The sequence below is a fragment of the Paroedura picta genome, chromosome 8 (genome assembly GCF_049243985.1).
Source record: "Paroedura picta isolate Pp20150507F chromosome 8, Ppicta_v3.0, whole genome shotgun sequence".
Taxonomy (NCBI): Eukaryota; Metazoa; Chordata; class Lepidosauria; order Squamata; family Gekkonidae; genus Paroedura; species Paroedura picta.
The window spans coordinates 101,052,388-101,179,855 of NC_135376.1; the positions used below are offsets into that span (position 1 = coordinate 101,052,388).

General features: G+C 49.8%; 2 protein-coding genes across 6 annotated transcripts in view; one reads left to right on the top strand and one right to left on the bottom strand.

Moving 5' to 3' along the window:
• Positions 1 to 29,377: 29,377 nt before the first annotated feature.
• ERCC6 (ERCC excision repair 6, chromatin remodeling factor) lies at positions 29,378 to 93,837 on the bottom strand. 4 transcript variants are annotated; one of them, XR_013233796.1, is made up of 22 exons: positions 93,743 to 93,837; positions 92,369 to 92,808; positions 89,864 to 89,984; positions 83,272 to 83,377; positions 80,543 to 81,227; positions 67,811 to 67,939; positions 63,039 to 63,197; positions 58,356 to 58,491; positions 51,087 to 51,257; positions 49,128 to 49,304; positions 47,391 to 47,507; positions 43,265 to 43,360; positions 41,151 to 41,369; positions 40,492 to 40,602; positions 36,547 to 36,666; positions 36,246 to 36,340; positions 33,369 to 33,514; positions 32,590 to 33,285; positions 31,819 to 32,020; positions 30,926 to 30,998; positions 30,221 to 30,413; positions 29,664 to 29,889 (listed from the first exon to the last, which is right to left on the bottom strand). XR_013233796.1 is itself a non-coding variant. In XM_077351011.1 (21 exons), the coding sequence occupies exons 1-21, from the start codon at positions 93,746 to 93,748 to the stop codon at positions 29,452 to 29,454; spliced, it is 4,443 nt and encodes a 1,480-aa protein (XP_077207126.1). In that variant the 5' UTR covers positions 93,749 to 93,837; the 3' UTR covers positions 29,378 to 29,451. The 4 variants fall into 4 exon arrangements, 2 of the variants coding, with proteins under 2 accessions (XP_077207126.1, XP_077207125.1); XR_013233795.1 differs by having other exon boundaries at positions 30,926 to 31,001; XM_077351011.1 differs by lacking the exon at positions 30,221 to 30,413 and having other exon boundaries at positions 29,378 to 29,889.
• Positions 93,838 to 125,852: 32,015 nt separating this feature from the next.
• The window catches only part of LOC143842731 (uncharacterized), a 16,502-nt gene continuing 14,886 nt past the window's right edge, over positions 125,853 to 127,468 (top strand). For both annotated transcript variants that reach the window (XM_077347893.1, XM_077347892.1), the window contains exon 1: positions 125,853 to 126,135. In XM_077347893.1, the coding sequence (XP_077204008.1) occupies positions 125,942 to 126,135 (194 nt within the window). In that variant the 5' untranslated portion in view covers positions 125,853 to 125,941. The remainder of the gene's footprint in view (positions 126,136 to 127,468) is intronic.

The following is a 127,468-nucleotide window of genomic DNA, read 5'->3' on the forward strand; positions in this document are numbered from 1 at the left end:
CCGCTGCAAAGAAAGGCGGCTGATGGGCCGCTCCGGCGAGGCGAGGCCGACAACTGTTGCTGCTGCGCGGGGCCAGGCGGCGCCCCCGTCGGACCGGCCGCCCCCGCGAGAGGCCTGACGGTGGGCAGGAGGCCGCCGGCGCAGAGGGCGCTCGGGGGAAGCGGCCCGTGGCAGGCCGGGCGGGGAGGGGAGAGCCCGGCGCGGCGCCCCTTTGGCTCGCCTCAAGGGCGTCGCAGGGAGAGAGGCCAGAGGCCAAGCGGGGGAGAACCGGGGCCCGAGCGCAGGTCCCCGTCGCCCCATCGCGTCTGTCCTGCCAGTTCCCCCGGCCAGGCGCCCCCGCTCCCTTTTTCGGGGGGGGGGCGGAGACTGGAGGAGAGCCGGGATCGGGTCTGCCGGGTCGCCGTCAGGAGCCCGAGGGAGCCCGGCCCGAGACGGGGACTGCGCGCAGCTCAGCGCCTCCCATCCGACGCCCGGCAGACGGAAGGCTTAGTTAGGAGGCCGCCGAGCTAAGGATCGCCCGAGCTGGGTCCGGCCAGGAGCCTGGGATTAGGCGGGCGGCCGATCCCGCTTCAGGGCTGGCCGCGGCCCCTCGCTGGACCCCGCCGCGCTGCGCCTGCTCCGCGGTCCCGCTCGCCTTGCCTCGGCTGCCCGTCCGCAGGAGCCCGAGAGGGCGCGGGAGGGGATCGGGCCCTCTTCCCCGGCTGGCCGGCCTTCCTTCCCCGCGCCCCGCCAGGGCTGCCCCCGAGGGCGCGTCCGCTGCCCCTGGCCCGCTCCTTGGCACTGCCAGAGAGGGGCGCTGGGCTGGGCTGGGCGAGGCCCAGGAGGTGGGTGGCCCGCGGGTGCCCGTCCAAGGCCGGCGATCTCGGCGGAGGGAGAGAGGCAGGCAGGCAGGCAGGCGCTCCTGGGACGGGGACGGGGCCGTCGGTGAGCGGGGCGTCCCTTGGCCCTCGCCGGCCGCACTGGAGGCTCGAAGGCACAGCGGGGCCTTAGCCCCCCCCCCCCCCCGCCTGGCCCCGCGGCTGATTTATCCCCACCGCAGGCTCCCTCCTGCCCTCCGACGGCCCTTAGTAGGCGGCCGGGCGAGGCTTGCGGGTCTTGCGGCGGCTGTCCAGTGCCCGCCCTTCCCGGGAGGCCTAGTCCGGGGAAAGGCCGCGCAGCGGGGCAAGGGGGTCGCGGGCGTCCCTCGCTGGCCGCAGAGCCTTCCTCGGGGGCTGCCGCTCAGGTGGCGACTCTGCCACGCAGAACCTGGCTGGCGGGAGGGCCGCACCCTGCAGAGAGCCCCAAGGCTCGCCCCCCCCTCCGCGAAAGAGGGGAGAGGAGCGGGCAAGGAGCCCCCCCCCTCCCCGCAGAGCCCTTGGGCTGGGGTCGCCCTCCCTCCCTCTGAGGCCCCTTCCAGGCAGGCGAAACTGGGCGCTTTGCTTGCTTCCTGCTCCGGGCTCAGGCAAGAGCGCGGGAGGACTCCGTGGGCGAACCAGGTTCAAATCCACCCCTCAGCCATGGAGGTTTGCAGGGGGACCTTGGCCCTCCCAAACTCTTAGCCGGCCCGCCTCACAAACTTGTTGCTTGAAAATGGAGATGGGGAGAACAATGGTCTAAAATTCATTTTGAATCCCAGAGAAATCAAACTCACAATGGAGGTGAAGTTCCTTTTTTAACTGGATGCTCACAGCAGAGTGACACCCCTCCCCCTGCAGTGCCCCCTGCAGTCCCTGGGGCCAGGTCACCTTCCTGGGATTTTGGCCTTGTCCCGAGACCCTCATCCCATCTTTCCCCGCCAGCATGGCACCTGCTGATCCGTGGCCAGCCGCCCCCTCAGAAGGCAGGTATCCTGGCAGCTTTCCTTTCACACAAAACCCCACGGGGGAGGGGCATACTGGATTGTTTGCTTTGCACCCCCGGAAAAAACAACAACAAATAAACTAAGAAACACAAAATCCACACACTGAACGGAACCAGAGTATAATGGGGCATCAATAACGGGAGCAAAGCAGCAGCTGCAGAGGTATTCAAAACCAGGGACCGAGAAAGCAGGGGGTGCCGGGGTGGGGCCTCGAAGGAGGGATTTCCCCTGGCAGCACCCCAGGGGGTGAGGAAGACCCAGCCTGAGAGTCTGACTTTCAACTGTCTGGCAGCTGAAGAAGGTTGGGTGATCCCCCCACCCCCACCTGCCAAAAGGGAAAGTTTTCCACTTATGCCATAGAGTTCAGGGCAGTTTTCACCTGGCCTGAGCGGATCCAGGGAGCTTTGTGGCAGAGAGAGGATTCAAACCTGGGCCTCCCAGATCCGCGCCCCCATCCTCAGCACAGTCTCTGCTCCATGATTTTCAGATAAATAATCCTGTGTTCCAGTACAGACTGGCAGAAGGACAGATGTTTGAAGGTGCCCTTTGGAACCGGTTGTACCCTTTTGATGCAACCTGTCTGGCGCTGAGGTCAGGCAGCACGGGGGGGGGGGGGGGCAGCATGACAGGGGAAGCAACTTGTGCCTCCTCGACTCTGTCCCAGTTTGTTCCCAGTTTAAATGGCCTTGTAGACAAGCCCTGCAGCCCATTCCGTCCTTGCATGTCACCAGAAGCGGACCGTTCCTTTCTCGCCTTCGTGGGCCCCATGGGCCCCCCTTTCTCAGCCCCTCCCCACCCCAAAGCTGACTTTTGCTTAATTGTTATTCTAATGATCTAATGATCTAATGATCAGTGTGGGGGTAGCTTCCCCTCCCTCCTCAGCATTATTATGGACCTCATTTCCTTACAAAGTCCAGGATAAACAATTCCCATATATTTTGTTATAATTATCGGTGTTTAATGGGCCATAATCAGACAGTGTTGAGTGGTGCAGAAAAAAATAATTTCGATTGCGCTGCTGAATCTTGAAACGTGGCTGGGCGTATTTCACCTATGGCGGCAGCAGGCAGACAAAGGATCGCCTCTTCCTGAGGCAGGCCATCCCGCCCTTCTGAATGAGACCGCCGTCCCCCCTGTGCCGAGAGACAGGCCCACAGAAACCGGCAGCTGGAGAGAAACTGAGCTGCCGGAGGGAGCCCCGCCAGCGACAGGGGCTGCCTTCACACTGCCCCCCCCCCACCGAGCCCATTAGGCTTGCCTGTCTTAAGAAGTGGGCCCTGGCATCGGCTGCTACTGGGCCATCCCTAAACGTGCGGGGAGTCGCCTTGAATGGAATCAGGCCCTTGGTCTGCCAAGGTCAGTCCTTCCACTCAGGGTCTCTGGCAGAGGACATCCGCAATCCCTGGGCCAGCTGGGCCTTTTAGCTGGAGATGCCAGGGACCTCTTGTGTGCCAAGCAGGGGCTCTGCCCCTTGGATCACCGAAGTCCATGTTGGTCCACTCAGACAGGCAGTGGCTCTCCAGGGTCTCAGGCTGAGGACTCTCAGGCCACCTATAGAACAGAAGTAGAGAATCCTAGAGTTGGAAGGGGCCATACAGGCCATCTGGCCCAAAGCAGGATCGTCCCAGAGCATCCATGTCCAGCTGCTGCTTGAGGATGGGCAGTGAACATCCTGCCAGAGGCTTTTAGCTGGAGATGCTGGGGACTGGACCTGGGATCTTTTGCAAGCCACTGGATCTCAGCCCTTCCCTAAAGCAGTGCTTTGTGCAAGAACTCATGCCTCATCCCCCTCAGAGTATGGGAGGGACTAGGAGTCCTAATACAGGAAGGGGACTATGACCTAATAGGAATCACGGAAACTTGGTGAGATGATACTCACAATTAAGGAAGCCAAGGTGGCTCCATAAGCAGCTATCAAATGATTTGAGGAATAAAAAAGAGTCATTTAGGAAATGGAAGGAAGGCCTTATTACCAAGGATGAGTATAAACAAATAACCGATGATTGTAGGGGAGTGTTAGAAAAGCTGAAGCTCAATATGAGCTTAGGCTACCAAGAAATGCTAAACATAACAAAAAAAGGCTTCTTTAATTATATTTCAAGCAAGAAAAAGAATAGGGACACCATAGGACCACTGCGAGGACAAGAAAGTGAAATTATAACAGATGATGAAGAGAGGGCTGAACTGATTTCTTCTCGGTCTTCTCTTGTGAGGGAAATAGTGATCAATGTGGCAAAAACGTAACACAACACGGGGGACGGGAATGGTGGCCTAGGTGGCCTAGGTGGCCTAGGACTACTGTTGGAGTAGTCCACAAACACCTAGGGGCTTTCCGCATTCGTCCAAAATAGCACAATGGTTACTAATTGAAATCGCTACAGTTTTGCCATTATGCACAATGCCGTTGACAATCTGCAACACTCCTGAAACCGATCTGCAAAAAGCGCTTCGTTGTAGCACTTTCAGGGAAATCCCAAAAAGTGGATTCACCCTCCGGAAAGCGCTACACTCCTGCAACCAATCTGCAACACTAGCGGGAAAGTTCTGTGCGTTACCATTGTTGTGGTTTCTACAAAGTCCCTCCCCCTGGCTCTCTCCTCTGATCTTCCGGTGAAGCGATCGCCATTTTTTTTTCTCCGAGCGAGCAGAGATCAATGCACCGGCGAGCCTTCGATTACCCAGCGAGGCTTCCCTGGCTGCAGCCCCTCTCTTTAAAGTCACCAAGCACAAGCCCGTTTGCTGGTTTATTTTCACTTTATTTTCACACCGAAAATCGCGCCCGTGAGGGGGGGGGATTTTTTTTTTCACTCGGGGGGAGCGTGGCAACGATGAAATGGCAGCTCAAACACCACCTGCTAGCTGGATGGGTCTCTCCGTTGCAACGAATCAATGCATATTCTAATCCTGCGTTGAGCAGGGGGTTGGACTAGATGGCCTGTATGGCCCCTTCCAACTCTATGATTCTATGATTCTATGATTCTAAATTGGGTTTTTTTCTGGGGTTTCTCAGATAAGTTCTGCCTCTTGTCCCACCATGCTGATCTCGCTCTTTCCCGCTGCTCCAGACAGATTAATACTCTATTGCAATCTACCCCGTAAGGCTGTTGTGTGGATGGTGTCCCCCCAGCCAAGCTGCCTGCCCTGCCTCAACCCCTGTGAATGGGCCATATGACCCCCAAAGGGGTCCCAACCCCACTGATGTAGAATCATAGAGTTGGTAGGGACCTCATTTAGTCCAACCCCCTGCATAATGCGTGTGTGTATGGTGTTTGGGGGGCCATGATGGGAGGGCTTTTGGAGGTCTGTTGAATCTCCTGATAGCATAGGCCTGTAAAAGGGACATTTTTGACACTTTTTGGAGAACAGGTGAGGTGCCAGATGGTTGGAGGCGAGCAAATGTTGTCCCCATCTTCAAGAAAGGGAAAAAAGGAGGATCCGGGTAACTATTGACCCGTCAGCTTGACATCTGTAGCTGGCAAAATTTTGGAACAAATCATCAAACACTCAGTCCTTGAGCAGCTGGAACTGAGAGCTGTGATTTCTTAGACTCAGCATGGGTTTCGCAAGTACAAGTCATGTCAGACCAACCTTATCTCTTTTTTCGAGAAAGTGACTACCTTGCTGGATCAGGGGAATGCCGTGGACATAGTTTATCTGGATTTCTGTAAAACTTTTGATAAGGTTCCACATGTTATTCCTGTTGACAAGCTGGTAAGATGAGGTATGGATCCTAATCCTGTCAGGTGGATCAATAACTGGTTGTACCCAAAGGGTACTTGTCAATGGTTCAGCATCCTCTTGGAGAAGAGTGACAAGTGGAGTGCCCCAGGGATCTGTCCTGTGTTGTTCAACAAATTATTATTATTATTACATTTATTATTACCAAAATTTATTACCCAAATAATTTGTATGAGGGATTAGAGCGGACACATTACATTTGCAGACGATACTAAACTGGGAGAGGAAGCAAACACAACTGAAGACAGCAACAGAATACAGGATGATCTTGATAGGCTCAAGAAGTGGGCTAAACGGAATAAAATGAAGATCAATAGGGACAAATGTAAAGTTCTGCATTTAGGTAGGAAAAACCAAATACACCAATATAAGATGGGGAGACTTGTCTTAGTAGATCACACATTGAACATGAGTCAGCAGTGTGACTCGGTGGTTAAATAGGCAAATGGGATTTTGGGCTGTATCAAACTGAGTATCGTGTCCAGATCATGGGAGGTGATGGTACCGCTTTACTCTGCTCTGGTTCGGCCTCACTTGGAGTACTAAGTTCAGTTTTGGGCACCCCAGTTGAAGAGGGATATAGACAAACTGGAGCATGTCCAGAGAAGGGCAACAAAGATGGTGAGGATTTTGGAAACCAAGACGTATGAAGAAAGGTTGGAGGAACTTGGTCTGTTTAGCCTGGAGAGGAGATGATTGAGAGGAGATCTGATAACCATCTTCAAGTATTTAAAAGGCTGCCATATGGAGGAAGGAGCAGAATTGTTCTCTTTTGCCCCGGAGGGATGGACCAGATCCAGTGGGATGAAATGAATTCAAAAGAAATTCCATCTAAACATCTGGAAGAAGTTCCTGACAGAGTGGTTTTCCAGTGGAACAGGCTTCCTCGGGAGGTGGTGGGTTCTCCATCTTTGGAGATTTTAAAGCAGAGGCTGGATAGCCACCTGATGGAGAGGCTGATTCTGAGAAGGTTCAAGGGGGTGGCAGGTGACAGGGGATGAGCGAGAGGGTGGTGAGTGTCCTGCATAGTGCAGGGGGTTGGACTGGATGACCCAGGAGGCCCCTTCCAACTCTATGGTTCGATGATTCTATAATCCTGAAGCAGACCCACAGTCCATCCAGGTCAGTGTGGTTTAGTCAGACTGGCAGGAGCTCTCCAGAGTCTCAGGGCGAGGCCTTTCCCATCCCCTCCTGCCTGGTCCTTTTAGCTGGAGAGGCTGGAGGCTGAGCCTGGGACCCTTCTGCGGGCCAAGCAGAGGCTCGACCATTGAACGCCATAATAAGGATTCCAAACTCTGCCACCAGGACAAACATTATTTGTTCAGAATTACGGGGAACAAGGTATTATTTTTTTTAATTCCCCCAGCAAAGAAATAAATAGGAAAGAAACAAGAGATTATATATAACAACAATTTAGGAATTGTTATCTATCTGTGTTGTGTACAGATGAATACCTGATTGGCCCTCCATTGCATCACTTGATCATGGAGGACCAATGAGGTGGGGGATGCCATGCCCCCCTCCCGCTGCCTCCCCTCCCACCCAGAGGAGGAGCCCGCAGCTCTGCTGGCCCATCTCCCAAAGGGAAGGCGGCTGAGCAGAGTGGCTGGGGGGGAGGAGAGGCTTGGCTGCAGGCCAGCCCCAGGGAGTCTCCCCTTTTCTTCTCCGTTCACCTGTGGGTGCCTAGAGGCCAGCTGCTGCTCCTGAGGATCTTCAACCCCCCCCCCCCACTTGCAGGTGGGTAACCCGGCTGGCTGCACGTGGGGGAGGAGTAGGGGATTCAAATCTGGCTCTTGAGATCTGAGTCTGCTTGGCACTTCACCAAACTGGATCTCAAGATCAAGTGGGGAGCAGGGGCGGGAGGGCAGCACCCAGGAAGGACACAGAGCAAGCCTGCATCGTAGTGTACATTCATGGGTGCCATGGGCTTTGCCCTGGTACGTTCTATAATGCCATCCAAGACAGATCTTGCCTGCTATGGCAGAGGGGTTGTCTGAGCCTTTCCAAGAAGATGCACAACATTCAAGTCCCGCAACACCTAAAAGGCCACTTAATTTTCCAGGTTCCAAGAAGGGCTAGTTGCAATCAAGATGCAGAGGTACAAGGACAAATGACAAATGTAACCTACTTGGTGAGAATAAGGAATCACAGAATCATAGAGTTGGAAGGGACCTCCTGGGCCATCTAGTCCAACCCCCTGCACCATGCAGGACACTCACAACTCTATTGCTCATCCCTTGTCACCTGCCACCCCCTTGAACCCTCACAGAATCAGCCTCTCCATCAGATGGCTCTCCCGCCTCTGTGTAAACATCTCCAAAGATGGAGAACCCACCAGCTCCTGAGGAAGTGGGACCAAGCAAACATCTCAGATACTGTTGCAGATCTGTCTTTGGTGGCTTTCAGCTCTTAATAGTTCTTGCCCAGGGAAGCAGTTCTTTACCCTGGTAGAAGAATAGGCAATGTCATGTTTTTGGGAGATACTCATAGAGGTGGGAAATGCAGGAAATTAGCATCTGTAATCAGGTAGAAATACTATGTCTTGGTACAAACAGATGGTATGTCATAGAATCATAGAATCATAGAGTTGGAAGGGGCCATACAGGCCATCTAGTCCAACCCCCTGCTCAACGCAGGATTAGCCCTAAGCATCCTAAAGCATCCAAGAAAAGTGTGTATCCAACCTTTGCTTGAAGACTGCCAGTGAGGGGGGGCTCACCACCTCCTTAGGCAGCCTATTCCACTGCTGAACTACTCTGACTGTGAAAAAAATTTCCCTGATATCCAGCCTACATCGTTGTACTTGAAGTTTAAACCCATTACTGCGTGTCCTCTCCTCTGCAGCCAACAGAAACAGCATCCTGCCCTCCTCCAAGTGACAACCTTTCAAATACTTAAAGAGGGCTATCATGTCCCCTCTCAACCTCCTTTTCTCCAGGCTGAACATTCCCAAGTCCCTCAACCTATCTTCATAGGGCTTGGTCCCTTGGCCCCAGATCATCCTCGTCGCTCTCCTCTGTATCCTTTCAATTTTATCGACGTCCTTCTTGAAGTGAGGCCTCCAGAACTGCACACAGTACTCCAAGTGTGGTCTGACCAGTGCCGTATACAATGGGACTATGACATCTTGTGATTTTGATGTGATGCCTCTGTTGATACAGCCCAAAATGGCATTTGCCTTTTTTACCGCTGCATCACACTGCCTGCTCATGTTTAGTTTACAATCCACAAGTACCCCAAGGTCTCGTTCACACACAGTGTTACCTAGAAGCGTATCCCCCATCCAGTAGGCATGCTTTTCATTTTTCTGACCCAGATGCAGAACTTTACACTTATCTTTATTAAACTGCATCTTGTTCTCATTTGCCCATTTTTGCATTGTGTTCAGATCTCATTGAACTCTGTCTCAATCTTCCAGAGTATTTGCCAGTCCTCCCAATTTGGTGTCATCTGCAAACTTGATGAGTAGTCCCTCCACCCCCTCATCTAGATCATTAATAAATATGTTAAAAAGTACCGGGCCGAGCACCGAGCCCTGAAGTACCCCGCTACTCACCTCTCTCCAGTCTGATGAAACACCATTGACAACAACTCTTTGAGTGCGGTTCTCTAACCAATTCCCTATCCACCTGACTCTCTGAAAATCCAGATTGCAGTCCTTCAATTTATCCATCAGAACATAATGGGGAACCTTGTCAAAAGCTTTACTAAAATCCAAGTAAATGACATCAACCGAATTTCCCCGATCCAGCAAACCTGTTACTTGGTCAAAAAAGGAAACCAGATTGGTCTGGCAGGACCTGTTGGAGACAAATCCATGCTGGCTTCCTTGGATCACCAAATTGTCCTTCAGATGTTTGCAGATCGCTCCCTTTAATATCTGCTCAATTATCTTCCCCACAACAGAGGTCAGAATCACTGGTCTGTAGTTTCCCGGGTCATCCTTCCTCCCTTTTTTGAAGATCGGAATAACATTTGCTCTCTTCCAGTCCTCCGGGACATCTCCAGTCCTTAAAGAGGTTGCGAAGATGATGGACAAGGGCTGTGCAAGGTCTCTGGAAAGTTCTTTGAGTACTCTCGGGTGCATTTCATCCGGACCAGGGGATTTGAACTCATCCAGTGCAGCTAAATGCCTCTCGACAACCTCTCTATCCATGTTAACCTGCCACCCAGACACTGTCCTTTGGCTATTGCCTCCTTTACTTTACGTTTGCTCCTCACATAACTGAAAAATCTTTTCTTGTTACAATGGGCTTCCCTGGCCAATCTTAGCTCACTCTCAGCTTTGGCCTTTCTTATGATTGATCTACAGTGCCTAGTAGCCTGTAGGTACTCTTCTTTAGAGTTCTGTCCTTCCCTCCATTTCCTGAACATTTTCCTTTTCTTTCTTAGTTCCTCTTGAAGTTCCCTGTTCATCCAAATAGGCTTCTTAGAGCTCCTGCAGTGTTTTTGTCTTTCTGGGATAGTCATTGATTGAGCATGCAATAGCTCCTGTTTGAGTAGCGCCCACCCTTCACATGCTCCCTTCCCTTCCAGCATTCTCGTCCATGGTATGACACTCATCATGTCTCTCAGTTTATTAAAGTTTGCCCTACGAAAATCCAACATCCTCGTCTGGCTACAAGCTTCCTTGGCTCCCCATCTCAAAAGGAATTCTATGAGGACATGGTCACTTCCCCCTAGGGTCCCCACCTCCTTCACCTCATCCACCAACTCTTGCCTGTTGGTCAGTATTAAGTCCAGTATGGCTGAACCTCTTGTGGGTTCATCTACCATTTGATAAATGAAATTGTCAGCCAGGCAGGTCAGAAAGTTGCATGACTGAGGACGCTTCGCAGAGTTTGTTTCCCAACACACATCTGGGATATTGAAGTCACCCATGATGACAAGCTCCTGCCGCTTGGATATTTTCTCAAGCTGCTCACAAAGCTGCTTACCCAAGCTGCTCACAGCATCCACATCCTCTCGTTGGTCAGGCGGTCGGTAGCAGACACCAACCACCACACTGTTTGTTTTCCCCTCGCTTATTTTCACCCAGATGCTTTCCACTGTAGATATGCTCTCCTTCACTAGAATTTCTTGACAGGTAAGCCCTTTCCTCACATACAGTGCCACTCCTCCACCTCTTCGATCTATTCTGTTTTTTCTGAACAGTTCGTATCCATCTACTATTACATTCCAGTCATGAGAATCATTCCACCAAGTTTCTGTGATGCCTACTAGATCATAGATCATTTCCATCAGCATGAGAAGTTCCAGCTCTTCCTTCTTATTGCCCATGCTTCGGGCATTAGTATAAAGGCATCTGAATCCTTTTACTTTTGGTTCCCTATGAGCTGGCCTTGCCGGTTGGGCTGCCCCCCATCGTTTTTCTTCTATACACTCCCTATGTTGAACGTCTCCTTCCCCTTGTGGCTTCAGTTTAAAGCTCTCCTGATGAATCTCCCCAGGTTCCTGCCAAACACATTCTTCCCCAGTTTCGATAAGTGCAGTCCATCAGGTGCTAGTAGGCCTTCCTCAAGAAAGCCTATCCCATGGTCCCAGAAACCAAATCTCTCCTGCCGGCACCAACTACGCAGCCAGTGATTCACCTCCATTATCTTCTTCTCCCGACGCATTCCTCTTCCCTTGACAGGCAAGACTGAAGAGAATATCACTTGTGCCCCCATTTGCTTGAGCTTCCTCCCCAGATCTTGATAGTCTTTTTAAATAGGAGCGGTGGTATTCAGGGACATGTCATTCGTTCCCACATGGACCATCACAAATGGATAGCGATCCATAGATTTGAGGAGTTTGGGCAGCCGTTCTGAAACATCTTTAATTTTTGCCCCTGGCAAGCAACACACCTCTCGGGTTAGGGGGTCGGGCCCAGCTACATGGCGATCCATTCCTCTTAGCAGGGAGTCTCCAATTACCAGTACTCTCCTTTTTTTTTCTTCTCAACTCCATTTCCTTCTGTCCCCATAGCCTCTTCCCTTTGTCTTGGACTTTGTTTTGGGACCTCTTCCCTTGTTGACCTTTGCACCTCCTCTGCAAGGGCCTGAAATCTATTCTGGAGCTTCAAAGGCCCCGAGAACTGTCTCGCTCTTCGCCGTTGAGTCTTTTCCCGAACTGTCTGCAGAGGCAGCGAGGGCCCTCCGGAGGCCGAGAGAACGCCCATCGCCGTTTGGGGAGGGTGGGGGTGGTGGGAGCCGGCCTTCTCTCAGCCTCTGGAGCTCCCTCGCGGCAGCGAGGGCGCTCCGGAGGCCGACAGAACGCCCATCGCCGTTTGGGGAGGGTGGGGGTGGTGGGAGCCGGCCTTCTCTCGGCCTGTGGAGCTCCCTCGCGGCAGCGAGGGCGCTCCGGAGGCCGAGAGAACGCCCATCGCCATTTGGGGAGGGTGGGGGTGGTGGGAGCCGGCCTTCTCTCGGCCTCTGGAGCTCCCTCGCGGCAGCGAGGGCGCTCCGGAGGCCGACAGAACGCCCATCGCCGTTTGGGGAGGGTGGGGGTGGTGGGAGCCGGCCTTCTCTCGGCCTGTGGAGCTCCCTCGCGGCAGCGAGGGCGCTCCGGAGCCCGAGAGAACGCCCATCGCCGTTTGGGGAGGGTGGGGGTGGTGGGAGCCGGCCTTCTCTCAGCCTCTGGAGCTCCCTCGCGGCAGCGAGGGCGCTCCGGAGGCCGACAGAACGCCCATCGCCGTTTGGGGAGGGTGGGGGTGGTGGGAGCCGGCCTTCTCTCGGCCTGTGGAGCTCCCTCGCGGCAGCGAGGGCGCTCCGGAGCCCGAGAGAACGCCCATCGCCGTTTGGGGAGGGTGGGGGTGGTGGGAGCCGGCCTTCTCTCAGCCTCTGGAGCTCCCTCGCGGCAGCGAGGGTGCTCCGGAGGCCGACAGAACGCCCATCGCCGTTTGGGGAGGGTGGGGGTGGTGGGAGCCGGCCTTCTCTCGGCCTGTGGAGCTCCCTCGCGGCAGCGAGGGCGCTCCGGAGGCCGAGAGAACGCCCATCGCCATTTGGGGAGGGTGGGGGTGGTGGGAGCCGGCCTTCTCTCAGCCTCTGGAGCTCCCTCGCGGCAGCGAGGGCGCTCCGGAGGCCGACAGAACGCCCATCGCCGTTTGGGGAGGGTGGGGGTGGTGGGAGCCGGCCTTCTCTCGGCCTGTGGAGCTCCCTCGCGGTAGCGAGGGCACTCCGGAGCCCGAGAGAATGCCCATCGCCGTTTGGGGAGGGTGGGGGTGGTGGGACCCGGCATTCTCTTGGCCTCCGGAGCGCCCTCGTGGCAGCGAGGGCGCTCCGCGGGGCGAGAGAACGTCGTTCACCGTTCTCGGGGGGGGGGAGCTGTCTAGCGCCCATTTTATGACAATATAAAATGGGCTTGAAATCTAGTTTATTAATAATCTAGATGAGGGGGTGGAGGGACTACTCATCATGTTTGCAGATGACACCAAATTGGGAGGACTGGCAAATACTCCGGAAGATTGAGACAGAGTTCAACGAGATCTGAACACAATGGAAAAATGGGCAAATGAGAACAAGATGCAATTTAATACAGATAAGTGTAAAGTTCTGCATCTGGGTCAGAAAAATGAAAAGCATGCCTACTGGATGGGAGATACACTTCTAGGTAACACTGTGTGTGAACGAGACCTTGGGGTACTTGTGGATTGTAAACTAAACATGAGCAGGCAGTGTGATGCAGCGGTAAAAAAGGAAAATGCCATTTTTATTTATTTATTTATTTATCGATTGATTTATTGATTTATTGATTTATTGATTTATTTATTTATCATACTTCTATACCGCCCTCCCCGGAGGCTCAGGGCAGTTTACATTATAACAGAGAACCATACATAAAACAGTCTGTAGAACATGTGCATTGATAACCAACAATTGCAACCAAACACAACACAGTATAACAGTGAACAATCGTAATATAAACAGGTCCAGGGCTTGTTGATGGGATTCTGAGGGGGGTGGCTTATTGATTGAATTCTGAGGGGGGGGAGCAGGGGCCCTTGGTCGCTGTAGATTATGTCTGGTCTCGGCCAAATGCCTGGTGGAGGAGCTCCTTTTTGCAGGCCCTGCAGAACTGTTTAAGCTCCGTCAGGGCCCTGATCTCCTCTGGGAGCTCCTTCCACCAGGTAGGGCCCAGAACAGAGAATGCTCTGGCCCTGGTCGAGACCAGGCGGACTTCTTTAGGGCCAGGGATCCTTAGCTGATTGGAGGAAGTAGAGCGTAGAGCTCTTTTGGGGGCATAGGCGGGGAGGCGGTCCCTCAGGTACACTGGGCCCTGACCGCGTATGGCCTTGAAGGTAATTACCAGTAGTCTGATTCGGAATTCAACTGGTAACCATTGCAGCTGATGGAGAATAGGCCGGATATGGGACCTCCACGGTGTTGCCGTGAGGATCCTGGCTGCTGCATTTTGAACTAGTTGTAGTTTCCGGGTCAGGGCTAAGGGCAGGCCTGCATAGAGCGAGTTACAAAAGTCCAGTCTAGAGGTGACCGTTGCATGGATCACTGTGGCTAGGTGTTCCGGGGCCAGGTAGGGCGCTAGTAGTTTGGCTTGGCGGAGATGGTAGAATGCCAGCCCCGCTACCTTTGTGATCTGGGCCTCCATTGTGAGGGAGGTGTCCAGAATCACGCCTAGGTTCCTGGCAGAGTGAGCTGTAGAGATCTGCACGCCATCCAGGGTAGGCAGGCGCACTTCCTCACATGGGCCCTTCCTACCCAGCCACAGGACCTCCGTCTTTGAAGGATTGAGCTTCAGATGACTCTGCTTGAGCCATCTCGTCACTGCTTCCAGGCAGCTGGCTAATGCTTCTGGGGGAGAGTCAGGGCGGCCATCCATCAGGAGGAGGAGCTGGGTGTCATCTGCATATTTATGGCAACCCAGCCCAAACTTCCGTACCAGCTGTGCGAGAGGGCGCATGAAGATGCTGAATAGGATAGGAGAGAGGACCGCTCCTTGTGGGACTCCACAAGTAAGTTGTCGGTGGTCTGATGTTTTCTCTCCTATTGCAACCCTCTGTCCACGATCCTGGAGGAAGGAGATCAGCCATTGAAGGGCTGTCCCTTGTATTCCAGCATCGATGAGGCGGCGAGCTAGAAGCTCGTGATCGACTGTGTCAAACGCTGCTGAGAGGTCTAATAATATCAGCAGTGCCGACCCGCCTCGATCCAACTGGCGACGGAGGTTGTCCATCAGGGGACTAGCGCTGTCTCTACCCCATGGCCAGGCCGGAAGCCTGACTGGGATGGGTCTAGGACCGAAGCTTCTTCCAGGTATTCCATCAGTTGGTTTGCGACTGCCCTTTCTATCATCTTCCCCAGAAACGCTAAATGCGAGACGGGTCTGTAGTTGTTAGGCTCTTGTGGGTTTAGAGATGTTTTTTTCAACAGTGGACGTACCACAGCCTCTTTCAAACCCTCCGGGAATTCTCCTGTTGTTAGAGATAGGTTGATTATCTCCCGGAGGGGGCCCTTTATCTTTATGCCAGCTGTTTTCAAGAGCCAGGATGGGCAAGGATCTAGTGGGCATGTAGTTGGTCTTGTTGTCGCTAGAATCCTGTCCACTTCGGTCAGCGTGAGTCGTCTGAAGTTACTCATAGTTTTCTCCAAAGAGGGCCAAGGAGCCTCTAGTTCACTTTTTGTATCTAAGGTTGGTGGGAGGTTGTGGCGGAGTGTCGAGATTTTATCCGCAAAATGACTCGCGAATGCCTCACAGCTGATGTCCAATTGGCTACTGTTTTGTTGCCCTTCAATCAGGGCAGTGAGGGATCGAACTACCTTAAACAATTGAGCCGGGCGTGAGTCTGCAGATGCGATGGTAGCCGAGTAAAATTGCGTTTTACTGACTTCATCGCCATCTCGTAGGCCTTCATCTGCATTCTATAAGATGTTCTCGAGGCTTCGTCACGGGTCTTTTGGGCTGTATCAACAAGGGCATCACATCAAAATCACAAGATGTCATAGTCCCATTGTATACGGCACTGGTCAGACCACACCTGGAGTTCTGGAGGCCTCACTTCAAGAAGGACGTCGATAAAATTGAAAGGGTACAGAGGAGAGCGACGAAGATGATCTGGGGCCAAGGGACCAAGCCCTATGAAGATAGGTTGAGGGACTTGGGAATGTTCAGCCTGGAGAAAAGGAGGTTGAGAGGGGACATGATAGCCCTCTTTAAGTATTTGAAAGGTTGTCACTTGGAGGAGGGCAGGATGCTGTTTCCGTTGGCTGCAGAGGAAAGGACACGCAGTAATGGGTTTAAACTACAAGTACAACGATATAGGCTAGATATCAGGAAAAAGTGTTTCACAGTCAGAGTAGTTCAGCAGTGGAACAGGCTACCTAAGGAGGTGGTGAGCTCCCCCACACTGGCAGTCTTCAAGCAAAGGTTGGATACACACTTTTCTTGGATGCTTTAGGATGGTTAGGGCTGATCTCGCGTTGAGCAGGGGGTTGGACTAGATGGCCTGTGTGGCCCCTTCCAACTCTATGATTCTTGTTGTTGTAGTTAGGTGCGAAGTCGTGTCTGACCCATCGCGACCCCATGGACAGTGATCCTCCAGGCCTTCCTGTCCTCTACCATTCCCCGGAGTCCATTTAAGTTTGCAGGGATCCAATTTGGGTAACAAATTAGTCTGCATTTCACTGAAATCGACCTTAGTGCCTGATATTACGTGAAGGAAGGCATTCTATTGAAAGCACTTATTAAAGACAGAAGGGACTTCAGCAAAGACTCTAATGTCCTGATAGCAGATCTAGATAGAAACTGGCCACCAGAGTCAGTCACAATGCCAGTCCAAAGTCTAAATACCAGTAAAGCCAAACTCACAAAACAAAGTCCAAGGGGAAGTCCAAGAGAAGAGGTGTAGAACACAGGCCAGGGTCCAAAGATGAGGGCTAAAAAGGGGGGGGAAGGTAAGGCGGAAGGTAGGGCAGGCCAGTCATCCAAAGATGAGGGCTAAAAAAGGGGGGGGGGAGGTAAGGCGGAAGGTAGGGCAGGCCAGTCATCCTTCCCAGAAGACCACGGAAGGCGGGACCAGCCGCCCACACCTCCTAAGCTGCATAAATGTGAAAGGCATGCTGCGAAATCAGCCCTCACTGTTGCCGTTTGGAGACAACATCTGTCGAGAGTGAGGTGCAAATCCAACATCAGCTTACACAGACCAATAGGAAGGAAACCTGGAGAAAAAAGCCAACTGAGGAAATGGTCAGAGTCAGAAACCCAGCGAGAGGGAGGGGGCTGGCACGGACAGCACAACCTCCAATTTTTTAACACAGCCCTTATTACTAAAAGCCTAGTTAGCAGAACCAACCTAACTGACAACCAGAAGTGCGCACTTGAACCCAGAACAGTTTACCTAACCCCCCTTAAAAAACAAACTACTAGAAATCAAACCAGCTCCAAACTGAAGAGGAACTCCAAAAAAACAAAACAGATTTAAAAGCCAAGCAAAAAGGTCTCCCCCCTAAGCCCACCCAAATTAATCAAAATTTAGAAACTGCAAAACCAGATAAGAGAAACTCAAAAACCAAAACAGGAAACCAACACAAAACCGACCAAAACAGGAAACCCAACCTGTGGTCTTTTGGTTTCCCTCCCTCCTCCAAAAACAACAACAACAACAACCCAGCAGGCCCGAACCAAACACGAACTCTCAGACCAGAAAACCCTAAGGGATTACTCGAGTTTGGGAGGGGATCTAATTTAATACATATACTAGTAGTAACCAGTCAGTCCTAGAGGAGATCAGCCCTGACTGTTCCTTAGAAGGCCAGATCCTGAAGATGAAACTCAAATACTTTGGCCACCTCATGAGAAGGAAGGACTCCCTGGAGAAGAGCCTAATGCTGGGAGCGATCGAGGGCAAAGGAAGAAGGGGACAACAGAGAATGAGGTGGCTGGATGGAGTCACTGAAGCAGTAGGTGCAAACTTAAATGGACTCCGGGGAACGATAGAGGACAGGAAGGCCTGGAGGGTCATTGTCCATGGGGTCGCGATGGGCACATAACAACAACAACAAGTAAAGCCCATTGCATACAGTAACGCAATGGGTGCTAGCTCATGGTTTGGTGTGGGTTTTGTGCTTTACTTGGAAGCTGGCAACCCTAAGAGGAGGTCCCTTTGTTCATCACAGTCCTGACCCAAGGCAAGTTCAAGCACACCTAAGAGTTCCAGACACGAACCTACACCTATCAGGCAAACTTACCTCGTCACTGCAATGTTTTCTTGACCTGAAATAGGCTGGGGGAACTACGTGGTTGGTTAGGTGGCTGCGGAGGCATTCTGTCCTTTTGAGACCCCACTTTCAAACCTCCAGGAATATTTCCAACTCAGGGTAGTCAATCTCCAGGTGCAGCCTGGACATCTCCTGGAATTACCACTCGTATCCAGACTATAAAGATCAGCTCCCCAGGCAGAAAGGGCTGCTTTGGAGGATGGACAGGGCTGTTGTGCAAAAGAAACATTTGAGGCCTCCCACCCAGGTTGTTGTTGAATTGAAAGACTTGAGGCCTACTGCACATGGCTGTTGTGCAGATGAAACAGGAGGCCAAAGAACCCATGCAACAGCATCCATTTTCACCTCCACAACAACCTTGTGCAGTAGGCCTCAAATGTTGGTGGAGTGGTGGAGAAGAGACATGCATGGCTTGGCTGAGTCTTCCTTTCAGCAGTGAGGCCAAGAGGGCTTTTCTGGGCCTCCCTGTCAGCCAGCGGTTAGGCAGAAGGGGTATGCTTTCCCCCCTCAAAAGGACAGCACACCCATGCACTCAGACTCACTTGTGTGGCTCTCGGAAACGCCTCCCTCCCCTCAGTCAGGGGCTGTTAGAGGCTTCCTTCACAGAAGGCCTGAAGGGAGGGGAGCAGCAGAATCCTAAGAGCAGCAATTGGCCCTGGGGAGGGGGGGGGGTTCAACAATAGGATTCCTCGGAACCTTCAGCATTTTGTCAGGGATGCAAACAGGTGCTCATGGGGAGAGCCCATGATATTCGTGCTGTCGCCCTAACGTTCCAGGGCATTGGCAGTGAGGGCAACGTTTGTGGCAAGCTGCCAGGGACAGCCAACCTCCAGGTGGGGCTTGGAAATCTCCTGGAATTGCTGCTCATCTTCAGAGTATAAGGATCAGCAGCCCAGGAAAAAATGGCTGCTTTGGAGGAGTGACTGTGTAGGATTGTATCCCATTGAGATTTAAGGATGCCGGCCTCCAGGTGGGGTCTAAGGATCCCTTGGAAGTACAGCTCATCTCCAGGCAATTAGGCTGAAGGGAAAGCTCTCCCCCGTCACATGCATCCCTTCAAAAGGAATGCATGTGGCCCCAGACACCCCTTGGCTAACACAGTCTGTTGCTTGGCTGGTGATGTCTGCCCTTCTGAAGCCTACTGCTGGCAATTGCAGTCCCTGTTGTTATCCACAAGGCCAAGTCGTTGCCTAATAAAAGTGGATCACCTCGTTCCCCCTGAAGTCTCACTGTCTACTTTCCTGTAAAGCTAACTCCCCTTGAAATTCTGACCCATTTATGCCTTTGATTTCATAGGACCTTCCTGGTAAATAAAATTTTTATTTAGCAGGTCAAGCTTGAGAAAGGTCACTTCAATTCCCATGTCTCTCCAGCAATTTACTTGTTCACTATTTTCAATTTCAGGCTGTAAATATTCTTTATTTAGATCTTCCTGCATTTTCCAGACTTGCAGGACCCATGCTGGCCTGTCTGCCTGTCTGCGCCCCAAAATACAAACAATTGCTGGTAAGGGCTGGCCCAGGAGGTACACAGCTGCACCACTCCACCCTAACCTCAGTCTGCAAGGCTTTACCATCGTCTCTAGTATTGCTGCTCATCTCTAGATTATAATGATCAGCTTTGCAGGCAAAAATGGCTACTTTTTTATAAGCAAAAATGCCTTTTTTTGTAGGCAAAAATGCTTACTCCAAACTTAGATACAGAAAGTGAACCAGACGTCACTTGGCCGTCTTTGGAGAAAACTTTAGATGACTCACGCTGACTGAAGTGGACAGGATGCTAATAGCAACGAGGCCAACCACTTGCCCACTAGACCTCTGCCCAATGTGGCTCCTAAAAACATCTGATAAAAGGATAAGGGGCACCCTCTGGGAGATAATCAACCTTACAGCGGGAGAATTCTTGATGGGACTGAAAGAGGCAGTGGTATGCCCGCTACTGAAAAAGACATCTTTAGACCCATGACAGCCTGACAACTACTGATCTGTCTTGTACTTAGTGTGTTGCAACAGGTTGTCATCAGTATGCAGTGACACCCAGCTCTTCCTCCTGATGGATGGCTGTCCTGACTCTCCCCCACAAGCATTAGCCTCTTGATGAGATGGCAGTGACGAGATGGAGAGCTTGCCGGAGAACTTTCCGGAGAACTTGCAGAACCCTTGTCCATCATCTTCGGGACCTCTTTAAGGACTGGAGATGTCCCGGAGGACTGGAAGACAGCAAACGTTATTCCGATCTTCAAAAAAGGGAGGAAGGATGACCCGGGAAACTACAGACCAGTGAGTCTGACCTCTGTTGAGTGCGGTTCTCTAACCAATTCCCTATCCACCCAACTATCTGAGCCTTGTACTGGCCCCCACCTGGTGGAAAGAGCTCCTGAAAGGAGATCAGGGCCCTGAGAGCCAGTTTGGTGTAGTGGTTAGGAGTGTGGACTTCTACACTGGCAAGCTGGGTTTGATTCCCCGCTCCTCCCCCACATGCAACCAGCAGGGTGACCTTGGGCTCGCCACGGCACTGATCAAGCTGTTCTGACTGAGTAGGAATCTCAGGGCTCTCTCAGCCTCACCTCCCTCACAGGGTGTCTGTTGTGGGGAGAGGAAGGGAAGGCAAATGTAAGTTGCTTTGAGTCTCCTTCGAGTAGAGAAAAGCAGCATATAAGAACCAACTCTTCTTTTTCTGACGGAGCTAAAACAGTTCCGCAGGGCCTGCAAAAGGGAGCTCTTCCGCCAGGCATTTGGTTGAGACCAGGCGTAACCAATAACATCTCCAGGGTCCCTGCTCCCTCACTTCCCGAAATTCATCAATGCGTTCTGCCTCTGGACTTGTTATAGTCCGTTACCTCTGTTAGGGTTATTGATATTAATAATAATTTTCTTGTAGTTATTTATATTATGGAAAAAACTAAGGGCCATTCTGCACAAGGACGAATGTTGCCAAATGTTTTTAGAATGCAGAAACGCTATATTTAATAGTGGAATTTCGTCATTCCGCATACCTTTATTTTTAGTGGAATATAGTAGCGTTGTATTCATTCTGCCCGTTTCCGGTCTTGCTGGAATCGCCACAAAGGAAGCGATATTTTTCTGTGCTTCTTCTCGTCCCTGACCGTCAATCAAACGGAACAGCCAATGGACTGTTGTGTTCATGCTCCCGAAAAGCCCCTTTCCCTTTAAGAACTGTTTTTAAAAAAACGCAAGCACACCTGTTGCAACGAATCTGTGTTCAATCGTTGTTTTGGAAAGACCTTTTTTGCTGGCGTAGGAGCTGACGCTTAATTGTTTACACGCTCCTCAAGTAAAAAAAAAAACAACCCCCCCCCCCCATGGGTGCGATTTCTGGCCGAAATTACAGACGGTGCCGAACAAGGGGCTGTATTGTGCTTGGGAACTTTAAAGACACTAGCAGTAGGAAGCTTTGTTTAACTTTTAATCACTTCTGTGGAGGGACTTTAGCCAGAGAAGCCTCTGAGAAGCCTTGCTCATTCGTTGCTTTCGCTGGTCTAAGAGGAAAAAAATGGTGATTGCTTCTCTGGAAGTTTGGGGATGAGAGCAGGGGAGGGACTTTCTTTCTACCGCTACATTGAGAACGCACATGCCTTTTGCTGATGTGTTGCATCTTGTGCGCAGAAGTGTGGCGGTTTTCTCAGGGGGAATCCACTTTTCCCGATTTCCTGAAAAGCGCTACAACAAAGCAATTTTTGCGCGAGTGTTGCAGATTGTGTGCGATGTCATGCGGAACGTTGAATTAGTAGCGTTTACCAAAGGTTAGACTTCTGCTACATTTAAGTCATGCGGAATGGCCCTAAGTTCCATGTTTTGTTTTACTTTCCATGTAAACTGCGCTGAGCCTCAGGGGAGGGCAGTAGATAAGGAAGGAAGGAAGGAAGGAAGGAAGGAAGGAAGGAAGGAAGGAAGGAAGGAAGAAAGAAAGAAAGAAAGAAAGAAAGAAAGAAAGAAAGAAAGGAGGGAAGGAAGGAAGGAAGGAAGGAAGGAAGGAAGGAAGGAAGGAAGGAAGGAAGGAAGGAAGGAAGGAAGGAAGGAAGGAAGGAAGGAAGCCTCTGCAACAGCATCCAGTTTTATCTGCACAATAACCTTGTGCTGTAGGCCTCAAATGTTCAAAGAGTTGCAGAGAAGAGACGTACATGGCTTGGCTGCATCTGCCCTTGAGCAGTGTGGCCGACCACAGTAGCATTTTAAGCGAGAAGGGGTGTTCTGTGGCCTCCCTGTCAGCCAGTGGTTAGGCAGAAGGGGAAAGCTTTCCCTCCTCAATAGGAAAGCACACCCATGCCCTCAGACTTTTCATGGAAGAGAAGGCAGGAGTCTTTCCTCAGGACACAACAGCAACACGCAAGGGCCGTTGAGTGCTGGTTTGCATCATTGGCTCGCAGTGCAAAATATGCGGGAAATGCCAGAAGAGATGGGTTGGCCAAGCTGTGGCAGGAGAGGACATTGGAGAAGTATGGATGCTCACAAACGGTGACCTGAATCCAGATGAATGGATGGAACCATGGGACGTTGCCTCCTCTGGAGAAGCTGGGTGGCCACGAGTGGGGACCCTGTATCCAGATGAATGGATGTTGCCATTGAAGCAAGAGCCATCCAGAGGAGTTTTCCTTAGCACAGCCAGTCCCATCCTACAAAGTGAAACTGGGAAGCCTCACAGGGCATGCATCAAACGCGGGAGATGAGGTTGGTGCCTTCAGTGGAGCTTTTGGCGGAACTGGCCCTGAGGCGGTTGGCTTCTTCTCTTTCTTGGAGGGGCACTCAGCCAGGAAGTGGCCGTGGCCTCCACACCCAAGGGGCAGCCCTTTCTCCCAGCACTGGGCCCTCTCCGTGGCATCATAGGCTTGGATCTTCAGGGGCAATGGCCCTACGGGGTTGCTGGGTCATCTGGCTGCCTTCTCTCCGGTGTCTCTAGCATCCCCCAGTTCCAGGATCCGCATCCAGCCCTCCACCTCTCCTGCCAGCCGAATCCATCCCATCAGGGTAGCAGGGTGCGCTTGGTTTGACTGTCAGAGTGCTCAATTTCCCAATAAGCCGAACTTCTGTTTAAAAAGTTGCTCTCAGAAATTGCCCTCCCCTCTGCCAGGGGCTGTTATTGGCTCCCTTCACAGCAGGCCTGATGGGAGGAATGGTGCGTGGAATCCTGAGCAGGAGAAGTAATTGGCCCTGAGGGACGGGAGATTCCACCAATAGGAGTCTTTTGCCGCAATAACTAATGTCCTATTTGACAAGCATTTTATTTTATTAGTGAGGCCATGCACACTGTAAATATGTGATTTCCGGGGATGTGGTGGGGAGGCGTGGCCATCTGGCATCACTTCTGGGGTTACTCTAAGCCTGCGGAATGTTTCCATTGTCAAAAGACTGAAAGAGTCTGCTCTAGATCAGCGGTCTGCAACCTTTTTCCTGTTGTGGACCGCTGCTAAGGGGTGGGGGGAGAGGGCGACCTGTGCAAATGCGCATGTGCGGACCTGCCATGCATGCGCATTTGCGCCTGGCAGGGCCACAAACGCGCATGCATGGCAATTTCACACATGCACGGACTGCCATGCATGTGCGTTTGCACTGCCGGTGTGCAGGCGGCCATGCTTCTTTCTCCCCCCCCCCCACAGGAAGAAGCTTGCCAGGCCAGAAGCTAATCGGCGGCCTTGGCCGCCAATTTGCTCACGGTCTGGTGAGCTTCTCGCTGCAGTGGGGTGGGGAGAGGGAGCCATTGCCCACTGCCAAGGCTCTTGCGGCCTGGCACCGGGCTGCGGACCGGTGGTTTCGGACCACTGCTCTAGAGTAGCGATCCCCAACCTGTGGGCTGCGGACCACATGTGGTCCTTCGACTAACTGGAGGTGGGCCCCGAAGGACGCCTTCTCTCCCCACCCCCGGCCCTTTACAACACACTTCATTGTTGTGGTGTGTCTGTATCTTATTTTGAAGGGATGTTTAAACATTACCAATAGCGATCAGAGAGCGTTAGGGCAGTGGTTGAGAGTAAAGGAGTTAACTACCCCCCCCCCCCACCGGGCCTCAGTAAAAGGCGTTGTGGTCCCCGGTGATAAAAAGGTTGGGGACCACTGCTCTAGATGAATGAGGAAAACTTCTTAATAGAGGCGTATATGTGGCCCTTTACTCAAGTTATAGTATCTATTCAGCTGTATCATAAATTGCACCTTGAATTGGTGTTAAAATATCTGCTATAAGGACGTTAGACATTTGCCTATTTAACTTTATGTTCTGGAGGGATTAGTTGCCAGGGCTACTACACAGAGTTAGGCCATGGCAAATCACCTCTGAATGTCTCTTGCCTTGAACAATGCACAGCCCTTTCCTCCACCAGCACCAGAGGTGTCAAAACTGGAAGAAGAGCAAGACACAAAGGTGTGTTTGTGTATGTCAGGCCTGAAGCCACATCTCAGCTAGGCAGGGTCAATAACAAGGGAAGAGAAAAATCCTCCTGGAGGGAGTTTGGGAAATGTGGGGAAATGTAGAGATGGAGCTTCTCTTCCCTTTTGCCCCAAAGACCCGGGTGCCAGTTGTATGGAGGTGGGGGTGCAGGGAGATGTGCAGGCCAGCTGTGGTGCCATTTCAGTGGGCTGGGCCTTCCCACACAACCAGATTTGCTGAGCTCTCAGGCTGACCCTCTGCCATTTGGCGCTATGAACTAGACAAATTTCAACTCCCCCTCAAGCTATTCTCGCAGCACATCTGTCGCCTCTTCTTGAACAGCGGCCTCCCTGGCTCAGAGAGAAATCCTCTGCTTCTGTTGCCTCCAGCACCTTCGAAGTCACCTTGCCAATAAATATGGAAAATGGCAACATTTTTGCTTTGCTCACAGGCTCTTTGGGACATTTGCTCCATCATTTAAAAGAGCAAGCTGGTGGCCCTGGGAGTGACTACCATGGATTGACCTTTCCCCTTGACCTTGTTCAAAGGCTTATGTGACTGGGAGCCATATCAGTGGAAGCTTTCTGTTGGCCTCTCTGCAGAGTGGTGTCAGGCTGATCGTTCATGGATGCATTAGGGTGATCCTGCACAGAGCAGGGGGTTGGACTAGGTGGTCCTTCCAGCTCTATGATTCTATTTGAGCTGCAGAGAGTCACCTTGGCATGGATGCCAAAGCTGGCTTGATCTTGTCAGCTCTTGGAAGCCAAGCAGGGTCAGTTCTGGTGTGTCCTTGGAGGGGACACCACCGCGGCCGGCCACGTGAAGGCAGGCAATGGCAAACCACCTCTGCCTGCTTCGTGGGTCCACCATAACTCAGCGGCAAGTTGACAGCCCTTATGACCACCTTGGAGGAGGAATTGTGCTGCAAAGGTGACTTTGATACGAATACTCTGGAACCACCCAGATTCTGATGCTGCGCTAGTTGGATTTATATCCCACCTTTCTTTATGGCTCAAGGCAGCTTACTGTACAATAACAATAGACCTTACTTTTCACTACCCAGAGGAGTCTCCAAGCGGCTTCCAATCGACTTCCAATCGCTCTCCCCACCACAGACACCGTGGGAGGGAGGTGGCTTTGAGAGAGCTCTGAGGGAACTGTGACTGACCCAAAGTCTCTGTGGGAGCCCAGCCGGTTGCTCCAAATAAGCAGACATTATTGAAGATACAACAATGCTTACAACTCAGAACCTCTGCTAAGACTAATTATCCAGAAACGGTCACTCTGTTTTAACCTCCCCCTGCCTGCCCATTTGGGCAAGAAACTCTCCAGATGCCACCTTGCCAGCCAGCCAGCCAGCCAGACCAACAAAAAGTAGCCGGTGCCTTCAAGGCAGGAGAGAGAGAGAGAGAGAGAACACTTTCAGAGTAACACAGCCGGAGTTCGTGGTACTAACACCACCATCATAAATCAGCTACAATTCATAACTGCTCATCTTCCAACTTAGTATATGCCATCAAGTGCCAACAATGCCCCTCTGTTCTATACATAGGGCAAACAGGTCAAACCCTACACCAAATAATAATAATAATAATAATAATAATAATAATAATAATAATAATAATAATAATAATAATAATAATAATAGAGAATTAATGGACACAAGTCTGACATCAAAAAACACAAAATTGAAAAACCTGTGGGGGAGCACCTCAACCTTCCAAGACATTCAATAAGAAAGTAGCCATTCTATTGCAAAGGAACTTCAAGAACAGGCTAGAAGGGGAGAGGCAGAAAGGCAAGTGATTACACACACTCAATACTACAACATACCCAGGACTCGATAGGGACAAAGGTTTTTTATCTCACTATTAATGCTAACCTTGTTCAACTTGCGTATCCATATTCCTCACAACTTATTTTATTTGTGATACTGTGATAACATGACTGTAAAGTAATGTTACGGAATGCTGAGTTTACTCCCTGGCCTTGGGATAGTTACCGGCAATTACCTTGTAGGAAAGTTTCACACTGGTCTGGGAACAGATGGGGCAAGCAACATGGGGTGATGCAATAGCCTTTGATCACTTTCACACAGAGTTTTATTTCTCCCATGTTTGTGTGAATAACAACTGGATTTCAAGGGGATTGGCTGTTTTGGCAAAGAATTATCATTGGCTGTATTTGGATGTGTGACAGAATTAATTTTTGCTATATATTCCCAGGTTCATGTAAAGAGTTCTTAGTCTGACGAAGAGTGCTTGCACTCGAAAGCTCACGCCCTGAATAAATCTTTGTTGGTCTTAAAGGTGCTCCTGGACTCTGATTCTATTGTGCTACTTCAAACCAACATGGCTACCCATTTGAATCTAGAATAATCAGTTATACAGTGGGTGGGCAGGAAGGGATGTGCCAGTTTTTGTCTCTTGTGGCCCTTCCTTGTGTATCCAGGGAATTGCTGATGGCCACTATGGGATGGGAGGTGAACTCCCTCTAGGCCAGGCTGGATGCTGGAGATTTTTGGCAGGGGGGAAGATCGTTTAGGCATGAAATTGGGGTCACTGTGGGTGGGCAGGTAGTTGTGAATTCCTGCATTGTGCAGGGGGTTGGACGAGATGAGGTCCCTTCCAACTCTGTGATTCTAGGACGTTTCTCATTGGACATTGATTCCTAGAAGCTGGCCCACGATCTTTGAGGGACAAACGTACCAGCCAGCCTTCTAGCATGAATTAAGGGGGAAATGCAGGGGGAGATCAGGGCAAAGTCTATTCCTAAGACCAAGGCTTCCCATTAGAGAACTTGCAGGTCCAACCAGCATCCTGCTGCTTCTTCACAAGTGAGTTATGGAGAGGCTGTTGAGGAAGTTTAGTCCTGTCCTAGCTCCAAGACTAAGTTTGAGAGCAGAGCAGGCAGGGAGTTTAATCGTTATGGGTTTTTGGTTGTTGTTGAGGATTTGGAGTCCGAGGCTTCAGAATCTTCCTGCCCCAGGGAGGAGGGAGCAAGCTGTGTGCCTTCTGATTGGTCTCCGGGGACAGGAAGTAAAGTCCGGACAGGTCTCGGACAGTCTCCACCCAGAAGGCTGTTTCTCAAATATAAGATAAGCAAAGTGTTAAGGATTGATTGGAGAGGAGCTATGAGACTGTCTCTGCCATGTACGGTGTTTCCTGTAAATCTGTTATATCAATGTACCTAATTGCCAACATGGCCCCAAATGAGGACATTTAAATCTGGAGCCATGAAAATACAAGGCAGATCTTTCTGTAAGCTGCCACGAGCCAGCAGGTCTGGGAGCGGCAGCTAAGAAATCTAAGAAATAAAAACCATGGGAGGAAGCGCGTCTGCCCACCCTGGACAGTGTGCAGCTCCTAGTGACTCACTCCGCCAGGAACCTGGGCGTGTTTCTGGATGCTTTCCTTACAATGGAAGCCCAGGTCACAAAGGTAGCACGGCTGGCATTTTACCACCTCCGCTAAGCCATTTCTCCTCATTTCTCTTGGCTAGGGAGGGAAGACTTTGGCAAAAGCCAGGATGGGCAGTAAATCCTCATTGAGTGTCCCCCCCAGAAATCACCCCTTCTGTCGAGACAGAGCCCCGCAAACAGGTTCTCCATTGCAGGGTTCCTGCAGACAACTGCATTTCAGAGAGATCATGACAACCCATGCTAGTCATGTCATGAAAGAAACAAGATCAAGGGGAAACTAGGACCAGACCATTGTTGAAAAACCTGAAATGGACCACTCCTCCCCCCTCCCGGAATGCTGAAGGGGCTGCCCACACGTTCTGCCCTTAGCATGGCAGGCTCAGTTTCTTCCCCAAGAGAGGAGGCGGCTTCCACGGATGGTTTCTGACCCCATCCCTGGTCCCAGCAGGTCAGAGGCCCACCTTCTTCTGTACTTATCAACCCCCCCCCCCCCGGCATTTCCCCTGGCTTGCGAGGAGATGCTCAGTCTCAGGCAGAGACACAAGGCAGAGGGCCTCTCCTCAAAATTCACTTTCCTAAAACGGTTTTATTATCCTACTTTGTCTTACTCCTTTCAGTGCAGATCAGAAAAGAAGGTGGGACAAAACCCTGTTTGGAAGGGTGGCATCTCACTACAGAAGAGCCCTGCTGATGGAAAGTAACAGAATCCCCCTGCCTACAACGGGATCCTCTGGAGGAATTCAGTTCCCTGTGTGGGTTGGAATTGGGGGAGGGGAGGCACTGCTGGAAGGCTGTCCCCACTTGTCTTCCGCCTGCAACAACCCTGTGAGGTAGATGGGGCCGAGAAAAAGCAACCAGAGAGCTTTAGGCTACTGTGGGGATTTGAAGCTGACCTCCCAAGTCTGGTCTGACACTTTAACCATGATGCTGCTCTAGCCATTCGCTTGGATGTTGGTATAAAAGGCCACGCCACACCATGGATTCCACCCCCCTCCTTTTTTCAAATTGCTGGCTTAAAATGATTTTCAAGCTCTCCTCACTATACATCATTTTGGCAGGAGGCATCCAAACATAGTGGGTTAAGGAGGCCTACAGCAAAACAAACGATTGGTCCTTACAATTTAGAGATTTTCCAGCCCAGTGGAAGGACAGAATCTGTCCCAGGAGCCCCAGCATCCAGAAGGGAGACCAGCTGGTCACCATCACCTCCCTCTGGATGCCACAGAAGGGTGTTGCACAACCACATCCAATACCTCCCCTCCGAGCCCTTCCAACAGGACAGGAAAGGCAAGCAGAAGGAATGGCTGCCCCAGGCATGGGTGTGTGTGTGTGTGTGTGTGGACCCTGCAGGTGGTCAGAACCGACCACAAAGAGGGTGTTTTGCTCTGTGGAACAACAAATGGTTCCAGGGATCAGAATTTCTCTTGGGCCCTTGCCCCAGGGCAAGTCTATCTCTGAACTGGAAATGATTCCTGCGAGGCTGCCAGAGCAGCTTCTTGACTCCGAGCGGAAGCATCCAGGAACGCCGGAACACGTGGACAACTGCTCCTGCCTACTGAGCCACCGGAAGCAGAAAGGGCCACCCAAAGGTCCACGAGCGGCCGCTGAGGCGCCCGGAGTCCCCATCACCACTGATCACCACTGATCCCTCTTTGTCAACAAGGAAGGTTCCCGTGTTTTGTTTCTTCCTGCTGCATTATGAGGCAGAGAGCACCAATAATACCCAAGAGTGCCCTACAGAAGAGTGAGTACAACCCTCGTCCCTCAGTTCAATACAGACGATGGAAGTAAATACAAAAAAACATTTATCAGTTCTAAAAGAGCCACCAAGAGGGTTGGACGATGCAACCCCAAAAGCACCGTCAGGAAAAATCTGGCTTCAGTTTCCAGAGTCCTTCCCCGCCAGGGTTCCTATGGAAAGTGCAAAGATTTCTCAGGAGTTCTCGGAAGATGCAGGACTGCTCCACAGTCAGCTTGGATTCAAATTCCTGCAGCAGCTCCCGGGTGGTTGCTTGACCGTCCACCTGGGCCTGGAAAGCGATGAAGTTTCGAATGTCCACCAGCAAGTCATCGTGCTCCGTAGCTGCAACGGCCGCAGCCCCAGAGGCCTGCAGGGAACTCGGCTCGCTCAGACTGTCCCTTCTCTGGGGGACAACCAGCCGGTTTCTTGCCCTCATCTTGGCCAGCAGAGAGGAGGAATCCAGGGGAGCCGACAAGGACTCTCCTTCCACCTGGCCATCAAAGTGAGCCCTGGGAGAGGTTTTGTCTTTGTTCTCCTCCTCCCTCGCTCTTTCAGTGTCCTGCAGATAGAAGAAGGGAAGACAAGAGCTTAGAAGGAGCTTTCGAAGTTCCAAAACTTGGCCTCCGATTAAAGATGCTGCAGTTTACAACTTGAACAAAAAAAATAAGGGCAGGACAGTTATGATCTGGGCCCCTCCCTGAGCCAAGGAGGTCATCTTGCTGCCCCCTCAGGCGATTGATTATATGCCCTCTGCTGCCTTCATGTCGCTATAAGGGTTTTTATGGTTTGTATGGGGTTTTATTGGGGTGGGGGTTGAAAAAGCCCGTTGCACCCAGCAATGCAACAGGCGCTAGTGGTGGCCCTCCCTGACAGCGCCGCCACCGCCCTACCTGGTCCTGCTGCTGGCGGCTGGGCTGAAGGCTGTGGAGGCTAGGGCGCCACGGGAGCGTCCTCCTGGGCAGGCAGGCAGGCAGGCAGCGTCTGGCCGCCTCACAGCTGACTTCTGGGATGGGCGCTCCAGGAGCCCGGATTGGCCCGTGGAGCCAGAAGCGGAGTCTGGACACCCCTCCTCCCATAAGGTGTCTTTACAAATATAAGAGCAAATAGAGATAAATAAAACAAATAAGACTACCTTCAGGACTAGTGCTAAAACAGAACACTGTACTTGCCCAGGCCGAATCAGCTCCTAGCCCCAAACACAATTAGACAAGTCACTGGAGTTGATCCTCCTGGTTTTCCTGCTGACGTGAGAGGGATGAGGAATGGACTTGCCACATGGGCTTGCAGACCGGGCCGCCTTAGGCCACCCCCTCCCCCAAGCTCCTTCAACCCATTTTCTCCCCATCTCGGTTCTCCCTTTGCAGTGCGGTGCTGTACCACCGGACTGCCTCTGCTCTAACAATTATGGGTCTCACGCATGGGCAGGTGCACGGAATGCTTGAGAAATGGGCAGGTGTTCCACAGCAGGGGCACGTTGGCCATTTTCATGCTGCAGGAGTGTGAACCAGTGAAGGGTGCTCCTCTCTGCCAGGAGAGTTCAACATAGAGCAAAGTTGCACAGCCCTTACATTGCCCATAATATGCTCGTGTCTCACCTTGCAGCCCATCCCTGGCGATGAAGAAGGTAAAAGCGGCATTACCAGGGCTGGGTTCTTCTTCTGGCCAAACCTGCTTGTGAGGCACAACAGGAAAATAAGAGAACAGCTCCTCCCAAGCTCATACTGCAGCACAAAAATCAGATGGACAGCAAGTAGGTGCCAGTCTTCCAACAGCTTCACTGGAAACATCACCTAAGGCTGAAAGTGCGACCAGCAGTAGCTACTGAGGCATCTGGTATGTCCTCTTCCTTGCTTACTTCACTTATACCTGCCCCCCCCACCCCCCCTCTAGCGGAGACCCAAAGCAGTTTAACATGGCTCTCTTCTCCTCCACTTTTATCGTCCCTCTATGAGGTAGGTGAGTGAAACCGGCACAAGATTACCCAGCAAACTTTGCCAGCAATACAGGGATTCATGCCTGGCCCTTCTAGAGCCTAGTCTGGCACCACATTGGTAAGCCAGAAGCACCCACCTACTTTGGACGCAGACCTGGGACTCCTTGGCATTCATCAGCCCCGGCTTATAACCCCTACAAAATATGAACAGCAAATCTACCTCTGCTCTCCCCAGGAGGTGTGCAGCGTTCCCTAATCTGAGCTCTAGAAAAGACGACGTAAACAGAAATAGCCACTCGGCCACAGACACCGGAGCTCTGGCTCCCCATCTCCTCCTGCTCCAGCACATCGCAAAGGCCTTCCATTCAGATGCCGGCCTAGTTTCAGAGTGCTCTGTGGAAGACGGTAAAGCCACCGGCAAATATGGCAACGCATGCGTGGTGTTTTGTGATGGCAATGCTCTGCAGAGGTGCAGTATGCTAAATTCTGCTTTGCAGAGGTACATATTACAACGAAGCAATTTGTGAATACTTGAAGAAGCCCCCTGAGCCTTACTTGACTCTTGCTGGCGAGCCAGAGGAGCCACTGGGGCCAGGCCGAGCGGGCACACCAGAAGGAGCTCCCCGGCACCGTTGTCGAGAGAGTTTCAGAGCCCTGAGAGCATCCTGGGCAACGCGATTGGCTTCTGCTTCAACCAGCACATAATCCGGACTGGAAGCTTCCATGATGGCATCATGCTTCATGACGCTATGTATGCCTGGAAGAAGGGGAATACAGACCACACTCTGAGCACCTTCAGAATGGGGACATGGCCACAAAAGGGCTGCTGCAGCTTATCTGGTGCTGTAGGGCGGCAGCTGCTGCCAAAGCAGGATTTTAAAAAATCCAAGCCACCAATCAAGCCTCCATTAACCAAGTGGCAGCCCCCCCCCCCCCCGTAGCTGCCAGGAAAGGCGTTGGCTGGCGTGACGGCCTCCATGGACCCCTGACGCAGGGATAAATTGTCCTCAAGAGCATTCTTAACACTTCATGTTGACAGCAAATCTCTTCGGACACCAAGACTAATCCAATACGGGAGATCAACACGAGTTCTTCGAGCTAAAGATATAATTTCTTGGACCCTTTCTTCTCCCCGCCTCCTCCCAAAACATTTCAGAAAACCTTAATGCTGTAAAATAAGGCAATATATTAATACCTGAAGAAATTATCCTAAATCACAGAATGGGGCTTAGCCCCCGGCACCATCCTGTAGCTATCAACAGCTCCCGAACTGGGGCCTTTCCTGGGTGTGACCCTTTTCTACAAGAAATGCAAAAGGAGTGTTACCTGATTTTTTGAACAGCTTCTCCAAAACATAATCATCATTTTTCTGGGAAACTCGCTCTTCCTTCTTGTCTTCCTTCTGGTACTTCCTTTTCTTCACCAGGTGAGGAATTCGTTCACCCTCAAACTTGGCATCGCGGGAGCATCTGACCCTTTTTGAGGGGCCCATCCTGCTTTCATGCTCTGGGTGGCTATGCTTTAATTTTGCCGTGCGCTTGCCGGGACTGTTATCTGGCTGCTCGCTTCCAAAGCCTCCCTCTTGCTCCTCACCTGGGCCAGCATTTCCAAGTACAAAAGGATGCTGCTTTTCACCAGCAGAAGAGGAGTTCACAGGCCCCGGATTCCCAGGTTCCCCGGTCTCCCCTCGCTGCACCCAGGACTGGGGCCGCTCGGGGGTTTCCTGATCCTTCTCTTCTTCTCTGGTGATCAAAGCTGTATTGCCAGCAGCCACCTGGGCCCCAAGCGCTGGGAGACCAGTAGTCTGCAGGAACGCTTCTGCGTTCTCCTTGGTACGCTGAACGGATCCCATTGCAGCAGTAGGTGAACCGGCACCCAGTCCGGCTGAGAAGGAAGCAGGCAGTTTACGGAGTTTGGATGAACTGCGCTCGGAAGAAGGACAGTGTTTTTTACAAGCACCAGCGGGGACCACGGATTTGCGCTTCAGTGCTCTCTTTGGTGTCGGGATGTCAGAACCGGTGCCTGAAATGCATTGCAGGGAAGCCATTAGCAGTTCTTGCCATCCTCTGCTGTGCAAGCCCAATAGTCCCTCTCCTGTGACATACCTGCGAAAATGGCACTGGTCTCTGTCCCCTGCGACCCATCTGGGCTGGTCAGCGTGAACAGCTCATAGAGGTCGTTGGATTTGAAGAACCGCCTTTGCTTTGGGTCTTTCAACACTCTGTTGGTAAGGAACTGTTTGAAGATTTGTCTGGAAGACACGACAGAAGGCACAGGTAGCTCTTTGCCAAAAGCACCAAAGACGAAACGCTATGAGAAAAACTTAGGGATGTGAATCTGACCCAAGAGAACAATTTACACTGTGAAATGAGAACCCTGTTTCCCATCAATGTGCTGATTTATTTCAATCACTTTTAAGCAATTCACCGACTGCTACCCATATGAGTCTAACTGCAGTTAACAATCCCAGAATGCACCAAGGAAATGTCCTAGGAGGTGCTGTTTTCCCTTGTAGAAAACAATTTGTGACAACTCAAATCTATGCATTTTGTTTTAAAACAAGCAGAGAAATACAGGAGAGATGGCGAGCAGACCATTGTGTTAAATGCAGCTAGAGGCTGCCATAGGTGTTCAAGGAACCATGATGAAAGTCAACTCAGTCCAAAAAGCCGCACAGAAACACACAGCCTCTGGCAGAGGGGGAGGTCACAGCTCAGGTCTGCACTTCTCTCCCTCTCTCCCGCCTGACAGGTAGAAATCAGCTTTTCTAAGTGGGGTTTCCAAACAAGCAATTTCATACTTTCCTGGCACAGCTGCAGAATGAAACAGCCGAGTGACAGAGGAGAGCTCACCAGCGCCCATTATGCACGGGCCACAAGGCCCACACTGGCGGCAGCAGCCCTTCGGTTAAAATCACCGAGAACGCACTCTGCCGTTGTGAGTGCAAGTGCCTCCCGGCCGGCCCCGGGTTCCAGGAGACCTGCGTTAAACGAACGCGAGATCTTCCGGGGCTTCCCAGGCAAGCTGGGGCTGCAGCGGCCCGGTGCTGTGCATAATCGGCAGCGCAGAGCTTGTCGGGCCGCCCAGTCCCGACCTGCGGTGTCCCGCTCGCCTCTGCGGGCTCCGGGGCGGCACAGAGCTGGCAAGGGCTCCCCCCGGCCCTCCCCCACCCGCGCCGCTGCACTTACCTTGGCCGGGCCTCCTAGCCCTGGCGTAAAGTGCGCGCGCTACACTGTGGCAACCCAGCATGCCCCGCTCCCATGCGTTCAGGGAAAGTGGTGGGGCATTGTGCCCCACCACAACAACACGGCGCCAGCGTGCGGAATCTGGCACCGTGCCAGATAACGGGAAATCTTTGTGCTACCGATGGAACAATCCCTATTGAATCAGAAGTGGGTGTGCAAAGCGCAATCAAGTCACAGCCCACTGGAGGCCAGAGGCGCTCGGGGGGGGGGGGGGGGGCTTGCGGTCACCTGCCTCTGCAAAGCAGTCTGGCCTCCCTTGGGGACTTCCTGTCCAAGTACTAACTAGGGCTGATCCTGCTTGGCTTTCAAGGCCTGACCAGATCAGTTATTTTATTTATTTATTTATTTATTTGGATTTTTATACCGCCCATTCTTTACAGCTCTGGGCGGTTTACATGGAACATTATTATAATAATTTAATCTGTAACATACAAGTTTCAATACAACATCATAACAACCAAGTAATATATAACACAACATAAATAACAACAAAACTGGGGAGATCAAATTTGTTCAGCCATGGGGGAGGCACCTGGGGGGACCAGCAGGTGTTCTGAGTCAGTCGGCCCCACCAAATGCCTGGTGGAAGAGCTCCCTCTTGCAGGCCCTGCGGAACTGTGGAAGTTCGGGCAGGGCTCTGATCTCCTCAGGGAGCTCCTTCCACCAGGGGGGGGCCAGGACCGAGAAGGCTCTGGCCCTTGTTGAGGTCCGACGCGCTTCTCTGGGGCCAGGGATCCGCAGCCAGTTGGAGGTGGCAGAGAATAAGGCTCTTTTGGGGGTATAGGCAGGGAGGCGGTCTCTCAGAGACACTGGGCCCAAACCGCGTATGGCCTTAAAGGTGGTTACCAAAACCTTAAGCTTAATCCGGAATTCCACTGGGAGCCAGCCAAGTTGTTGGAGTGCCGACCGGATGTGGGATCTCCCTGATGTTTTGGTGAGGATTCTGGCAGTGGCATTCTGCACCAGTTGTAGTTTCCGGATCAAGGATAAGAGTAGGCCTGCGTAGATATTATCTAAATATCTAGAAATTTCCAAGGAGTCTGAATTTCTCCTTCCAGCAGCTGGGGGAAAAAGCCTCCCTGACCCTTTTTTGACTTTACCCATCTTTATTCCACCTGACCATGGGTGCATTTGTAAACTTATCTTACATACTTGCCAGGCCCCTGTCACACTGCACTGGCTTTGTGTTCCTGCAAAAATACAGGCCAGCAAGCAGGTACTCAAGGTGTGGCTGATAGCATTCTGACCTTTCAAACACGCGAACAAGCACAGCAGATAAACAGCACCATGTAGACAATACCCACCCTCTCCATACCCCAGCCTGGATGGCCTGAGCTAGCCCCATCTCCTCAAATCTCCTCAGAAGCTAGGCAGGGTCAGCTATGGTCAGGGAGGCCACCAAGGAGGTCCAGGGCCACTTAGCAGGGGCAAGGAAGGGAAAACCACCTGTTTGTCTCTTGCCTTGGAAGCCATATGGAATCGCCCTAATTCAGCTGTGACTTGATGGCCCTTTCTACCATCCCCCCACACCCCTGCTTCTAGAACAGGGGAATAACTCCAGCGAGATAACAACACTTGTGTGTGAAGCAGAACATCTGAACAGCATCTTGCTCCCTTTCTGCCCAGGAGTCTGAGCAAGAAAGGAGGGGCAGGGACACAGCTCGTAATGAAGAGGCAAGCGCTGCTCCTTAGCACTGCTGCTGGGACGAAGCTGCCCCCGGCCTTCCTTCCACTGACCTGTGGTAAATCTTTTCCTCGATGGTCCCTGCAGTAAGAAGCCTGTAAACCGTCACCTCTTTTGTCTGCCCAATTCGCCACGCACGCTCCCGAGCCTAGAAGCAAGATACATTTGGGTACTCTGCATCTTGACACCACAGGGGAGGGGCAGAGATGACACAAAACTTGAAACCCATTTTTACACAGGAGTGCCACTGAATGTCTGTCTTTCCCCTCCCCGACAGGTAACAGGGCTAAGAGAGCCTGATCCGGGGCTGATGCTGGGGACATGACTTCGCCTACTCTTTGCCAGGGGACCTACCTGGGTGTCTGTGCTGGGATTCCAGTCTGGATCATAGATAATCACTCTGTCCGCCCCAGTCAGGTTCACACCAAGCCCACCGACCCGAGTTGTAAGGAGGAAGACAAATATGGAGGAATCCTGCAAGGTGCAGCACAAGGAACACTCTGGAGAGGGTTGCCAACTCTGGGTTTGGAAAGTCCTGGAGATTTTGGGGGTGCAGCCTGGGGGGGGGGGAGGGGAGGGGAGGGACCTCACATGGGTAGATACTCCGAAGTAGCCGTTTTGTCCTCTGTCACCCGGAGATGGGCTGCACTCTCAGCAGACCTCCCAGCTCCACCTGGAAGCCTACCAGAGGAAGCCTCCCCACAGTCCACAGAGGCCCTGTGGCAGGGAGTGTGAACGAATGGAGCATCCGGCCAAACCTCCCTGGTTCAGGATTTGCATTGGGGAGCCTCAACTACAGTAAGCTGAAAATGGCTTTAATGTTTCAATATTTCACTTTGGTATATGTCTTGATGTTGTTACCTGACATGAGTGTTGGAAGGGTGAGATATAAATAAAAATTATATTATTATTATCATCTTGGGATCCTTATGAACTAAGCTAAATATGTGGCAGTAAAGAAGGAGGATGCAGTCAATGGAGGCATCACTTCATAGAATCATAGCCTTGGAGGGGACCTCCTGGGTCATCTAGTCCAACCCCCTACACTATGCACTCACTAAACACTCACAGCCCTATCGCTCCTCCTGCCATCCCCATCAAAAGTGCAAGAGGCCATAGCCTTGGCTGGATACCACATTGGACAGACCACATGTTCTAGAGGCCTCCCTTCAAAAAAGACATGGCCTAGATGGAGGGTGCAGAGGGGCGCGATAAGGATGATCTGTGGCCTGGGGGCCAAGCCCTGTGAGGAAAGGCTGAGGGATTTGCAGAAGAGGAAGTTGAGACGGGACCTGAAGGACTCACTTGGAAGAGGGCAGGGGAAGGTTCCTGCTGGCTTAATGGGCTTAAAACTACGTGTAGAACAGTACCTCCTAGATATAATAAAATACAAGAATAATTCACAGTTTGAGCAGTGGGATGGGCTGCCTAAGGAGGTAGGGAGCTCCCCCTCAATGTCTGTCTTCAAGCAGCAGCTGGACAGATCCTTCTCCTGGATGCTTCAGGCTGATCCTGCACTGAGCAGGGGGTGAGACTAGATGGCCTCCATGGCGCCTTCCCACTCTAGGATTCTGTGAGTCTAGTTCAGCCGTGGAATGGGCTGCCTCAGGAGGTGGGGAGCTCCCCCTCACTGGCCGTCTTCAAGCAGCGGCTGGACTGCCCTTCTCCTGGATGCTCTAGGCCAGTGGTTCTCAACCTTCCTAATGCCACGACCCTTTAATATAGTTCCTCATGTTGTGGTGACCCCAACCATAAAATTAGGCGACTGTTCTTTCACAGAAATTAAACGCAAACTGACCAATGGCGTGAAGATCCATTGCTCATGACTGTATATCAATTGTTTTTTTTCCCCGGGGTTTCTCAGTTAAGTTCTGCCTCTTGTCCCGCTGAGCTGTGCCGCCACCCGGAGTGCCTGGCAGGAGAGTGCTGGAATGGCTGGGGGCCGAGTGGGGGCACCTGCAGGAGGAGCAGCAACAGTGGCAATGCCCCCCTTCCCCGGTCAAGCTGCTCACCCTGCCGCGACCCCTGTGTATAGGGTCCTGACCCCCCGGTGGAGAACCACTGCTCTAGGCTGATCCTGCCTTGAGCAGGGGGTGAGATTAGGTGGCCTGCCTGGCCCTTTCCAGCCCTAGGATTCCATGATTCTTTGCCATCCATACAGCTGGCACAGCAGCTCCCTATCCTTGGCTGCTTCCCCTCCAACATTTGACGGGGGCTGGGCTCAGAGTTTTTCCGGAGAGCATGGAGAGAGGGGCCTGAGAACACACTAGATGCCTATTCAAGCTGCCTCAAGCTAAGCATTTTTATACTTGGGAGCAACTTCCATCAAAATCACCTTGAGCAGACAAGTGAAGAAGAAGTAGAAGAAGAAGAAGAAGAAAGGAGGAGGAGTGAAGAAGAAAGGAGGAGGAGGAGGAGGAGGAGGTTATATGCCGCTTTTCTCTGCCCAAAGGAATCTCAAAGGGGCTCCCAGTCGCCTTCCCTTTCCTCTCCCCACCACAGACACCCTGTGAGGTGGGTGAGGCTGAGAGAGTGCTGATGTCACTGCTTGGTCAGAACAGTTTTATCAGTGCCATGTCGAGCTCAAGGTCACCCAGCCAGCTGCATGTGGGGGAACGCGGATTCAAACCCATCTTTGCCAGATACGAAGTCCGCACTCCTAACTTCTATACCAAGCTGGGAGTGGGGAAAACTGACGTTACAATAACTCAGCCTACGAATAATGTAAAGGGGGCTCTCACGTCACAAGTGACTCCTGGGGTCTCCCACCCAAGCACCAGCCAGGGATGACCCCGTTTTGCTTCCAAAGTGTGACAAGATCAGGCTTGCCTGGGCCATCCTGGCCAGGGTGTGTGGGTCACGGTGGCTCCCCAGATGTCCATGGGTTACAATTCCCATAAGCCCCCAGGACTAGACAAACTAAATCCAAGAACAAAACGCTAAGTGCAAAGAAGTAAAAACTTCCTGGAAAGTTGAGGAGAAATAACATTACACTTCATTCCCACCGAGTGCACTATAATATTTCTTTGTAAAACTACATTCTCTAGCCGCAATTTTGCTGAAGGTCAACAGGGTCCCTGCCTGGATGACAGTCTGTCTGGATACAGCCCTGGACAGATCCCAGAGAGCCACTGAAGGACAGAAGCAGCATCCTGAAGGGGAAGTAAAAAACAAACAAGCTACCCTATCAAAGCTAGGCCTCTAAACAGTTCTCCTAAGACAGACAACCTAACTACTCGATCCTGGTTTCAGAGGGTGGCTGTGCTGATCTGCAGAAGAGCTAGATTTGAGCCCATCTGCACCTTAGAGAGACCAACAAGTTTTTGGGGTGTGAGCTTTCAGGAGAGCTGATGAAGTGAGCGCACGGATGCTCATGCTCCCAAAATCTTGTTGGTCTCAGTTAAGGTGCAGCTGGGCTTATGTAAGAATATCAACACACAAAGGTCCCCAGCAGGGCCAGAATTCCTGAAGCCCCCAAGCACCAATAAGGCAGAGCATCCCTGCCCCAGACAGTGTTCCACCTGTACCTCGAGGCTAATGGCCCCTGATGGACCTCTGCCCCAGATGTTTATTCCATTCCCCCTGGAAGCTGTCCTATGCCGGTCTGATCTCAATAATAATTCTGTATCTGGCATGTGTATTGTATATTTTTGGCTGCAACCAGGATTTGGGTAGTTTGGCAATCATCATGTCTGGAGCAGCAGATTCTGAACAGGAAGACTGGAGTTGAAGCCTCATTTGGTCATGAAGCTCTGTGGGTGACTTTGGGCCAGCTTCTCTGTCCACCTCACATGACTGTCATGAGAATAAAACAGAAGACGGGGAGAAACGTCTCGGTCCCCTTGAGGTCCAGGAGAAAAGATAGAAATGAAGTATGTAATGGAGAAATATTAAAAATAATTCGGCACACTTCCTCGGGCTCCCCCCAAGATGTTCCCCTTGTCCATTGATTGAGGGGACGCCCTCCCTGCGGATACCCACTGCTGGCAGAACAGTGATGAGACTGGCTGTGTTTAAAATCCGAGGCAGGCAGGCAGGCAGGCAGGCCCAAATGCCACTGCCACTGAGGGCCAGGTGTTGCTCTAGCCGGGTGATTTCTGTTGTAGACACACCCTGACCTGGTGTTATGCACGGGCCAGACCATGGGGAGGTTCCTGGGGGCGGCCAGGGAAGCTCGCCCACTGCACATCTGTTCATTTATTTACTGTTATATTCCTATACCACCCTCCCCTAAAAAACGTCTTGCCCAGAGGAAGGCAAAGGGCAGGCGGGGGGCGGTGGTGGCAGGGCGTTCCTCACCTCGTTGAACTTGGAGATAAGTGGCTGCCTCGACCCGACGGCTGTGGTGCCGTCCATTTTCAGGTAGGAATAGCTCCTCCGCCTCAGAAACGCCTCCAGGATGTGCAGCATCTGCAGCAAGAAGGGGAAAGCCTTGGGCTGAACCCAGATGCAACCCCAGCCTTCTATCCCTGGACTCCCTGGCATGCGTGCCAGGGCAGTTTTACATGCTACTCTCAGTGGATCCAGTTCTGCATACAAGTGTACCCCCCCCCCGCAATAAACAAATTTTGTGAAATGACCTCAAATTAAGATCTCTTTGATGGCTTCTCTTTGTTCCTTGCTCCTTAGCAATAAGTAGCAGCAACAACAAACTCCAATTCACATTTGGATGTATGAAAACATCCATTTTTACCAGTGTAAAAATGCTGAATGCATTTAATGTACTCTCCGACATTCATTTATTTATTTGCTTTATCTCTTCCCTGCCTTCCTCCCTGGCAGGGTCCCAAAGCAGCTCAGACCATTCCCCTCTTTCTCCTCTGCTGACCAGAACTACCTGGCAAGGAAAAGCTACGGTTCCATTTGCCCAGCAGGAAAGCATCATGTTCATGGACTTTCCAACTGCAGCACACGAGTGGCACGATCGGCCTCTGGCCCACAGTGTGAGCACCACCCACCTGCCGTGACTGAGTGAAGAGCAGCACTCTGTGGCCCTGCTTGTGCCAGATTTTCAGCAGAGATTCAATGACTATCATTTTCCCAGAATGCTTCCAGTAACCGAAATGGTCCTCTTCGGCCAACTCTTCCTCAGGAACACCCTTCAAAATCTTTGGGCCACCAGAGAAGAGGTCTGGGTGGTTGCAGATCTTTCTCAAGGCAACCAGGCCAGAGAAAACCTACACAGAACACAGCCAAAAGTTTACATTCATGGACCATTCCCACCCTATCCATCCATCTTAAGGTACCAACAGGATAGAACAGAATACATAGCAAATTCCCATGTACTTTCAACAGGAGGAATTTTTCAGTGGTGGCCCAAATGGCACAGTATGGCCCAAATAGTCAAAGTCTAGTGTGGCGAAGTGCTCAGTAAGTGAATAAATCCTTAGATCTGGGAGGAGGTGGGAAGTAGAGTTTCAAGGCAAGAGAGGAACGGAGGGCGTTGGCCATTACCTGTGCCTCTGCATGGTGACCCTGGCCTTCCCTGGCAGTCTCCCATCAAAGCAGGGTCAGCCCTTGGCTAGCCTGGACTGTCCAGGTCAGGACATTTGGGAGACCCAGGTTCAAATTCTGCTCCCCACAATAAAGCCCACAAGATAAATATATAAATAACCTTAGTTCAGTCACTATCTCTGAGCCTAAGCTACCTCGCAAGACCGTTGCAAGGAAAATGGAGCAGGGGATTACATTGCCTTGGGTTCTTTGGGGTAAAAGATAAAAAAATATAGTAACACAAGCAAATGGGAATCGCAGAAATTCTGCACCAAAAGAATGACAGTTCTCTGGGATTCTTCACACAAGCTGCACTGGAATGAGCAGAAAGAGCAGAATTCTGACGCCTGCTCATTTTATATTTATTATATCCTCATTTAAAAATTATATAGTCTCTGAACTTGGGAAAGTGAAAGTAGCTTCATACACACAGGTATCATTTGAGAGATGGGAATGGAATCATGGATTGGTTCCTCGGTCCAGGACTGCCTGCTTGTGCACATAGGGTGTCCCCTCCAAATTCAGCATGGGAGACAACCCCCTGCCTGGAAAATTTCCCTCAATATCAAAGGTTGACCGAGAAAACTTGGCTCCCACAAAGGCTCCATCTATGGACTGCAGCTCGTGAGTCTGATCCGCTAAGTGCCTCTAAAAGCTAGTACAACATGGGCGGAGCTATGACTCAGCAGGAATCAGCCCGAATTCTGCATCTCCCATGAATGTGCCGGATAATCTTAGGCAAGTCGCTGCCTCTCAGCCATAGTATAAGGACCAAAAAGCCAAAAGATTTTGTGCTGGGCTTCTGCTCTGAAGATCTCCCACTATTTCTTGGGGTTAGAAGGCGGAATATATGCTGAACCTGTATTGCTTTGCCTCAGTTCTGACGAGGAATTGTTTAGGTTAACTTGCTTGCTTTCAAAAAACTCAATCTTTTGCACCAAGTCAGAGATTTGAGTATTGCGCAATCTGCAGAAACTTCACACAGGAGAACAACCTTTCTTCACCATTAAGTCCTTTAAAAAGTTGCAAAAAACATTCTGGAAAAGAACTGAGAGGAATTTGTGAATATGACAATTGTAATTGTTCAAGCCTCCTCCCTCTCAAACACTGTGGTCAGCATGAGTTGGCATGTGCTGGCAACACAAAATGCACAAGCACTTATCTGACTGGGTGACTGCAGTCCATGATCCTTTAGCTGGAGGTGCTGCTGGTGTGGACCCAGAGAGCATTTGGTGCACACACAAGGCAACCTTTCCCCAAGAGAAAGACTGTTTCTGTTGCAATTTCAGCAGTCTGACAGCAAATATGGAAGACCAACATGTCTCTCTCACACATAACCTGACATTTAATTTCTTTACTCTTATTTTACATGTGATCAAAAGGCCTGCTCAAAGGACTGGAGAAAAATGTCCTGTCCCTTGAATAGGGGAGTCACATATGGAAATGGGCAGCTGCAATTTTTTGCCAAATGCAGGCAAAGAACATTGCCTGATAAAGAAGCCTCTCTTCAAGGGATGGGGCACTTTCTTCCTCAGGCAACTGGCCACCCTGGTTATCGCTCAGTTTCAGTTGCACTAACCTGCATGTCTCCATTGAGAATCTGATAAACTTCTTTGGAATCGATAAAGTTTTTGTAAACTTCGTACTGCTTATCTGTTAAACGGCAAAACAGAACCTGCCGAAACAATGCAGAAAGTCATTATATTTTACACTGTGATCAAGAACGTTGCAAGTGACAGAAGAGCATAAAAATCAGAGAGGTGTGCCCCTTCCCAAGGAGTTAACAGCCTCACACTTGGCACAGTTCCTGCTTTCAGTACAGATCAGAATCTTCATGAAGAACTCCCCAGACCCTAGGCTCACCATGCAGGCCACAGAATGTGTCTCTCCCTGCTCAATCTATGCCAATGGTTATGATGGTCACCAAAGGCCACAAGTCATGGTCAACTTCTCTTTACCCCTGACAGGCCAGCCTTCTCACGCATTCCCTCCCACCTCTCCTACATGCACAAGGAGGAGGACCAAAAACATCATTGAAGCTGGGGAAGAATGTGTTTGGCAGGAACCTGGGGAGATTCATCAGGAGAGCTTTAAACTGAAGCCACTAGGGGAAGGAGACGATCAACATAGGGAGTGTAAGGAAGGAGACCGATAGGGGGCAGCCCAACCGGCAAGGCCAGCTCATAGGGAACCAAAAGTAAAAGGATTCAGATGTCTTTATACTAACGCCCGAAGCATGGGCAATAAAAAGGAAGAGCTGGAACTTCTCATGCTGATGGACAGGTATGATCTAGTAGGCATCACAGAAACTTGGTGGAATGATTCTCACGACTGGAATGTAATAGTAGATGGATACAAACTGTTCAGAAAAAACAGAATAGATCGAAGAGGTGGAGGAGTGGCACTGTATGTGAGGAAAGGGCTTACCTGTCAGGAAATTCTAGTGAAGGAGAGTATATCTACAGTGGAAAGCATCTGGGTGAAAACAAGTGAGGGGAAAACAAACAGTGTGGTGGTTGGTGTCTGCTACCGACCGCCTGACCAACGAGAGGATGTGGATACTGCACTTTGTGAGCAGCTTGAGAAAATATCCAAGCGGCAGGACCTTGTCATCATGGGTGACTTCAATATCCCAGATGTATGCTGGGAAACAAACTCTGTGAAGCGTCCTCAGTCATGCAACTTTCTGACCTGCCTGGCTGACAATTTCATTTATCAAATGGTAGATGAACCCACAAGAGGTTCAGCCATACTGGACTTAATACTGACCAACAGGCAAGAGTTGGTGGATGAGGTGAAGGAGGTGGGGACCCTAGGGGGAAGTGACCATGTCCTCATAGAATTCCTTTTGAGATGGGGAGCCAAGGAAGCTTGTAGCCAGACACGGATGTTGGATTTTCGTAGGGCAAACTTTAAAAAACTCAGAGACATGATGAGTGTCATACCATGGACGAGAATGCTGGAAGGGAAGGGAGCATGTGAAGGGTGGGTGCTACTCAAAAAGAGCTATTGCATGATCAATCAATGACTATCCCAGAAAGAAGAAAACACTGCAGGAGCTCTAAGAAGCCTATTTGGATGAACAGAGAACTTCAAGAGGAACCAAGAAAGAAAAGGAAAATGTTCAGGAAATGGAGGGAAGGACAGAGCTCTAAAGAAGAGCACCTACAGGTTACTAGGCACTGTAGATCAATCATCAGAAAGGCCAAAGCTGAGAGTGAGCTAAGATTGGCCAGGGAAGCCCATTGTAACAAGAAAAGATTTTTAGTTATGTGAGGAGCAAACGTAAAGTAAAGGAGGCAATAGGCCCACTGTTGGGTGCAGATGGACAAACTCTAATGGAAGATGCAGAGAAAGCAGAAAGGCTTAGCGCCTATTTTACATCTGTCCTTCCCCACAGGTCAAAGGGTTTAGGCACATCTAGAGATGGCAGTAGCCAAAGGATAGTGTCTGGGTGGCAGGTTGACATAGATAGAGAGGTTGTCGAGAGGCATTTAGCTGCACTGGATGAGTTCAAATCCCCTGGGCCGGAGGAAATGCACCTGACAGTGCTCAAAGAACTTTCCAGAGAACTTGCAGAACCCTTGTTCATCATCTTCAGGACCTCTTTAAGGACTGGAGATGTCCAGGAGGACTGAAAGAGAGCAAACGTTATTCCGATCTTCAAAAAAGGGAGGAAGGATGACCCGGAAAACTACAGACCAGTGAGTCTGACTTCTGTTGTGGGTAAGATAATGGAGCAGATATTAAAGGGAGTGATCTGCAAATATCTGGAGGGCAATTTGGTGATCCAAGGAAGTCAGCATGGATTTGTCTCCAACAGGTCCTGTCAGACCAACCTGGTTTCCTTTTTTGACCAAGTAACATGTTTGCTGGATCGGGGAAATTCGGTTGATGTCGTTTACTTGGATTTTAGTAAAGCTTTTGATAAGGTTCCCCATGATGTTCTGATGGATAAATTGAAGGACTGCAATCTGGATTTTCAGATAGTTAGGTGGATAGGGAATTGGTTAGAGAACCGCACTCAAAGAGTTGTTGTCAATGGTGTTTCATCAGACTGAGGGAGGTGAGTAGTGGGGTACCCCAGGGATCGGTGCTCGGCCCGATACTTTTTAACATATTTATTAATGATCTAGATGAGGGGGTGGAGGGACTACTCATCAAGTTTGCAGATGACACCAAATTGGGAGGACTGGCAAATACTCCGGAAGATAGAGAGAGAGTTCAACGAGATCTGAATACAATGGAAAACTGGGCAAATGAGAACAAGATGCAATTTAATAAAGATAATTGTAAAGTTCTGCATCTGGGTCAGAAAAATGAAAAGCATGCCTACTGGATGGGGGATACGCTTCTAGATAACACTGTGTGTGAACGAGACCTTGGGGTACTTGTGGATTGTAAACTAAACATGAGCAGGCAGTGTGATGCAGCGGTAAAAAAGGCGAATGCCATTTTGGGCTGTATCAAAAGGGGCATCACATCAAAATCACAAGATGTCATAGTCCCATTGTATATGGCACTGGTCCGACCACACCTGGAGTACTGTGTGCAGTTCTAGAGGCCTCACTTCAAGAAGGATGTAGATAAAATTGAAAGGGTACAGAGGAGAGCGATGAAGATGATCTGGGGCCAAAGGACCAAGCCCTATGAAGATAGGTTGAGGGACTTGGGAATGTTCAGCCTGGAGAAAAGGAGGTTGAGAAGGGACATGATAGCCCTCTTTAAGTATTTGAAAGGTTGTCACTTGGAGGAGGGCAGGATGCTATTCCCATTGGCTGCAGAGAAAAGGACACGTAATAATGGGTTTAAACTACAACGATATAGGCTAGATATTAGGAAACAATTTTCACAGTCAGAGTAGTTCAGCAGTGGAATAGGCTGCCTAAGGAGGTGGTGAGCTCCCCCTCACTGGCAGTCTTCAAGCAAAGGTTAGATACACACTAAAGATGGGCGATTCGGATTCGGAAACGCCCGAATCAGCCGAATCGGGGCTGATTCGGGCGTTTCCGAGCCAGAAACGGTCCGAATCGGACCTCTGGCTCCCCCTAGCGGTCCGAATCGCCGAGATTCGGCGATTCGGCCTGCCGAATAGATTCGGCCCGAATCGATTCGGCATGAGTCGGAGGCTGTCTGGCTTTTTTTTTTTTTAAACTGTATTTTTTTGCCGCCTAAAATGGCGGCGGGGGGAGGGGGGGAGTGAGTGGCCAATCAGAATGCCTGTAGCTTTTCAAAGCGGCTTACAGTCGCCTTCCCATTCCTCTCCCCACAACAGACACCCTGTGGGGTAGGTGAGGCTGAGAGAGCCCTGATATCACTGCTCGGTCAGAACAATTTCATCAGTGCCGTGGCGAGCCCAAGGTCACCCAGCTGGATGCATGTGGGGGAGTGCAGAATCGAACCCGGCATGCTAGATTAGAAGTCCGCACTCCTAACCACTACACCAAACTGGCTCTCAGAATGCTTTGGGCTGATCCTGCGTTGAGCAGGTGGTTGGACTAGATGGCCTGTATGGCCCCTTCTTCCAACTCTATGATTCTATGATCTTCCCATTGCAGGTGCAAATGGACTGTGCTTTTGTATTTCTGGGGTATTCTAACCAGGGGAAAGATGATGGTCGTGCCCCTCACTGCATGCCTTCATATCAAGGCAAAGCTGCACCCAGACCAATATCAAGACAAGTAAATCACACAACAGCACATCACCTGTTCATTTTTATCTGGGAGTGAGAGGCTCATTTGGACATCCGCCTTCATTCTTCGCAGCAAGTAAGGATTAATGGTATCCCGCAAAACACACGCACATTTGTAGGCAGTTTTCACCTTTGGAAGAAGAAGAAGGCAATTTTTATCCCACACATCCTCTGAAGCCCTTACAGGTATGAAGGTAAACCCATTCTACTCTCACCACAATTCTGCGAGGTAGACCAGGGTGACAAAGAACGGGCTTCAGGTCTCTTAGTGAACTTGATGGCTGACCCATGGAACTCCACTGACTTATTGTCATGCCCCTAACAATCATGATACCCCAACCTGGATGGCCCAGGCTAGCCTGAATCTGTCAGATCTGGGAAGTTAAGCAGGGTCGGCCCTGGTCAGCATTTGGCTGGGAGACCGGCAAGGAAGCCCAGAGGGAGACGGCAGCAAAACCCTGCAGGGGAGCCCAGAACTGGCAGCGACTTGATGGCACTTTCCACCACCTAAAATTATGCAATTTAGCCCCAATAAAAAACCCAGGAGGACAGGTGCATCCACGGGCATTTTAGAGGCACCTGCCTTTCTCTTACATTTAAAATAAAATTTGCAAGAAAATACGTTACATCAAAAGTGATCATGTGCAAATATGCTGGCTAAATAAACTGGTATCATTATCATCCATTTTATTCATTTATACGATTATTCCCCACCTACAAACAAAAAGCCATACAAAAGTGTACATTTCCAAGTGCACATTTTTCTTCAGGGCAAAGGAAGAATAAATATTGACTATACTTTTTTGCCATCAGGTTGCAGCCAACTTACGGGGACCCCTCCTGGGGTATGATGGCAAGAGATGCCACTGCCACTGTCTGCTTAACAGCCATGGACAAACCAGGGCCAACCCCACTAAACTTCTATGTTTGGAAGCTAAGCAGGATTGCCACAGTTGCTATGTAGATGAGAGACCACCAAGGAAGACTGAGGCTGCTAAGCAACAGCAAACCAAAAGCCCCATGGCCCTGGGGCCCCCAGGAGTCAGGGGCACACAATTATTTTATTATTATTATTATTTATTAATTGGATATCTATATCACCACTCCTGGATTAGCCGGCTCGTGGAAATTTACAAGCATAATAATAAAACATACACACACGTATGTATGTATGTATGTATGTATGTATGTATGTATGTATGTATGTATGTATGTATGTATGCATGCATGTATGTATGTATGTATGTATGTATGTATGATACTGACCTACCTAAATTAGGATAAATTGTCACAGGAGGTAGATATTAAAACAAGCTTGCATGCATTGCCAGCTCCCAATGAACTCCAAGAACATCTCAAGTAGCTACACATTTCTCCGCTTTCTGGAATGCTGACAATACAGGCTGGGGACTGTCAAGACTCACCGAAGTATCTGACACACATTTCACACACACACACACATTTCACACACAGTTTCCTTGAGATGGCCGCCACCTGTTGTGCTTCAGCCACTGAACATCACATAAAGTTATGGCTGCAGACAAAAGCCCCAGGTGTCCCCTTCCCGTCCCTCCCCCGCTTAAATTTTTTGCTTTCCTTGAACAACAGACCCAACAAACTGTGTTTCAAGAGGGGCTTCCCTTGTGATGGGGAGGGGAGGGGGCTGCTGTTCAAGTGTCCCTGGCTACTGTGTTACAGGCATACTAGGACGACTGCAATGGGACTGTGGACTGTGCCCTGTGCATTTTACCTGAACTGGGGAAGCATTGGCATAGCCCCCCATGGTGATCGGAACGGAAAATTGCTCCATGAAGACAGGCAGTGTTCCCAGTTTCCCAGGAAATACGAAGTCAATCAAAGACCAGAGCTCCTTTAAGTTGTTTTGCATCGGTGAGCCAGACAAGATGATTCGATGTGGAGTGCGGAACTGTTAAAAAAAGAAGTTAGAAATACAGAAAAAACGTGATGACAGACAATGAATGCTCCATTTCAACTGTACTCTGTGCACATTTCTCGGAAATGCAGATGTCTAAGCCCATAACAACATGCTTCAGTTTCTTATTTTTCTGCAGCACAGCTGGACTTCTCCCTTTTGGACATGGAAAGCCATATTCCTTCTCCTTCCTTACCCGCAGTACTCGTTCCCATCACTCCTGTGCCCAGCCCCTCTTGCCTCAATTGGATCTTTGCCCATTCACGGCCGCCTGCCATCCTGCCCAGCCCCCACCCACCTACCCAGCCACCTCCAGAGCTGTCCTTTCAGCCACCCTCTCCAAACTTCCCCCCTCAGCTGCCAAGGGGGCCCTGTGGGTGAGTGAAGTGAGGCCCGAGTCTCGCCCACTAGACTTCTTCTGGTGCTGTGCCTGGGCGGGGGGTGTGTGAGGGGCTCTGAGTCTGCCTCCAGCTTGGGAGTCAGCAGCAGGGGAGAGGAAGCTGGTGGGGTGACAGAGGCCCCTGGTCGTCCTCCAGCTCCACTGCTTCTGTGTCGCACAGGGAAGGGGAACCTTCCACTCCCCCTACCCACTGCAGAGGCTTTTTAAAAAGCCTCCCTCCCATTTGTGAAGACTTCAGATATCTTTTTGGTCCATGGGGTCATAATTAGTAGATTTAAGTATCCGCAGATGGAACCACAGCTGAAAATTAGATATATTGTTGACAATTAAAATATAACACCCTGGAGACTAAAAGAGCAACAGACAGGTAGATTTGCTTTTTGTCTACCAGGTCAGCCCCTGACCCCCAGCACTGCCTTGTAAGGAATGGCAGCAGCTGGTGAGAGGGGAAGGCAGGGAAGATCTCAATTAACAAGCACCTTGTGTTTCTCCAACAGGCCCTTTTAAGGGATCACATCCTTCCCCTCTTCCCTGCAGCTGTCACATGTGAGGGTCAGGGTACCCTTGGGGACAAAAAGCTAACCCACCTGTCAGGCTGCAGTGAGGAGGGGGAAGCGGAGGGGTGGAGCTACCTCCTCTGTCATCACAGCAGACCTTCCACAGAAGCAAGAGGCTGGGAAGGAAACAAAGATTTCAGCCAGCTCTCTCTCCTCCCTGCAGCCCTCTGGGCCACGTGTCCACAAGGGAGCCCCATCCCCTCCCCAGCACTGAGTTTGAGGAGAAAACAGGGGAGGGCTGTTGTAGGAAAGATCCACTGCAGTGTGGACCAGGCACTTGTGATCTGCACATCCAACCCATAAGAATTATGCAGGGTATCTGGGCCATCACTTCCCCAAGCTCTTTGCTTTCTTCACACCTAAGCTTGGTTATCTCTTTAATAATAAGCAGAATCCAAATTGAATGCAGTGAAACCCCTTATATTCCACCCACAAAACTGTAGGGAACTAAATAAAATAAAATAGTATTGGTTTTTAGCAATTTTATTGTATTGGGATTTGGCATTCCCCCCTTTTTTAGCCTGTGTACATCAAGTGCATTTGTACTGTAATTTTAATTCTGGTCTAGTACCACATTAATAAACTGACTGAGGGTATTGGGATTTTTATCTAAGCCTGTTGTAAGCCGCCCCATTTTGGAGATCCAACAAAATAAAACAGAGTGGGACTGTTTCTGCCATGACATTAGCATCCTCTCAAGGACAGAGTCGGAAGTGTTTCAGTGCAGAAAATGACCCTCCACATCTATCTTGGTTCCCGTGCCCGAGGCTTCTGGCTGAAGCGTCCCAAAGGCTCCTCCTTACAATTCTGGACCTCTACCTGTTTGCAAGCAACTGTCACAGCAGCATTTGGGTTCCGGATTTTATGCCCCTCATCGAGAATCACATAGTGCCAGTCATAACTCTGGATGTTGTCTTGCAGCAAGCGAACAAACGAATAGGAGGTGATCAAAATGCCACTAGAGGCCACAATCTCTTGAATCAGCTTCACCTGCAAAGACAAAGATCCACCGCCAGTTATTAACAGATGGAGAAGCGGGTTACAGGCAAAGGGTGAAAGGGTAAGTTGGGGCATGTAAGACTCCGAGAGTCGGGTTTTCCAGAAATTTGGCTTACACCAATCTGGTGATGCAGAAAAATGGTCTCAAGGGAAATCCTCGCATCCATTTTCCCCAAGCAGCCACTAGACAATGAGGTCCAGTCCGTAGATGACACAGATGGAGTCCCGTCATATTCTTCCTCATCCAAAATAAATGGCAAGTAAATATATTTTACAAATAGTGGGCCACACTGCTCCAAGAATGACCACTGACATTTCTAAATACGACCATCTAAATACAGGCATAATGCTTCACAGCCAGGTCTTCTGGAAGTGAGGTCTGACTAGGCAAGCCTTATTTCAACCTTTTGACCACGGAGGAGCCCCTGAAACAATATTTCAGGCTTCAAGGAGCCCTGGAAGGGATGTCAGCTGGCCACGTCTCCCTGCCCTGCTCCCGGAAGTAACATGTCACCAGGTGATATCACCACTGGTGCTAACAGGCAGGTTTGAGGAGGACTGGGGGGACGGGGACAGGAGGTGGTTTAAAGTGGGAGGAGGAATGCAGGCTCCACCCCTCCCAGGTGCAGAAACGATAGAATTCACTCATGCTCAAGGTGGGGGGAGGGGAGCAATGGAAGTGCCAGTTCCTTAGCTTGTGTCTGAGCCCATTAAAGTGGGAGGGGAAGGGATAGACGGTTGACCCCCTCCAGAGCTCCTGCAGACCCTTGGGGGTCCGTGGGACCCTGGTAGGGAATCTCTGGACTAGATGAACAGGAAGGGGAGGGAGAAGGAATTCAAGCTGCATTGTCCCTTTCTTCCTCCACAATTCAGCCCCCCAACCTACATGGTTGTTAGTCCTGTAACCTCAATCATCCTAGGGTGTGAAAGGACTGCTGGAGGGAAAAGGGCACAGGGAGTAAGTGTGACCCTTAGACCCTTCCGCTGGTAGGTTGCAGGATACCAGAAATTAGCACAAACCTAATGCAGAGCTCCCCCAGTGTCCTGCAGACTTTGGTGCACAAACGCCACACCCCCCCCCCCCCCCCAGTCAACATCCCTTTCTTCCTTGGACTGACTGGCGTGCCTCTTCCACACAATACTGTGCTTAGATCGCAAGCACAATGTTAGCTTTGCTTCTAAACGAGCACAAGAGTTTCCAGTACTTGAAAGACAAGCCAAACTCGAAGTGTTCTTTTGTAGCTTTTTCACAAAATTCTGTATTAGAGACATCTGCTATGACTAAATTCTACAATATTTTGATTTCCCTAGAACTGGGAGGTATTTCTCCATGGTCCCTGTGCATGATCAGGCAATCCTAAGGCTATTTTATTTATTCATTATATTTTGGGATTTCTATTCCGCCCTGTCTTTGGAAACTTGGGGCGGATCACACACTTTAACAGACAAAATCCTTGTATAAATCTCAAGGGTTAAGAACATATATTGCTGCTTACAACCCAGGCTGGAAGAGCGCGGGCTCTCCTGCTCCCCTCAGTCATGCTTGCCACTCTCTCTGGACATGAAAGACGTGGCCACGCCAGGAGAGCGAGGCACACATTTTCTGGGTGCAGAGCCCATTCGCTTTATTTCCAAGCAAAGTCTACAGGAAAAATAATATAGGAATCTCTACTCAAACACTTAAGACAAATCATCTCATGTGATTTCAAATTAAAAGCTTGTAAAATATGTAACCTCTCCTAGATTTTGCAATTAATCGGGTACATCTGCAATTAGCCTGACTTCCAGAAGGCAGCTACAGTGTTGTCATTAAAAGATGTTTTGCCAAAGTGCCGCTGTTATTATGGGGGGCTCAGGAGACCAATCCCTCCTAGAGGGCAAACAGTGGAGAGGTAGGAAACAACAGCCATAAATCACACTGTCAGCCGGCAGAGAGAACAGGAGTAGAGGCGGCCATCCTTTGTACACACAGCGCAGCGGATCCCTACTCAGGATTTACTGAGCCTGTAATTAATTAAAATTTCCTTCAAGCCAAATCTTTATTAAACAAGGATTTGTGCTGACAATGAAGGAAAAACACAGAGATGCAACAGAGGTATTTAACAGTGCACATTCATCACTGACCACTTCCCTGGTTCAGGCTAAGGTAAGGTAAGGTTTGCTAACAGGTATCTAATTCTGCGGGGGATGGGGGATTCACAGGGACCTTGGCACACCCCAAGTCCTCCCCAGGGTTTTATAAACCTATTCCAGCATTAGCAGACATCGCAAAATCATCCATACCAGCTCTCCTGATCCTCTTCAGTTTATGACTGGCTCTCTCCCTGCCCAGAAATTAATTCCTGCATCTCTTCTCCCTCCCAGCATCACTGGCCTGAGTTTCTAGTTTTTTGCTTGCCTGCCTCGGATGCAGGAAAAAGAAAAAGTACAGGACTGAGACCAGACCACAAAGAAGCTAGGGTCTGGAACCGAAGAAAAGTCAGCTAAGCCCAGAATGTTAGATACAGTAGCAAGAATTCATTAAAAAGGGGTGAATGCTCCATAAGTTAAGGCTGGTGGTGACAGAAAGGGAAGGGTAAATATCTGCTTGGCATGCAGAAAGTCCCAGGCTCCCTCCGTGAAAAAGCAAATCTGAATTCTCTGGATTATCAGGAAAGGGGATGAAAAGAAGACAGCAGGTATAGTCATGGACATCCAAAATCCAGGCTTGCCCTGAAACTGTGCCAGTCAAGTGCCTCAACCCTACAAGTTAATGTCACTGGACTTCTGAGATCCAAAAACATCAGATGTGCCTGTGGTAAGAGTGCAGAGGTCAAGTGTTCCCCAGTGAAGCCCGGTATTATCTGACCGTGATGACACTGCCAGCCCATCCAGGGTGTTTTCACTTTTCTCCCTCTCGTCATAGTAACATCAGTTCTCTGTTGCCACTCATCCCTCACACACAGCTCCATTTGCTCTCTTTGTATGTGCCCAAAGAGGACTCTCATTATAATGTCTTTCCCATCTTCCCTGGGGCAAAGAGTGACAGAGATGGCGGCCAGTACAGGAGATTACCATGGGACAGGTATTCCCCGCTAAGTTCTCTGAATTAAAACCCAAATATAACCCTCTTATAGAATCCTAGAGTTGGAAGGGTCGATAAAGGCCACCTTTTCCAACCTCATGTAGCTAACCCCTAACCTCTTCTGCCACATGTGATTAAAGTGTGGGTTTTCCTGTGTGGTTGGCTAGTCCTCTGAATGGAAAAGTCCCCCCCCCACCCCCCCAAAAGCTGCAGAGACCTTTCTAAAAGGGAAATCATAACTTCAGCTGGCTTCCCTGCCTGTATCCGTCAACCTATTTAGGGCTAAAAATACAATAAAATAAACGAACAGTCACACAGTCTTCCATACAGTCTTCCAATAGTGACCTCCTCATAGTCCTCTCTTTTCTACCTAAAAAGAATGCTGTCTGCTTTTGAGAAGACCGGAGGTGGGGCGGGGCGGGGCTGTATCTCCTCGGTAGAGCATCTGCACGGCTGGCAGAAGGCCCCAGGTTCAATTCCCAACATCTCCAGCTAAAGGATCAGGTGGTTGGTGATGCAAAACTCCTCTCTTTGGGATACTGGAGAGCCTCCTCCAGTCAACAGAGCAGATAACACTGACTTTATGGACCAAGGATCTGATTCAGTATCAGATAACTTTACATTTAAAAGATGTGCTGTACAAAAAAAAGGAAAAAAGAGAAGGAATTTTGTTACTTTGCAAGAAATATTTCCTCTTTGTGGTACAAATGTTGCAGTTTCGCAGCAGAAACACTGACTTGATGGTCAGAGCACAAGGGAGAGCTTGCTTACTCTAGTGCTTCTGATCAATTTCCCAGCAGGTGGGAAGTCCAGGTTAACTGTGCTTCATGACTACGATTTTTCCTGTTGCTTCAATCACATCCTGGGATACGAAGCAGTCTGGTGATTGGACTGAGGGACAAGGACTGGGTCTCCCCATTTGGTCATACGAGGTCACAGCCTGGACCAATCACAGTTCTTCAGTCCAACCTCAAAAGGGCTACGGGGTGGAAGCAAGCCCTACAGATGTCACCCCAAGCTTCCTGAAGGAAGAGTGAGCTTTTCAAAAATGTAAAAGCCATTTTAAAAAGGATATGTTATCACAATATTGATTTTTCACAATCTGCTTAATCTGGTGCAATTATGCATCATGCCAACTGAATATTACAATGAACTAAATATTTCAAGGGATATTTTGGTGCGCTGTGAAAAATCATTTCACTCTGGTAACAGCTAAAAGCTGTCATCATGCTCTGAAAATTCTCTCCGTTCAAATGATTAAGATTTCACACTGCAGATGGAATCAGGTTGATACAACCAGTGACAACAAGGTAACCCCACTGGCTAAAACAACTGAGAAAGAACTCGGCGTCGTTGGAGGGGGAAGACTCCTGGACCTGTTTGTTGGATTATTATTGTTTAATGTTATACGGTTACTCTGTTACTATCAGTTAATAATATTAGTTCTGTTAATGTTATAGTTAGTTATATGTAATGTTTTCTGTATAGTTTTTCAGTTCTATGTAAACCGCCCTGAGCCTTCGGGGAGGGTGGTATATAAATGTGAATAAATAAATACATTTAAATGGGAGTTTATTGGTAGAGCTCTTTCTCCACGTAATCCTTTCCAATCTCGGCACAATGGTTCAAATTCTATGTGAGTCAAGATCCCCTTCCCAAGTCCTTCTGTCAGTGAGGTGAGACAGAGCAGAGCTTCTTCAGAGGGAGCATCTGGGCCTTTCGTCCGCCTTGAGGCTCATCCGGTAACTACCTGACCAAACTTTGAACCGAGGAGTTCCATCTTTTCTCAATAAGCTGTTTTATTGTCTGCTTCCAGTCTAAGGACTGCTTTATGGGTGGCATTTTTGGCTACTTTAAGGTTTTTTATCCTCTTTTGTGTCCCTGGCTTGTATTTGATATTCATTATACCATTTTTATGCTTTATTTTTTTAGCTTTGTGATCCACTCGAAGCATGTCTCTAGGGAGGTGCCATATTCTCCAAATAAAATAAATACAGAATATGTGCACAAGGACTGTCTTTCTGCCCCATCCAAGTCTCCAAGACCACTGAAGTACTGATGCTGGAATATCCATGACACCGGACTTGTTAAATATGAAGGAACAACGAAGAACATTAAAAATGCTCCACGGATAAAGGAGGTCACATTTGGAGACAAAAGTGATTCTGTGACAGCAGCTGGAGACAAAGTATCTGTAACCGCTCTGCGGTAAAAATAAAAGAGTAAGCCCTCTGATAGGGCCGGCCGGCCGTCATTTCAAACCTGGCAGCAAGCGAAGCACGTTGCGGCCCGCCCGCTCCACCCCACCGCAGCCCGTCTTCGGGTGGGACCCGACAAGGCGGTTAGCCAGCCCCATGCCTCTGAAAGGGGCTAGCCTCCACCAGAGCCTGCCTTCGGCTGCCGGCCCCACTTTGCTGCCTGGAAGCCGGCAAGCCACGTCGCTGCCCGCTCACCCTAACTTCTAGTGCGCCGAGGCGAGCACCAGCCCCACCGCCGCCCAACTTCACGTTGGGCCCGACAAACCGGTTAGCCAAACCCCTGCCTCTCGAGCTGCCCACCCTCCAACAGAGCCTCACTTCGCCTCCAGGCCGCCACCTCAAGGCACATCGCCACCCGCCCGCCCTACCCTCGACTGCGGCGCCAGCAGCGCCAGCCCCGCAGTGGCCTGACTTCGCCTCGGGACCCATGAGCCAGGTAGCTAGCCGCCTGCTAACCTCCTCCGCCGCTTCCCGCTACGCGCTCTCCCACACCTCTTTCAAGCCCTCCCGATCCCCGCTCGCCTCCGCTGCGGCTTCCCGCCATGCGTTCTCCCCCCCCTGCTCCAAAGCCCTCCCCATCTCCGGACACCTCCGTGTTCGTGTTCTCCCCCCCTCACTCCCAAACCCTCCCCATCTTCGCACATCTCCGCAGACACCTTTCCGCCACGCCTTATTGACCCTCTGACACCTCTCCCACACCCCCAGCCATCCCTGCTTGCCTCTGCCACCACTTGCCCGCCCTGCGTTCTCCACCCCCACGCCAGTCCCTTCGTCCTCCCTTCCTTCCTCCTTTCTTCCTTTCTAAATTTCAAACCCTCTACCTTCATCTTTCTCTCTTCGACCCTTTCTTTCTTTCTTTCTTTCTTTCTTTCTTTCTTTCTTTCTTTCTTTCTTTCTTTCTTTCTTTCTTTCTTTCTTTCTTTCTTTCTTTCTTTCTTTCTTTCTCTCTTTCTTCCTGCCTATCTTCCTCCCTTCCTTCTGCCCCTCCAGCCACCCACCCCGCTAGCGCCTGCTGTATTTGGAGTACAGCGGGCTTAATTTCTAGTTGCTTAATAATGATGGAGGAGGAAGAAGGGCTGATTTTTATATCGTATCTCCAAAATGTCTCAATGCAACTTACAATTGCCTTCCCTTTCTCTCCCCAGAACAGGCACCTTGTAAGGTAGGTGGGGCTGAGAGAGCTCTGAAATAACTGGAACTGGCTCAAGGTCATTCAGCAAGCTTCACGTGGAGGAGGGGTGGGGAATCAAACTTGGCTCTCCACTCTTAACAACAACACCATGCTGGCTCCCTCATAAAGGCTACACTTATTATTATTATTATTATTATTATTATTATTATTATTATTTTAGATTTATTTCCCGCCACTCCCGAATTGGCTCGTGGCGGGTTACATGTCTTAAAATATCCACTAAAACCTCCAGTTAATCCCCAGCATGTTGGAAAACCCCTCCCCACCCCCTGCTATTAGAGGGGGGGGAAGCAAGTAAGATGGATACTCATACCTGGATACTCGTACCTGGAGGGGAGGCGTGGATCTACCTTGCCAACCCTAGCCTCAACCATAAACCTGGCGGAAGAGCTCTGTTTTACAGGCCCTGCGGAATGCCGTAAACTCCCGCAGGGTCCGCAGTTCACCCGGGAGCTCATTCCACCACGTTGGGGCCAGAACCGAGAAGGCCCTGGCCCTGGTTGAGGCTAGGCGCGCTTCCCTGGGGCCGGGAATGATACAGCATGCTTCTATGAAAGCACAAAGCTTGAAGGTACCTTTTTGCTGGTATAAGAGCCTGTCTCATGCAGAATTGCCACTCGGAACGGAGGCCACCAAGTATGGAACTCTTTCACCCACTGATGCATCACAGTTGTTGGACACACAATCACGGTCGGACCCAGGCCTCTGAACCTGTAATAAGCAGATGGCCAGGTCAGATCGCTATCCAAGTACCACCGCCACATGAAGAACTGGTCACCTGCACAGGGAGAAAAACACCTTCTTCCCAAGGAGTTCATAACAACTGCTAGGGGTTCCTCTGCTCTGCACTGTCTCTACAAAGCCATCCTGCAAGACGGAAGAGGGAAAATGACATCTGAACAAAGGTCTCCCTTGTCCTAGCCCACGGGCACCATGGTACCCATCAACACCTTTCCTGGTACCCGGCAAATGCTTCAGGGAGTGGGTGGGGCCAGGCGCAGCTTTCACTCAGCAGAGCTTCTGCTTGGCCATTGAAGATCTGATAGGCTGTGCCAAAGAAGGTTTTCTCAAGCTGTGAGGCAGAAGCTACCAGCACAGCACAGGGGTGTGAAGCTGTATATAAGGAAGTATTTTAAACAAGTCCATGTTAAAAGGCATGCTGTTAAGCAGCTTCTGCCTGAAATGCTGAAAAGTGACCATCAGAGTTCTGTAGGACTTTGTTTCCAGACCATGAAAGGCTGGCTCTGCCTCATAGGGCAGCCATACAATAGCTGCACTCACTGCTTTGTGTCAGAATGCCAAAGATGCCAACAGAATCAAAAAGGTTGGGGGTCCAACCATTCCATCCACAAAGGCCTACATTTCTGGAGATAACCCTATGTGGAAAAAGTACCCAGGCTAACAACCTATATAAACCCTAAAGGGCAGATGAGGCTGACATCTGGGGATTCCCTGAGGTTTTGCAGTGAGTCCACTAGGATTGGAACCCAGGATCAGCAGTGGAATGTGCTGCCCAAGGAGGTGAGGAGCTCCCACTCACTGGCCGTCTTCAAGCAGCAGCTGGACGGAGACTTATCCTGGATGCTTGAGGCTGATCCTGCACTGAGCAGGGGGTGGGACTAGATGGCCTGCATGGCCCCTTCCCACTCTGGGATTCTGTGAGTCTAGTTCAGCAGGGGAATGGGCTGCCTCAGGAGGTGGGGAGCTCCCCCTCACTGGCCGTCTTCAAGCAGCGGCTGGACAGAGACTTATCCTGGATGCTTGAGGCTGATCCTGCACTGAGCAGGGGGTGGGACTAGATGGCCTGCATGGCCCCTTCCAACTCTATGGTTCTATATCCTTACTCATTGTGCAGAGGAGGGGAGCTTCAAGACTACAATGTAGGGTGAAGGGGAAAGTTGCCACTTTCTCCCCAGATGGAGCTGAATGTCACTGATGCAACATGGCAAAGAAAAGTACTTAGCATTAAAAAAAAACCAAGTGATTCAGAAAACAGGCAAACATAAGCAGAAACACTCAAATGATGAGAGAGGTTTCATGATCACCTGAAGGGGCCCTGCACTCAGTCAGACCCTCAGTTAATCAAGGTCCCTGGTGTCTACCCAGCCTGGCGCAAACTCTCCAGGGCCTCAGACAGAGGTCCTTCACATCGCTTCCATCCTGATCCTCTGCACAGGAATTGCTGGAGATTTTCTGTGGACAAAGAAGATGTTCTCCACTGAGTCACCTTCTAGGACCACTGCTCACACAAGCTCCACACTCCATTCACATCCCACTCTCTCAGAAGGATTATTCACCCCTTTGGCCACTCTTGGGAAAGCATCCTCTCTCCTCTCCACACTTCTTTCTACCAATAACTCCACCTTTGTCTACCAGAGCTAATCTGCTCCCCATTTGCTTTTCAAATGCTGGGCCACTGGAATGTTCCTAACCATTCTAGAACTCCTGTGCAGCCAGGCCAATGACTAGCGAGGTCTCATTCCTGAAACTAGAACATAGACCTACGTAGTCTTCAAAGAATACAGGGTTCACCGCCTTTCTTTCATTTGCTACCTTTTCCTAGCAACAAAATTGGCAAGACCACTACCAATTAGTATGGGCTACCACATTCATCCCACAGTCAGTCCTCCACTAGATTTCACATAAAACTGAACAAATCCATGGTGGGTCTCCCACATCAAGAACCAAACTGAGGAGGAAGTTTAAGCCACATGTTTAAGCCAAGCTGCTGGGCAGGAAGGAAAGGGGGACTACCATGCTCTGCATGTTGGGGCTTAGTCAGCTTTTAGCAGGACAAGACGTTTTGGGGGATGGACAGATCTCTCATTCATAAATGATTCAATTCTCAAGTTAATATATCAGGTATATTTTTGAAAATGTATATCCCTTGATACCGCATTAATAATGAGAACTGGGCTATAATCCAAAGCACCATGCTTTTCATTATGGATCAGTATGTTACCAGTGATGGCTACCCAACCTCTTCTGCTGTTTATATAGTAAGTAGCAGTTCTGAACTGCGGGTGGGGGGAGGGGAAATCCAATTTTCACCTCCAGCATCAAGAATGGTAATGTTCCCTTAGTCTTCAAGCAGGCCAATCGAAAGAAAGGTGTGTGATTTCTTAAACAAAAGCACAGGCTGCAGAGCTAGATTCTGGCCTCGGGGCACTCTGGAGGCCACCCAGACCTTCTGATTCTAGGCTTTTATGAGTCAAGGCTCCCTCTGTCAGATCATCTTACTGAACTCTGAAGTGTTCATGGACTCAAATCTACCTCTTCTACAGCAGACCAACAGGGCTCTCCATCTCAAATGATCACCAATGTTGTAATCAGACCATTCCTGCAGGAACTACATTTCATGAGGTGTGACTTCACTTATCAAAAGTGCTCTGATCCGGAGCAACCCCAGTGCTTGGAATCTCTGTCTTAACTCTGGCCTTCTCTCAGTCCAAAGGCAGAGCAGCTCATATTTGCCCCCAAAAGTGTAATAATAATTTTAAAAAGGAATCAGGGATGCATTTCTTGCCACAGTTGCTCTGGCAAGTCTTGGAAATGAATCTTCAAAGTGAAAAAAATAAAATTGCAATGTGGGGAGGGGGAGGGGAGGAGCTGCAAAAGCATTTAACCAATCAGGACGCTCACATTCCACTCAGCAACGTATTCTAAAGGCATCCGTGCCAACATCCACAAACTAAAGCAATGTATTTGGGGGCAGCTCCCCAACTTCATGCTAGCAACGACTCCTCGTGTTGAGGAAGCAGGAAGCCAACCGGCTGTAAATGCTACAGAGAGAATGCTACGTTAGACTGTGGGTGAGGAAAGTGAGCTGGTTAAACATAAGCTTAAACATCAGCAAGGTTTACAAGCAAGCAAAAGACAAACTCAAATAAGGATGTAGCCAATAGAAGTATTAATAATATACTATTAATACTACTACTACTACTACTACTAATATTATTACTATTAATTAATAATAATAATAATACCAACACCGAGTGCAGTGCATGTGCAGCTTGCGTGAACACAGGGAATCTGCAGAGAATGATGGTGCCAAACGTGCCCTCAGCATAATGCAGGGAATACATAATCCCTCCTGCCATCTGTCTTCCTCCTGCTCAGTGGCCAGGCAGGTGCTGGCAGCAAGCAGGCCCTGCATCCGGCACAAGGTGACGGTGAGCATCTCTGATGGGGACTGAGGAGGCCTGAGCTCAAACCCTCCCTCCCCCCAGAAGGGAAATAGGCCAGCCTAATTTTACAGAACTGTTGTGGGGATAGTGGGTGGGAAGCAGAGAAGCATGTCCCCTTGAAAGAAGGACATAACTTAATTAAATTAAATATTAGTGGAGTGGACCTTTCCTTGTGTGTAAGCCTTCAAAAGTTAAAGCAGCACCTTGCAAGGGTAAGAGTAATGCCTCAGGGATCTGTGTCCAACCACTGAGCAAGAAGGAACTTGGCCTGCCCATTTCTTGCGACATGGATGGGAAAAGAACAGCACAGATATTCTTTTCAGCAACTCCCATTAAGCACCTGGGAAAACCTTCCCACCGGAAATTTGAACAAGATGACTGTTAGGGGTTTGGTATTGTTCTGAAACAGACTCTATTATACTGAATTATGCTGAGTATAAGGTCTCCCTAGCAATCTAGTTATGCTAAAGAATAGAAGAGAGTCTCTAGGAATACACATAGGTGAAGAATCTGACGCTGCATTTGAAGCATAGTGCTCTGTCCACAGCACCTATGTTATACTGTTGGTGTAATAATTTATGGTACTCCATTAATATGAGTATCAAAGGTGAAGGTCCTGGTTCCAGAGCCAATGTGTGGACGGCTATCTTGTCTCTGCAAATATTGTGCCTTAAAACATCAAACATTCACCTAAAGGTACTGCACCTAATTGAAAATTCCATACTGTGTAAACTATTGATATTAACATAATTGAATTTGTAAGCAATCCATTTGTGCTAGCTAACCTTAGACACAATATTGACCCAAAATATCTGGCGAGGCTCATCTGCAAAATGAACCATCAATGCCTGGAATTCATTAAGAGTGTTACATGTTTAATTTTTCCTGCCCTCCAGCTCCATTGTCTCGTAAAAATTTTCCCTTTGATGCCCCCCCCGCCCACTACAAGAATTAAAGGAATACTGTAATTGAAATGTTGTTAATAATTCACAGGGCCCTCCTCCCTCGCAATCCATCCAATGAAATATTAATTGAGCTCCACAGACTGATTGTCTGCAGAAGAGCACTTGCCTGTAATTTGAACCACGAGTCCTGATCTTGCTGAAGCTCAGACCTGCCAAGAAGGCAATTATCTGGATGGTCTTGCCCAATCCCATCTCATCTCCCAGGATTCCTCCCGCCTGCTGGCAGTGCAATTCCCAGAGCCACCTAACACCTGTCTGCTGGTACCTACAAATAAGAAAGCAAAAGGAGACGGCAAAGAGCAGTTGTAACAGAGAGTACTCATGAATTAGTCATTCACAGCAAGGTTCAAAAGCTAGTTACCGTAACATGCAGCATGTGTGTTTTACATGAGCCCTGTATTTACAACATCATGCATTTTTTATGCTGTCAGGCATTAGATGTGATACACTCATCTTCCTCAGCATCCAAGGAATTCTAATTAAGCTAAGACATGATAATTAGAGATTATTTTACTTTGTGTATTTTTGTGAGAGCACCCCCGATGATTCTTTCGACCACCAAATACAACAGTTTTGCCAGGCCATTATGGAGGATTGTTAAAGGGTAATAGAGCATGACAGATGGGTGGGTTCAGTTACCAAGCAGCTGCTGTTGAAAGACTTGCGTAGTAAACAATGAAAGAAGAGAGATATGCTCTTTAGCAGCAGCACTACCTGATACCAAAAGGTGTGACTTAACAGGAAGAAGACAGAAATCAAAGAGTTCTGATCTCTACAGGCTGTAATTTAGCAGCAGGGGGAAGGACTATATAGTCAGCAAGCAACATTTTGTTTGTTTTATTTCTCAAATTTATACACCAGCACTTCCTTGACAAGTAAGGCATCAAAGTAAAATACAATTAATAAACTGTCTTAAAAGCAATAATAGTAATAATAACAATACGCACAATCTAAAACAAATTATGTGAACCTCCTATAAAACATGACTGCATCTAACAACCCAACAGTGAAAGGTTCATGGGAACCATACAAAAATTACAAGACATACCTAACAACTAATTAAAAGCTTGCTGGAAGAGGCCTTGCAGGCCTTGCAGAAGCTCACAATGTCCTGCATTCCATCAGGATGGAGCCACCCCAGAGAACGCCCTTGCCCTGGAAGAGGGGAGCCCAGCCATTCGAGGGCAAGGCACTACCCAAAGATTGTGTATGAAGAACGCAGGCAATTGGGGGGGAGGGAGCAGACACAATGCTGAAATGGACAGCTGTGTCAGTTCAGCACAGTTAGCTGGGAGACAGATAAGACCTTATGTACAAACTAGGAGCTAACATAGAAAAGAAAAATATAGAAGCTAGTCCAATAAGTTCATTTAGGCTGGAGAACAGAATGTGATATCCAATAAGCAGGGATGCAAACTGCCGGCAGAGTGTTTCTAGAAGACCTGCAGGATAAACATTCCATTCCACTAAAGGAATAATTGGGTAAACCTACAAAGTACATTTCACAGTTCCACAATCCCAGAATGCCACTGGCAGCAAAAATACATGGTCTACTACAGAAGACTCTTCTGTCTCTTCCCCCCAAAACTTAGCTCATGCGAACCCTGCCCTGGGAGGCAGCTGCACACTGCAACAATCCAGCTATCAGCTGCCTGCCACCCCAAACAGCACAAGGCTCAGTGAGCACGAAGGCTTGCAAGAGACAAAAGGAAGAACTTTTCTGCTCCGCCGTGATCCAGGTGCCACCCAACGGCCTGTGGTTTCCATTTGCTCCCCATCCCATATCAAGCAGAGGGTGATGCCGGAGGCAGAGTCCTTCCTCTCTACTCCAGAACCACCCAGCACGTGGCAACCATGACACTCAACTCTGAAGCCCACGTGTCAGCCGGGGAAAGGGGGAGAGAAAGCCTGAAGAGTCCGCCGAGGACAAAATGTGCAAGCCTGATGGAATAAAGATGGGAGTCCAGGGGCACCTTTAAGACCAACCAAGTTTTATTCTAGGTGTACACTTTTACCTGCAAGCACACGAAAGCCAATACCCAAATTAAACTTGGTGGGTCTTAAATAACACTGATATTATTGGTATTAAATAATACTGGATAATACCAACGCAGCCAATTACTGCCGAGGTTTGCAGCTGCCTTGCCTGGGAAAGGAGACTGGTTGCGGAACAACTAGAGAGCTTCCTGGAGGAGACGTTGGCCCTTGGTCCTTTCCAATCCGGCCTCAAGCCTGGTCATGGGATGGAATCTGAATTCAGGCGAGTCAGCACTGCTGATCCTTCTAGATCTCACAGCGGCATTCAACTCCGTTGATCAGAGCCTGCTTGCCCAACCCCTAGCCGACACAGGAACACAGGGCACGGCCTTGAAGTGGCTACAGTCCTTCCTTCATGGTGGGGAACAGAGGGTGGCGGCAGGGGACTTCTTCCCAGAGGTTTGCCCTAACCTGTGGGATGCTGCAAGCAGCAATTCTCTCCCTGATGTTATTCAACATCTGCCCCCTCGCCCAGCGAATCCAGAGTGACAGCACTGACCAAGTACTTAACCAAGGGGAGGATATGGGAAATAGAACTCCAGCCGTCAATAAGATGTTAAAGAAGAAAGGAAGGGGGGGGGGGTCCAGATCTTCTTCCGTGTGCCGGCCTCAACCATAGACCTGGCGGAAGAGCTCCATCTTGCAGGCCCTGCAGAACAACGAACGTTGCTGCAGGGCCCTCAGCTCTTCTGGGAGCATCTTCCATTCTTGTTCTCCAAGAAGTGTTAAAAATAATGGACAGAGGCTCAGAATTTACCTGCAAGTTCTTTTAGTACCCTTGGTGCAGTTCATCTGGCCCAGAAGATCTGGTTTCATTTAAAGAACAAGGTGTTTATAGACTAACCCTACGCATGAAATGATTTTGCCACACTGACTTATTATGTTAAACCTTTTACTTGTTTGCCCATTACAACAACAGGTTGAAAGCTGCGAGACTCTCCCGCGAGTGGCAGTGGGGGTGGGAAGAGCTGCCGGGCGGCAGGTGACTCGCAGCAGCCCCTTCTGGGGTCCTCAGGGCAAGAGCCTCGGAGTAGCAACCCTGGTTTTCCTTAGCAGTCTCCCACCCAAGTCTTCATCAGGGCTGACTCTGTGTGGTTTCTGAGAGACGAGGAGTCCAGGCTCCCCTCGGCCATCCAAGTCTGGGCAGCAGCAAGTACCTACTAAGTTCTGATGTAGGCACGAAGGGCTGTTAGCTGCTAGAAGGGCCGCTTCATATGCAAGTCCAGTCTATGCATGCAATTCTACAACTGGGAGGGGCCTTTCCCATTTCCCTCAACGCTTCCACAGAAAGCAACCCTACTGGAGAGGTTGGCTACATGCAGCTAACCTAAGTTTAACAGCTTTGTCGGGGGCACAAAAGGGCCCCTGCTTATTGTACTTTTTATTGCCTTACGGACCAGATCCCTTTGAGGTGCAGCGTATTGACTCTGCGATCTCCATTCCTATTCGCACCAGACAAAGGGAAACTGTGGAACGCTTAAATGCTGAAACTCTTGTAGCTTCCTAAGGGGCTGCTGGCTGAAGCTTGTCTGGGTGACCAGAGAATGCTATGCAGCCTTTTTGAAAAATAAGAAAACAAGCTTGCTCTCAACAAAGACTATCCCCCTGGTCTTATTCACCTTTTCCATGAACACAGAAAGCCCAAGACAAGATTCTGGGCTTCAGAAGGTTGGCATAGAAAAATAAAGCCACAGGCGGCACTTGCGTCCGGTCCCTCCTGCCATCCTCCCCTCCGCTAGGGTCAGGCCTGGCCTGCTGGTGACCCGCTCTCCTTCCTGCTGTGGAGAGCTCCGCTGCACATTATAGCATTGCGAGTCACACCAAACATTCAGTTCCATTCATCTTTAACCGCTCAGGAGGCTCATGTATGTGTGGGGATACCCTGCGTCAGGGAAGCTCATCTTGCCAAGATCCATCCTTAGTTGCCTGTCTTGAGTGAATTCCCTTTAGAGTGCCTTGGTAATAGACCTGGGGTCCTGAATGATGGCTCCAGCAGCGTCAGATGCTATGCTACTGAACACATACAGCAATTGCAGGGGATCCTGTTGGCCAAGCGCAGCTCCTCAGACACATGAAACCTCTGCTGAAAATTCCACAATCAAATTCCATCAAGTCACAGGACGGAGTATACTGAAGTGGTTTCCCACCCATCCAGTCTGGATTGTTTGATTAAAGCTGACTGAATAGGCCAGAATGGCTCCTCAGGGTTCCACAATGATGTCCCCAAGGGATGGCCCCTTACTCAGCTAGATAAAAAGTGGGCAGACGCAGACAAGAAGCTAGTTTTTCGATCTGCTGCAGAATGCCAATGCAGACACACACAGTGTGCCTTAGCTTGATCCTTTCCCCGCATAGTTTAGTAAGGACATAAGATGAGCACTGCCAGATCAGACCAGTGGGACTCCACCTAGTCTGTCTTCCTGGCTCACACAGCAGCCAGTGAGTTCCTCTGGACGGCCAACAAGGAGGGACACAGGCAAAGCCTTCCCCTGATGGAGGCCTCTGAAAAAGGAGCAGCAGAAGGACATGATCCAGCAGCAGCACCTCCAAGACCCACACGATTTCCAAGGCAGAAGCTTTCAAGAATCAAAGCTCCCTTTGTCAGATCCCTTCATCAGGTATGACAAAGACAGCTTTGACTCTTCAAAGGCTTTACCCTGGAGATCTTGGTTTTTCACGTGCTCCTGGACAAGGATCTTGATCTTCCACTGCGGACCAACATGACTGCAGTCACCTGAAACTATCTCCAAAGATGACAACAGCTACATGGAGTAGAAATCTATCAACTTCTTAAATTCAAGTTTCCAAACTTTTCCCAGTCGCCTCAACTATGATACATACTTGAAAAGCTTCTTAAAGAGGAAACCTGGCATACGGAAACTCTCGTCAAATTCGACATCACTTTCGTCCACATCTTCCCCTGCCATCAGTCGCTCCTGCCGGTCTTTCAGCCGCTGCTTACGCCACTTCCTGCAATGACAGAAAGAGTCACCACTTGCCTTGGTGATGCGAGCAGACAACACGTGATGTGCAGTTCACACAACCCACACAGGAGATAAGCCAGACTGGAAATAAAAGAAACTGCCATTGTGGACCAGCAAAGAGCTCTTGAGAGAGAAACCCTGGGCCCAGGTGAGCCGCATACTCTCTGGGAGACTAGGTGGGGTGAATATGTTCAGACTGGCTTCGTACACTGATACAGGAAGAACAAAAACTCTTATGCTGCACTTTTCACCAGACTTCTTCTGGGCATCTTACTACTCAGCCTCATTCCTGGAGAAACAACAATTTTCACAAAAAGATAATTTAATGTGATATGAGAAGAAATTATAGCCAGACAGCATACATGTGAAATCAAATGGAGCATAAATACATCTCTGTGTGAGTGTGGTCCATGTGCACCCCTGCCTTCAGTGGGAGGAGGTCCCTTCCCAGGAACCTCCCAGACCATCCCTCACCTCCATATGGAAAACCACTTGACATTATGCATCAATACAGCCCCCCCCCCCCCATTCAGGAAAAACAATTGTCACCAGCAAGAAAGGAAGGGCTTACTGCTTCAGATGTGTTTCAGTTATTAAGGCAGAAACAGAGAATGAGTTAGGAAAAGTTTTTAAAATGTAAAAGTGACTTGAGAAGGTTCACGTCCCAAACGCAAGCTTCTTTAATCTCATTCTTTAATCTCATTCTTAGAATTGTAGCAGCAGAAGGGCCATCGAGTCAGTGCAGTTCAGTGCAGAATCAGGCCAAAGTATCCCTAACAAGTGAATGTCCAGCTGCTGCTGGAAGACTGTGTGTGTGTGTGTTGGGGGGGGGGAGCGATTCCACTGCTGAACTGCCCTTACTGTAAATCATTTTGTCCTGTAGCTTAGACCCATTATTGCAAGTCCTGTCCTGCCAACAGGAACAGCTAACTGCCCTCCTGACAAACCTTCAAGAGAGCAATCTCGCGACTGGACATTCCCAGGTCCCTCTGTGTTTCCTCCTAGGACTTGGACCCCAGGCCCCAGATCATCCCCATCACTCTCTTCAGAACAACTCCACACACTTCTGGCCATCCTGTTTAAACACTGCATTGCCATTTTGCCAAGACAAGGGCAAGACAGATGGCCCCTACTGCCCAGCTTACAAATGAGTTCCATCACTGGAAAACCACCACCTCCACCACCACAAAAACACAACTCTCTCTAAGCCTCCAGTTGCCAAAACTTACAAAAAGTTTGCCCAAACAGACTAAAATAGCAGCACGTTTTTTAAATGCTTTGGCTGATGTCCCCACTAATTTTGCATTTCTAATTTTATCAGTAAGATTATTGGTAAGATAAGAAACATGTCTAAAGAACAAGTTTTATTCCCTTTAGAGGAGGAAGCAGGGCGCCCCCTGGTGCACACCAGGAACACTGGTCTGGTTCCACAAATGGTGACAAGAGATTTTCCCAGGGCCAGCCTGCCCTGGTCAGCAGAGCAGTCTAGTAGGCTAGTGTTTGGATGAGGGACTTCCACAGAACGCCAGGGTCGTGATGTAGAGGCCGGCAATAACCAACCACCTCTAAATGTCTCTTGCCTGGAAAGCCTTATGGCAGCGGTGGCCAAACTGTGGCTCTCCTGATGTCCGTGGACTACAATTCCCATGAGCTTACAAGGATGCTGGAAGTCAGCTGTGACTTGGTGTTACTTTCCACCACCAGCTGAAAAACTGATGTACAGCAAGTGGCATGTCTGTTGCTACACAAGGGATGTCATGAGAGTTGAGCATTCCAACACACACATTTGTGCTATTTCAACAACCCTTCCCAGATTAATTGTGCATATATTATTTTACAGGTTTGCATAGAGCAGCTGTAGCTCCTCGTGGCCGCTCATGGCTGTGCCAAATGTTTGGACCAACTCTCAGTCAATAGAGAAGAAGCCACAGAGGTGGGGATACTCACCTAGCAGACACCAGCCTGATGCCATGAAAACTTTACAGCAAAAAGGGGTCACTATAAATCTTGGTTAAACAAGAAATGACAAGACTGAACATCGACATTTTAGGAATCAGTGAACTAAAATGGACAGGAATGGGTGAATTTAATTCAGATGACCATCAGGTATACTACTGTGGACAAGAATCTCGCAGAAGAAATGGAGTAGCCTTCATAATCGATAAGAGAGTAAGAAAAGCAGTCTTGGGATACAATCCCCAAAATGACAGAATGATCTCAGTTCGAATCCAAGGCAAACCATTCAACATCACAGTGATCCAGGTCTACGCCCCAACCACTGCTGCTGAAGAGGATGAAGTTGATCAGTTCTATGAAGCCCTACAACACCTTCTAGAAGCAACGCCAAAAAATGATGTGCTTATCATCATGGGGGATTGGAATGCTAAAGTAGGAAGCCAAAAGATAACCGGGATAACAGGCAAATTTGGCCTTGGAGTACAAAATGAAGCAGGGCACAGGCTGGTAGAATTTTGTCAAGAGAATACAATGGTCATAGCAAACACTCTTTTCCAGCAACCCAAGAGACGACTCTACACATGGACATCACCAGACGGTCAACACAGAAATCAGATTGACTATGTGCTCTGCAGCCAAAGATGGAAAAGTTCTATCCAGTCAATAAAAACAAGACCAGGAGCTGATTGTGGTTCAGATCATGAGCTTCTTGTTGCAAAATTTAGGCTTAAATTGAAGAAAGTAGGGAAAAGCACTAGGCCACTCAGGTATGAACTAAATCATATCCCCGACGAATACACAGTGGAGGTGACAAATAGATTTAAGGAATTAGATCTGATAGACAGAGTGCCTGAAGAACTATGGACGGAGGTTCGCAACATTGTACAAGAGGTAGCAACTAAAACCATCCCAAAGAAAAAGAAATGCAAGAAATCAAAATGGCTGTCTGAGGAAGCTTTACAAATAGCTAAGGAGAGAAGGGAAGTGAAAGGCAAGGGAGAAAGAGAAAGATACACCCAATTGAATGCAGAATTCCAGAGAAAAGCTAGAAGAGATAAGAATGCCTTCTTAAATGAACAGTGCAAACAAATAGAAGAAAACAATAGAATCGGGAGGACCAGAGATCTTTTCAAGAAAATTGGAGATATGAAGAGAACGTTTCATGCAAAGATGGGTATGATAAGGGACCAAAATGGTAGGGACCTCACAGAAGCAGAAGAGATTAAACAAAGGTGGCAAAATTATACAGAAGAACTATACAAGAGCGAGCTTAACATCCCTGATGACCACAATGGGGTAGTTACTGACCTGGAGCCAGACATCCTGGAATGTGAAGTCAAATGGGCCTTAGGAAGTCTGAGCAACAATAAAGCTAGTGGTGGTGACAGCATTCCAGTTGAACTATTCAAAATCTTAAAGGACGATGCAGTAAAAGTGCTACACTCAATATGCCAGCAAATTTGGAAAACTCAACAATGGCCACAGGATTGGAAAAGGTCAGTTTACATTCCAATCCCAAAGAAGGGCAATGCCAAAGAATGTTCAAACTACCGCACCATTGCACTAATTTCTCATGCTAGCAAAGTTATGCTCAAAATCCTACAAGCTAGGCTCCAGCAATATGTGGACCGAGAACTTCCAGAAGTACAGGCAGGATTTCGAAGAGGCAGAGGAACTAGAGATCAAATTGCCAACATACGCTGGATCATGGAGAAAGCTAGGGAGTACCAGAAGAACGTCTACTTCTGCTTCATTGACTATGCTAAAGCCTTTGATTGTGTGGAGCACAACAAATTGTGGCAAGTTCTTAAAGAGATGGGAATACCAGAGCATCTTATTTGTCTCTTGAGAAATTTATATGCAGGTCAAGAAGCAACAGTGAGAACTGAACATGGAATCACTGACTGGTTCAAAATTGAGAAAGGAGTTCGGCAAGGCTGTATACTGTCGCCTTGCCTATTTAACTTGTATGCAGAGCACATCATGAGAAATGCGGGATTAGAGGAGTCACAAATTGGGATCAAGATTGCAGGGAGAAATATCAACAACCTCAGATATGCAGATGATACCACTCTAATGGCAGAAAGTGAAGAGGAACTAAAGAGCCTGTTGATGCGGGTGAAGGAGGAGAGTGCAAAAGTTGGCTTGAAACTCAACATCAAGAAAACAAAGATCATGGCATCCGGCCCTCTCAATTCCTGGCAAATAGAAGGGGAAGAAATGGAGATAGTGACAGATTTTATTTTCCTGGGCTCCAAGATCACTGCAGATGGGGACTGCAGCAAAGAAATTATAAGACGCTTGCTCCTGGGGAGGAAAGCTATGGCAAATCTAGACAGCATCCTAAAAAGCAGAGACATCACCCTGCCAACAAAAGTGCGTTTAGTCAAGGCTATGGTCTTCCCAGTTGCAATGTATGGCTGCGAAAGTTGGACCATAAGGAAGGCCGAGCGTCAAAGAATTGAGGCTTTTGAACTCTGGTGCTGGAGAAGACTCTTGCGAGTCCCTTGGACTGCAAGGCGAACAAACCGGTCAGTCCTAGAGGAGATTAGCCCTGACTGCTCTTTAGAAGGCCAGATCCTGAAGATGAAACTCAAATATTTCGGCCACCTCATGAGAAGGAAGGACTCCCTGGAGAAGAGCCTAATGCTGGGAGTGATCGAGGGCAAAAGAAGAAGGGGACGACAGAGAATGAGGTGGATGGATGGAGTCACTGAAGCAGTAGGTGCAAACTTAAATGGACTCCGGGGAATGGTAGAGGACAGGAAGGCCTGGAGGATCATTGTCCATGGGGTCGCGATGGGTCGGACACGACTTCGCACATAACAACAACAACAAATAAATCTGAGGGGTCACGTGTTCCCTGCAGGGCTAGGACAACCCCTGTCCCACCACAAGAGGGGTGAGAAAAAGGATTTGGACTGGGTCTCTTTCAATGAGTCGGTCCAGATGAATGACCTGACAGGGGAGCAAGGCACAAGCGCAGGTGGCAGAGGCAAGCAGAGGCCACTGCGCAAACAGCTGCCCCGGCGGGGTTGAGAGAGAAGCAAGAGGCAGGAATGGCTGGGCTTCTGCTGCTGGAAAAGACGCCAACCACAAAACTTGGCTGTTTGTGAAACTGAGCAAGGCTGATAACCCGTACCAAGGAATACCAATGCCTGGAAAGTACAGAAATGTGCTCCAGGTTAGGGATGGGCACTAACTGAACAAAATTCTTCATTAATTTTACCCTGTTCATGGCTCACACTCAACAAACTGTTAAAGCAATTTGTGGCAGTTCAAGGATAGAGTGGACAGCAGGGGTTTTAAAGGGACTCCAGCTTTCTGTTCCTGCAAAAGCTACAAAAACAGCTGGGTGGCACTAAGCAGTTTCGGGCTGACTTACGCAAAACTATAAACTGTGGTCCATTTCAATGGAGTTTGGGGGGGGGGGCACAAACCAGTTCTAAAACGAACCTCCCAATATGAACTGCATTTTCCTGGTTCATGCCCAACCGTACCCTAGGCTCCTCTGACACACAAATGGCATCAAATGCATTTGCACAGGACAAAAGATTACTGTACAAGTTTGCAAAGGATCTCCCTAATTGATGCCTGTCCAGATTTCCTAATTTCAAAGGAGAAAGTCTTGCAAGCTAAGCTGACCACCTTAATCATTTTGAGAATACTTTTGCAGGCTTTCGGAAGCCAGGACAGCACAGTGGATGGCTGGAGGTGCTGGCCTTTCTCTATATTGGCCGCCACTGTCTCTCAGCTGAACATCACACACAGTTTGGGTGCAAAGCATACTCGTCTGGAAAACATATGCAAATAAGGGAGATTAAGCTTGCTGCATAGTCCAGCCTTAGAACTTTCCTGAACCCAGAAATACACGGTCACTTTTAGGGCTCCTCAGACCAAGCAAAAGGGGCCCAGTGAGGAAACACGTGAAAGGGCTTCTGAAATCCTTTCCTACTTGCCTTGTATTCCCCACTGGAAACCGAAGCCTCCAACTCTGCCAAGGAAAGCACAAGCTTTCCCCAGAATAGGTAAACCTAGAACGGGGGAACACCTGTCAGCAAGGAAACCAACCAAGGGGAAAGCATTAAGTCATCTATGGCCATCCACCTTAAACTGCAGCCCCAGCAGCTGCTTTTATTGGGGGGGGGGGATTTGTAAGGTCTTCTGGTCATCCGACCTGTGTTAAAAGAAGAGCACAGAAGTCTCCTTCTTGAAGAGGGCAGCTGCAACACCAACATGTTTTTGTGTGCAGAAAATGCCGTCAAGCTGCAGCCATCCAATCAACATCCAGCAAGGGTTTCCAAGGCAAGAGATGTCTAGAGGTGATTTGCCACTGCCTGCCTCTGCGTAGCAACCCTGGACTGCCCTAGTGATCTAGTTTCCCATCCCAGGACTAGCCTGGACTATTCAGATCAGGGCTTTAGGCACCCAAAATTATGAGACGGTAATTCCACACTGGGCTGTACACGGAGGAGGATGAGAGCATCTTTCATTGTTGTTTAGGTCTGTTTCAGTTTGAGTTATTCTAACCTGTAAATTGTATATTTATTGTTTTCTGTTGTGAATTGCATTAAACAGACTCTGAAGAGTGAAGGGCCTAAGTTTTAAAGGTAAATTCAACAGTCTGCCTGGCTGAGAAAGAGTTCGAGCTTAGCCCCCTTCCAAAGAAGTACATGTGGTTTTGTTTTTGTTTTTTTTTTGAATGGCAGAGGATTCATCACATCCCCCCCCCCCCCAAATACGCAGGCTTGAATTATGCAGCCCAGTTTTAACCTACTCTGCCTTTTGTTGGGCAACTCAGCTCTAATCCTCACCAATCCCTTGCTTTCTCATGGCGACTCAAGGTTGAGTAGAGCTGTACAGCAGAGCTGGGTTTTTGTACTCTGCTTTTTACTTCCTGAAAGAGTCTTTAAGGGGCTTACAATCACCTTCCCTTTTTCTCCTCAAGACAGGTGGGGCTGAGAGCTCTGAGAGAACTGTGACTGGCCCCGGATCAGAGGAGTGAAGCATCAAACCAGGTTCTCCAGATTAGAGCCCAGACTCTCCCCCTCTTCCATCAGCTGACCATCCCTAGTCTCTTCCTCACCTGCCAGCCCATGAATTTTTCTCACCTCTTTCACAACCATGGATTTAAAAGGGGAGGGGGGAATTCCATTTTGACTTAAGCTTTAATAGGAAGAAATCTGTGGGGCCCACATGAAATTCTACACTAACAAGATATATATTTTTAAACTTTCTTGTAGGAGAATCAGAATTCATCTACCTTATACAAATAGAAACACTATCATGGAATTCAGTAACTTCCGTAACTGACTTTGGGGAAAAAATCGTGTCATGTATGGACATCAGAAAGTCTATTTTGATTCTACTTATATTCTTCAATTTGGCATAAATCAGAAGTAGAAAAAAGCTTCACGAAAGTGATCTCTGAATATTTTGTTTGTTTAGGTTCACTGCTTGCACTGATGACATTAGAAGAAAACTTCTCACCCAGTCTTAAAGGCCTGTCTCTCCTTAAGGCTGGGGCTCCTTCCATGCAATGTGGTGCAGAAAAATCAAGAAGCCGGCACTACAACAGAGGCATCCTCCCCCCTCAACTACAAAACTTTTAATTGGTCTCTTGCTTCGGATGTTCAGAGGAGAAGCACAGCTGGCTGACTGTCAAGCTATAACGGCACAATATTTCCACCTTGATGCAAGCACCATTTCCCCAGTAACAATCCTGAAAGCTTCATTGTGGAAAGGAAAACTCATTTTCTGTCTTTTGAAGTAAGTGGGACTCCCTGCACAGCAAAGCGCACAACGGAGCAATCCGAGAGGACTGCCTCTCTCGCTTGGGGACCAGACTTGCCCGATTCCCATCCAGTTGTTTTCATCAACAACTAAAAAAACCTGACAATGAATGAGATGGAAATGGGAGCAAATGACATTTAGATAGCAAATTCGCTCCATTTTATCTCAGAGCAGCATTTCCCATGGTACAGATTACCTGGGGAGCGTTACTATAAAAACGTCAATGTGGACAGCTGCGGTTTCACAGCCACAATAACTGGAGCTATGAAATTTTAGGAGATGTAATGTTTTGGCAGCAATTACAATTATTGATATTTCTAAAATTCATTTAGGCTTTTATTGTAACTTTAGTGACTGAAGGAAATGTATGACTCGAGCAAGGATAAATTGTTACAATCTTAATGTTATTAAAAAACTTGTCTGAATGGATTTAAGCTGTGAATCATATTAAAACTTTCAATCAAAATAAATTACTCTTGATGAAAACACTGAATTAAAAATGATTTAATATTGAGCTAAATCAATGGAAAAAGTACAGCTACGTTCAATAAAAAAGGAAATATTTTACAGATTAATACATTTATTAATTATTTAGCATATCCCTCAGAAAGGCTTTCTTTCTTTAGTTAGAGGTCTCATTCAAGGTTCATTTCTACAGGAGACCCTTTTGGAAAAAGCTTGAGAGGTTTCGAAGGGAAAAAAATCACTTGCCGTTTTCCAAATGAATTTCAGGGATAACATAATGCTACCCAGCAATGGCCTGACATTGGGAGGAAAATTAAAAGCAAACTCAACTAGTAACAGCTCACAGGCAAAAACATCTCCAGGATGGTAGAAAGAGCCCTCGTCACAGCTGACTTATGGCGACCTCATAGGGTTTTCAAGATTTCTTAGTATTTGCTACTCCCAGAATACTTCCATTCATCACAGACCCCTCCCTTTCCAATGAGAAGAAGCCCTCATGGGAAGTCCAATATTTCATTTTCATCATGGACAAAGATGTAACGGGATGCTGAAAAGCTGCGTCATCGAGTGGATAGTCATCTGGAAAACCTTTGGAGCTTAGTGCCCATTCATTGGAGTCCATGTCTTAGTGGTTGAGCCAGTGCACTTTAAGTTGCAGTACCTTGGAGGTTTCGGTCTTGACGGGAGGCCATGAGAATCTCTGCTCACTGGAGGAAGAGAAGAGCTTTCCTCTGTAGGAAATGTCTCACCACCAACTGACCCAGATCTTGGTTGTCTTGTTGTTTGTGAGGAGCAGGTAAGCTCCCTCTCCTTGAAGATGAAAGGCCAGGAGTGCCATTTGAATTGCTCTAACTCTAATTGCGCTGCATCTGGTTCAAAAGAGGATCCATATATTTGATGGTCTCCCTTGCCCTAAATGCTGGCAGACATGGTTATTTGCAACCAGGAAATTAGTTGCTTTGATGGTGTGCACTCTCTTTTGGAGGATTTATTTATGGCTACACTGCAGAATGCTGTATGGTAAAGGAGACATTGCAGCAAGTGTGAATGCAGCCTGGCTCATGTAGGAAATCATGAGTCCTAGCTATTGCACTAAGGCCATTAAGTTGGTAGAACTGGCTCGTGTGAGGGGAATGAGAGACTATGGATGCTGGATATTCTCTCCTTCAAGAGAAAGATACTGCAAGTGCTTCTGTCTGCAGGTGTGCCCAGATGGATGAGAGACTGAAACAAGTTGGCAAGATCTTTAAATGGCTCACTAAGAACCCATACTTTACTAGTACCTTCAACAAGGTACACAGATCCCTTGTCCCTCTAGTCTTAAGATGATGACCCTTAAGATAGTAAAATCATCCAAGAAAGGATACCCACGCAGTCCCATTAACCTGAGGTTACTAGAGTGAGCATCAACTTACTAAAAATTCTAGGTGAGGATGAAAGGAAAATTGGACTAGCAAGAACTGAAAATGTTGGCTGTAAATAGGTGAAGCAAACGAAGGTTCTGGGATTGGATGAATAGGTACATGTACGTATACGTATCCCTCCTTGAGCTCCCTATGACATTAGGAAGTTCCTGGTTGGAAGGACTCTACTATGGAGTGCCGGTTCTTCATGTGAAAGTGCCTCTTCCATACCCATGTAGTGAGGAGTTTTAAATCTTCAATATTTCTCTTGGGCACAACAAACAAGAGAGAGTAGGCTGTGGGAAATCTCCAAGTCTCTGGAATAGGCCCTATTGCCTGAATATTCAAGAGGTGCCTTATTGCTTGCACACTTTTCATTGTCCTTGGACCCAGGAGATGGGATTTATCTGTTTGCAGGAGAGCTGGCCTGCTTGGGTTTGAAGGGAAATTCTTCTTCGTTCCCGGAGTGGAACAGTGGAATGTCTGGAGCTTCTGGAGCCACACTGTCTGTAAAAGCTGCTAAAGGAGCAGTAGGAGCCCTGGATAGGTTTATTTGACTTCCTTTCCTCTCATCTGGAACACAAGGGTATAGCCTTTTTCTTCTTTGTCTTGACTAATACCTCACCCAGGGCTGTGAGCACAAACAGTTTTTCTCCTTGGAAGGGCACAGGACAGGTTGTTTTTGGAAAAGTGATCCACTTTGCAGTGTTTTGGCCAATCACAAGGGGAAAGCAGGCATCAGTTGCAAAAGCTGCAGCTCTGTTGGTTTTCAGAACACCTTGTCTTTGACTGGCACAGGGGTTGGATTTGCCCAAAGGACTCCTGCTCTAGCAAAGGCTGAAACAGACAAGCTGGCCCTGGTGACTCATGCTGAGGCTTCTTGAGCCTCCTAAAGGGAGAGTTCACTCTTTGTGTCCAAAGGGCCCTTTGCTGTGCTTCCTCCATCCTTGAACAGCACCAAGGTTGACAGAAGGGCAGAGACTGAGGGACACATTATGGGAACCTGCAAGATTCTCACTGTAGAAATGAAAGGGGCTCCAGTGGGGTATTCCCCATAGCCAGGGCTGTGCCCCACCCACAGACCTTTTTTTCGGGGTGGGCTGTGGAAATTCATCTGATGCCGGGCATGGACTGGGGGTCGCCCCCTAGCTAATGAGTGTAAACCATTTAAGGATACTTTCGACCACCGGCAGAGAGCAACTGTCCTGAGATCTTTGAAGTTATTTGTCATGCTCAAGTGAAGAGGAGGAAGAGTTGTTTTTTAAACCCTGTTTTTCACTACCAGACGGAGTCTCAAAAAGGGTTACAATCTCCTTCCCTTCCTGTCCTGACAACAGACACCTTTGAGGTAGGTGGAGCCGGGAGAGCTCTGAAAGGATTCTTCGGTGAGAACAGCACTATCAGGACTATGACGAGCCCAAGGTCACCCAGCTGGCTGCATGTGGAGGAGTGGGACATTAAATCCAGCTCAACAGATTAGAAGCTGCCACTCTTAATCTCTACACCAAGCTGGATATTATTGGTAAGAAACAAATATCAAACCAGCCTCACAAGCTAACCAAGTGCTTCCTTTACAATCCAGGCTTTCCCTGCTTGCAAAGTTTAAGTGAACTGCAATGCCCAAGTCACTGAGCCTTCCACCCTGCCGTTCTTTCACTATTATATCACCATACTACAATTATTACAGCACAGTACTGTACATGCTAGTAGACCAGCCTTTCTCAACTTTTTTACTGTTGGGAAACCCTTGAAACATTCTTCAGGCTTCAAGAAACCACAGAAGTGGCATGACCATATATAGTCATATCACCCTGTAACTGTTTAACAAATTTGAAAAATATATTGAAAATTAATTATCTCCCACCCATTCCAGAAAACCTTCTGGGGCCCATCAAGAAACCCCAAAGTTTCACGAAACCCTGGAGGAGACATCCAGTTGCTTTGCAGCAAAGTTGACACAATTCAGAGCTTTGACTTACTTGATTACAGCTCTTCAAGTACATGTTTGAAGTACATATTTTCTTAAAATAAATTTTCTACAACTTTATAAGGGAGGAACTAATGATGACTGCATTTTTGAAAACTTAATTTGCAAGTTAACGCTGTGTGCGTGTATGCGTTTTACTAATCATGAGGTTTAAATTTACAAGCTCTATGTCTGAAAGAAGCAAAGTGAGTGTAGATTTGACTTTACTACTTCCATTGCTTTGCCTGCTGCAGCACTACTAGAAAGGCCTATGAACTGTGAACTCAGCAAGTTCATTGAACAGACCTTTCCTCTCTGTGGCCTCCTGCAGCCCCCTGAAATTCTGCTTCTGAGGATCACGGGACCCCCAGGAGTGGGAAGGCTATGGAACGCTGTGTCCAGTGTTGGGTCCGATTGGGTGAAAGATGCAGAAACTGCTTCTGCGAGTGGTTGGAAACATGTTCCTGGGCCAGCTACTTGCTTAATTTCAGTCAAGCTCACTAGCATTTGGATTTAGGAAGTTCCTCTAAAACCTACAAACTCTCCCATATCATTAGTTAGACTGAAAGAGAGACCAATTTTAAATTAATTGCTTATTAATGATTGCTTGTTGGAATTCATTACCAGATTTGCAGTTTGTACGCTGCCTTGAGCTCCATCAGGAAGAAAGGCAGGTAATAAATGTCTTAAACAAAGGAGGTCAACAGTAAAGGTAAAGGTATCCCCTGTGCAAGCACCGAGTCATGTCTGACCCTTGGGGTGACGCCCTCCAGCGTTTTCATGGCAGACTCAATGCGGGGTGGTTTGCCAGGGCCTTCCCCAGAGGTCAACAGTACTGCTATATAAAAAGGCAGCAGAAGAGAAGTCACCTGGACATTCCACATTCTGCTAAGCAGGGGATAGTTGATGCTGCAATGGGCAGGAGGGAAGCCATTAACAAAAGACTGCAGCATTATTCATGCCATCTTTTTATTTCCACAATATAAAAAACAGGCTTTAGACTCACCTCAACCTCTGTTTATAGTATTCTTCGTCGCCATCATCTTTGCATCTCTTTATTCTCTGCTTTCTGACAACACTTTCTTCTTCTTCGTCAGAGCTTGAGACAAAGTCATCCTCCTCAGGTTCTTTCTGAAATTCTTTCATTGATGAATTTTTCCTTCTCCACATAAGAGGGTTCCCTTGATAGTTATCAGTATCATCAATGATATGAAGTAATTCATCCTCTGGGCTGGAAAGCTCTTCGTCATTGGCCAGTTCAGGTCCTTCACTCTCCTCAGGTGGATGTATCTTCTGGCCGTTTGGAAGTCTGCCCTTGGAGAGTGCGTGGCTCTGAAGCTTCCTCACGTGCTTCTGCAGATGACAGTCCGCTTTGGACAGGCGCTTCCTCTTCTCCCCTTCGCCTTTGGTGCAATCAACTGGAGTTCTGGTGGGAGCCTTCTCGGAACTTGCTTTCCGCTTGACCCCCTTCTGAAAGGACGGCCTTTTCCTTTCAAACGAGAGCTTTGCTTGATCCGCTAAATACTTTTCAAAATCAGATGATTCACTGAGCATTACTTGGCGGGGCTTCTTCTCTTCCTTCAGGGGTATTTTTGTTCCAAAAGGAGTCATCTGACCAGTACGAATAAGCGTCTCCCACTCCATTTCCTGTGCTGGAATAAGCATGCTGCCATGGGATGAGGGGCCAGGTTCTAAAAGAAGAGCCAAAAAACAAAACAAAACAGATCTAGCCTTCATCATAAAAAGGCGAAGACCCTATTATTTATTTTTCATCTAAGGAAAGTATTGTATATGACATTGTGAAGTTCCCTGTTGTTCAAGTGAGCAGCTTTGCTTTAAATATATCACATGCACAAACATAAGGATGGCATGTTTAAAACTCAATCAAAGAATAGGTGACCAAAACAGAGAAGTTGAGAAAACTAGAGAACAGGAAATGAAGAGAAAAGCAATTTCTGAATTCAAGACAGAATCTGGGGCATAAAAGGAGGAAGGCACTGCAGCAGGAAAAGCAATACAGGTGACAACTTTGCTAACTTGGTAAAGGTATCCCCTGTGCAAGCACCGAGTCATGTCTGACCTTTGGGGTGACGCCCTCTAGCGTTTTCATGGCAGACTCAATACGGGGTGGTTTGCCAGTGCCTCCCCCGGTCATTACCATTTACCCCCCAGCAAGCTGGGTACTCATTTTACCGACCTCGGAAGGATGGAAGGCTGAGTCAACCTTGAGCCGGATGCTGGGATTGAACTCCCAGCCTCATGGGCAAAGCTTTCAGACGGCTGCCTTACCACTCTGCGCCACAAGAGGCTAACTTGGTAACATGCGGTAAAAAGCAAAGCATGGGTTCAAGGTCCATCCTCTGCTGCTGCCTCTTCCTCCTGAGACCCAACCAACAAAAATGGGGGCAGGGAGGAAGGCCACAGCAAATGAAACAACAGCTCAACTCTCCAGGCAAAGGGTTCACACCCTAGGTCTCCCAACCTCACACAACATCAGGCAGGAAACATGCTCAGGCAAACCTCACACATCCTCCCAACTGCCTGCCTTGGCGTAGTGTCTCCCCCTCCTCCTGCCTAGCCACTGTATATGTCCCTGTTTACTCTTCCAGCTTTGGGTGCCTGGCCATGTCGCTCCAGGGGATGGCACTATGGTGCTGGAGCCTGGGGACTGCAGTGGGGTCCACCAACACTGCCCTACCACCTCCTCCTCCCCAATCCACACACTTTTGCATTTGCTGCTGCCAACACTTCTCGCTCCATGTGGTGCCCAGCATTGCTACTGTGGCACTCCCAACTGCACAGATGGCCCTGCACAACTGGAGAAATGGCATGCAGAACACGTGAACAAAGGTAGTGGGAGGGCTTGCAAAGGGATGTGGGAAAGATGCATAGGCAGGGGACACATGAATGTGTGGGTGGGAAAGGTGGCATGAGTGTGGGCTGGGTGAGCAGTACAAGGAGAGGGCTCCGGGATACAACCTGCTCAGGACCTCCTAAAACACGTAATTGGCTCTGACCTCCACATTTCTATCAATATGCAAAGCAGTAATATTCAAGACTGCGTTTTTGTAATGTGATTACATCTGTAGTATAATAGAACACTACCTAGCCTCACTACACAGTTCAAATGAATACTCTACTGCCTAGTTCTGTAATCTGCCCTGAATCTCAGCCAGAAAAACCACCTATAAGGAATTAAAGCAGAATAAATATAGATATAGCTATTGGTGGCCAACAGGGGGGTCACCTCCAAATAAACTGGGGGGACAGGGAAGCAGCACTGTAAAGGGCTACCCACAACCTCCTACTGTTCTTGTACTGTACAGAGTAATTTTTAGCATTATACATATTAAAAAACCTGAAACTGTTGATTGATAGCATTTCACTCCAAGATGTAACTCAATGTTTGTCAAAGTAAACCTTTTTGCTGCTAATTTGATTAACACTTCCAATTTATTATGAACAATGCTCTAGTGATTCTAACAAACATCAGTTATCCCATTGGAACTGAGCAGATTTATTTTCCTTCTTGAAGATTCCCACAAGAGTACCCAGATAAGCAATTCTGCAGGTGCACAAGATTAAAACATTCCTAAACTCCTCTGTGAAAAGGCAACCCACTGAAATTCATTAGTTCACGTTAACGTGAAAAAAACGGTATTCAAAGATTACTCCACTATTATTCTAAAATGATGATATTCTAAAATGATTAGAATGAACTATTTTCTCATTCACCTTCAATTTCCTCCAATCCAGCATGGTTTGTTCCATCAGGAGTCTTTTTACCAAGAACAGCTTCAAGGTGCTTTTGCTTTGCTCTGATCTTTTTCAACTGTTGCTCCTGGAATAATGAGAATACTGAAGATTATTACTGAGTCTCAAACGCTCAGTGCTCCTACAACAAAACTGGACACAATGGGAAGATTGACACTTCGTAAACAATTAAAGATTTTGCTTGCATTACTTTCTATGCAATGACATGACTCATCATCCTACAGGTAGCTAGTGTGAGAATGATCACATTCAGAATATGTAATTTGCTCTTTGCCAGTGCTCTGAGGTTAACCTAGAGCAGCATTCCCAGGCAGGCAAAAGGCTGTTGATAGCTAGTTTCCAGTCTGAGTGGAATTGATGCATTAACAAAAAATAGCCAACAAAGCAATAGGTTTGTCTTCAATATAGGCAAAAGGTCATAATCAGTGAACTCCCTGGGAAAATAGACTATTTTCTCATCAACTAGAAGGGGAAAGTGATGAAAGGCACAAGGAATTCTATAAAAGGCTGAAGTTTGGGGAAGGTGGATTAAAGAACATGACCTCAAAAGTAAAATGCTGAACTCCCATTTATTTATTCACTGCATTTACATGCTTTGCCTTTTTCCTGAGAATCCCTATTAAATAATATCATTCATGTGTCAAAAAAGCCAGTTCTGTATCAAGGATTTTTGCTTACCAAGCATCATGTAAGTATTAAGCACCTGGCTGTCAGAATACCATGTTAAGAATCACTCCAGAGGGGAGGACAATAATTGGGGCGAGTCCTCCTAACACCTTGCATGCCCTAGCCAAGGGAGATCTTTGTACTCAATTTTAGAGCTGCAGTGTCTCAAACAGTCTAGATGGAATACCAAGGAAGCTGCAGGATCTAACAGGGCTTCAACGATACACACCCTAGAGCAGGGGTAACCAAACTGTGGCCCTCCAGATGTCCCTGGACTACAATTCCCATGAGCCCCTGCCAGCGTTCACTGGCAGGGGCTCATTGGGAATTGTAGTCCATGGACATCTGAAGGGCCGCAGTTTGACTACCCCTGCCCTAGAGCATTCAGTATTACAAGAAGATGGAAACTGAAATAAGGTTACATTTCCAGACTGTTCTGCCTGCCCCTTACTTCATTATTAGAGTTCTCTATGAAAGTAAATGTTCCTTTTTATAGGTTTATGTATGCCAGGTAGGTTCATCCTATTTTGCCAGTTTGTTACCAGTTGGGAATGGTCCACACCCACTTTTGTTTAGCTCATTTGACTTTGACTGGATCCCATTTTCATATTGGGTCTGTAACATACTTTGTCTTGAGAAACTGGGTCTTCTGATCTTCTTTCTTTATAATTCTCTCCCCCCACATGCACGGTTTGGTTGCAGCACTGGGGAAAAGTTTCTCTGCCCACTTCACACATCTGATAAAGTGGGCTCTGACTCATGGAAACCTGTCTCAGTAAGCTTTTTTAAGCTCTTTAAGGGGCCACAAGACCAGTGATAAGAATTTTCAAGACACATACAAATCAAGGCTTTCCAGAAAAAAATCCCAATACCTTTCAGATCATTCAATTGGATTCCATTTCATCCCATCCCATTCCATTTGATTCAGTATATTTATATTTTGAATTACATTGGATAAATAGCATTTTAAAAGTTCCTCAAAAAAAAACTGAAGTGTGGTTTAAATGTTATGTTCAGAAAACGTGGGCAATAAAGACAACATAGCCTGTACTTCCCCTTACACTGTAGGATGGAAAAGATACAGTTCTGAAAATGGTTTTTAGCTTACCCAAAAAACTGTCCAGCTTTTTCTACAGAAGAGTCCACTCTTGTGCTTCAGCTGCAGTGAGCAGCATCACCTGTGTGTCCTGTTAGTCCCCATCCCACTGGGAATGACAAAGCCCTTCTCCCATGCGTGAAAACGGACCCCAAAAGGGAGATTAGCTTCTGTTTGTACGAGACCAGCACTGCCGACCAGGTGAATTCAAAATTATCGTTTAATGGGGCTGCCAAGGGTGCTTGTGGTCTTATTCCCCCTGCCATCTGCAAATCAAGAAGGCCTACAGGCGCTGCTATGCAATTCCCAGGGAATGACCAGTTCAAAGCCGCCATACTGGTAGTGATCCTCATTGTTCCTTTTCTGAAACAATGAATATTTAGAAAAGAAACATTTGCATTTCATGATTGTGCTAGAATACAGAAGTGATCTCTCAGATATACTGAGGGGCTTTCCACACTCATCCAAAATTGCACAATGGTTACTAATTGAAAACGCTACAGTTTTGCCGTTATGCACAACGTCGTTGACAATCTGCAACACTCCTGAAACCGATCTGCAAAAAGCGCTTTGTTGTAGCGCTTTCAGGGAAATTCCAAAAAGTGGATTCACCCTCTGGAAAGCGCTACACTCCTGCAACCAATCTGCAACACTAGCGGCAAAGTTCTGTGCGTTACCATTGTTGTGGTTTCTACAAAGTCCCTCCCCCTGGCTCTCTCCTCTGATCTTCCGGCGAAGCGATCGCCATTTTTTTTTCTCCGAGTGAGCGGAGATCAACGCACCAGCGAGCCTCCGTTTAGCCAGTGAGGCTTCCCCGTCTGCAGTCCCTCTGTTTACAGTCACTAAGCACAAGCAACACAGAAGCCCGTTTGCTGATTTATTTTCCTTTTATTTTTCACACTGTTTTCGGCCGAAAATCGCGCCCGTGGGGGGGGGGGGGGTTCACTCGGGGGGAGTGTGGCAACGATGAAACGGCAGCTCAAACACCACCTGCTAGCTGGATGGGTCTCTCCGTTGCAACGAATCAACACATATTCGTTGCAACGGGTGTGTGTGTGTTTTTTTTAAAAAAACCTTTCTTAAAGGGAAAGGGGCTGTTTGGGAGCATGATAACGGCCGCCCATTGGCTGCTTGACGGCCAGGGGCGGGACGAGCTTGGCAATAGCGCTTCCTGGCTAGCGATTTTTGCCGAGACCGGAAGCCTGTGGGAAACGATAGAAACGCAACTGGATTCCACTACAAAGGCAGGTATGCATAACGACGAATTCCACTATTTTAAATGGCGATTTTTCGTTCAGCAAACAATTTGCTACATGGATCCCGGTGCGGAAAGCCCCTGAGTTCCAGCAAGGCCCAAAGGGAGCTGACCGCCATCAATGCCGTAAATCCCAGTTCTTTTCCCCACGCCAATCACAAACTATGTGCAAAGTCAGCTTCTCTTCCACATTTCTCTTGGTCTTGAATTAATCTCGGTCATCTCAACCACACCCAGATCCCAACCTCTGCTAAACGCTCCACAGAGGCCACATGCAAAAGAGAAGGGCAGAAGCTTTTTTACTGCACTGAAGGTGACTTGGGGCAACCCCCCCTGTGGTCTCATGCAGAGAAACAACAAAGGGCCAAAACCTACAGTGCTCTTCTGAGAACGTTAAAAAGGATGCGTGATTGGAGACCTGATCAGCAGGAATGCGCAGAGCCACTTAAGAGGAGCCACCTGAAAACCTAACACACCACCACTGGATGTGTAATTAGCATCCTGTGATCAATAGGATCAAAGGCCACAGAAGCAGCTACAGCATCAATAGGCTGGAAGAGCCCTTTCAAACTCCATCACTGATTGAGGACACCAAGCAGAGTCACAACAATATTCCAGGGGAAAGAGGGGGGCTTGAGGGGGCCCAGTTGTCATTCGATGCATGGAGGACCAAAACTAGGAAGGTGTTTGGATATCCTTAACCAAAAATATATGCCAAAATATTTCAGCACCCCAAATATATTTGTGTTTTCTTTTCTTTTCTGGGGGGGGAGGGAATTCCAGAAAAAAAAATCTGAATCTATTCAGGAATTGCCAATAGATCTGAAAACAGAAGAGAGGCAGGAACGATTCTTCATCAGGCTTCTATTGCAGCCCCTTTAAAGACCAGGAACGACTGTGCTGGGGGAGCACACAGTTTAAATTGGGCTGCCCGAGAAGCTGTCCCAGCCAGGATCTGCATGCCTTGGGAAGCAATCTTCTTGCAGCACACCAAGTCTGGGTATGGCTCCTTCTGAAAACGTCGCTTACTGGGCTGTAGAAGCTGCCCCAGCCAGGATCCGCCTGCCCTAAGGAGCGGTCTTCCTACAGCATGCAGATCTGAGGCACACAGATCCTGGGTGTGGTTCCTTCTGCAGCACAGCTTAAACCAGGTTGCAAGAGAAGCCGCCCCAGCCAGGATCTGTGTGCCTTGAGGAATGATCTCCCTGCAGCATGCAGATCCTGGGTCTGGCTCCTCTGGCAAGACTTCACCGGCATTAGGATCCAGAATCTTTTGGAAATACTCTCTTTTTTTTTTAGGCCAATGGAACAGAAAAAGATCAAATTAAAAAAAATAGCACTCCTAGTCAGAATGTGTCTAACAAATTTCTCTAGAATAATGGGCTGTCATTAGAGTTACCAAAGAAACTACATTCATGGTTGGAACTGAGTAAGAGCCAGGGCTGTCTAAAACACTAATGTCCTGAATGGAGTATCACTGTCCAACCTAGCAAAGGACCCAAACATTTCTTACTGGCTTCTGCCATCCAGCAAGTATCACAAGCTGGAACTGTCATAACATAGCGATGGGGAGAACAATGATATATCTTCTGGACTGACAGAGAGCCCCAAGCTCCAGCTGTGATACTTGCAGGGTACCTCTGGCATTTTAGGAAGGGTAGCAGATGCCACCACAAAACTGCTGTATGAAAGACAATTTCAGTTTTGGTAGAAAGCCAAAAAAAACTTTGTGATTAGTGTAATGGGTCAGGCCCACTACTATTCATTCAACTGAAATAAACTGCAGTGATCAAAGGAGGTAAATACTGAGGGCCCATAAGACTGTGAATAACTGACTGCATCTGATGGGTTGCTGAGTGAGAGCATTCCAGATGCTGCAGGGACTAAGAAGCAGGACTGGCTTCCTGACTGAAATGTGCAGAATATAAATCCTCATTCGCCCTTTTTCCATCTCTTCTGCTGCTGACTTTTACACCTGGTCAAGCCAGATTGAGATTTGGAAGAGCTGCCATGAAAGATCCAGAAAAGATTCTTGACTGTAAGGATGTGCTGCTGGCGACCAAGATCAAATTAATTCATGCCATAGTATTCCCGGTCCTATGTACAAGTGTGAAGGTTGGACAACAAAGAAAGGTGATCCTTTTGAAATGCTGGAGGAGTTTTATGAATCCTGTGGACCAGTGGTCCCCAACCCCCGGTCCGGGGACCGGTGCCGGTCCGTGGATCAGTCGGTACCGGGCCGGTGCTCCTCCTTGTCCTCCCTGGCTGCTGCCTCAGGGGCTGCTCTGCCACTCTGCTGCTGGCTCACCTTTGGTGCTCTCCAGTGGCTGCCATGGCTGGGGCTCCCCCTTGGCGCGGCACTGCACAGCTACTGCTGGCAGCGCCCCCAGCGGGCAACGGGAAGTCAGGGGTGCCAGCGGGAAAGCAAGTGGAGCAGGGGCTCAGGCACCGGCAGCGACGTCCCTCAGCAAAAGACTACCCCCCCCCCGGGCCTCAGTAAAATTGTCAAGCAATGACCGGTCCCCGGTGATAAAAAGGTTGGGGACCACTGCTGTGGACCACCAAAAAGACAATCCAGTGGATTCCAAAACTCTCCTGAGAAGCTAAAATGGTCACATTATGGGAAAAGTCACTGGAAAAGAAATGCTAGGGGGAAAAAAAGCAGGAAAAGAGTAAGACCCAGCAGGAGACAGATTGATTCAATCAAGGAAGTCACAGCCTTCAATGAATGATAGGACGTTTTGGAGGTCACTAATCTGTAGGGTCACATAAGTCGGAAACGACTGCATGTAACATGGATGGGGTCCCAGCATAAAAGTATAACATAAAAAAGTAAAGGTAAAGGTATCCCCTGTGCAAGCACTGAGTCATGTCTCACCCTTGGGGTGACGCCCTCTAGTGTTTTCATGGCAGACTCAATACGGGGTAGTTTGCCAGTGCCTTCCCCAGTCATTACCGTTTACCCCCCAGCAAGCTGGGTACTCATTTTACCGACCTCGGAAGGATGGAAGGCTGAGTCAACCTTGAGCCAGCTGCTGGGATCGAACTCCCAGCCTCATGGGCAGAGGTTCAGGCTGCATGTCTGCTGCCTTACCACTCTGCGCCACAAGAGGCTCTTAGACATGAGTTTTCCCACAGCAAGGAATTTTGTTGTTGTTGCTGTTCTATTTCCCAAAGGCCCTATTGTTGAACACAGTTTTGGACAATTTCAAGTTCTTAGGCTGGAAGGTCTAGTCCCCCAAACTAAGGCTCTTAAAAGTATATTAAAAATGAACTTCACCAAGGGTTAAGAAAGAGGCTAAGATAGTCAAGAAGGATGGCACACACTGCAGAATCACATCATGCCCTTGGATATGACGAGGTTGAATGTGATATACTTTCAGGAATGGCCAAACTGTGGCTTCCAAATTGTTCACTGATGCATGGTGCTGGCAGGGGTTCATAGTAACTGCAGTCCATGGTCATGTGGAGAGCCAGTTTGGCCACCCTGTACTATATGCATGCACACATAGAGAAAGTCAGTAACATTCGGTTACCTTGTTGTATTTCTGCCGCTTCACAGAATCTAGTTTTCTGTTAATATCTTTGCTGGTAGCAGCATGAGGAGTAAGCTGTTCAATAATTGTACCGATTTGTTTCAAGGATGCTGTACATGACCTGAAACACAAACTCAGTCATCAGACACGCAAACATTGTGGAGAAGGTTTAAGAGTTTGAACTCAAACACCATAAAATGTTCTGAAATTAAAAACATAGTAACTCAGTTTCTAACTGAGAAACCGGTTTCCAAGTCCTTGAAAAACCAAGCCCATGAAACTAGCTAATTTCAAAGGTATGACAATCAAATAGAACTAAAGGAAGGTAAAGGTAAAGGTATCCCCTGTGCAAGGACCGAGTCATGTCTGACCCTTGGGGTGACGCCCTCCAGCGTTTTCATGGCAGACTCAATACGGGGTGGTTTGCCAGTGCCTTCCCCAGTCATTACCGTTTTCCCCCAGCAAGTATTTTACCGACCTCAGAAGGATGGAAGGCAACCTTGAGCTGGCTGCTGGGATCAAACTCCCAACCTCATGGGCAGACAGCTTCAGACAGCATTTCTGCCTCTTACCACTCTGCGCCACAAGAGGCTCTTATAGAACTAAAGGTAAAGGTATCCCCTGTGCAAGCACCGAGTCATGTCTGACCCTTGGGGTGACGCCCTCTAGCGTTTTCATGGCAGACTCAATACGGGGTGGTTTGCCAGTGCCTTCCCCAGTCATTACCATTTACCCCCCAGCAAGCTGGGTACTCATTTTACCTACCTCGGAAGGATGGAAGGCTGAGTCAACCTTGAGCCGGCTGCTGGGATCGAACTCCCAACCTCATGGGCAGACAGCTTCAGACAGCATATCGCTGCCTTACCACTCTGCGCCACAAGAGGCTCTCTTATAGAACTAGAACTCCTTTATTACAGAAAAAAGAAAAACTACCAGAACTCTCATTCAACTCTAAATTAATTCTACATTGATATGTTAAGTCAAAACTCTAACTTATTTAGGACAACTTGTGTAGTAAGTTATAGCAGGCAATAATATATGATTTTCTCAGGGTTGATACCACTACTCAAATATAGTCCTCTAGCCCAGTGAGACCAGAGAAAGGTAAGGAGAAGTCAAGAACATAATGGCTTAAAATCAGTGGTCCCCAACCTTTTTATCACTGGGCACCGGTCAATGCTTGACAATTTTACTGAGGCCTGGGGGAGGGGTAGTCTTTTGGTGAGGGACGTCGCTGCCGCCTGAGCCCCTGCTCTGCTCGCTTTCCCACCGGCGCCCCTGACTTCCCACTGCCCAATGGGGGGCACTGCCAGCAGCAGCTGCACCATGCCACTCCAAGGGGGAGCCCCAGCCATGGTGGCTGCTGGAGAATCATAGAATCATAGAGTTGGAAGGGGCCATACAGGACATCTAATCCAACCCCCTGCTCAATGCTCAATGCCCAAAGCATCCTAAAGCACCAAAGGTGAGCTGGCGGCAGAGTGGCAGGGCAGCCCCCGAGGCAGCAGCTGAGGAGGAGGAGAAGCCGAAGCCCGGTACTGACTGATCCACGGACCGGTTCCAGTCCCCAGACCAGGGGTTGGGGACTGATGGCTTAAATGAGACAGCGATCCAACAGCCGATGCAAAATTTAAGGGAATAAAACAGGTGGGGGAAATACCAGGGCATTATACGAACATCTGAGCATGTGTCATTATCATAAAACAGGGAGAATGACTTATATTGAAGGAAAATGTCAACCCCCCCCTTTTTTTTTACTGTAAAAACTCTGGAGAAACCAGGCACACAGATAACCATGACAAACTTCATGTGCGCAGGTCCACAGCCTGCATCTTCACAACTGATTGCCCGAACTGTCTACTGGTGGATCATACTAGATAGTATGAAAAACACAATGTTCAAAATGAACCTTTTATCAGAAGAGTTTAGAATAAATAGAATATTTATCTGCATACTCTAACCTATAATTATCCTGGATTGGAACCACTGGCTTCACCAAGTTCTCCAGCATGAGATTTGTGGATTTCACCCTATCGTTACCACATGAGATACCAGTTGGTGAGAATGATTTGGCTCTGAGCACCTACAGAAATAAACTGACACCTACTTGCTTTGAAATCAGTTCTCGAATATGTCGCCAGGAGTAGATGAAGAGGATGTCATAAAGTTGCAACCAATTCATGGCAACCCCAACCATGGGATGTTCAGGGAAAGAGATTACCGGAGGAGGCTTGCCATCACCTGCCAGTCTGTCTGAGAAGCAACCCTGATCTTTCTTGCTGGTTTCCCACCCAAGTACTGACAATGGTCAACCCTCAGGAGCTTGAGTCAATCTAGGCTGTGGGCTGAAATATACAGATAACATTTCTCCACACCAAAAACTTGTTGCCATCTAAGTGCAAATGCTCTCCCTGTAACCACCAATCTGCCATATATCGTTTCTAACTGCCATGATATTTTTGAATTCAACCTATAAATAAAACAGTTACAGCTCATCCAGCTTACCTGAGATCATCCAGGACTGATTCATAATCCTTTTCAGCTTCAGCAATACGGACTGCCTTGTTTGCTTCATTTATTGCCTCATCCACCTGCTTGAGGACACCTTGCTCCAATACTTCCTGGTCATACACATCAACTCCAAGGCCTCTGAGCTCCTCTGCCTGAGCGCAGTGCCCCACAGGCTGGATCTGTTGCCGGTCAATATGCAGCAGCGCCGGCGCTCTCCTTGATGCTTTGGAAGAAACTCCTGTGGACGATGTAGACGGCTCGTTCGCGGGATCAAAGTCCTCCCACCAAAGGTCCCCGGCAGGAGGCTCACTGGGAGGGGAGTCGCTTCCTTGTCTGGACATTGTTGCCTCCTCTGGACAACTGTCATTTCCAACTGCCGTGGAACCTTGCCTCTGAAGGCTGCTTTCCGGCAGGGGCTTCTCAGAGGACACGGTCTGCTCAAACACAAGGAAAGGTTGTTAGGCGCACTTAGTAACTGCAACATAAAAGAGCTAGTCTAGTATCTTGTCTCACATAGCAGCCAGCCAGTAACCTTGAAAAGCCAAAAAAAAACAGGACTGAGACTAAGGCCTTTCCCTGATGACGCCTCCTAGCACTGGAATTCAGAGGTCTGCTGCCCCTGTACATGGCCCATGGCCACTGGTGGGCTCCTTTACAGCAAGAGTGATTAAAATGTGGAATTTACATCCAGAGGATGTAGTGATAGCCACGGGCACAGACACCTCTGACAGGGGATTAGGCAGGTCCATGGAAGAGATTAACCATGGTGACTAGAGAACCTCCATGATCAGAGGCGAAACCCCCCTTTGAATACTAAGTAAATTGGCTTCAAGAAAGGTTGTTCAACTTTAGATCATTGTGCTGTACTATCCTTTCTATGCGATAAATACATAAGACTCCATTGAGCCTCCTTCGGGTAGAGAAAAGTGGCCTATAAACACCAACTCTTCTTCTTCTTCTTCTCCTTCAGGAATCTCAGGGCTCTCTCGGGCCCTCCTCCCTCGCGGGGGGCCTGTGGTGGGGAGAGGAAGGGAAGCGGCTTGGGGGCTCCTTCGGGGAGAGGGGCTTCTGTCGGAGGGCTCGGCGTGCCCCTGCTGCTGGGCCTCTGCCTGGGCCTGCGGGGCGCTCTTGGGCCCTCCTGCCCTCCCCCGCCCGACCGCCGGCCCAGCGGAGGGAGCCCCGCGCACGGCTGCAGGGAGCGCCGAGGGGCCCCCGGCAGGACCGCTGCGCAGCGAGGGAAGCCGAAGCCGGTCTTTGGGGCGGCGGGAGGGAGGGAGCCCCAGCGCCAGGAGGGGCCCAGCCGCCTCCCCCCCCCTCCCTCGGGGATCCCCGCCCTGCCGCCAGCCTCCGCCCGCCGCGGGGACTCACCGCCATTCCCACGGACGGACGGAGCGGCCCTCGCAAGATGGACGCGCCGCTGCCTCCGGCCGGGGAGGACTGCGCTTGCGCCGCCGCTCGCTGTCCTCGATGGCCACGAGCCTCGGCCAGAGCGGCCCTCTGCAAGGGACGCGGGGCCGCCGCCGCCTTTGGCGCCCTCTGTGGGCGGGGGACTGTCGGCCGGATGGCTCCGCCCGCGTCGCCTCGGATCCTTCCCCGCCGAACCTGGAGGGGGCGCCCGCCACGAGAGTCGTCTCCCGCGTCCTCCCAGGCAGGGGCAGTCAACCCGTGGTGCTCCAGAAGTCCATGGACTACAATTCCCATGAGCCCCTGCCAGCATTTGTTGGCAGGGGCTCATGGGAGTTGTAGTCCACGAACCTCTGGAGGACCACAGGTTGACTACCCCTGCTCCCAGGAACAAGCAGCGCCCCCTCGCGAGGTCCTGCTCCTTCATGTGTGTCTTCCCCCCCTTTTTACCCTCACAACAACTCTGTGAGGTAGGCCGTGCTGAGGGAGAGGGACAGGCCCAAGGTCAGCATCGGAGCTGCCATGGCACAACTGGGAATTCAAATGAGGGTCTGGCACTCTGCACCACTGCGCCACAGCCACGGAAGTGGTCTGGGAGGAGAAAAAGTAAAAGTCGGATCCTCATGGTTCCTCCGCTTTTTAAAACTGAGCTCTAACAAACCCTGTATCAAATTGCATGTGGAAGACAGGACTAGATACTGGACTACAAAATTAAAATGGGTCAAAATGTTTGGATCCTACAGTAGCCCAAAAACGTGGATCTGAGGGTCAGATCCACATTAATTCATATGACTTTACACTGAAACGAAATAAAACCCCTTTCACACTGTGAAGCATGCCTGCAGCACCACAGAAATCATCCATCCACGGCATCATGGGGCCACAAGGGTGCAAAACCGTGGCTGACATACGTGGGTCCTCATGGATCATAATTATTTTTGCACTACAGCGTCCCAAACTGAACATAAGATCACCTAGTATATCAGTAGTCACAGTATGCACCACAAAAATCATGGATCCACGCCTCAGTGACCTTGCGTGGAGCAAAACCCTGTTTCCAAAGCACGGATGCTCAGGTCCACGGATGCTTCGGGTCACTCAAACTCATCATCAAATCACATATCATGTTCATGGCCAGAGTTCCCATCACAAAAATCATGAGCACCTTTGTGGTGACACCACGGAGCAAAAACATGATTCTGAAGCAGGAACCTCATGATTTTTACCTTGGGTCATGCCAAACTCATGGTCAAATCACGTATCATATTGACAGTCACAGCAAACACCACAAGGATCTGTGCTGTAGATATTGATAGAAGAGATGATCCTAAGGTGAATTGGGGGGAATTGGATGCAAGAACCCTCAACATCCGTGAGAATCTGTACTTTGGAACCATGTTTGGGTCCGTAGCATGGGCATGAAGGTGTGGATGTGTGATTTTTTTATTGCATATGTTGTGGCTATTGATAGATGATCTTCTGGTGACTTTGGGGTGACCAGAAGCAAAAACATGGAGGATCCGTTAGGATCTGTGCTTCAGAACCGTCTTTTGCTCCATGGTGTGGCTGTGAAGGTGTGGCTCAGTGTGGGTTAGTGTGGCGTATGGTGTTGTTATCAATATGGTAGGTGATCTTATGGTGGGTTTTGGGGGGACTAGATGCTGAAACTCTGGGGAGCCATGAGGACCTGACCTGGTGTTGCCAGGAATGTTATTTTTGTGGTGTATGCTATAGCTATTGGTAGAAGAGATGATCTTGTGACTTTGAGGTGTCCAAATGCAAAAATGCTGAGGATAAATGCTTCGGAACTGTGTTTTTGCTCCACCTTGAAGGTGGTTTTATTTGTTTCAATGTACAATCATACAAATTCATAAGGATCTGTTTGAAATCATCTAGATCTGACATTTACCCACACCATTTTTATACCCCCCTGTTCAAAGTGGTGTCCCATTGGCTCCCCTTCCTTTCCCCACAACAGGCATCCTGTGAGGCAGGTGGGACTGAGAAAGTACGGAGGGAAGTAGGACTGGCCCAAGGGTTCATGTGGAGGAGGTGCAGGCAATCAGGTCCAGTTCTCCAGATTCGAATCCGCTGCTCCTAACGAAGATGGGTTGCCTGTGTGAGTCTTGCCTCATGGGAGGTAAGGAAGGGAGGGGGTCTATGCGAGAGGCAGCGCTGGAAGCTCTCATGGACACCCACCTCCAGGGTGAGGCAGGGTGGGGGGGGGTCCCTCTGGTCCCTGTAGTGGGTGGTGCACCAAGTGAGCAGAGCCTAGCCTGTAAAACACAGTGGGAACTCTGTTCCTGGGGACAGAATAGATGGATGCCTTCGGGGGCTCATTTCAGTGCTAAGGGGCAGGGGGAGATACAGAATTCCTCTAGAGCTGGAAGGGGCCATATTCTAGTCCATCTCTAGTCCATCTCAATGGTGATCGTGGGCAAAGAAGGAGGAGTAGAGGCTCTTGGAGTAGAGCAAAGAAGGAGGAGTAGAGGCTCTTCTGTGCTGCCCCCTGACCTCTGGAATGTGGGGGAACATTGGCTTGGTGCTGCTGCCATTAAATGCCAGGTCTGTCCAAAACAAGCCTTTCCTCACCTATGACTCAGTTGTGGGGTATAACAGAGACCTGAATGGGTCAACTGCAGGCCTGGCACTGACTCAACCCAGTATCTGGTGCAGCACCCAGGTAGGGATGGGCGAGTTGCCATCACCCAGCCCTTTTCACTCTGTGGCTGGGTTGAGGGGCTGTTCCTGGTGTCGGGCCAGAGCGGCAGAATGGGGTTGCTGTGGATGTACCCGTTCACCCTGCTTTTTCTGAGATGGTGGAGGCTGTCTCTGATGTGGTGTTGGGGCACTTAAATTGCCATGCCGCCTTACTGACTGTACCCCCTGAAGGGCATTGCACTCAGCCATTCTGAACAGGCTGGCGATCCCTGGCTCCGGAGATGTACATTTGGTCTCAGCCCTTTTGGTCCTGGCCCCCACCTGGTGGAATGAGCTCCTGGAAGATCTGCAGGCCTTTCGCCAGGCACTTGGTTGGGGTTCAGTAACCAGCAACACCACTGAACTGGCTGGGAGACCTTGGGCTCGCCACAACACTGATAAAGCCGTTCTGACCGAGCGGGCTCTTTCAGCCTCCCCTCCCTCACAGGGTGTCTGTTTTGGGGAGAGGAAAGGGAAGGCGATTGGAAGCTGCTTTCAGACTCCTTTGAGTAGTGGGAAAATGGCATGTAAGAACCAACTCTTCTTCTAGCCTGAGGAGGGTCTCCTGTTGTTCCTGGCTATGACTCAACCAAAGACCTGGCAGAAGAGATCTGTTTTACAGGCCCTGCGGAACTCTGATAGCTCCATCAGGGCCTTCAGGTCTCCTGGGAACTTGTTCCACCAGCTCGGGGCCAGGATCGAAAAGCCCCTGTCTTGTGTCAAGGCCCGGCATACCTCCTTGGGGCCAGGGACCTCCAAGAGCATCCAGAGAGCGAAGGGCCCTCCATAAGGAGACAAGATAGGCAGGGTCCAAGCCATGGATGGCCTTAAAGGTCAACACCAAACCCCTGATCCCGATCTGGGCCAGGACTGGCAACCAATGCAGCTGCCTCAGCTCCGGCTGGATGTGGGCCCTGCAAGGTGTCCCAGCGAGGATCCCAGCAGATGCATTATGCACCAGCTGGAGTTTCCGGGTCAAGGACAAGGGCAGGACCACGCACAGCGAGTCAGCAGAAGTCCAGTCTAGGGATGACCGTTGCATGGATCACTGTGGCCAGACAGTCCGGGGGAAGAGAGTAGTCTCGCCTGCCGATGGTGGCAAAATGCCCTGTGGCCGACCCTTGTGACCTGGGCCTCCACGGAAAGGGAGAAGCATCCAGAAGCACCCCCAGATTCCTGGCTGAAGACAAGATGTTAAGTAGCACCAAGGCCAGGGTGGACTCTGGCAGGGACTCATGGGAATTGTAGTCCATGGACATCTGGAGGGCCATAGTTTGACTACTCCTGCACTAAGGTGACCAACACCGTCTCCCCCCCCCCCCCACCGTGGACTGGACAGAAGCCTGACTGGTATGGGCCAAGCACTGAAGCTTCCTCCAAATCAGGGTTTAATTCTTAATTTTAAATGCATTCAGCACTTTACCTCGTATTTTGATATCTCAGCATTTATCGTAATGGTTGAAATGGCTGCAAATGAAGTGTTGTTGTCTTTGTATCTTTATCCAGGGTTGCCAATTCCTGGTTGGGAAATTTCTGGAGATTTGGAGGGGAGCTTTGGGTTTGGGGAGGGAAGCAACGTCAGCAGGGTGTCACGCCACCGTCCACCTTCCAAAGTAGCCACCCCCACCCACCCACCCTCCCGGAAGCGCTGATCTCTGTCACCTGGAGAGCAGTTGTAATTCCAGGAGATCTTTCCTGCCTGAAAGATGCACCTCTATGGCTTAATCCTTCTTTTCCTCCACACATGGCTCTTCCTTCCATTTTACCTTCGTAATAGCCCCCATAACTTGTTAGGGCAGGCTGCAATGCAGCCAGAGGCCGAGGTGACCCCCATCTCTTTGTCTGGTTTTCTGACCCCTCAGCCACACTGAAAAAAGATGTTTTGAATCTATCCTAATAACTTTGTTATGTGCGAAGTCGTGTCCGACCCATCGCGACCCCATGGACAATGATCCTCCAGGCCTTCCTGTCCTCTACCATTCTCCGGAGTCCATTTAAGTTTGCACCTACTGCTTCAGTGACTCCATCCAGCCACCTCATTCTCTGTCGTCCCCTTCTTCTTTTGCCCTCGATCGCTCCCAGCATTAGGCTCTTCTCCAGGGAGTCCTTCCTTCTCATGAGGTGGCCAAAGTATTTGAGTTTCATCTTCAGGATCTGGCCTTCTAAGGAGCAGGCAGGGCTGATCTCCTCTTGGACTGACCGGTTTGTTCGCCTTGCAGTCCAAGGGACTCGCAAGGGTCTTCTCCAGCACCAGAGTTCAATCCTAATAACTACGAAAGTCCAAATACCAATACAAATGTGGTTTTCATTTATTTTATACTCTAGAACTCACTATCTTTCTCCAGATGTGGAAGAACCACCAAGGAATATACACTCCCCCCTGACCACTGTTGGAAGGGGCCATCCAGGTCATCTAGTCCCATCCCCTGCTCAAGGCAGGATCAAAGCTGTTCTGGATCATTACCATTCACAACCCAGCCGACTGTTGCTCTGTCCTCGAGTGTAGGACACTCCCAGCCTTCTGTCGTTTCTTGCGTAGAAGACATTTTGTTGGCATAGGAAGTCTCTGGTTAGTTTGGTTAGGTTTTGGAAGCATTTGTTGGCAGCTTTAGTGGAAAGAATTTCAGTGTGTATTTCATTCCTCCTGTCCAGCAAACATCCATAATATATTGTGCTTGGGAATGAACAACTAGATTTGGGGCCAGCCACAGCTTCCAGACCAATGAGATATTGTGGGGGGTGGGAAGCTTCTCAAAGATGGCATAAGCTTCTCAAAGATCCAAAGCTCCCTTCCTGGTTTGCAGATGACACCAAATTGGGAGGACTGGCAAATACTTTGGAAGATAGAGACAGAGTTCAACGAGATCTGAACACAATGGGAAAATGGGCAAATGAGAACAAGATGCAATTTAATAAAGATAAGTGTAAAGTTCTGCATCTGGGTCAGAAAAATGAAAAGCATGCCTACTGGATGGGGGATACGCTTCTAGGTAACACTGTGTGTGAACGAGACCTTGGGGTACTTGTGGATTGTAAACTAAACATGAGCAGGCAGTGTGATGCAGTGGTAAAAAAGGCAAATGCCATTTTGGGCTGTATCAACAGGGGCATCACATCAAAATCACAAGATGTCATAGTCCCATTGTATGTGGCACTGGTCAGACCACACCTGGAGTACTGTGTGCAGTTCTGGAGGCCTCACTTCAAGAAGGACGTAGATAAAATTGAAAGGGTACAGAGGAGAGCGACGAAGATGATCTGGGGCCAAGGGACCAAGCCCTATGAAGATAGGTTGAGGGACTTGGGAATGTTCAGCCTGGAGAAAAGGAGGTTGAGAGGGGACATGATAGCCCTCTTTAAGTATTTGAAAGGTTGTCACTTGGAGGAGGGCAGGATGCTGTTCCCATTGGCTGCAGAGGAGAGGACACGCAGTAATGGGTTTAAACTTCAAGTACAACGATATAGGCTAGATATCAGGAAAAAATTTTTGACAGTCAGAGTAGTTCAGCAGTGGAATAGGCTGCCTAAGGAGGTGGTGAGCTCCCCCTCACTGGCAGTCTTCAAGCAAAGGTTGGATACACACTTTTCTTGGATGCTCTTTAGGATGCTTAGGGCTGATCCTGCGTTGAGCAGGGGGTTGGACTAGATGGCCTGTATGGCCCCTTCCAACTCTATGATTCTATGATTCTAATTAGGGGAATGCCAATCTGGGGGGACCTCTCCCCAACTCCATGCCCAGGGGGTGCCCCGTCGCTTCAGTAGAGCTGTTTTTCTCTGCTCCAGCAGGAGAGTCGACTGGATTCCCCTCTGCTCTGCCCCTAACTGCCACGCTCCACGCAGCCTCCGTGGAGGGTTCTTTCCCTCTGGTGATTCTGCTGGAGAACTGGGCTGGAACAGGAACAGCAGCCTTCAGCATTGTTGAAGTGGGCCCTCAAGAGAAATTTCATTGGGTGGAGGACTTTGGGCCAAAGAGCCATGCCTCAGCCGAAAGGGAGTAAGCGTCACGTGCAGGTTGCAGCGGACTACCCAGACGTCTGGCTGCAGGGCTCTATAGTCCAAGCACCTTCCCACATTGTCATCTAAGGTTTCTTGGGACAGTGACCCTTAATTAACACCAGATGGCTGGATCGGATGCACTGACCTACATTTCATCCCAAATATTGAATTACGCATTCCATGCCAGATTAATTAGGAGGCTTTACAACTGTTGTATGCTTCATCGTGCCAGATGCTTCCGAATGAGGCAACCTGGACCGTTTTGCTGTAAACGACTCCTGGCTTGGATTGGGCACTGGAACAAGGAGTCTTCGGGGGCTTCACGACTCACTGCGCCACTCCAGTTGCTCTTTGGTCATGTGGTTTCACTTGGTTTGGATTGCGGATCACGGACAGTTTCTTATTGCACAGAACGGGCACCAGAAGATGAATTTTGCGGCTGTTTCGTGGCTCCAGGTATCATTCCCACCTGGCCCTGTTGTGGCATGAGTCCGGCTTGTTTAGCCACAGCCTGGCTGCCTGATATTTCTGCTGCTGTTAAGAAAGATTTTATAGGCAAAGTACTTAATAGGCCCACAAGACTCACAGAGAGGGGAATTCAATTTCCCCCAATTCCTTGCCAGGCTCAGAGCGGCTCTCGAGCTCCTCTGATGACAGCCAGAGGTAGATGAGGTCTCTGTGCTGGTGCAGAGGTCGCTATTTCACTTTGGGGAGAATTAAGCCCTTCTGTGGACTTTATTTTTTGGTAAATGGGAGGGTTGCAGAAGAATCTGTTTAGAGTTAGTGTGACCCTGATCTGCCGATTTTGGCATTCACAGGTAGGGGCCACACTTGAGAAACAAACATATAGATCAGCGGTCCCCAACCTTTTTATCACCGGGGACCGGTCAACGCTTGACAATTTTACTGAGGCCCAGGGGTGGGGGGAGTCTTTTGCTGAGGGATGTTGCCGTGCCTGAGCCCCTGCTCCGCTTGCTTTCCCGCCGGCACCACTGACTTCCCGCTGCCCACTGGGGGGTGCTGCCAGCAGCAGCTGTGCAGTGCCACGCTGAGCAGGAGCCTCAGCCATGGCAGCCGGGGAGGAGGACGAGGAGGATCACGTCCCGGTACCCACTGATCCACAGACCAGTAGTGGTCTCCGGACCGGGGGTTGGGGACCACTGATATAGATGACGTACCGGATTCATTTCTGACACACTGTTTGCACTTCTCTCTTGCACTTCTCTCACTGAGAGGTACTGCTTGAGACTCCCACTCCTGCATGTGCCAGGGGCCACAAAGCTTCAACTACTTAAAAGCAGCTGAGGGCATCCAATACTACTCTTTCTGCCAAGCTGCCAGACATCGTGGCTTATTATAACTTGATGACATTGGGAGAAATAAAGACAAACTCATTAGAGGCTAAAATAATACAAACAGCAACCGCCATTTTATGGGATGAGGCCACTGTAGATGCCATCTTGAGGGAAATCATGTTCAGTTTTGGGCACCCCAGTTGAAGAGGGATGTAGACAAACTGAAACGTGTCCAGAGGAGGGCAACAAAGATGGTGAGGGGTTTGTATACCAAGACATATGATGAAAGGCTGGGGGGGGGGGGCTTGGTCTGTTTAGTCTAGAGAAGAGACGACTGAGAGGGGATCTGATAACCATCTTCAAGTACTTAAAAGGGTGCCATATGGAGGATGGAGCAGAATTGGTCTCTCTTGCCCCAGAAGGACAGACCAGAACGAATGGGATGAAATTAATTCAAAAGAAATTCCATCTAAACATCCAGAAGAAGTTCCTGACAGTTAGGGCCATTCGGCACCGGGATCCATGTAGCAAATTGTTTGCTGAATGAAAAATCGCCATTTAAAATAGTGGAATTCGTCGTTATGCATACCTGGCTTTGTAGTGGAATCCAGTTGCGTTTCTATCATTTCCCACAGGTTTCCAGTCTCGGCAAAAATCGCTAGCCAGGAAGCGCTATTGCCAAGCACGTCCCGCCCCTGGCCGTCAAGCAGCCAATGGGCGGCCGTTATCATGCTCCCAAACAGCCCCTTTCCCTTTAAGAAAGGTTTTAAAAAAACACACACACACGTTGCAACGAATATGCATTGATTCGTTGCAACGGAGAGGCCCATCCAGCTAGCAGGTGGTGTTTGAGCTGCCGTTTCATCGTTGCCACGCTCCCCCCGAGTGAAAAAAAAAATCCCCCCCCTACGGGCGCGATTTTCAGCCAAAAACAGTGTGAAAAATAAAGGGAAAATAAATCAGCAAACGGGCTTCTGTGTTGCTTGTGCTTAGTGACTGTAAACAGAGGGACTGCAGACGGGGAAGCCTCACTGGCTAAACGGAGGCTCGCTGGTGCGTTGATCTCCGCTCGCTCGGAGAAAAAAAAATGGCGATCGCTTCGCCGGAAGATCAGAGGAGAGAGCCAGGGGGAGGGACTTTGTAGAAACCACAACAATGGTAATGCACAGAACTTTCCCGCTAGTGTTGCAGATTGGTTACAGGAGTGTAGCGCTTTCCGGAGGGTGAATCCACTTTTTGGGATTTCCCTGAAAGCGCTACAACGAAGCGCTTTTTGCGGATCGGTTTCAGGAGTGTTGCAGATTGTCAACGACATTGTGCATAACGGCAAAACTGTAGCGATTTCAATTAGTAACCATTGTGCTATTTTGGACGAATGCGGAACGGCCCTTAGAGTGGTTTCTCAGTGGAACAGGCTTCCTCGGGAGGTGGTGGGTTCTCCATGTTTGGAGATTTTTAAACAGAGGCTAGATAGCCAGCTGACGGAGAGGCTGATTCTGTGAAGGCAAAGGGGTGGCAGGTTACAGTCAATGAGCGATTGGGGGGTTGGACTAGATGACCCTTGAGATCCCTTCCAATTCTATGATTCTGTGTCCTCAGAAAAACCATTTTGGGGGTAAACTGATGATTTTCAGGAGTGACTTCAGGCAGATGCTGCCAGTATTGAAGCATGGAAACAGAATTAAAACAGAATTAAAACTACATAAAACCACACCCACTATGGGAGCATTTCAAAATCTTAAAGCTAGAACAAAATGTGTGTGCATCGCAAAACACTTTCAGTCACTGGCTTCTCCAGGTTGGCAACAGAGAACATACCACCATTGGGGGACTACAGGAGGTGATGATGGAGATACCTCCTGAAGTACTGTCCGGCCCAAATTTATCCACAGAGATCTTTGGAGAGTCCATAAGCAATGCTTATGCTTACCACACTCTGGCAACAAGAACCATATTATGTCCTAAGAACATGGATGTAGGTCACAGCAGTGCATTGGTTCTCAGACAACTCGAGGGAGAAGAAATTACGAACTCCAGCACAGACTCAGTTGTCAATGAGATTCCAGGAAACAGCAAAGACTGTTTCCCAACTGAGTTCCTAAATACGCTCCACCAGTGGGGATGCCACAGCAGGCTCTCACACCAAAGATCGGGGCCATCATAATTCTGCCACACAACCTCAGTACCAAAAGAGGACTTTGCAATGGCACAAGAGTCATTGTCAAGCAGCTGAAACCCAACTGATAGTGGCGGAGATCGACACAGACATTGTATTAATCCCAAGGATAGACCTTGTACTGACGGACCCCTGCCATTCACACCAAGACGATCCAATTCCCAGCGATGCTGGCATTTGCTATGACTATCAGCACGTCACAGGGACTCTACCCGCAAGTTCCTGTATTCAGCCATGGCCAACTCGATGTTGCCCTCGCTCAAGTTCACCCGATGAAAGACGTTAAGGGTACACGTTGTTCAGTGCAAGGAAGACTTCTGGAGAACTCAGATAAAGGTAAAGGTAAAGGTATCCCCTGTGCAAGCACCGAGTCATGTGTGACCCTTGGGGTGAGGCCCTCCAGCGTTTTCATGGCAGACTCAATATGGGGTGGTTTGCCAGTGCCTTCCCCAGTCATGACCGTTTACCCCCCAGCAAGCTGGGTACTCATTTTACCGACCTTGGAAGGATGGAAGGCTGAGTCGACCTTGAGGCGGCTGCTGGGATTGAACTCCCAGCCTCATGGGCAAAGTTTTCAGACAGCTGCCTTACCACTCTGCGCCACACTCTGCGCCACAAGAGGCTCAGATAAAGCAACAACCAAAAACATAGTCTACAAATAAATCCTTATTTAATCACAACACCAGGCCAAGCAACATATCAACCAATCTCACGACAGCAGACCAGCACAGAAGCCAAAAACCACAGTACCAAAGACACCACAGACCATCAGACATCCATGGGGCAACATGCAGAACTTGCCTTGAGAGGATTATCATCCTGCCAACACTTCCACAAACAATACACATAACAGTTGCAACATGACATAGCATACAGTCCACTCCCACAGCTAGTGCCTGTTGCATTCCTGGATGCAACAGGCTTTACTGGTAGTGTAAATAATAATAAAAGTAATTCCCCCCACCAAATTCTGGCAGTATGAGCTACTTGATTAGAAAAGAGACCCATTACAACTTGTCCCAGATGACCCTCCTGCAAATAGAGGAGGTGGATTCTGAAGAACTTCCATCTGAGACAACTCCCTCTTAAGCCCCACAAGAAAGGATTTTTACCAATGCACCGTGGAGATCTCACATCCGGCCTATACTTCAACAACTCAGCTGGCTCCCAATTGACTTAAGGTTTTTGTTCTTACCTTCAAGGCCATACGTGGTCTGGGCCCAGTGTACCTGAGAGACCGCCTCTCTGCCTGTACCCCCAAAAGAGCATTACGCTCCGCCACTGACAACTGGCTGGTGATCCCTGGCCCCAAACAAGCACGTCGGTCCTCAAAGAGGGCCAGAGCCTTTTCTGTCCTGCCCCCCCCCCCCGGTGGAATGAGCTTCCTGAAGAGATCAGGACTCCCACAGTTCTGCAGGGCCTGCAAAAGGGAGCTGCTCCACCAGACTGACCACAGGTCATCCCCTCCATGGCCTGAACCAGTCTGACCTCTCTAAGGATCTTAGCTAAGTTTCTCTTCCTGTTATATTGTTGTTTAAGATAACTGAAATTGTGTTATTTAGATTATATTGTTGTATTTGTTTATGTTATATATTAATTCGTTCCATGTTTCCCCTCCCCCCCCCCATGTTGTATGTAAACTGCCCTGAGCCATATGGAAGGGCGGTATAGAAATAAGTAAAAAAAAATAAATTAATAAAGTTCTTCCTGACAGGACAAGAGCAGCCAGGGGCAGGGACTGTGGAGTTCATTGTGAAGGATAAAGGGGCAGGCGAGCCCCATCTTGAAGAGCAGAAAACAATCATGGTAGCTGGAGACGTTCCGCAAGGTGCCTCCTTTGAGGGCCACCTAGGGGATGATGAGCCGCTGGACCTCATGGTCAAGTATCTGCAAAAGGTGCCCTATTTCCAGCGCCAGCCCTAGATGCAAGTTCATCTGGGGATCAGGCTGGCTACTGGGAGGCAGAGGAGAATACCTCAGGGGCCAAAGGAAGTATTGGAAGAGGGAATCTTAGAAAAGAAAAGGAAGCAGCCTCTGCCGTGCCTGACCCACTCTCCCAAAGAGTCCTTGTGAATCCGGTTGCCGTTTCCTTCCAGGTTTGTGGCGGGGCCCCACTTGTGTACACTGTTGGTGTTGTCAGCCATTCAGTCGTGTCCCACTCCTGGCGATCCCATGGCACAGCTGTTGCCACGACCCCCCCCCCAGAGCAGAGATAGTTTCCCCCCTTGTGCCTTAACCCCAACTGCATCTTGCTAGAAGGATGAAGATTCAAGCCAGCCTGTTTGGTGTGACTTCCCTGTCCTTTAATGGGGCACAATTAAAGAGGGCTTTGCAGGGGAGATCAGTCTCTTGTGAAATCCCCCCCCCCCCAGTCCGTTGCTTTCAACAGAGCTGAGATTTTTTGGAAGGCAGGTTTGCTTCTTATGATGACTTACACCCCTCTTTCTCCCCCCTCCCCAAACCAGGAAACGAATCCTTATGGAAGTCTACCAGCAGAGGGCTTAGAAAACACACTGCCTGCCCCTCTTTCCAGAAACCTCCAACTCTGCGTGTGTGCATGCGAGGGGGGGATGGTTGAGGTGTCTCTAGTTTGCACGTATTCTCATCTCCTTAATGCTCCCCCCCCCCAAAAAAAATGCAACTCCCAACAGACTGGAAGAAACAGATGGCAATAAGAAATTGCTTCTAACTTGATCCTTTGGCCTGGGAGCCCAAGGCTGCTCGAAATCTGCTTGTCTTCTGGGATTAATTTGCCAGTTTGTGTGTGGCTGAACACCCGTTGTTTGTTCCTGCAGTGACCCACTTTGTAAAATGATTTTTAAAACCCCCCACAGATAATAAAAAACTAACCCCCCATATATATTTTATTTATTATTTATATTTTATTAGAAGATAATTATACTGACCTTCCATACAGCTCAGGTATTTACAATGCCTCCAGGCTGTTGGTTATTGCTGTAGTTTTTAATTCCCTTGCATCACTAACGCAACCACTCCCACTGAAAGATGTGGGTTAGGATTAGACACACAGAATCATAGAGGAGGAAGAGGCCACACAGGCCATCTAGTCCCACCCCCTGCTCAGTGCAGGATCAGCCTCAAGCATCCAGGAGAAGGATCTGTCCAGCCGCTGCTTGAAGACGGCCAGTGAGGGGGAGCTCCCCACCTCCTTAGGCAGCCCCTTCCACTGCTGAACTAGACTCCTAGAATCCTAGAGTGGGAAGGGGCCATGGAGGCCATCTAGTCCCACCCCCTGCTCAGTGCAGGATCAGCCTCAAGCATCCAGGAGAAGGATCTGTCCAGCCGCTGCTTGAAGACGGCCAGTGAGGGGGAGCTCCTCACCTCCTTAGGCAGCCCCTTCCACTGCTGAACTAGATCCCTAGAATCCTAGAGTGGGAAGGGGCCATGCAGGCCATCTAGTCCCACCCCTGCTCAGTGCAGGATCAGCCTCCAGCATCCAGGAAAAGGACCTGTCCAGCCACTGCTTGAAGATGGCCAGTGAGGGGGAGCTCCCCACCTCCTCAGGCAGCCCATTCCACTGCTGAACTAGACCCCCAGAATCCTAGAGTGGGAAGGGGCCATGCAGGCCATCTAGTCCCACCCCTGCTCAGTGCAGGATCAGCCTCCAGCATCCAGGAAAAGGACCTGTCCAACCACTGCTTCAAGATGGCCAGTGAGGGGGAGCTCCCCACCTCCTCAGGCAGCCCATTCCACTGCTGAACTAGACCCCTAGAATCCTAGAGTGGGAAGGGGCCACACAGGCCATCTAGTCCCACCCCTGCTCAGTGCAGGATCAGCCTCCAGCATCCAGGAAAAGGACCTGTCCAGCCACTGCTTGAAGATGGCCAGTGAGGGGGAGCTCCCCACCTCCTCAGGCAGCCCCTTCCACTGCTGAACTAGACTCCTAGAATCCTAGAGTGGGAAGGGGCCATGCAGGCCATCTAGTCCCACCCCCTGCTCAGTGCAGGATCAGCCTCCAGCATCCAGAAGGATCTGTCCAGCTGCTGCTTGAAGACCGCCAGTGAGGGGGAGCTCCCCACCTCCTTAGGCAGCCCCTTCCACTGCTGAACTAGACTCCTAGAATCCTAGAGTGGGAAGGGGCCATGCAGGCCATCTAGTCCCACCCCTGCTCAGTGCAGGATCAGCCTCAAGCATCCAGGAGAAGGATCTGTCCAGCCGCTGCTTGGAGACGGCCAGTGTGGGGGAGCTCCCCACCTCCTTAGGCAGCCCCTTCCAAGGCTGAACTAGACTCATAAGGAAAGGGGACACACAGGCCATCTTGTTCCTCCCCCTGCTCAATGAAGGATCAGCCTAGAACAATGGTTCTTAACCTGGGGGTCGGGACCCCTTTGGGAGTAAAACGACCCTTTCACAGGGTTCAAGGCAGGGCGAGCAGCTTGGCCTGTAGGAGGGACCTGTCAGACGCACAGGAAACTCACAACAAAACTTATTCAAAAGAAAAGAGTTTTATTGATTAGCACTATACGCATTGGACTGAAAGTCAAATCTGACCAGAGGCCAGATTTGCCCCAGCTTATCAATACATTTCTCCCGCCCAAAACTTGACAGTTCCCAAGGAGGGGGGTGGGAGAGAAAAGACATGTGTGTTAAAACAACAGGATTCCATTCTCCCAGCCTTGAGAGAGGTGACAACAACCCTGTGAGCCCACAACAAGATAAAGGTTAACATAACATCACTACTCTACTTTATAGCTTACAAACTACAAGGCCAGGGCAAGCAGGCGCCAGGCCCAATCAAGCAATATAACTGACATGGAGGAACTCAGGCTAATTTATGACAGAGATTCTACAATCCTGACATCCCTCCACATTAAAACTAACTCACTCCCCCACCTAGCCGGCATCCACCGGGCGAGGACAATCAGGGAATGCTCGATGGAAAGCCCGGAGAAGGCGGGGCGCCTTCACATTCCCAGCCTCAACCCACTCCTTGTCCCCAGAGGGAAAATCTTTCCAATCGACCAAATACTGGAGGCGACCCTTATGCAAGCGAGAGTCTAAAATTTGGTTAACTTCATAGTGGGTGTCTTTGTCGATGTATATCGGCACAGGCGTAGATGGAGGAGGGTGCCATTCATCCGGGACGGGAGCTCTCCGCAGCAGGCTGGAATGAAAAACCGGATGCACATTCCTATAAGTCTTTGGTAAAGCAAGTTCCACAGTTACAGCATTTATTAGTTTAACTACTTTAAATGGGCCCACATATTTTGGGCCAAGCTTCTTGGATTTTTGTTGACACCGCAAATTCTTTGTGGACAAATAGGCCAGATCTCCCACTTTCCATTCTGGTGCAGGTACCCGTTTTTTATCTGCCTGGGCTTTATAGGCCTGTTTCGCCCCTTTGAGGCTGGCAACTATCTCCGGCCATCCTGCACTGATGGTTGCAGCCCACTTATTAATGTCAGGGGCTTCGGTGGAGCTAAGTTCCCAAGTGGGTGCTGCCACTAAATCAGTCCCATACACCACCTTGAAGGGGGATACCCCCGTTGAGGCGTGGGCCCCATTGTTATAGGCAAATTCAGCGAGTGGCAGTAAGGAAACCCAGTCATCTTGCTGATGATTGATAAAGCAGCGCAAATATTGCTCCAAGATCTGGTTGACTCTCTCGGTCTGGCCATTAGACTCGGGGTGATAGCCTGAGGTGAGGGCTTGTTCTATGCCTAACAACTTCAGGAGCTCCCGCCAGAACTTGGCAACGAACTGGGGGCCCCGATCCGTCAGAACACGTGTCGGGATCCCGTGCAGACGTACCACGTGGTTTATAAACATTGAAGCCAATTTGGCGGCAGTAGGCAAGGCCGTGCACGGGATAAAATGAGCCTGCTTTGAAAAAGCGTCCACTATCACCCAAATGACGGTTTTCCCTTGACTGGGAGGTAAGTCCGTAATAAAATCCATAGTGACATCCGTCCAAGGCCGAGAGGGGGTGGGCTGGGGCTGCAACAGTCCTTTTTTCTTTCCCCCAGCAGGTTTTGAGGCGACACAAATGGGGCACCCCTGCACATACTTTTCCACATCCTTGCGTAGAGAGGGCCACCAATACTGTCTCCTGACCAGGTGCAGAGTTTTTACAAACCCAAAATGTCCAGCTGTTTTCGCATCGTGACAAAGTTTTAAAACCTCTCCCCTGGCCACAGCCGGGACAAAAAGCCTCTCGCCTTTGAAAAAGAGCCCCCCCTTCTCAGTCAGATCGGGACGGAGGGAGTAAAATTCCGAGTCCTGTGACAACTCCTTCTGGACCCAACCCCCTGGAATGGGCGTTACCGACTTCGTGTGGCTGCGCGTCACCGCGGCCATCCCCAGTTGGGCGGGGGTAAAAACTGTATCCACCAATGGGTCTCGTTTGCTGTTGTACTGGGGTAGGCGCGACAGGGCGTCTGCCAGAAAGTTCATTTTGCCGGGTAGATGTTTAAGGGAGAAGTTAAAACGAGCGAAAAACTCTGCCCATCTCATCTGTTTTGCCGAAAGCGAGCGGGGCTGCTTGAGCGCCTGGAGGTTTTTATGATCCGTCCAGACCACAAATGGCACTGCGGACCCCTCTAACCAATGCCTCCAAGTGGAAAGAGCCAATTTGACTGCAGCCGCTTCCTTCTCCCAAATGGCCCAGTTCCGTTCAGCCCCAGAAAATTTCTTTGAAAGATAGGCCAGCGGGTGCAATTTCCCATCCTCCCCCTCTTGGAGGATCACGGCCCCCATTGCCACGTCCGAGGAATCTACTTGCACGGTGAATTGCCTAGTTGGGTCAGCATGGGCCAGCACCGGTTCGGACGTAAACAACAATTTCAGTCTGTCAAACGCGTCCTGGCATGGGGGAGTCCAATGGAGAGGCGCCCCCGGACGGTTAGCTGTCTTTCCCCCTTGTTTGGTTTTCAACAAATCAGTAAGAGGCAACGCCACTTTGGCAAAATTGGGGATAAAGGTTCTATAAAAATTAGCGAACCCCAAGAAACTTTGCAATTGCCTCCTAGTACGGGGGGGTTCCCACGCCAACAGGTCCCGCACTTTGCCCGGGTCCATTTCAATCCCAGCCTGGGAGACCCGGAAGCCCAGAAACTCCACCGCATCTTGGTGGAACTCGCATTTTGACAGTTTGGCAAACAACTGGTGCTCCCGCAAGCGGCGGAGCACCTCGCGGACCAGTTTAGCATGACTCTCAACATTTTCTGAATACTCAAGAATATCATCAATATAAACCAACACCCCTTGGTACAATAAATCATGCATAATTTCATTAATCATATTCATGAACACGCCCGGAGCGCCGGCGAGGCCGAACGGCATTACGGTGTACTCAAACTGCCCCAGGGGAGTGTTAAAGGCTGTCAAATATTCGTGTCCCTTCTTTATTCGGACCCGGTAATAGGCCTCCCTTAAATCCAGTTTCGTGAAGATTCGCGCCTTCCCCAAGTGGCCTAATAAGTCCTTTATCAGGGGGAGCGGGTAGGCGTTGCATGTGGAGACTGCGTTCAAACCCCGGTAGTCGGTGCACAAGCGCAGTGAACCGTCTTTCTTTTTCACAAAGAGGACCGGGGCCGCCAAGGACGATGTGGCTGGTCTAATAAAGCCCCTCGCCAAGTTTTTATCCAAAAATTCCCTGAGCTCCGCCATTTCCCGCGGGCTCATGGAGTAAAGCTTGGCTTTGGGGAGGGGTTCCCCCTTCTTCAATTCAATTGCACATTCAGTTTTACGATGGGGAGGAAGTTGGTTGCACTCCACCTCCGCGAACACATCAGCAAAGTCCCGATACTCGGGAGGAAGCGCTGCCCCCCCGGATCCCAATGCGGCCACAACCCCCGAGCTCGGGGGACTTCGCGCCCGCGCGTGCTGCTCGCAAGCGGGCGAGGTAAACTCCACAGTCCCTTCTTTCCATTTCACTAGGGGGTCATGTTCCTTCAGCCAATCCAACCCCAACACGCAAGGGAAGGCAGAGTGAGGGGCTACCAAAGGTTGGATTTGCTCCCAATGTTTTTTTATGTCCAAGTCCATTGGGCGCGTTTTTGCCGTGGCTTCCCCTCCGGGGGCACATTTCCCATCTAATTGGGTGATTGGCAAGGGTTCTTTCAGCGGCACCTTTCCCACCCCCAAAGTCTCGGCCAGCGCCGGGCTCACTAATGATTGAGTGCACCCCGAGTCCACGATACATCGGACACCCACTGTTTTCCCCGACTTGGGGTTGGAGAGATTGGCAGGTAAGAGCAGCAAGGGGGAATCACTCACCGCGCGTTTGCCCCTGTTGGCGGCCTGCTGGCGGGGCGCCTTTACAGCAGACCGTCCTCGTTTCCCGACTGCGCCTCGGCTTGGTCCTCCTCCTCCAGCTCGCTACTTTCCTCCGAGTCGTCCACTGCCGGTACGGCAGCCACAGGCACCAGCAGGGACTTGGCACTTTTCTTCGGAGCGGCTTTCTTGGTGGGCTGAGCTTTCGTTGGGGGGCTATTCACGGCTCTCGGTGTCGATCCCGCTTTTGACGGGCATTGTGCGAGAAAATGCCCCGCTTGGCCGCAACCCAAGCACAGCCCTTTCGCCATGCGCCGGGTGCGCTCCGTCGGCTCCAGCTTCGCACGGGGCTTGACTTTCGCCGGGGTGGAAGTCTTCGCCACAGTTTTACCTGCTAAGACCTGAATCATCGAGGCCCGCTCCAATCGATTTTCCATCTCTCCAGCCAATTGGACCCACCCGTCGACGGTAAGCGGGTCTTCCAAAAGGAGGCATTTGTCAGCCAGAGTGGGATCGAGGCCCCCCACAAACGCCAGTACGCGTTGGGGTTCGGTCCAGTCAGGCACCGAAGACGCCAGCTCCTTAAATTCCCTGGCATACTCCACCACTGACAATTTTCCTTGCCGGTGAGCCCTGAGTTTCTTCTCTGCCGTCTCCCGTTCGAACGGCTCCACATACATCTGGCGCATGGCTCGCAGGAAGTGGTTGTAATTACGGATGGCTTGGGGATGATAACGGTACAAGTCCAGGAACCATTTGGCAGCCTTGCCTTCTAGGGCCTGCCCCACAAAACGCACCCGCTCGGCGTCGTCATGGAACGTAAAACCCATGTCCATCATGTAGGCCTGGAGATGCACCAGGAACGTAGGAAATTCTGCGGGGTTCCCCGAAAACTTAGCCTTGAATTTATAGGTGCTCCGCATCTCCACTCCACGGAGGTGGGGGGGTAGGCGCCCTGGGCCCCATTCCGCTGGCGCCGGAGCTGGGACCAAGGGCCTTGCACCCCGGCCGATGCCCCGTCCTCGTCCCGCCGCCACTCTCGCTCGATCTGCCACCCTCGCCGCCTCTGCTGCCCGCGTGGCCGCCGCCGCTGCTTCTCGCGCCGCTGCAGCTGCTGCCGCCTCAGCTCCCGCAACGTCCGCCGCCGCCGCCGCCGCTGCTGCCGCCGCCGCTGCCTCAGCGTCTCCGTCCGCGCCGTCGCCTCCGGCTCCGTCGCCTCCGGCTCCGTCGCCGCCAGCGCCACCCGCGTCCTCTCGCTCCTCGTCTTCGTTTTCCCTTTCCCTCTGCGCTCTCGCCCGCGCCGCAGCCTCCGCCTCGATCTCCAGCTGCGCTCTGGCTCTGGCCACCGCTTCAGCATCCGCTGCTGCTTGTGTGTCCGCCATGCCGTGCTCTCGCAGGGCAAGCCCACCGCTCGCTCTGCGCCCGCTGGTATCGTGTGCACCACCACCGAGCACTTCCTTCAACAGGCGTTGTGTCCGTCGTTTCTCCTCCCGATCCAACCGACCCGAAAGGTCCTGCAGCCAGTTGGTCACCCTGTCCAGCTTGTACTGCAAGTCCTGCGTCTCACCCACAGGCTCCAGTCCGTAGCTAGGCAGTGCCAGGTGCTCCGGCCACACTTCGTCCCCAGTAGGGCGGTCGTACCTCGACAATCGCCTACGCTGGGTGACGTGTCGTTCCAAAAATTCCTCGGGCCCCGGGGTTGTCCCCGAGATTGCCCTCAGCATGCCCGAGCTGTACGGCCCTGCACTGGCGCCGTCGCCCTGGGAAAGGTCCCAATCCAGGCCCTCTCCCTGCTCAGAAAAAGTATGTCCCTCGCCCTGCATTTTCGCAGGTGAAAGGAGTTGTGAGATTTGACTTGATGTCAGACGCACAGGAAACTCACAACAAAACTTATTCAAAAGAAAAGAGTTTTATTGATTAGCACTATACGCATTGGACTGAAAGTCAAATCTGACCAGAGGCCAGATTTGCCCCAGCTTATCAATACATTTCTCCCGCCCAAAACTTGACAGTTCCCAAGGAGGGGGGTGGGAGAGAAAAGACATGTGTGTTAAAACAACAGGATTCCATTCTCCCAGCCTTGAGAGAGGTGACAACAACCCTGTGAGCCCACAACAAGATAAAGGTTAACATAACATCACTACTCTACTTTATAGCTTACAAACTACAAGGCCAGGGCAAGCAGGCGCCAGGCCCAATCAAGCAATATAACTGACATGGAGGAACTCAGGCTAATTTATGACAGAGATTCTACAATCCTGACAGGACCATCACTGTTGCCGCTCCTCCTGAAGGCACTTGCCAATTTATATACAATTTATATACAATCATGAACAATGGATCTTTACGCCACTGGTCAGTTTCAGTTTAATTTCTGTAAAAGAACACTTGCATAACTTTATGGTCGGGGGTCACCACGACATGAGGGCTGTGGCATTAGGAAGGTTGAGAACCACTGGCCTAGAGCATCCAGGAGAAGGATCTGTCCAGCCGCTGCTTGAAGACAGCCAGTGAGGGGGAACTCAGCACCTCTCAGCAGCTCACTGCTGAGCTTTTTCCTAATATGCAGTCAGTACCTTTCCGCCCATAAGGGGACCATATCTGAGGAATTGCCTGTCTACCTATGCCTCTCAGAGAGCTCTTTGCAGGAGAACAGCTGGATTTGAATCCAGGAACACCTTGGAGGCCCACAAGACGTTCGTTTTTTCTGACAGGGAACTTTGACTCTCAAAAAGCTTCTACTTTCAAAAATCTTGTTGGCCTTGAATGTGCAACTGAACTCAAATCTAGTTACACCAATACAAAAAGCTGACAACCCAGTAACATCCCTGCCCCTCCCTATAAAAATGGGTTGTCATTGTAAAGCCACCAATTTGACAAGATGAGCAACTAAAGGATTATCTGCTCCAGTTCAGTATTTCTCTCCCATCTCACTCCTATGCAGATTAACCCTGGCAAAGCCAAGGCCTTTAGGGCCAGCATAATTTGTCATGGAAGGAGACGTGATTATTCTAGATGAGCAGGATTTTATTTCATGCGATTCAGGTTCCAATTTTCGCTAATTTAATATTATGATTAAATTGCATATTTAACTACACATGTCTTTCTAGAGTCCCTCTTCACAAAATCTGCAAAATGTGCTGTTGCAATAAAATGTCCAATTAAATTTACCATTCTGCCTTATTGGCTTTGCATGCATTTATTTTACTTCATATTAGTACTAGAGGATACTTGGGCAGGTCTGCACGTTGCTACTGGGAAACTTCTTCTTTTGAGGGGCGGTAAGTTTAGACTGATGTCAGTATTAAATAGGAAGAAGTGACTACAACGTACATTTTGTTATGACAACTTCTAATGATATCTAATGTGCTTGGAATAGACCACCCTTTTTTTTAGCAGTAGAAAAGAGCAAGAGACCAGAAGCCCCTTAAAGGATTAACACAATTTGTGGCAGGGGAGGAATTTTCATGAGTCACTGAAAGCTCCTGCCCTGCCTCAAATTTTGTTAGTCTTCAAGGTGCTCCTGGACTTTGGCTCTTTTCTCCTGTTGATCATGGCTCAATCTATCTTCAGTTTTATAGAATGAATGCCTTATGAGGGCTGGGAGGAAAGGCCCCAGGGAATAATCCAATGTAATCTGATACTGGAAGCTAAACAGGGTTGGTACTTGGAAGGGAGAGCACCAAGGAAGGCTCTGCGGAGGAAGGAGCTGGCCAGCCCCCTCTGCTTCTCCCTTGCCCTGAAAGCCTCTTGCTGCTGGGGCCACTTTATTGACACACACATGTTTACCAGGGCTGTGCTGTCGGGAATCAAGATTCCATCCAAAGCAATGCCCATGCAGATACAACAGATACTCTGAATCAGGGCAAAATTACCACTGATATGGAGATGTTTGGATGTTTCCTAATCGGACAGTTATTCTGGTGCCTTGATGTCGGGGTTTGATTTCCTAGAGAACAAGAATGGATGCAGCAAAGGGAGAAGCTGATGGCCTCAGTGGGAAGGGTGACAGGGGTGTCGCTACAGGATCATCCCAGGATGGACTCATGGTTAAGAGCAGTGCCCTTCAATCTGGAGAACAGGGTTTGATGCCCACCCCTTCACATTAAACCTGCTAAGTGACCTTGGGCCAGTCACAGTTCTCTCAGGACTATCTCAGCCTTCCCTCCCTCACAGGGTGCCTGTTGTTGGGAGAATGGAGGGCAATTGTAAACTGCTTTGAGACTCCTTTGGGTAGAGAAAAGCAGGATATAAAACTATAATGACCAGACATACCACCTGTGGCAGGACAGCCCTGCCTGTGAGGTATCCACCCCCACATCCCATGGCGCTCCCCAAATGTCCCGGACTTCCCTGCATGCTGGCTGCGTCAGTCCAGGTAAGCCCAGCCGGAGTGGGATGACACTGGCGACATGGAGAGAGGGATGGCTGGGCGTCCTCCCCCCTAGCACCTCCGTCCCGGAGAGAGGGCAGCCTTGCCTGCTGGATCGCCCGTGCCAGCAGTCTGGGGGAGGAGCCTTGCCTCCCAGGATGCTCCAGCCAGCCCATGGCTCCAGAGTGGCCAAGATTTAAAAAATGGTAACGCGGGGCCCGGAGGGGGGGGGCGGCAGAGGACGCCTCACCAGCAAAGCCCGCCTGCCCGCAACCCCCCCCCATGTCCTGCTTTACCATTTTTAAAATCTGATCACATATAAAACCCAGCTTCAACTTCTCCTCCTCCTTTTGTTCCCAGTTTCCCCTTTATGCCTGTCGTGGCCCCATCTGACTGGCTTTGGGAAGGCTTTTTGGATCCATCCCATCTGATGGGCTGCTGAACAAGAGCTAGAGTAGGCCATGGCCTGCTCACTCGTTGCACTTGGGGTGCTAATTGTTTTCCAGGGTGTTTGGATATGTCCAAACTAATTAAGATGGGTCTGCTTGCACAATTACAGGCTGCTTGCTTACAACACCTGCCCTCTATTGAACTCCACTGCCACAACTGGAATTGACAAAAGGCATATAGTTAAATGGCGGGGGGAGGGGGAGGGGGGTGTTTCCATTTGAGATTTAGGGGACTCCGACCATTTCCACATTAAGAGACATGTGTTCTCTTAGCCTCGCATAATCTTCGCTGTTCTTGTTAAATTAGCATGCCACCCTCCCATGCAGGCTCAGGGCAGTGCGCAACAGTAAAAGCAATCACATAATTAATAAAAGCATGAACATTAAAACCTTTCAAGTGACATCTTCCATTAAATTCTGTACAGAAGTGTCATCAGTGCAGTCCCATTATTTCTGATGCAGAAACATAATTGCAGTTCTTGAATGGAGGTTTTCTGCAAGGTGGGAGATTACTGTTGTCACTGGCCCAACCAAAAGCCTCGTGGAAGAGCTCGGTCTTGCAGGCCCTGCAGAACTGTGCCAGTCAGGGTCCTGATCTCCTCCAGGAGCTCCTTCCACCAGGTAGGGGCCAGGACCAAAAACGTCTTAGTCCTGCTTGACGCCAGACGTGCTTCCCTGGGACCAGCGACCACGAGCTGGTTGGTGTAGGCCAAGCATAACACTCTTTGGGGGACATAGGCAGAGAGGCAGTCCTGTAGGTACGCTGGGCCCCTGAGCATGAATGGCCTTAAAGGTAAGAACAAATACCTTGTCCTTGATCCCGAATGCAACCGGAAGCCAGTGCAGCTGCTGAATGGACACCTGCCCGCAGCCCGACTGCCCACCCTCACGCTTCCTGCGGCGACCCTGCCCGTCCCTTTCCCCACCCCGCCCGTCCCTTTCCCCACCCCGCCCGCCCTTCTCCCTGCCCCCTACTCACAATGCTTGCCCCCTGGGACGCCCATCCCCTCCGCTCGTGTGCAGGCTCGAGCCCCGAGGCCTGCAGAGGTGCTGCAGCTACCGCCCCAACAACGGCAGGTGACACGCATGCACGGATTTCAGCGCCTGCGTCGTTGCGGCCACCGTCCACTCAACCCCACCAAGCATGCGCGGAGCTCCGCGCCTGCGCTTTGGCACCCGCTCCGGCCTTGCCGCTCACCCCCCCCTACCCGCCCTCGCGCCAAACCCGCCCAATGGAGGAAGTGGCCGCCTGCACCTCCACATCGCCCTACCCTGCCCTTCATCAGCCCATTTTTAAAAATGGGCTTTAATACTAGTCTTTTATATACCAGAGGGAACAACCATAACGGCTTCTAGATAAATTCTGTTGTCATTGGGTTCATCAGTGGTTGAAACCTCCAATCCTCCAAAAACAGTTTGTTGTATCAAAGGTGGCAAAATCCTATCGCCTTTCCTTATCTTAACACCGCCTGTGGTTCCGCGGGCGCCACGGACTAAATAAAACAGTAAGGGCTTTAGGGGCGGGATGTGTCCGGGATGAGGAAGGGTCCGGATTGGACCCTTCCTCTGGACAGACAATCGGAGCCAGGTGTTCCGATTTCCAGCCCCGAGCAACTGCGAGCCGCGCACAGCGCGGCTCGCAGTTGCTCCTTTGCCGGCAGCCTGGCCTGTTGGGAGGCGCAAAGCGCCTCCCGGCGCATCAGGCTGCCACCTGCCGCCTGTCGCTGCCACCAACACATCGCCCCCCCGGCGCAGCCAGCCAGAAGCCGCCACCACAGGAAGCTTGGGGATCACCGCTGCCAGCTGCGCCCTGCCCCATGGAGCAACAGCCACCCAGCTCCTGCGACGCCACCCGCGGCGAATCCCGGCTGCTGCCAACACACCAGGTAGGCACCAGGCCCACAGGACGACCCCGCCCTTGCCAAACAGGGCCGCACAGCCCCGCCGCCCTCATGGCGCGCCCTGCTAGCACCCGCTGCATTTTGACTACAGCGGGCTTATTTACTAGTATTATTATAAGGATCTGCTTGATCCACCTTGTCCCTGCTTCCAGGCAACTGGTGAATGACTCTAATGGTCACTCATCGGGAGATAGATGTCCTTTGGATGCTGTGAGTCCTTTAGCATTTCTGCATTTGGGCTTTCCTCCCCTTATTTCCGAAGCTGAAATTCGCAACATGCTTTCTGCACAGAGACAGCCTCCCATCATGCTTTGCTTACTTCCCCTTTAAAAAAATATACTGGCAAAATGGTGCCTGCTTGCCCCTTTGTGGAAGCAGTCAGTCTGAGTGCCTCCAGGGTTTGCCCGTGGACCGAGCCATCTTAAGGCTGGATCTTGCCGGACGAAGAATGCTGAAACCAAGGAGGGACTACGAGACGCAACGGGGGATAGCGGGGCTTGCACCCCCACAGCTGGGTGCTCCGTTTTTGTTTAAAGCCACAGGCATGCATTGCCATGGTGAGGGAAGACCCCTCGCCTGCCAGCTCTCAAGCGAGAATGCTCATTGCCCGGTGAATGGCGATGCCTGAAAGGTGGAAGGCAGATTTCCTTGATGGGACCCCTGAGCATCTTATGCCAGAGGAGGGGGGGAGGGGGGCGGAATTATTTAGATTTCTGTACCGTCCATTTCTTTGCAGCTCTGGGCAGTTTACACTGAACATTGTATATACAGAGTATAACATCAAAACAACTTTCAATAAAGCATCAAAAGATTACAAAACCACATTTATAATATAATAACAATTACAGCAGCTGAACTTGGTTCCCCATTCCTTATTTACCTCAGCCACCTCCTCCTGGAAACAGGCTCCCTCTGAGCATTATTTAATTCCTTATGGCCCGCCCTGTGTGTGGTGTGGCCAGGAGACCCTAAGAGTGTCTGGCGGCCAGGCAAGAGAGGTTTGGAGGGGGCTTGCCAGTGCTTGTCCGCACGCCACGCCCTCGCTCTTCCTTGGTGGCCGGCCGGCTAAGTGTTAGCCGGGGCCAACCGGGCTTCGTTTCCGAGATCCAAAGGGACCGGGCTGGCGGAATGACTTGAACTTTGGATACGTGCTTAGAACACCTTGATTTGCTTTCTTCAAATGACACTGGAACGGCCCTTCCTTTTTTTGTGCTCGCCTCTCCTCGTATGTGTGGATCTAAGATTTCTTTGTCTCTGAAAGAGTTAAGCTACCGTTTGACCGAGGAAACGGCCAAGGTGAGAGTTGCTGCCCGTTGCCCGCTCAAAGCTCTGCGCTCTGCTGCCAAGCAAGGAAGATTTCTCAAGGTGCCATTTAAGACTTCCTAGTTTGTGCCGGCAAATTGTTAATCAGTCGGTGACAGCATAAATAAAATTAAAGGGTTTAATTAAAACTAATGAATGAGCGAACAGAGACCAGGCAGCCGATTCCCAGGCAGAACTCTTCATGCTCTCAATAATTAAAATGTCACCAGGTAGAAGATGTCTGGGAAGTGACAGAGCTGGAAGGGGGGGGGGGGGATCAGCAACAGATTGTGTGTGTGTGGGGGGGGGGGGAGCGGCTTGCCAGTACAGTCTCAGGCAAGAGGGACCGTTCCCTCCCGTGCAATTCCTGTCCTTCCAAATTGACCCATCTGCATTAGGGTGTGTGCAGGAGATATTCTCAATGGGTGTTGCTCATAAGTAATACTGGAAGAAAAAAACTCTTCCCTTTCCGAGGAGTGTTAGTTCTAGCTTAAGTCCCCTTCCTGTTCTGTATAGGGGTGGGGTGGGGTGGGGTGGGGGGAGTTGCATCCTGTATGAATGCATTAGGACAAGGAGAGTTGCTGAACTCCAGGTGGGGCCTGGAGACCTCCCAGAATTTCCAGTGGTCTCCGGGAGACAGGGGATCAGATCCCCAAGGGGGAACTCTGCGTAGGGCTGCTAGTGGCAGGAGAACTGTGTGTGTGTGTGTGTGTGGGGGGGGTAGGGTTGCCAGATCCAGGTTGGGAGAATGTAGAGATTTGGGAGTGCAGCCTGGGGGCGACAGGGACCTCAGTGGGGCCACAGAGTCCAGCCTCCAAAGCAGCCATTTTCTCCAGTCCAATTGGTCTTGGTTGATGGTCGGGGAACTGGAGATCAGCTGCACCAGCGGGGAATGTCCAGGCCCCGACTCCTGGCATCATATCTTGCGGAGGTCCCTCCCCCCTCCTTCCCTCCCCCCAGGGCTACCCTTTCTCCATTAAACTAGAGCAGGGGTAGTCAAACTGCGGCCCTCCAGATGTCCATGGACTACAATTCCCAGGAGCCCCCTGCCAGCGTTCGCTGGCAGGGGGCTCCTGGGAATTGTAGTCTATGGACATCTGGAGGGCCGCAGTTTGACTACCCCTGAACTAGAGGTTTAATCTCCATTAAACTAGAGGTGGCCTCTCTCGATCCAGACCGCTGAATCTGCCCTGCAAAACAAACCAAGTACAAAGATGGGCAATAACCAGGGAACTCCCGCGTGAGGAGACAGCCAACCTTTCCTCTTCTTTGGGGTCCAGCCGAACAACCTCGGGTTTTGTTTTGTTTTCAAGGCTTCAGAAGCCTCCTTGAAGACTTCACTTGGAGGAGGAGTCCTCAGAGAGGAGGAGAGGGAGGAGGTTTGTCCTGACCTCATAGCTGTGTTTGGCCCTAGAGACTGTGAAGGCACTTGAAAGAAGGCTGGGAACTGAGGCTGAGGCTTGTCTTACAGAAATTGTAAATGCAGCCCTAGCCACTGGGGAAGGATCCCTGGAAGCAAAATATAAAATCCAGAGGCTGCACTGACTCAGTACAATACAATACAATACAATGCAATACAATACAATACAATGCAATGCAATACAATACAATACAATACAATACAATACAATACAATACAAAGGGGCTGAAATCTCCATCTCATGTTCAACTGAGGCAAGGAGAGGGTACTTCAGCCCCCCCCCCCAGTGGCCCAACTCATTCACTATTGGGGGGGGGAATTATAGAGGGCTGCCAACTCCAGGAAGGGAAACGCCTGGACATCTGGGGAGGACTTCATCAGGATATAAGGCCATAGATACAAGGCTCCACCCTCCCAAGCAGCCATTTTCTCCTGGGGAGCTGACCTCTGCAGTCTGGAGATGAGCTGTAATTCTGAGGGGGTCCGCAGGGCCCACCTGGAGGTTGGCATCCCTACATCTGCACCACTAAGGAATATACCAGAAAAGAACATTACCTGTTGGACTGTGCATTGAGTCAGCCGCCCCCCCCCCCCCACTAGTCTCCCCAGACCCCTTTTCTGCCTCAGGGCCCACCTGGACGGGCGGGGCAAAGGCGGAGAGCAGCTCAAGCCAGAGAGACGCCTGGGAAGAGATTAAATAAGTTTCTGCCCCCCCCCCCCACGCATCAGAGGTCTCTCTGCATCACAATTTACTTGCTGTGGAAGCAGAAACCTCAGCAAGAAAGTGGGGTGGGGGGGAGGCATTTTAAGTGATCTGTGCTGAAGCAATTCCCTCCCCAACAGGTCTAAACAAACCCAAACTGAAGCTTTCTACACAAATGATTATAAATAAAAGCCCAAATTTTCGTCAAAGTGATCGTGTAAGCGCAACATATTGTTCCCTGGGTGTCGTTTGAGGGAAATTAATGTGGAGGGCCAAGGAGATGGCGTCGGCAATTCAGAAGGCTCCAGAGGCCGGCCGGGATTTTGTTCCTAGTGAAGCAGAAATAAATGCTCCGGGCAAACCTTCGGGGGGAAGTCAGACGCCCGGCAAGGAAGATTAATCTGTGCAGCCGCAGAATCATCTCTCTCGCCCGACTCGTCTTTGGCAACGGGAAGTCTGGAAAGAGCAGTGGCCACGCGTCAGCCCAGCCTCTCCCCACCAAAGGGCCGAAGAGCCCCAGAGCAGGGGAGGAGGCCCCCCTTTTGGGGGCAGGGGGGGTGTTGGGGGATGGCATCTGGAGATCTCCTGCTAGTACAATTGATTTCCAGGCGCCCAAGACCAGTTCCCCTGGAGAAAATGGCTCCCTTGGAGGGTGGACTCTGAGGCCTTGTACCCAGATAAGGACCTTCCCCTCCCCAAACTCCTTCCTCCACCCCTAAAATCTCTAGTTCTTTCCCATTCTAGAGGTGGCAACCCCTGGGAGCTACAGAAGGAAGTAGGGGTGGCCAAACAATGGACTGCAATTCCCATGAACCCCTGCTGGCAGCGGACTCTCGTTGAACATCTGGAGAGCCACAGTTTGGCCCCCCTGCTGTAGAGTCTTTCAGTTTGCCTTCAGTTCCTCCATATCATAGAATCATAGAATCATAGAGTTGGAAGGGGCCAGACAGGCCATCTAGTCCAACCCACTGTCAACTCTGGCTTGAGAAATTCTTGGAGATTTGAGAGCAGAACTTGGGGAGGGTGGAATCTGGGGAGGGAAGGGAACTCAGTAGAAGGGTTGCCAAATGCCAGCCTCCAGGTTTAGCTTGGAGATTGCTCAGAATTACATCTGATCAGAGATCAGTTGCTCTGGTGGGGGCTGCTTAAGAGGGTGGACTCTGGGGGCCATTCCGCATTCGTCCAAAATAGCACAATGGTTACTAATTGAAATCGCTACAGTTTTGCCGTTATGCACAATGTCGTTGACAATCTGCAGCACTCCTGAAACCGATCCGCAAAAAGCGCTTCGTTGTAGCGCTTTCAGGGAAATCCCAAAAAGTGGATTCACCCTCCGGAAAGCGCTACACTCCTGCAACCAATCTGCAACACTAGCGGAAAAGTTCTGTGCGTTACCATTGTTGCGGTTTCTGCAAAGTCCCTCCCCCTGGCTCTCTCCCCTGATCTTCCGGCGAAGCGATCGCCATTTTTTTTCTCCGAGCGAGCGGAGATTAACGCACCGGCAAGCCTTTGTTTACCCAGCGAGGCTTCCCCAGCTGCAGTCCCTCTGTTTAAAGTCACCAAGCACAAGCAACACAGAGGCCCATTTGCTGGTTTATTTTCCCTTTATTTTTCACAATATTTTCGGCCGAAAATCGCACCCGTGAGGGGGGGGTTCACTCAGGGGAAGCGTGGGAACGATGAAACGGCAGCTCAAACACCACCTGCTAGCTGGATGGGTCTCTCCATTGCAATGAATCAACGCAGATTCGTTGCAACGTGTGTGGTTTTTTTTTTTTTTTAAACCTTCCTTAAAGGGAAAGGGGCTGTTTGGGAGCATGATAACGGCCACCCATTGGCTGCTTGACGGCCAGGGGCAGGACACAGCTCAGCAATATCGCTTCCTGGCTAGCGATTTTTGCTGAGACCAGAACCCTGTGGGAAACGATAGAAACGCAACTGGATTCCACTACAAAGGCAGGTGTGCATAATGACGAATTCCACTATTTAAAATGGCGATTTTTCGTTCTGCAAACAATTTGCAACATGGATCCCAGTGCGGAATGGCCCTGGGACATCACAACCTTACTAGGATTCCTCTTCAGCCCTTCTGCCCGGCTCCATCCCCAAATCTCTAGGAATTTCCCATCTCTGAGTTGGCAGCAGGGTCTAATGCCCTCTGGAATCAGCTGCTGTTCTGAGACATGTAGCTAAAGGCGTCACCTGCAAGTTGGCAACTCTGGACACTACCAATGTACATTGAAGGGGACAGGGCATGAACTGTCTTGAATAGGAGATATATGGGGGAAGTTTCCCACAGTTTGTCTACTGGTTGGCAAACCACCATGTCCAACAACTGCGACAGGTGATGCCACCCCACCATGATGCCCTGTGCTGTGTGAAGCTATTCTTTCTGGGTGCAAGGTCCTCAGCCCCCTTGCCAGTGTGCCACTGTTGATCAGGAACTCATTATGGATGCAATCAAAGTCTGGTGCTATTCACACTTTCAGAGAAAGTTCAAGTGCAGGGAGGATGAGGAGTAATTTAAACACTGGGAAATAGAAGTGAGAAACAAAATAAAACCAATACACCATTATTTTAATCTGCACAGTCAGTCAGATTTCCAATAGCCTATCAGAAGCTACGATTGTAAGCCATGACTTCTTCAGGTAGTGAAAAGCTCCTGCTATCAGAAGCTATGCTGAGCAAGATCCCCCCTGGCTCCACCCACTTTCTGAAAATACTTGATTAGCTCCAGGTAAGATATCAGTGGGTGCAATGGAGCCCCCTGGCCCGTGTTGCAGACCCCAGCTCTAGCCTAAGAATAGCCGCAGGAAGATCCCCTTGATAGTTTTTGTCTCCTCAGAATCTTTCTGGGAACGCTGTCTCGGGACTTGTCTGCATGGGGGTTACTGAGGAGCTGCTGTGATCTCTAGGGATTAAACTCCCCTGACCTAGATATCAGTGTTCAGATTGCCTTTTAAAATAATGTCACTATTTTGACAGCTGCAATTTAAGTTTGGCTGAGGCTTCTCATTTCTGAATGGGGGGGGGGGGTGATGCAAACATGAAGGAGAGGAGCAGATCTTAAGGGCCTAATTTGGGGTCCAGAGACAGAAAGGGCTCGATGCTAATGGAGGTCCCACTATGGGTTCAGCTGCCTCATGGCCCAGGATTGTGCAGTTCCCCCCCACTCTGCTCAGTTGGTGTTTGAGGGACCCCCCCCCCCGGAGGGCTTTGGGATCACAGAGGGCCTTTCCGTTTGACAGCAAGACACTCGCAAGACGGAGCCCCCCCTCCCCCCCATGTCGACAAAGATCTGCATTGTCTCATAACACAGACGTCCTCCGCTCTGCAGCTGTCATAACACTTGGCAACTTCCTTTTCTTCCCAGACATAATTCTGTGTAACTCAAGCCACAGAGGCCTCTCCCGCTGGCCTAAAAGAGGCTCTGCTCTTTCCCCCTATCCTCCCCTCCTCCTCTCGCCCCAGGGCTGTCCTTCCTCTCACTCCTTCAAGCCTCGCCGGCTGTGTAAACGGGACGGGACAGCAGGCATCAGTATCTGATGCAGATCTTGCTCAGCTTCTTTGGGGGTTAAATAGCCGGATGATTCTCTCCCCCCCCTCCTAATGGGATGGGAGTTCCATCCTGGCCCTGTTGGATCCCCTGCCCCTCTTACTTTCCACAGCACAGATGTTGCGCAATGAGCATTGGAGAGGGAGTTCGTAGGCAGTGCTCCTCCCAGCTGCTCTGCAAGAGGACGTGTGAGCACCAGAGGAGACTTTCCACCCCCATTGCAGAGGTCTGGGGCAGATTGGCCATTTGCAGGTAATTCTGTCTGCTTGACAGAACATTGTTCATGACAGCTTGAACATTATTCAAGATGGTTCCTTAAGATGCTGCGAGTTCCAGGGTTGCCAGCTCTGGGTTGAGAAATGGGTGACGATTTGGGCATGGAGCACATGGAAGGTAGGGCTTGGAAGGGACCTCAGTGCAGCACATGGCCACAGATCAGGCCCTCCAAAGGGTCCGTTCTCTCCAGGGAAACTGATCTCTAGACTCTTGGACATCAGATGGAATTCCAGCAGGTCTCCAGGAAACCCTAGTCATGATGATCACCCCCCCCCACACACACACACAGACACACATGTGAAAAGACCCCATGTGAAAGACCCCTCCTCACAAATGTTGTGGTGCTGGGGTCCACAGCCTGGAGGAGTATCAGTTTCCCAGAGTCCAACTGCAACCGCTCAGGATTAGCCATGTCAACGGCAGGAGTTTCTCTCTTTCGTCCAGACGTGCTTTGGACACCACCCTGGTTACTTCAGCTATGCACACTAGGCCAACACTCTTGGTCTGGGAGCTGAGACTAGGATCCTGAACCCTTGCTGAGGATTTGCCGGCCCTGGGGTTTTAGCCAACCACTGGACAGACCTTTTGGACCAATCACAGGCCTCCGTTAACAGCCAATGGCGTGTTTTGGCAGGAGGTTCGAGAATGTATATATGTTCAGCGGTTCTGGTTGTCTGTGTTCAGTGTCTTCTTCTTCCAGGAAAGTTGTGGGTTGTAGGAGCTGTGTCTGGGTCTTGCCAAGCCCACGGATTTAATAGCAGCGACAAAAGTGGGATTCCTATGCTAAGTAGGCAGCCCTGTCTAGCAACTGGAATCACTACGTTCCCTGCCTTTCCATAGAGGGACTTCTGAAATCGCTTTGGTGTCCTGCCTTTCTGGGGGCGACAGTCCAGTGGCACTGACATGCTCTGCTTGTGTGGAGGGACTAAGTGCAAGCTGAAATCAAGGCCACCAGGGGCCACATCGACTAGTTCGATCCTGATTTTTCTGCTAAATGGGAATTGAACCCCACCTGCCTCGGCTGCTTCCTGGCCGCCAACAGCATCATGGAGGCTGCGATGAAGAGGAACATCTGCTGGGCAGCCCCTTTTGAACTGGCCCAGGATCCGATGGCCTGAACAAGACAGAGGAAGCGTCTTATGACACCCTCAAGAAGCACCTTGCTCCACAGCCAGCTGAAATCGCCCAGTGGCACATCTTCTACGTGAGACCAAGGCGAAACAGAGTCCGTGGCGGCTCGCGTCATTGCTCTGCAGCAGGCTGCCCAGCACTGCAGTTTCCCCAAGACTGATTTGTGTGGGGCCTTCAG

Coding starts and splice junctions, on each gene's coding strand:
- ERCC6 (XM_077351010.1), bottom strand. Junction 51,258..58,355: donor GCTCTTATACCAGCAAAAAG/GTACCTTCAAGC, acceptor TTGTCTTTGCAG/GTGAAGCTGATTCAAGAGAT. Junction 36,341..36,546: donor ATCCCAGCACAGACACCCAG/GTAGGTCCCCTG, acceptor TCTTGCTTCTAG/GCTCGGGAGCGTGCGTGGCG.